This window comes from Monodon monoceros, unplaced genomic scaffold (genome assembly GCF_005190385.1).
Source record: "Monodon monoceros isolate NGI ecotype Baffin Bay Population unplaced genomic scaffold, NGI_Narwhal_1 Super_Scaffold_19, whole genome shotgun sequence".
Lineage (NCBI taxonomy): Eukaryota > Metazoa > Chordata > Mammalia > Artiodactyla > Monodontidae > Monodon > Monodon monoceros.
The window spans coordinates 13,703,451-13,829,960 of NW_021703775.1; the positions used below are offsets into that span (position 1 = coordinate 13,703,451).

General features: G+C 46.0%; 1 protein-coding gene across 4 annotated transcripts; it reads left to right on the top strand.

Moving 5' to 3' along the window:
- The first annotated feature begins 38,491 nt into the window (after positions 1-38,491).
- Positions 38,492-85,723, top strand: ST3GAL5 (ST3 beta-galactoside alpha-2,3-sialyltransferase 5). Of its 4 annotated transcripts, XM_029231688.1 has the most exons (8): positions 38,502-38,658; positions 56,763-57,056; positions 61,735-61,858; positions 64,374-64,485; positions 74,526-74,869; positions 78,512-78,698; positions 80,159-80,317; positions 84,494-85,723. In XM_029231688.1, exons 2-8 carry the CDS (start codon positions 57,047-57,049, stop codon positions 84,740-84,742), a joined length of 1,185 nt encoding a protein of 394 aa, XP_029087521.1. In that variant the 5' UTR covers positions 38,502-38,658; positions 56,763-57,046; the 3' UTR covers positions 84,743-85,723. The 4 variants fall into 4 exon arrangements, with proteins under 4 accessions (XP_029087520.1, XP_029087521.1, XP_029087523.1 ...); XM_029231687.1 differs by lacking the exon at positions 56,763-57,056 and having other exon boundaries at positions 38,492-38,658; XM_029231690.1 differs by lacking the exons at positions 38,502-38,658; positions 56,763-57,056 and adding an exon at positions 38,749-39,205.
- The last annotated feature ends 40,787 nt before the right edge of the window (positions 85,724-126,510 follow it).

A 126,510-nucleotide genomic window follows, 5' to 3' on the forward strand; every position in this document is an offset into this window, starting at 1 on the left:
GTATAGTTTGAAATCAGGGACCATAATACCTCCAGCTTTGTCCTTCTTTCTCAAGACTGCTTTGGCTATTTGGGGTCTTTTAGAATTACTTGTTCTAGTTCTGTGAAAAATACCTTTGTTATTTTGATAGGGATTGAGTTGAGTCTGTAGATTGCTTTAGGTAGTATGGTCATTTTAACAATATTAATTATTCTAATCCATGAGCTTGGTATATCTTTCCATTTGTTTGTGTCATTTTCAACTGAAGAAAGTCATCAATGCCTTATAGTTTTCAGAGTACAAGCCTTTTACCTATTTGGTTAGATTTATTCCTAGGTATTTTATTCTTTTTGATGCAATTATAAATAGAATTGTTTTCTCAATTTCTCTTTCTGATAGTTTGTCGTTAGTGTATAGAAATGCAATAGATTTCTGCATATTAATTTTGTATCCTGAAACTCTACTAAATTCATTGATGATATCTAGTAGTTTTCTGGTAGCATCTTTAGAATTTTCTATATATAGTATCATGTCATCTGCAGACAGTGGCAGTTTTACTTCTTCCTTTCCAATTTGGATTCCTTTTATTTCTTTTTCTTGTCTGATTGCTGTGGCTAGGACTTCTGATATTATGTTCAATAAAAGTAGTGCTAGTGGGTATCTTTGTCTTATTCCTGATCTTAGAGGAAATGCTTTCAACTTTTCATCATTGAACATGATGTTGGCTGTGGATTTGTCATATATGGCCTTTATTTTGTTCAGGTATGTTCCCTCTATACCCACTTTGTCGAGAGTTTTTATCATAAATAAACGTTGACTTTGTCAAAAGACTTTTCTGCATTTATTGAGATGATCATTTAATTTTTATTCTTCAGTTTGTTAATATGATGTATCACAATGACTGATTTGTGGATATTAAACCATCCTTGCATCCCCAGGATAAATCCCACTTGATCATGGTGTATGAACCTTTTAACGTATTGTTCAATTCAGTTTGCCATTATTTTGTTGAGGATTTTTGCATCTATGTTCATCAGTGACATTGGTTTGTAATTTTCTTTTTGTGCTGTTTTTTCTGGTCTTGGTATCAGGGTGGTGCTGGCCTCATAGAATGAGTTCAGAAGCATTCTTTCCTGTACAATTTTCTGAAATAATTTGAGAAGCATAGGGGTTAATTCTTCTTTGAATGTTTTGTTGAATTCACCCATGAGGTCATCTGGTCCTGGACTTTTGTTTGCTTGAGATTTTTTTATTTAATTAATTAATTAATTAATTAAGGCTGTGTTGGGTCTTTGTTGCTGTGTGCAGGCTTTCTCTAATTGCAGCGAGTGGGGGCTACTCTTCGTTGCAGTGTGCAGGCTTCTCATTGCAGTGGCTTCTATTGTTGCGGAGCATGGGCTCTAGGCACACAGGCTTCAGTAGTTGTGGCATGCACTCAGTAGTTGTGGCTCATGGGCTCTAGAGCGCAGGATCAGTAGTTGTGGTGCACAAGCTCAGTTGCTCCATGGCATGTGAGATCTTCCCAGACCAGGGCTCGAACCCATGTTCCCTGCACTGGCAGGCAGATTCTTAACCACTGCACCACCAGGGAAGCCCACTTGGAGATTTTTAAATTACTGATTCAATTTAATTACTGGTAATCTGTCTGTTCATATTTTCTATTTCTTCCAGATTCAGTCTTGGGAGATTGTACATTTATAAGAATTTATCCACTTCTTCTAGTTTGTCCATTTTATTGGCATATAATGGTTCATAGTCATCTCTTATTATATTTTGTATTTCTATGGTGTCAGTTGTAACTTCTCCTCTTTCATTTCTTTCTTTCTTTTTTTTTTTTTCAGAGACATCAGTGGTTTAATGGATGGGGGAGCTTACACATCTGAAGCAAGGTCCTGGAGCAAAACCCCACCATGTGCAGCAGACAGTGGACAGGACATGGCGACAGTCTTTGCTCTCATTTCTGATTTTATTTATTTGGACCCTCTCTTTTTTCTTGATGAGTCTGGCTAAAGGTTTATCTCTTTTTTTTTTTTTTTTCAAAGAAGCAGCTCTTAGTTTCATTGATGTTTTCTATTGTTTTTCAGTCTCTATTTTATTTATTTCCACTCTATTATTTCTTTTCTTCTACTAACTTTGTGTTTTGTTTTTTCTTCTTTTCCTAATTCCTTAAGCTGTAAGATTAGGTTGCTATTTGATGTTTTTCTTGTTTCCTGAGGTAGGCTTGTATCGCTATAAACCTCCCTCTTAGAAACGCTTTTGCTGTATCCCATAGATTTTGGATTGTCTGTCTCCATTTTCATTTGTCTCCAGGTATTTAAATTTTTTTCTTTTTGATTTTTTCAATGACACATTGGTTGTTTAGTAGCATATTAGATTCCACATGCTTGTGTTTTTTTTGCAGTTTTTTTTTTTTTTTGCAGTTTTTATCTTGTAGTTGACCTCTAGTCTCATACAGTTGTGGTCAGAGAATATGCTTGATATCATTTCAATCTTTTAAAATATGAGACTTGTTTTGTGGCCTAGCATGTGAGCTATCCTGGAGAATGTTCCATGCACACTTGAAAAGAATGTGTATTCTGCTGGTTTTGATGGAATGTTCTATATATATATTAATTCCCATGGGTCTAATTTGTCATTAAAGCTAGTGTTTCCTTATTGGTTTTCTGTCTGGATATCCATTGATGTGAGGTGTTAAGTCCCCTACCATTATTGCATTACTTTCAATTTCTCCCTTTATGTTTGTTAAATTTGCTTTATGTATTTAAGTGATCCTATTTGGGGTGCATGTTTATTTCTAATCATTATATCTTCTTGTCGGATTAATCCCTTTAGCATTATGTAATGTTTTTCTTTGTCTATTGTTACAGTGTTTGTTTTAAACTCTATTTTCTCTGATATAAGTATTGTTCCCCCAGCTTTCTTTTTCTTTTTTTGGTTGTACCAACCAGCTTGCAGGATCTTAGTGCCCTGACCAGGGATTGAACCTGGGCTATGGCAGTGAAAGCCCAGGATCCTAATCTCTAGGTCATTAGAGAACTCCTTCCCAGGTTTCTTTTTGTTTCTGTTTGCATGAAATACCTTTTTTCATCCCCTAACTTTTAGTCTGTGTGTGTCTTTAGATCTGAAGTGAGTCTCTTGTAGGCAGCATATATATGGGTCTTGTTTTTGTATCCATTCAGCCACTGTATGTGATTGGAGTGTTTAGTCCATTTATGTTTAAAGCAATTATTGATATGTATTTACTTATTGCCATTTTGTTAATTTTTGGAGTTTTTTTCATAATTTCTTTTTTTCTTTTCTTCTTCTTTTGCTCTCTTTACGTGTGATTTGATGACCGTCTTTAGTGTTATGTTTGGATACCTTTCACTTTCTTGTGTGTGTATCTATTATAGGTTTTTGGTTCGTGGTCACAATGAGCTTTATAAATAACAACATGTGTGTATGTGTGTGTGTGTGTATATATATATAATCATATATATGTTATTATTTTAAGTTGATGATCTCTTTTTTTAATACATTTATTTATTTATTTATATTTTAATATTTTTTGGCTGCATTGGGTCTTTGTTACTGCACATGGGCTTTCTCTAGTTGCGGCGAGAGGAGCTACTCTTCATTGTGGTGAGCAGGTTTCTCATTGCAGTGGCTTCTCTTGTTGCGGAGCATGGGCTCTCGGTGCGCAGGCTTCAGTAGTTGTGGCACTCAGGCTCAGTAGTTGTAGCTCATGGGCTCTAGAGCGCAGGCTCAGTAGTTGTGGCACATGGGCTTAGTTGCTCCACGGCATGTGCGATCTTCCCAGACCAGGGCTTGAACCCGTGTCCCCTGAGTTGGCAGGCTGATTGTTAACCACTGTGCCACTGGGGAAGTCCAAGTTGATGATCTCTTAAGTTTAAATGTATTCTAACCACCCTATGTTATTACTCCCCCACCATGTTTAATTTTTTTCTTTTTTTTGCGGTACGCGGGCCTCTCACTGCTGTGGCCTCTCCCATTGCGGAGCACAGGCTCCGGACGCGCAGGCTCAGCGGCCATGGCTCACGGGCCCAGCCGCTCCGCGGCATGTGGGATCTTCCCGGACCGGGGCACGAACCCGTGTCCCCTGCATCGGCAGGCGGACTCTCAACCACTGCGCCACCAGGGAAGGCTTAATCCATATTTAGAAAACATAAGTTTGACCATCATAAAAGACCTCAAAGCAGGCAAAGCTACCTTTCACCCATTCCCTGAGGACAGGAATGACAGTCAAAATACAGATAACAGGTATATCATGGACCCCAGCTGATCACAACCATGGGACCAGAATCTGATCTGGTCCTTGATATGTAAAGCAGTAACCCTTTATTACGGAATCTGGGGAGTGTGGGCTTCAGGGGTCTAGGGACAGCAGGTGTGTACAAATCGATACAGAATTATTTCAATACCTAACAACTGATAATAGCACCTTGGTGTGTTCTAGCGTTGTTTATGATACGGAATTGGAGCGATTGGGCTGAACGACTGGAAAGGCAACTTGTCTGCTGTTGCCTAAAATAGCACCATCAGTGCATATCAGCAAATTATTCATGGTCAAGATGGGGAGACAGACAATCCGCCCCTGGTGACATTTCCCTGTGACCTGGGGATTGAGAAGCACACTGGAGGCTGTGGAAGGACAAAAGCTGGTACCAACTCCGTTCCTGCCCAGAACAAGAGTTGACAAGAGTCAAGTGAGTGAACATGTGTGTGTGTGGTGTCTAGATATGCGCTATATGTGTGTGATGTGTGTTTATGTGTGGTCTGTATGTGTGTGTGGGGTGGGGGGTAGCATAAGAATGGTGTGTGGTGTGTGTGTTTCTGCATTGTGTGCCATGGATGTGGTGTGGAGGTGTGGTTGTGTGTACATGCCTCTGCGTTCTGAATGAGACCAAGAAGATGGTGGCTGGGAGAAAAAAGAATGGAGGGGGCCCTCCCTTAGCCAAGCCCTTGAAGTACATTGTACGCCATCATCCCAGGAGGCAGGGAGAACAGGAGACTGGCTGGGACCAACCAGCAACCGGCAGCACTCAGCAATGGTCTCCCCTGATGGGGAGGTTCTTCTCACCTCTGCAGGGTGGGAAGCGAACCGCATTCCAAAGACAATTTAACAAAAAAGGAAAGAAAGGACCTTCCAGCTTCCTTTGCAGCTTCTACACTGTTTTTGGTTGGTATGTTGTTTTTTTCGGTATAGCTCTTTGCCAGAAGAACTTGTCCTATTGAGCCTGTTGGGGAAAATGTACGGCCTGAGTCAGTCTCAGGTCACATCAAACAAAGCAAAGCCTTCAGCCCAGGGGAGATTTCCGCCTTTCCTGGCAGTGACAGTAGCATAGGGATTATAAAGGATTTTGGTCAAGGGAATGTCATAATGAACGAACTGTTCTAGGAGCCTGAGGCCCTGGATAGATTGGAGCAGAGGTAACAAACTCCTTGTCCAAGGTCACTGCACTGTTTCTTTCCGGCTGGGTGTCAGCATGGCTGGGGATGGATTTTTCTTTTTTTTGCTTTGTTTTGTTTTGTGTTTTACTTTTTATTTTATATTGGAGTATAGCTGATTTACAATGTCGTGTTAGTTTCAGGTGTACAGCAAAGTGACTCAGTTATACATATACATGTATCTATTCTTTTTCAGATCTTTTGGGGACAGATTTATTGGTCAGTGTAGGTTATTGGAAGAACAAAATCTCACTCCAGGCACCCTGACCCCCAGCTAACAGGATCCTTCAATTCTGTGGCACCTTCAGAATCTCATGATTCACATGGGGCTGTGACCAAAATGTCACCATCTCTCCAGTCCCCAGGTCTGAGGGATTGGACAAGCCCTGCTCCTCAGCAAGGGAGCATAATGGGACCCTGACATAAAAGTCACCAGTAATGACATTTTGAGTTTACTGAGCAGAACCTGAGAGCCATTTGTAAAATGATTTTAAGAACCTAGCTGGGGAGACTTCCCTGGTGGTGCAGTGGATAAGACTCTGCGCTCCCAGTGCAGAGGGCCCGGGTTCAATTCCTGGCCAGGGAACTAGACCCTATATGCACGCTGCAACTAAGAGTTTGTATGCCACAACTAAGGAGCAACTAAGGAGGCTACCTGCCACAACTAACACCAGGCGCAACCAAATAAATAAATAATTTTTTTTTTTAAAGAACCTAATTGGATGGACCTCATTCTCCATTTTCAGAAACGCTTTCATAAATAATTAACTGATGATACAAAATGAAACTGTTTCCAGTTGGCTGCCGACCACACGTTCCCCCAACTGCCTCTCCAGCTGGAAGGTCATCGATGTTTCCATTAATGTTCAGGACAGAGATCTCCTAAGTTTGCTCTTAGACCATTTGAGGAAATAGCCTGATTTTTAAAAAATATTTTTTATTGAGGTATAATTTACACACAGTGCAATGCTCAGATCTAACCTACAGAGTTTGATTAGTTTTGACAAATATTTACAAGGTGGAACCACTACTCCAATCAAGACATAAAACATTTCTATCACCTGGAAAGTTCCTTCTTGTTCTTTTCCAATCAATCCCAACTCTTCTTTCACCGTAGATTGGTTTTGTCTTTTCTCAAGTGTCTGTTATGGGCTGAATGTTTGTGTCCCTCCAAAATTCATATGCTGATGGTATTAGGAGGAGGCCTTCGGGAAATGATCAGGTCATGAGGGTGGAGCCCTTATAAGTTCCCTTATAAAAGGAATCCTGGAGAGATCCCTCACCCCTTCTACTATGTGAGACACAGCGAGAAGATGGGAACTCTGAACCAAGAAGAAAGCCCTCACCAGACACCAAAACTGCTGGTGTCTTGACCTTGGACTGCCCAGCCTCCAAACTGTAAGAAATAAATTTCTGTTGTTTATAAGTCATGCAGTCTATGGTATTCTGTTATAGCAGCCCAGATGAACTAAGACTGTGTCATATAAATGGAATCATACAGTATGTAGTCTTCTGTGTCTGGTTTCCTTCACTCAGCATGTCTGTGAGATTCATCTGTGTTGTTTTGTATATTGGTAATCCTTTACTTTTTATTGCAGAAGAGTTTTCCATTGTATGTGTAGTCCACAATTTGTTTATCCATTCATCTGCTGATGGACCATTAGGTTTTTCCAGCACTTGGTTACTAAGAATAAAGCTGCTATAAACCTTTATGTAGATTTCTTTGTGTGGGGGTTGGATATCGGTTTCATTTGTCTAAGGTAAAAGTATCTAGGAGTAGAACTCCTGGGCCATAAAATAGGTGGATATTTAAGTTTACAAGAAACATGTGGCTTGTTTCTTAGATTACCTTTCTGAAAGGACGTTTATAAATCAGCTTGCAAAGACCACACCAAAAACATCTCCACAGGAAGAAGGTGGTAGCAGAGAGGTCACAGCCTTTATTGAAAATGGCTGTTTTAACCAACTTCTGAGCACGTGCTAACTTTGGGCTGTACACCAGAAAATGCTATTTGCATTACTAATGGAAATAGACTAAGCAGAGTGGCAATACTGAAATACACAGAAGGTTATTTATGCCAAAAGTTTGACCAAACCTTTCGGAATTTTGCCTCAACCAATTACATTTTAGCAGGTTGATTTATTGAGAGAATGTAAACTATGGAAAGGTCACCCTTTGAAAAGCTAATCTGAGTTCTGAATTTTCACTTCCGTAGACTCCGTCTTACCCCGGGAAAGATAAACAGGCTTTTCTGTGATTAGAGGACCTGGCTAACTGGACCTTCACTGTCAGCCAGATGTATCAGCAGCCCTTATTCTATGAGAAAGCAGCATGAGAAAGCTTTCGTGTTTGGGGGACTGAACAGGAGAAACGGATCTTACCTTGGCTGGGCCCCTGGGAATGGCAGTAATGGAAAATGGCAGCCTGGTTCCACATGGAGGAGTCCTGAATCTCGTGGAGACCCTGCTTCTCTTGGCAAGACCTCTGAGGAAACGGTGACAGGGTGGCTGGTGAGTCCGGACACTAGGAATTGTGGCCTACAAAGCTTATATGGGAGGCTGGGCTAGCCTTGTTCTCCCACCTGGAAAATGGGGCCATCAGAAGTGGGAAGCTAGAGCAGGAGACTGCAGTTAAAGAAACAGCAGCATAGGTAGGCTCCTGGGAGGTCTTAGGGGACCAGAATCACGGATACTGCATTTCCTGGCAAAGTTGGTTGGTCTCTGTCATAGGATGAATCATTGTTTACCATTTTTCAGACCCTTCCTGAATTAGAATTTTACTCTCACAGTCTTTGACATGTGACTTTGCAGTGGTATGCATTAGTGTGAATGGACTATACCTCTGCCTTTGATGTTGGCATGGCCACGTGACCTGCTTTAATCAATGGAGTGTGGGCAAGAGGGACTCAAGAGGACTCAGGGGCTTCCCTGGTGGCGCAGTGGTTGAGAGTCCGCCTGCCGGTGCAGGGGACGCGGGTTCGTGCCCCGGTCCGGGAAGATCCCACATGCCGCAGAGCGGCTGGGCCCGTGAGCCATGGCCGCTGAGCCTGCACGTCCGGAGCCTGTGCTCGGCAACGGGAGAGGCCACAACAGTGAGAGGCCCGCGTACTGCAAAAAAAAAAAAAAAAAAAAAAGAGGGCTCAGGAAGCATCATGTGTCTCTGCTCAACTTCCTGGGCTCCTGCCATTTGCCATGAAAGGAACATGCCCTAGTAGGGCTGGTCATAGGGAAATATGGAGGAATGTAGACGAGAGCCAATTTGAAGCCTTCATCCTAACCCAGGAGATTTGTAGCCTCAAGCAGAGCTTTCCCAGCCCAACTACAGACCTGAGAGCAAGAAAGGTCTATGCTCATTGTTGTATGCCATTGAGTTTTGTGTGACTTGTTATGCACAATAATTATAGCATTTGCTGACTGATACATACACCAATACTGTTCTCCTCTTCTTTCATAATAATGCAAATCCCAGTTTTCATTGGCTCTTTGGAATAAGGCTAAATACCCCAGCCTTCCTTGCAGCTCTGTGTGGCCATATAACTGAGTTCTGGTCAATGAGATGTTAGTAGAAGTGTTGTGTGGAACTTCTGAGACTCTTCCTTCAAGGCCAACGGCATGCAATGTTCATCCCTTTCTGCATCCTGCTATCTGGAACAAGGATATGGTGGCTGGCGCTCCAGTTGACATTTCAGATCCTGAGGAAGAAGGCCGTATCCTAGAGAAGATGGACAGTGAGCTACCTGGAGTTACCTGGGATATTCTATGAGACAGAAATAAACTGTGGTCTTTAAGCTTTTTTCTCTTTAAAATTCCCCTGCTGAGCTTACTCCTGACACAGTTCTCAAGACAGTTTTTACTAAATCTGATAAATACTCGTGATATGACTTAGAAGCAGACTAGTTCCTACTAACCAACTGTTTGTTAGAAATCAAAATGGGTACAACGTTAAACAGTCTAAAAATAAGTCTCTTGGGAGGGAGAATGGGGAGTGACTGATAACGGATGTGGGTCCCTTTAGGGGTGATAAAATTGTTCTAATATGAGATAGTGATGATGGCTGTACAACTCTGAATACATGAAAAACAATGAAAGTGTATTCTTTCAAAGGGTGAATTTTACACTCTGCGAATTGTAGCTCAATAACATGTTAAAAAAAAGTCGCTCACTTGTTCACTGTTTCCACCCTCGTGAGGCAGGTGCTATCATTTTCCCGTACGTCTCGGTACCTGAAACAAAGTCTCAGAGAGCTGAAGTGACTCTCTCAGTTTGTCTACCTCATAAAGGTCAGAGGCTAGACTGGAACTTAGGTCTCCTGACACCAGCGCCCATGCAGCTCCCACCTCAATCCCCCCGGTGTGGTTCCCACCCCCACCTTAGGGCTACAGGGAAACCGGACTCAGGGGCGATTTAGACAACACTGAATTGTGAGTAAAGCTCATTTTCCGCTCTTCCTTTTAGCACTTTCTCCTCTGGCACCCTCTTCCCTCCAGCCACCCTCTCTTATGTCAATGGCCCTGGTGATTCAACATCCCTGCCCACTCTATTTTACAAGCATTCTTGTCAAGAAATGTAAGAAGATACTTGGCTGATAGAAATCAACATACGATGTAATTGCAAGTAATTTTTCCCACCTTGCCAGGTACCTCGACTCCCAAGTGCCCCTCCCCCACCACTCAGGGTGGATGGAGGGGGGGCACCTTTTCCTTTGGAGCTCCGTCATCTGAGGGGCTTTCAATTGACAGCAACACACCTTTATGGGAGGTCTCCTATGAACCGGTGATTTGGATGAATGCTTAAATACATTCTGACTTGAATTTCCGCACAATCCATAGAGTATGTGCATTCATGAGCCCATTTTACAGATAAGGAAACTGACGCTCAGAGAGGTTAGGGAACCTACCCAATTCTCGCAGAGAGTGAGTGACCAAAGCAGGGTCCCAACCCAGGTCTCCCAATTCGAAGTCCCACATCTTTTTCCTTATTTTATATAAGCATTTGTTCCTCAGTATCCCCATGGGGTCTACCGCAGGCCTGGAGCAGAAGAGGTGTTCAGAAAGGGGGTGACAAGGAAGTGAATGAAAGCCAACCTTTGCCAGGTTGCTCAAAGGCCTTTCTCCTTCAAGCAAGATTTATGAATCAGTCCTCACCCCCAGCACACACGCACGTGTGTCAGGAAGACTCACCCTGGGGTTTTCATTTCCAAAAGGAGAAGAGTACCAACTGCCCTGCATTGGCACAGTTGGGGCATAAAATGGGCAGAAGGAGGATGGGGGTGGGGAGAAAGGCAGGAGAGGTATTGCTTCCTCTTTTGAGAGGCAACCAGCGCTGCCTAAACATCTGAGGAGATGGAGGGTAGGCAGCCTGAGAGAGGAATCCCTTGGGAGAGGCTTAAGGAGATTGAGTGTCAGGGAAACTCAGAGACTACAGAAAGAAAGGGAATGTTGGAAAAGGCACAGGCTGGCAAGACGCAGAAACTCTCTGGCAAAACTAACATCCTGTAACGTCATCTGTGATATCTTGCCTCTTTCAAAATGGATTGTAGGTAGCTGGATGCTGGGCTCTGTGCTTGCACTGTGGCCACTGCTGGCCCGGGTACCACCGATGCCACCAGACACTGGACGCCTTAGCCATCAACCGCATCAAAAGGAATTCCAATTATATTGTTCAGTCTGTATTGAAACTCTCAGGTGAGAATCTGATTGGCTGTACTGAGTTCATGTGGCTGTGCTCTTGCTGCCAGAGATCAAGGGGAGTTTTCAGCCTTTCAGCCTTCAGACCCAGACAGGGCTCATGCAAGGGCAGATTCCCCACAATCAGGAAGCAGACTCAGATGCTACACAAGCTATTAATCACCGCTCTATAATTCTCTCCAGCACCAAGTGTCTGGGACAAACCACCAAGGGGCTGCCAGCTTCCATTATTGCGGACGAAGCCTTTGCAAACCTCGGGAGTCAGTTCATTTAAAGCTGCCATCTTTTCCACATTTTTGTTTGCTGGGGTGGTTTGCATTTTATGCAATTGGTTTAAAATCAGTTTTTTCTTTCCCCTCGCCTAGGAAGAGTGGCAGAAGTAAATGAGAAATAAGCGAGAAGATGCCGAAGATAGATGGGGTGGAGCAAAGTGATTTACTGGGTCATGGTAGATTTGCCATGACAGAGCCTGACAGGAGACAGGCTTTAACCATCAGTTTTCCATTAATTCTTGGAACCAGACCCTCCCTGGCACAGTGGTTAGGAAGGCAAGGTTGATTTTATGCTCAAAAATGTTGGGACTGGAAATTCCCTGGTAGTCCAATGGTTAGGACTGTGTGCTTTCACTACCAAAGGCCCGGGTTCAATCCCTGGTTGGGGAATTAAGTTCCCGCAAGCCGTGCGGTACAGCCAAAAAAAAAAAAAGTTGGGACTGGAAGGCACCTTAGAATTACCTAGTCCAGTTGTTGTCAAGCGTTTTTAAAGCCATGGAATCCATGCTTTAAAGGAAATCTTCACGAAAGTCCAAATTCTAAAAATAGATTAAACAGGAGCTACTCTGGCTAAAGTGAGACTGGGGGCCCAGGGCAGTTTAAGAATCACTGAGTCCACACAGACATAGAAAACAGACTTATGGTTACCAAAGGGGAAAAAGGTGGGGGGGATAAATTGGGAGTTTGGGATCAGCAGATACAAACTACTATATATAAAACAGATAAGCAACAGGTCCTACCGTATAGCACAGGAAACTATATTCAATTTCTTGTAATAAGCTATAATGAAAAAGAATATGAAAAGTATATATATATAACTGAATCACTTTGCTGTATACCTGAAGCTAACATAACATTATAAATCAACTATATTTCAATTTAAGAAAAAACGATAAATGAAAATGACCGACACACACACACACACACAACACTAAGTCCAACCCCTGTGCTACAGGTGAGGAAACTGAGGCCTAAAAATGAGAATGACTTGTCCAAGGGCACACAGCCATTTAGTGGCATAGCGAGCTCCCAGACCCAGACCTCTCAGGCTCCTTCAGCCACATGCTGGTCAAAAAAGAGCTATTTCTAAAATTCTAGAAGACATTGGAGCACAAACAGTACATTGCTGAGATCCCTCTAACAGAGTGACACAGAGCAAGGAGAGATGCTCCCTCCCACACTGCCACAGGCACTGTGTCAGCTCTACTTTAATAGGACAGAGTAGAATTATCGGTGATGCTCAAGGGGAGGTGGGATGGCCCCAAGGATGTATATACAGTGGAAACAGCAGCGGTGTCTATGTGATCAGGGTCCTAAAAGGAAGCAAATGCATCTCAAACTAAGGAGAGTTTGAAGAAGGACCATTTACAGAGATGTGAGCAGTGAAGGGAAACCTATAAGGGGTTGGAAAGCATCCCAGAGCTAACAACAGCAGGAAGGCTTTACCTCTCCTAGACCTGAGGGCACAAGCAAGGAAGTGGCCACCTGGTCAGAGCTGCAGCCTTTGTTAAGGGAATCAGCCAACTCACCGCAGGGAGGAACAGGCAATGAGCACCCTGCTCTCAGTGCCTTCCACTGGCTAAACCTAACCAGAGGCCAAGACAAAGTAGCCTTGGATGAGGCAATTCATAAAGGTCAGCTTTGCAGGACACTGAGCATGGCAGGGAGGGTGGGGAGGGAGTCTGGAGGGGCAAGTAGAAGATATCCACTACAGTGGTCCGGTGGAAGCAGCAGTGTGCAGCAGACCTCAGAAACAGCTGACTCTGCGTGTTCATGAGAATACCCCCAGGTACTCCAGAAATTCTCATGGCGCATAGGCACTTCGCAGGGGTGGATGTAGGGAAGAACTTGAGAAACAAGGTCATGAATGTGACCTCATTTGTACCTATGGGGCCTGGGGAAATTTGCATACTTCATTACTGAAGTCCAGCTCCTCTGACGTTGTCAATGGAGGAACATGCCCCAGTTGCAAGGGCAGGTTAGGTCTGCAAAGGTCCATTTTGCCCCTGGAGATCTCCTCATCTCCAGCACTTGCTACCACGGCAGCCTCAGGGGAGCGTGGCTTCCTCTTTGCCTTTCACAGCTGCATTCCTGCAATGCAATTCTGAACCTAACTACTCAGGGTAAGTGCAGACTCCACAGGCTAAGGGCACAGTCGCCGATAAGACTGCCTTTGTGCCACATGCCAGCCACAAGTTCAGGGGTCCCTGAGCCACCCAGACTTCTGACCAACTGGCTACAAATCTGGGGGTTCCCACTACCCCCGCAGGTTGATAATTCACTAGAATGACTCTCAGAACTCAAGAAAGTGCTAGACTTACAATTTCAATTTTATTATAAAGGATACAAATCAGGACCAGACAAGTGAAGAGGCTCATAAGGAAACGTCTGGGAGGGTCCTGAACTCGGAGATTCCATGTCCTCTCCATGTGGAATCTAGAGCACATCATCCACCCAGCACTTTTATGGGTTCACTAGCCAGGAAGTTCACCCGAGCCTCAGGGTCCAGAGATTTTCTTGGGGTTTCATTACACAGGCTTGATTCATTGAATCACTAGAAGTGTGATTAAACTCAATCTTCAGACCCCCCACCCCTCCAGACCAATATCGCCTGACTCAAAACCCCAACTTTGTAGTCACATGGTTGGTCTTTCTGGCTTGGCGAACCCTCATCCTGAAACTCCAGGGCCCATCAGGAGTCACCTCGTTAACCTGAGCTCAGGTGTGGTCCCAGGGCCCACTGTGGATAATAAAGACACTCCTAACATTCAGGAAATTCCAAGAGTTTAGAAGACCCATCCTGGGAATCCAGGACAAAGACTGAATAAATTATTATACAACAATATCCCATAACACGGCTGTCATAGGCTGAAATATTTAAGTTGGACCTGACTAAGGGCGAACACTGGGATGGCTAGGATTTTCCTTGGGTCCCAACCTACAATGAGTTTAGTGACTGCCTACAGTGCTGGGTGTGGAGGGAGGGCAGATTCTGAGACCACAGCCAGGATCAACTGGAAAGAGTGATATGATTAACCAGCCATGACAGACTTAGCATAGAAGAGGATTAGAAGGGGAGGGTGAGAGCATGCATGTTTGGTACTTACTAACCCTGTGTTAAGGGATAAAGTTTTTAAAAAAGGAATAACTACCATACGACCCAGCAATCTGGGCATATACCCTGAGAAAACCATAATTCAAAAAGAGTCATGTACCTCAATGTTCACTGCAGCTCTATTTACAATAGCCAGGACATGGAAGCAACTTAAGTGTCCATCGACAGACGAATGGATAAAGAAGGTGTGGCACATATATACAATGGAATATTACTCAGCCATAAAAAGAAACGAAATAGAGTTATTTGTAGTGAGGTGGATGGATCTAGAGTCTGTCACACAGAGTGAAGTAAGTCAGAATGAGAAAAACAAATACCGTATGCTAACACATATATATGGAATCTAAAAAAAAAGTGGTTCTGATGAACATAGTGGCAGGGCAGGAATAAAGATGCAGATGTAGAGAATGGACTTGAGGACGCGGTGGGAGGAGGGGGAAGCTGGGGTGAAGTGAGAGAAGCATCGACATATATACACTGCAAAATGTAAAGTAGATAGCTAGTGGGAAGCAGCTGCATAGCACAGGGAGATCAGCTCAGTGTTTTGAGATGACCTAGAGGGAGGTCATAGGGAGGGTGGGAGGGAGGCTCAAGAGGGAGGGGACATGGGGATATATATATGCATATGGCTGATTCACTTTGTTGTACAACAGAAACTACACAGCGTTGTGAAGCAATTATACTCCAATAAAGATGTATTAAAAAAAAAAAGGAGTGCTTTCCTGGTGGCACAGTGGTTAAGAATCCACCTGCCAATGCAAGGGACACGGGTTCAAGCTCTGGTCTGGGAAGATCCCACATGCTGTGGAGCAACTAAGCCCGTGTGCCACAACTACTGAGCCCACGTGCCACAACTACTGAAGCCCATGCGCCTAGAGCCCGTGCTCCGCAATAAGAGAGGCCACCACAGTGAGAAGTCCACGCACTGCAACGAAGAGTTGCCCCCGCCCACCACAACTAGAGAAAGCCTGCGCGCAGCAATGAAGACCCAACACAGCCAAAAATAAATAATTTTTTAAAACATTTAAAAAAAGGAACCACCTCAGAGTAATAAAAATAATACTGTTTGCAAAGACTGCTCATTAGAATATGTAAGACCCATCCCACTTTAGTTCCCATCCTAATGCCATGTAGCAAGTACCATGTTTAACCCTCATCAGCCAGGAGGTCATATCTTTTTATTCCTCCTCCTTAAAATCTAGACTCATGAAAGAAAGACTCAGAAAGAGATGGGAGTGCCTCACCTGGCCTCTGAATTCTGATTTCCAAGCTAAGGAATCACTTCTACCCCAAATGACTGTCCTAGTGAATGTGGGTCCTTTTAGGGACTATCACGTCAACTCACATCTGGGCCGACATGCACTAGTTGCGTACCAGCTGTTAAGTTAATCGAAACGCTTCACACAGGTTGGTTAAAAAAAAATGCTGCTCCCTATTTCTGGAATGCACTTCTACCATTCTGACTTTCTACCCCATTCATGTGGGTAGAATGCACTTCTACCCACCCTCCGCTGGGACCAGGATGGCTACCTACAATAATTTTTAGAGCCCTGTGCAAAATAAAAAAGCAAGACTCCTTGTTTAAAAATTGTTGAGAATGGGAACATATGTATATGTATAACTGATTCACTTTGTTATACAGCAGAAACTAACACACCATTGTAAAGCAATTATACCCCAACAAAGATGTTAAAAAAAAATTGTTGAGAATTTCAAGACAGTGTCAGCTGAGCATTAAACCAAGCACAAGACCCTCTGAACACATGGGGATCTATACACCTGCCCAAGTCACACAGCCACGAAGCCAGCCCTGCCCAGGACCCCTCCACACCTGCTCACAAGCTAAGGAAAGGGCTGATCCTGGCACAGATGGGGCCTCCAGGACCTCGCCCAGTTGCACGGCCAGCATCCTTCTGATGAACTGTAGTTGACAGAACACTTCTCCTGCTTACCGCCTCCCCACCAATGCGGGAGGAGCAGGGAGCATGAGCAAGAAATAAGTCTGTTTTAAAGATACTAATGGAAGGTTGATTGTTACTGCAGCATGACTCTGTGCATCCTGACCAATACATACCGATACCCTACAAATTCTTACTTTTTTTTTTTTTTTTTTTTTTTTGCCGTATGCGGGCCTCTCACTGCTGTGGCCTCTCCCGTTGCGGAGCACAGGCTCCGGACGCGCAGGCTCAGCGGCCATGGCTCACGGGGCCCAGCCGCCCCGCGGCACGTGGGATCTTCCCGGACCGGGGCGCGAACCCGTGTCCCCTGCATCGGCAGGCGGACCCTCAACCACTGTGCCACCAGGGAAGCCCAATTCTTACATATTTTGACAGTCACCCTGCCCATGTGGTTATCTCCTTGATGCCCAAACAGGACAAGCAGAGTTGTTTTCTTGGAAGGAACATGACTTGACTCTGTTATCAGAAACCCGCAGAATTATACAAGGCACAACTATATTACCCAACACGATTTTTAACGTGTGAACTTTGCCAGTAAACTCGTTTTAATAGGTCGCCACAAAGTTAAAGGACTTATGTTTTCACTGGAAGGTTTCCTCCTTAAGAAAGTGCCAATTTCCTCTCACTGCTGGATCTGAGGTGAGGCAGCCCAAGAAGGAGGAAGGGAAGGAAAGCAGACAGGTTCAACTTTTATTGATTTGTGAGGATAATCTCCTTCACGGAGGGGTATTAGGTGAACTGAAGAAAAGAGCAAAGCTGAGAAATGCTGGCCTCCTCTGGAAGCTCCCAGCCCCTCCCCACTCCTACTCCAACCAGCACAGAGGAGCACGGAGGTGGGTACAGGGAGTAGAGCATTTGGGGTTGTTCTTTTGTTTTGTTTTGTTTTGTTTTCACGGTACACGGGCATTTCACTGCTGTGGCCTCTCCCGTTGTGGAGCACAGGCTCCGGACGTGCAGGCTCAGCGGCCATGGCTCACAGGCCCAGCCGCTCCACGGCATGTGGGATCTTCCCGGACTGGGGCACGAACCCGTGTCCCCTGCATCGGCAGGTGGACCCTCAACCAGTGCGCCACCAGGGAAGCCCGCATTTGGTTTTTAAAACTAAACATAGCCATAGGATTTTTTTAGGGCAGTGAAACTATTCTATATATGACACTATAATGGTGAATCCATATCATTATACATTTTGTCAAAACCCATAGAATGAACAACACAGAGACCTCTAATATAAACCAGAGACTCTAATCACCAGGTATTATTGGTTCATCAATTGTACCTAATGTACCACACTAATGCAAGACGTTCAGAACAAGGGAACCTTGGTGTGGGCGAGGGTGTGTGTGGGAACTCTGTATTTTCCGTTCCATTTTTCTGTAAACCTCAAAATGCTAAAAAAAAAAAAAAAAAAAAAGAGTCTCTTAATTTAGAAACTAATAATAAATGTATATTAGAGGAAATGCTCTCATTCTTGCTTCTCTCTGCCTGTTATTACTCTTTCTCAGGCAGACATGTCCTAACCAACAGACTGGAAAGATAAAGAGATTTTGCTGTGAGCTCAGGAGAAAGGACAAAATATGGCCTTGGACCCAAGGCCACCATGTACAACTGCCCAAGGCACCTTGTGCCACTGCACAAGTGCACCACGTCAAAGAAGGAGCGTTGTCCTTGTTGACATTAGAGCTTTGTGTACTTACCATGCAAAATCCAAGAGGTACATTTCCCTGTTTTGCTCAAGGCTAGTAGTAGCCCTGTCTAGGCCCTAAACCTTTCCAAGGTGAAGAGGCGGGCCATGGGGCCCAACCTTGCCGACCTACCTAGAGGCAGCTTTGGGGTTTGGGGAATAAAAACCTTTCTGCATTTACCTTTCTTCAGAACTTTGAGGTGTGGCAGGTCGTGGGGAGACCTATGCATGGGAAGCCCAGAATTGGACATAAATGCAAAGTCGGAAGCCCTGTCACCCAGGTGCAGAGAAGGAGAGATTGCCCAGGGCTGGTTCAGCCACAAGGTCAGGAGGAGCTGAGTAGTGCTGCTTCCTGAATGGCAAAATTAATGTCACACGTGAGAGCATAAGTGGCTTCAGGATGCTGACATGGCTGGGGGTGTAAAAGGCTGAGCGCCCGCAGCTCTTACCTCCTCCACCCAGGTTGCCGAGAGCACCGAGTTTCATGCCTGCCCACCAGAGGTACGAAGGGGAGTTGCGTCCATCCATTCATCACCACCGTTTACACAGCTTATGTGCTGTTTCGAGAGCAAAGCTAAGTAGGCACCCTGAACGCACACACGCCTGTCCCCTGCACTTGACTTAAGGTGTGGCCTCGGGCAGGAGATGTGGAGTTGGCTGTGGCAGCTCAGGTGCGTGGACAACTCTCTCCATAGAGATAAACGTCTCTTAGCCCACTAGCACACTTACAGTGATGCTATGTAGGAAAGAATTTTAGGAGGAGACAATAGCAATAACATTTTGGAAGCGGGAAAGCAAACCAAGGAGGAATAACTGGCCGAGCAGTCTTTTGAGCCCAATCCCAAGTCTGACTTGGAAAAGGATAGAGCAAATGTTTCACACCACAGACTCCTCAAACGGAGGAAGCGGGAGCCCCAGGGACTTCTGGATCCGGCTGGCAGATCATGTGTCATTAGGTGAAGACTAGGAGAAGCGCTATTTGAGGAGTAGTCAATGTATGTAAATATATGTTTATATATGCAAACAGAGCTAGGTTATGTAAATTACCTTGGACTTACCATAGGCAGTGTTTGCACTTGGTAAGCAATCTCTGAGTGTCTGCTGTTACTACATTTCCTAGGTCCCTTGAGACCCTTTTTATTCCACTGGGCACCTACCCCCGTCTCACCACAGCAGAAATCTGGAGTTTTACCCTCTGGAGAGGGTAACAGAGTGGGCCTCTGGGTTGAGGGCCAATGCACAGTGCAGTGTGGGGTGCAGAACAGAAGGACAGAGGACTTATGCCATTAATGTCTTGCACTCCACCCCCAGGCTGTGCTGTGTGGCTTGTGGGATCTTAGTTCCCCGACCAGGGATCAAACCTGCACCCTCCTGTGCCTCAGCAGCGGAAGTGCGGAGTCCTAACCACTGGACGGCCAGGGAATTCCCTCATGCCATTAATTTCTAAATTCAGGGAGTCCCAGCTCTTCTTGCCGCTCGGGGTCCAGACATGCTGGCAGCCTGACCCCACCTTCCAGGAAGATTCCTCTCTGGGGAGTCTGTGCAGCTCTGGGCTGCGTGGGAAACAGCCCACCCAGATCCCCTACAATATGATCAAGCTCCATCTATATACATGCTTGACTAATGAGGAAGTGCCATCTGAGATGGGCCTTGGGAGGCTTTAAGAGGGAAGTTAAAGAAATTGGGGTGGAAGGAATAGTATAACAAGTGTGCAGATACAGGATAAGTTGAGGCCTTTGAGAGAGGCAGTGAGAGGGTGCTGGGCTAGGGAGAAGGGCAGGGAGAAGGGAGAATTAGGAGATGAGTTTGGAAAGGGTGTCTGGGACCAACAGGTGTCTGACAAAGGCACCGGGGTGAGCAGGGCAACGGGGCTCACCTGCAGTTCAAATGCCCCTTTCTGAGCCTTGTGCCCCAACCTGGGGCTGCATCAGCCAGTGGAAACAGTGCGTCTGGCTTTGGGTCTGTGTTGGCTGTGGCCCTGGGGACCAGATGGAAGAAAGCCGAGCTCAGGAGATGGAAGTTATTTCAGTAGATAATGAGAAGCCTGATGAGAGTTTGGAAACAGGAGAGTGACAGACAGAATTGGGTTAGACTTGAGAGAAGAATTAATCCATGAGCCAGATGCTGAGAAAGGCGATGCGCGACTACACCAAGGGTGAACTGGAAAACTCTGATGAATCGGTGTCCATATTTATAGGATAAAGAAGAGACCAGGGACTAGAAAATGGAAATCACTCAAAAAGGAATTGAGCCCTTTGGATAGGAAACAAGAACTCTGATGGAATGCAGGAGGAAGGATTGAGCAAGAGAGAAGGAAGGCAGCTGCCAGCCTATTCCATGAAAACAAACACCTTGAACTTGACAGGCGACTTCAAACGTTACTAAACTTTTTGGCAGTTTTCTCCCCCTTAACCAGCCTAACGCAGGAATGCAAGGAGAGAATTATTTCCCTTTCCCGCTGCTGTGGTGTTTTCAGATTTCCCAACTGAAAACAGCCTCATGGAAGCATCAGCTTGTTCCAAGCAGCTGACAAATGGAGGAAGTTTGGGAAGTTGGGTTTCCCAGCGGGTGTCTTGTCCTTGGAAATTCTTTTCCCCTCAGCCTTCTGCACAAGAACTTCCCTGATGACGTAGATAACAAGGTCCGTCCTTTCACGAGGAGAGAGATGGCAATGCCAGCAAAGTCTCCCGTGAAGGAAGCAGGACCCTCTGACTCAGAAGTCCCTCTTCTCCACCTGCCTGCAAACTTGAAATTTATTCCCCACTCTTTTCTCTGATCAAAGACATGGGAGGTCTTGGTTACAAATGCAAATAATTGTCCGGAAACGGAAATGAAAAGTTCGTTACTAACCATTCACACAAAGGAAGGAAGGGGTTCCAGAGTAAATATTAGTAATATATACTGATCAGGCTTTAGAGTAAATTGAAGACGTTCACACTTATCAACTCGATCCTCAAAGTCACACTGAGGACCTTATAGGATTATTATCCCCCTCTGACAGCTGCGGGAGTCAAGACCCAGAGAAGCTAAGTGACTCGCCCAAGAATACACAAGTAGTTGGTGTTGGGAGAATTAGGACTTGAGCTCCCGATGTCCAGTTTGGCGCCCTTTCCCACGTGTGGAGGTGGTAGGAGCTGTGACAGTCTGGGTTATGTGTGGTGGAAGGGTTCAGAGGACCTTGGGCACACCACCACCTGCTAGGGTTGAAGCCACAGTTAGGCTCCTCTAAAGTTCACCCATTGCCGAGGCCTCTTCCTTCAGCTCTGAGTGAGACACAGTAAAGAGAAGAGAATAGTGGGCAGTAAAATCCTGGCCACACATCAATCCCCAAACCCCACCCTGCAACCCAGTTCTTTTGCACGAAAGGAGACAGTCCTGGAGAGCCAGCCCTACAATCACTACACACTCCAGATTTCCCTGCCAGAGCCTCATTGCTGTCTAAGAACTTGGCCCCTTAGGGAACTCTGTCCTCCTGACATGTGACCACTTTAGCTCACAGTCCAAGGTCCCTGAGGTGCTCAGAGCAGGGAGCTGACTGGTCATGGGTCAGCCCACCATCAGTGGTAAACTCAGAGGTGGCTCTGGATGCTCTCCAGAAAGGACTTTGCCCCCCAAGCTCAGGCCCTGGACAGATGCTCACAGGAACGATGTCTGAAAGAGGCAATAACATGGCTATGACTCTGGATTCAAACACCTAGATCCCAAAAAAGCTGCCCCTGAGGCCAACTCTACCCTTCCTCAAGGCCCCCATGGGAGATCCATACAGATAGGAAAAGTCCAGCAAGAACAGTTGATAACTTGCAGAGGCTTTGACCCAACCTCAGATGTGGAGCTCAGCAAGGCCTCCTTCCTCTTCAAGGCCGAAGGAAGGAAGCAGGGAGGCCAAAGTGTTCTTTGGAGCTGAGTCCCTCTGGGAATTCAAGGAGAGCTCTGAGGCTCCTCCCCGACCCTCCGCCACCCCACTCCCCAAGGGGCACACTCACTCAACTGTTTGCACATGACTACTGGCGTTTACAGGGCCGATGCTGCCCATCTAAGGACCTCAATTAGAGGACCCCGGACCCATAATGAAACTGGATGACCACTGCCTTGCCCCTTTCCCTCAGGCCTCACAGGGGAAGAATAAGAGAATGGGAAGAGGCCCCCCCGGGATCCCACCCTTGACTCAGACCATCTTATCAATGTATCATTTGAAAATAAATGATCATTAAAAATGACCAGGATAGACATTCCCCTCGGACTCATCAGAACATCTTTCACACTCTAATGCTCTTGATGGCCCCAATGAATGCAATTTAATTCGACATAGCACAATGAAGGGGCTATTTGAGCCAGAAAGAGAAATCCAGCAAGATCTTTCATAGAAGCAGTCATAGTGTCGTCAGGAAAACACATACACAACTAGTCACCATTCGGGCCAGTGTTAAGTTAGAGTTTTGGGAGAACAGGGGAGGCATGATTCTCTCTGGATAGAGGAGAAAAGTTAGGCAGCGAGCATATATAGAGGAAGAGGTGTGTGGGTTGGGCCTTTGGGCCTCCCCTGGGAAGGCCTCCTGATCAAAGCAGAGAGGTGAGATGCCGGTGTGTCTGAGAAAAGGCAAGTACTCTGGGAGGGCAGATGCAGGACACACGTGAGTGTTGGGTTAGGGGAAGGAAGGAATGAGCCAGCTGTGATCCAGGTAAATCTGGGGCCCAGCAACAAATGGAGCAGGACAGGGAAGGGAGTGTAAGAGAGAGATTACTAAGGGGACTTGCAATACAGTAAGTCCCCTACGTACGAACGAGTTCCATTCCAAGAGCACGGTGATTAAGTCCAATTTGTTCGTAAGTCCAACAAAGTTAGCCTAGGTACCCAGCTAACACAATCGGGCTATATAGTGCTGTACTGTAGTAGGTTTATAATACTTTTCACACAAATAATACATAAAAAACAAACAATAAAGAAAACATTTTTAATCTTACAGTACCTTGAAAAGTGCAATAGCACAGTACAAAAGCTGGCATACATACAGGGCTGGCATCGAGTGAACAGGCAAGAAGAGTTACTGACCGGAGGAGGGAGAGGAGGTGGGAGATGGTAGAGCTGAAGGATCGTCAGCAACAGGAGACGGAGGGCAAGCTGCAATTCCACTCACGCCTTGCGTTGATGGCACAGGTTCTGGTTCCTTGCTGGAACCAGCTGCACATTCGTATCTTTGAAAGTTCGCAACTTGGAGGTTCATGTGTAGGGGACTTATTGTATTGAACACTCGGGCACTATTATCAGAACTGACCAGTTTCTCCCCTGAGAAGTAACATTTACGGTGAGAAGTGCATTGAATTAGGGAGACCATTCGTAGCTCTGGCACTCACAGCTGGGGGACCTTGGATGAGTGTGTTCCCTCCTGGGTATCAGCTAGCACCTGTACAGGTGGAAGGAAGGGATGCCTACCATCGGTGATGTTTGACATCGCATTCCTCCTAGCAGGAAGCAGATGGCCCCGTGAAAGGGAGAAGTTGAGGAGGGTTCAGGGAAAGGATTGTTGACAAAGGGATGGGCACAATTAAGGGTGCCAAAAGGAGATGGTAAAATGCCAGGGACTTGCAACATCTGGAAGCCATGACCACTCTTCGACCTGAAGGGATGTGTTGAGAAGCTAGAAGCTGGTGTATTGAATTAAGAATATGCCGATTATGGGGCTTCCCTGGTGGCGCAGTGGCTAAGAATCCGCCTGCCAATGCAGGGGACATGGGTTCGAGCCCTGGTCTGGGAAGATGCCACATGCTGAGGAGCAACTAAGCCCGTGCGCCACAACTACTGAGCTTGCACTCTAGGGTCCGCGAGCCACAACTACTGAGCCCACATGCCGCATCTACTGAAGCCCCCCCGCGCTCTAGAGCCCGTGCTCCGCAACAAGAGAAGCCACCACAGTGAGAGGCCCACGCACCGCAACGAAGAGTAGCTCCAGCTCACCGCAACTAGAGAAAAGCCCGCATGCAGCAATGAAGACCCAATGTAGCCAAAAATAATAAATAAATAAAAATAAATAAATTTAAAAAAAAGAATATGACAATTATGACCTGCTGAATGAGGAGACGGAGCCAGTCCTCGGGGGGGCATGGCCCGGAGCTCCCACAGCATCCAAGCTCCTACTTCAAGGAAGTGAAACCCACCAGCTTGATTGAAGGCACAGCTCTAATACACCCACACAAAGGAAATAGAGTCATAAGATTTATTATTCACAAGATTCTAGAAGCTGGGGGAAGGGCAGTCCTACATCCCAGGTCATGAGCGAGCAGGACAGAGAGAGCAGGGTAGCAAGCTGGGGTGGAGGTCACTAGGCTTTCCGGGGCTTAACTCTAAACGGTTATTCAAAAGCTGCCTCTGGGAATTCCCTGGCGATACAGTGATTAGGACCTCCTACCTCCACCACTGTGGGTCTGGGTTCGACCCCTGGTCGGGGAACTAAGATCCCACAAGCCATGCTGCATGGACAAAAAAACAAAAACAAGAAACAAAACTGCCTCACAAGGCGGGAACTTAGGGCGGGTAACCTAAACTCAAGTCTATATCTAAAATGTCCACACTCTGGGTGTGAGCAGGGTTATCATACTGTAAAATGCCTAGGCAGTAACTCAGAAAAAAAAAGTTGTTTTTCTCATCACAAGGGGCAAGAAGATGAAACTATTAGCTGTGAGAGAGGGTCTGCATGACCAGATCTGCGGCCTTTGATAGAGAATGTGGCCACTGCCGACTGGGGAAGGGCAGGGCAGAGGCCAGGGGCATGAATACCCTGACCTCTAGCTACCCTCCAATGCCTCGCAGCTGAACACAGCAAAAGCCAGAAGACAAGGGAGCTGCTTGAGGCGGTCTGCAGGGGTCAGCTTCCCAGACAGAGGAAGGCGGGGATGGACCAAAAGGAGACACGGAGAATATATCACACAGGAAGCAGGCTGACAAATTTATTTAAATAGTTATGTGTTTATTTTTTTAAAATATCTGTCTCATGTTCGAAGAGGAGGTTATTTGAAACTGTAGTCTTTCTTTTTAAGCTTTTTTAAAAAATATATTTATTTTTTGGCTGCGTTGGGTCTTAGTTGCGGCACGCAGGATCTTTCATTGAGGCACGCGGGCTCTCCGTTGCAGGACGCGGGCATCTCTCTAGTTATGGTGCACGGGCTTCTCTCTCTCTAGTTGTGACATGCGGGCTTAGTTGCCCTGTGGCATGTGGGATCTTAGTTCCCCTACCAGGGATCAAACCGGCGTCCCCTGCATTGCAAGACAGATTCTTAACCACTGGACCACGAGGAAAGTCCCCATGTGTTTATTTTAATGTGTAATAGAAAGAACATAGCTAGCACATCAAAGCTATCTGTTCACCGCTGTCACTGCTTAAGGTAAGGCTGAAGCAGATCTTTAAATGATAAAAAGTTAGACAGTGGAAAGAAAAAATATTAAGTGATGGTAAGGTGGTAAAAAATATGGCAAAAATCACAGCTATGGCATTTGTACAGTTGAAGTTTGGGAAATTCTGGGCTGGATGATATATAAGATTTCTTCCATCTCTGACTCTCACTGAGTTTCTAAGTGTCTCCACATAGCTATACTGAGTACAAGAACTATCTCAGGTCATCTAGGTTCGGTAAAATGTTATGATCACGAGTGACAGGGTGGGATGATAGCGGGACTCCTAGTGACGTCACTACTCTCTTAAGATTGTTCTTGAAGGTTAAAACAAGGCACAAGGCCACCAAAACTCACGAATAAGACCACTTACAGCATCACTATTTGTTATAACCTCAAATTTGAAACAATCCAAGTGTCAATCAAAGGGATAAAAAAATTGTCATATATCCACACTAGGCAGCAACGAAAATGAACAAATTTAAGCTGCATTCGGCAACACAGATGAAACTCACCAACCCAACATTGAATGAAAGGGACCAGACACAGAGTCCATACAGTGGGATTTCTTTTGTATAAAGTTCAAAAACAGGCTAGGGCTTCCCTGGTGGCGCAGTGGTTGAGAGTCTGCCTGCCGATGCAGGGGACACGGGTTTGTGCCCCGGTCCGGGAAGATCCCACATGCCGCGGAGCGGCTGGGCCCGTGAGCCGTGGCCGCTGAGCCTGCGCGTCCGGAGCCTGTGCTCCGCAATGGGAGAGGCCACAACAGTGAGAGGCCCGCATACTGCAAAAAAAAGGCTAAAATCTATGATGTAGAAATCAGAAGAGTGGCTACCATTGCAGAGGGGATGGTGGAGGTGGTGACCAGAAAGGAGTCGTGAGGCAGGCTTTGGGAATGTAGGCCACATTCTCTTTCTTGACATGGTATCTTCACTGAGTCAGAATTCACTGAGCTGTACAGCTGTGGTTTTTGAACTTCTTGGTTGGTATCCTATACTTCAGAAAAAATTTTAATTTTAAGTGTATAGAAAACAGAAAAGCTGTGATTATTCCCTTGTTGATCCTAGTAAAATGGCCACAAAGGATGAATTGTCCCTCTGGGATAAGCAGAAGTGACATGTCCCTGATGGCCGAAGGAAATTTATGGGAATTGTCTTAGGCTTGGGTCTAAAAAGCATGTCTCTAGAGGTGATTTGCTTCTTACAGGGATCTGAGAGAACTACCAACCTAGGACCACTTTAAAAGGTTTTTGGTTCCGAAGGTGATATGAACTCCAGCCCCAAACCTGTATGAGTGCAGGCTTTTGGTTGAGAATTCTCAGGGGAAAATTTCCTCTTTATTTTGGTTCCACTCTGAACTAAAATTAGGTATCTTAAGGCAAGTAATTACCTATAGTGAGTATTCCACTGTTTCCCTTGGGGAGCGAAATCTGACTACACCCATTGAAACTTCTACCCTTTGAGGGTTCTGGGGTACCCATAAGGATCACCATTCTAATCTCACATTCTGCTTCAGCCTAGGTTTTGTCTCCCATCTCCAATCTACTTGACAAGAATTAACAGATGGCTCCAAGGCAAACTCTGGTTCCCGCTCACCTCTCTATAGTCACATTTTTCCATTGTTTCTGCCTCAGGGGGCAGCTCAGCCTTCCTGTAAAAACATGCCTTTGATAGTTTCCTCAACATCTTAAGGATTTTTAAAAATAAATTTGTTTATTTAATTTATTTATTTTTGGCTGCATTGGGTCTTCATTGCTGCACATGGGCTTTCTCTAGTTGAGGTGAACGAGGGCTACTCTTCGTTGCGGTGCGTGGGCTTCTCATTGCGGTGGCTTCTCTTGTTGCGGAGCACGGGCTCTAGGTGAGCAGGCTTTAGTAGTTGTGGCTCGCGGGCTCTAGAGCGCAAGCTCGGTAGTTGTGGCGCACGGGCTTAGTTGCTCCGTGGCATGTGGGATCTTCTCGGACCAGCGCTTGAACCTGTGTCCCTGCATTGGCAGGCAGATTCTTAACCACTGCACCACCAGGGAAGCCCCCAGCATCTTAAGGATTTTTGACTTGGCAGATATCTCCAGAATTTAGCCTGCCATGTTGCTAGAAACATGGCATTCACTTTTCTATTTTCATTCTCCAACGGTCTCTCGGAATCCTTTGCTAATCCTATTTCCTCTTCTTGGATTGATCTTCCTCATCTTCTCCATTTGCTCAATCTCCATTTGCTAAATCCTGCCTACTGTGGTAGGCAGAATTCTAAGATGGCTCCCCAAATCCCAAGCCTCTCGTGTACACACACTTTCTCCTGGTTATTCAATCAAACGCTAATCTAGGTGTTGCTGTGAAGGGATTTTCCAAATGTAATTATTTCCCAAATCAGTTAATCTATTTTTTTAAAAATATATTTATTTATGTATTTGGCTATGCCGGGTCTTAGTTGCAACACTTGGGATCTTCATTGCCGCATGTGGGATCTTCTTTGAGGCGTGCGGGATCTAGTTCCCTGACCAGGGATCGAACCCAGGCCCCCTGCATTGGGAGCACAGAATCTTAACCGCTGGACCACCAGGGAAGCCCATTTCTGGGTGGGCCTGACTTAATTACATGAGATTTTTTTTAAGCAGAGAGTTTATCTGACTAGTAGCAGAAGAGATAGTCATGGAGCTGTGCTCTGGCTGGCCTGGAAGAAAGCAAACATCCATATTGTGAACTTCCTATGGGGTCACAAAGCAAGGAGCTGTGGGCGGCCCCTAGGAGCTGAGGGTGGTCCTTGGTCCACAGCTAGCAAAAAACGTGAGGACTGCAACCCCGGAACTGCAAGGAAACAGCCAAAAACCAGTGAACTTGACTGAGGACCCAGAGTCCACATGAGGACTGCAGTCAAGGCCAACACCTTGATTTCAGTCACGTGAGATCCTGAGCAGAGAATCCCGTCACACTGTACCTGAACTTAAAGTGTGAGATAATAAATTGGTGTTGTTTTAATCCGCTAAATTTGTGGTGATTTATGCAGCAACCGAAAATGAACACAGCCCCAAATGAACGTACCTGCCAGTCTACCTACCCTACCTTTCGATGCCAAATTCAAGATTCACCCCTGCAAGAGATGTCCTTGAGCTCTGAGGCAGACCCAGCCATGTCCCCTTGATGCTCCCTTGTGCTTCGTTCATTATCTTTCTCTTATATCTCGTGGCGTGACTGGTTTTGTTTGCTCATTTGTTTTTCAAGTGTCTTTCTCTTTAGTTAGACCATTTGGTCCTGAAGGTCCTGAAGGGCAAGGACCATGTCTTAGGTGGGCTCTGGAGTCTGATAGCCTGGGTTCAAATCCTGACATTGCTACTTCTTAGCCTTGTGACCTTGTGCAGGTTACTTCCTTTCCCTAAGTTTCCCCAGGCCTCAACTTCCTTAGATAAGACATCCCTCACCTCAAAGGGGAGTTGTGAAGATAAAACACAGCCCTGACCAACACCTTGATTAGCATAATACCATATACTACTAATAATTATGGCACATAATGGGCACTTGGCAATGAACATAGTGGTGGAGGATGGACGGAATGAGGGCCTGCTTGAATCTCTGTGTGTGAAGACATGTCCCACAGCTTCCAAAAGGATTCAGTCTGGGCAGAACTGTTTCCTCAATAAGCCGTCCTCTGCCAACAGACAGCCTCTCCTGATGCTTTCGTAATGTCTCTTTCCCTCCCTTGTGTTTTACTTCTGCTTCTCCCTTGATTGTTCACGGGAAACATTCCTAGTAAAACCTCAAGGGACCAACTTTCCTTGTGCTTCGGGGCAGCAGAGAGAGTCTGTGTTGTTTTGGCTGCAGCCGTGCTCCAGCCCCTTGGGGCCGAGGGAGGCACAGCACCTCCGGAGGACTCGGATGGGGGTCGAACAGAAGGTGAAGCACACCAGGGGGAAAAGACAAAGACAGTGCCTGGGCCAGAACCCCCATGAGATGGTGGTGGAGGGCGAGGGATTCCTGAGCCTTCACCTCACCCTCGTCCTCAGTCTTGGCTGCTACAACTTCCTTCCCTTCTTTCCTTCTGGCCGCTTACAAAGGAGTCGCATCAGCATCACCACTAACAGCTCCAAGGATGCCAGGCCCTGGGGAAGGCACAGCTTCTGTCTTGGTGTCAGATGAGAGCCATTTGGCAGGTGAAAAGGAACAGGCCATCTGGAGAGGCCTCTGAGACCTCGGTAATTTGAACCGATGACTCCCCGCATTTTTATTTATTGTAAAAAACAACATTTAGCAACATGGAAGGACATTCCTTAAAAAGGAAGAAAAGATTATTCATGATCTCACCACCCTAATACCACAACTGGTTTCTTTTTCCAAGTTATCTTCCAGTTTTTGGCCACATGATAGAAATTTGCATACAATCTGTATCCTCTTTTTGTTGTTGTTGTTTTCACTTAAGTTCTGTCTTAAGCCTTTTCCAGTGTTGGAATAATCTTCACATCTGTCTCTCTCTCTTTCTCTCTCTCTCTCTCTCTCTGTTTTTTAACTGCAAATATTCCAGCCAATTTGATTGAGGCATAATTAATGATTCCTTAACCCTTCGGGATGTTGTTCATTCCCCTGAATCTTTGAAGTTGACTCCTGGCAAAGCTGGAAATGAAAGGAAGTTTGTTTCCTAGGCCCATCTGCATGCCTTACAGATCTTACTTCCCTGCTAGCAATTTTAGCCCAAGAGTTCTCTCGCCGTGGGAGCAATCTGCTCTCCAATCCCAACCTACAAAGCCTTGCCCCCATTTGATGGGCTATTAAAAAAATAAGAATATAGTTCTATTTTTTTCTCAACATAAAAGTGATACATGCTCATGTTGTCCAATCTGAAAGTACATAAAAGCAAAAGAAAATAAAAATCTGCTATAATCTTCCTATTCAAGATCAGATGCCACTGTTCCTTGTTCCTCTCAAAAATGTTGGCACTTTTGACGTCACTCATCTGTGCTAGGTTCCTTTCCTCCCAGACCCTACTCTGCCTTCCAAGTTCACTTTAGAAGCTAATTTGTGTTGCAGTGATGAGAACTGAATGAGTAAACCCTAGAAAGTATATTATCCTGAGGCCTTAGGCACCTGTTGAGGAAAAAAAGAAATACACACAAACAGGTACATAATGCATCAATTGCGGCACCTGAGGTTGGCTAGTTTAACCACAGTGGAATTCGTTGGCTCATAAAACTGGAATGTGTAGAAGTAGGATGGGCTGCAGGTCTGGTTTGATCAAGTGGCCCAAAATGTCAAAAAGGAAATGGTTTCTTTCTAACCTCTCTCTCTGCTTTCTCCACAACAGTATTTTCTTCTTAAGGTAAGTTCTTCTTACTTGGCTGCCTTTTCAGCAATTTCTAAGACTACGTATTGCCTGGCTCCTGTCTAGCAGGATATGAGAGCATCTCTTTCTCACCACTTGATAAATTCCTGGGATCTCCTCTGATTGGATCAGTCTTGTTCCTATGGCCACCCATAAACCAATCCTAGTGGCAAGGAGGATGAGACAACTATGGGTGGTTGAAACCAGTAGGTCTTAAACTATAGTCTCAGAACCCCTTTACACTCACAGAAATTAACGAGGCGACCAAAGAATCTTTTTAATGGAGATTTTATCCATTGATACTTGCCAAATTAGAAATTAAATTTATCGACACCGAAGAAATACAAAGGATCATAAGAGATTACAATGAACAATTTTATGCCAATAAAAAGGACAACCTAGAAGGAATAGACAAACTCCTAGAAATGTACAATCTCCCAAGGCCAAACCAGGAAGAAATAGAAAATATGAACAGACCAATTTCCAGCAATGAAATTGAATCAGTAATCAAAAAATTCCCAACAAACAAAAGTCTAGGACCAGACAGCTTCATGTGTAAATTCTACCAAACATTTAGAGAAGAGTTAACACCTATCCTTCTCAAACTATTCCAAAAAATTGCAGAGGAAGGAATACTTCTGAACTCTTTCTGTGAGGGCAGCATCACCCTGATACTAAAACCAGAAAGATACCACACAAAAAAGAAAATTACAAGCCAATATCACTGATGGGCATAGATGCAGAAATCCTCAACAAGATGTTAGCAAACTAAACTCAACAATACATTAAAAGTATCATACATTATGATCAGGTGGGATTTATCCCAAAGGTGCAAGGATAGTTCAATATCCACAAATCAATCAGTGTGATTCACCACATTAACAAATTGAAGAATAAAAATCATACGATCACCTCAATAGAGGCAGAATAAACTTTTGATGAAATTCAACATCTATTTTTGATAAAAACTGTCAACAAAGTGGGTATAGAGGGACCATACCTGAACATAATAAAGACCATATATGACAAGCCCACAGCTACCATTATACTAAATGGTGAAAGCTGAAAACATTTCCTCTAAGATCAGGAACAAGACAAGGATGCCTACTCTTGCCACTTTTAGTGAACATAGTATTGGAAGTCCTAGCCACAGCAATCAGGCAAGAAAAAGAAATAAATGGAATCCAAATTGGAAAGGAAGAAGTAAAACTGTCACTGTTTGCAGATGACATGATACTATACACAGAATATCCTAAAGATCCCACCAAAAAACTACCAGAACTCATCAATGAATTTGGTAAAATTTCAGGATAAAAAATTAATACAGAGATCATTTCTATACACTAATAGTGAACTATCGGAAAGAGAAATTAAGAAAATAATCTCATTTACAATCACATCAAAAAAAATAAAATACCTGGGAATAAATCTAACTAAGGAAGTGAATGACCTCTACTTAGAAACCTATAAGATTCTGATGAAACTGAAGATGACCCAAACAAATGGGAAGATATACTCATAGATTAGAAGAACTAATATTGTTAAACTTACCAAGCTACCCAGTGCAATCTACAGATTCAACATAATCACTATCAAAATACCAATGGCATTTTTCACAAAACTAGAACAAATAATTCTAAAATTTGTTTGGAAACACAAAAGACCCCAAGTAACCAAAACAGTCTTGGAAAAGAAAAACAAAGCTGCAGGTATTATGCTCCCTGATTTCAAACTATATTACAAAATTTCAGTAAGCAAAACAGTATTGTACTAGCACAAAAACAGACACAGAGATCAATGGAACAGAAAAGAAAGCCCAGAAATGAACTCACACTTATATGGGCAATTAATCTCTGACAAAGGAGGCAAGAACATATAATGGGGGAAAGAACGTCTTCAATAAATGGTGTTGGGAAAACTGGACAGCTACACGCAAAAGGACCAAACTGGACTACTCTCTCACACCATGCACAAAAATAAATTCAAAGTGGATTAAAGACTTAAATGTAAGACTGAAAGGTCAAAGAGTATAGGCAGTATACTCTTTGACCTCAGTCTTAGTAATTTTGCAGGGGGATATGTCTCCTCAGGCAAAGGAAACAAAAGCAAAAATTAAAAAATGGGACTACATCAAACTAAAAAGCTTTTGCATAGCAAAGGAAACTACCAACAAAATGAACAGGTCACCTACTGAATGGGAGAAGATATTTGCAGGCGATATATCCAATAAGGGGTCAATACCCAAAATATACAAAGAATTCATACAACTCAACATCAAGAAAACAAACAACAGATTAAAAAATGGACAGAGGATCTAAATAGGCATTTTTCCAAAGAAGAAACACAAATGGCCAACAGGCACATGAAAAGATGCTCAACCTTACTAATCATGAGGGAAATGCAAATTAAAACCACAAAGAGACACCATCACACCTGCCAGAATGGCTATCGGCAAAAAGACAACAAATAACAAATTTTGGCAGAGATGTGGAGAAAAGGAAACCCTTGTGCACTGTTGCAGCCACTATGGAAAGCAGTATGGAGAACCCTCCAAAAATTGAAAATGGGATTACCATATGATCTAGCAATTCCACTCCTGGATATTTATCTGAAGAAAATGAAAATATTAACTCAAAAAGATATATGCACCCCTATGTTCACTGCAGCATTATTTACAATAGCCAAGATATGGAAGCAACTTAAGCGCCCATCAATAGATGAATGGGTAAAGAAGATGTGAGATACACACACACACACACACACACACACACACACACACTGGAATATTACTCAGCCATAAAAAAAAAGAATGAAATCTTGCCATTTGTGGTAACATATATGGACCTAAAGGGTATTATGCTAAGTGAAATAATTCAGACAGAAAAAGACATAGACTGTATTTCGCCTATATGTGGTATCTAAAAAACAAATGAACAAACATAACAAAACAGAAACGGAGTTATAGATACAGAGAACAAACAGGTTTTTGCCAGAGGGGAGAAAGGTGAAGGGAGGAAAGAAATAGGTGAGGGTGATTAAGAGATACAAACTTCCAGTTGCAAAATAAATGAGTAATGAGTATAAAATGTACAGTGTGGGGAATATAGTCAATAATTATGTAATATCTTTATATGGTGACAGATTGTAACTGGACTTATCATGGTGATCATTTTGAAATGTACAGAAATATTGAAACACTATACTATATAACAGGAACTAACATAGTGTTGTAGGTTGATTATACTTTAAAAATAAGCAAACAATAAACAAGCAGACTCACAGAAAAAGAGATCAGGCTTGTGGTTACCAAACGCATAGGATGCAGGGGAGGTGAATTGGATGAGAGCAGTCAAAAAGTACAAACTTCCAGATATAAAGTAAATAAGTACTAGGGATGTAATGTACAACATTATAAATATAATCAACACTGTTGTACATTATATATGAACACTGTTAAGAGAGTAAACCTTAAGAGTTCTCACCATGAGGGAATAATTTTTTTTCTGTTTCTTTAATTTTGTATCTATATGAGATGATGGGTGTTCACTAAACTTATTATGATAGTCATTTCATGATGTATGTAAGTCAAAGCATTATGTTGTACATCTTAAATTTATACAGTGCCGTATGTCAATTATATCTCAATAAAACTGGAAGAAAAAATTAAATTCTTTAAAAAATAATAACATAATTCATAAAAAATAATAAAATTACATGTTAATATGTTGGCAAAAAAGTCTATGTTTTACAAAACAAAAAGATGATGAGAAGAATGGCTTTTTTAAAAAACATATTTGCAAGTCTCTTTAAGTCTGGCTTAATAGAATTAAGCTGGATTTTCACATCTGCTTCTGCATTCAATCTGTTGAAAATTGTTTTGGTTAAAGTACGTGAAGAAAACCTGCTTCACATTGACATGTAATTGGAAAAGCGAGGAATATTTTAATGGCCTTTTAGGATAATTGTGGACATTCTTCTTTGATAGTACACCAAAACTCTACAAGAGGTGATTTCTTAAAAGTTTGTTGCATTGTGGAATCTGAAACCTTAGCTATGAACTTTTCATACTGTTAAATTAAAATCCATTGGGGAATTCCCTGGCGGTTCAGTGGTTAGGACTCCGCGCTTCCACTGCAGGCGGCAGGCGTTCAATCCCTGGTTGGGGAACTAAGATTCCCATATGCCACGTGGCTCGGCCAGTAAATAAATAAACAAGTAAAATCTGTTTTATATTAAAATATAAATAAAAGAAAAGAAAACCCATTGTCTGCCTTGCATTTAAAACGGATCTTTTACCCATACATGATTTTGTAACATCATGCATTAGCCATTTGGAAAACATCGATTCACTGAGTAAATGCAGGTCTTCCAAATATTGGCACACAATACATTATCTAATGTCCAAAAATCACCTTCATTTATATTACCATTGATCACATCAGAAAAGTCCTGAAATACTGACAAGCTGTCAAGCTGATGGTGATACAAGTTTTCCAAAATTCCAAGTCCCTTTTGAAATCTGGAATTTTTTCACCATTGGCAACAAGTAGTCAATTGTTGTCCTTGAAGAGACAGGATTGCTTAGTTGATTTTCAAGAAAACGTCTACCAAATACCCAAGTTGAAATAACCATAATTTGTCAGCTGTTTTCTCAAGCAAAAATGGTGTTCCATGAAAAAAACAAAACAGAAACCAACCAGCTAGTTCAGCTTGCAACTCAAATGATTGCATGAGTGCTTCTCCTTACACAACCATCATACTTCAGTTTGCAGCGAAAGTGTTTTATGTGCAGTTTCCATTTTGCCATATAAAATATTTAAACGGTGTGTACTCAAGAGAGATTGAGATTTTTTTAAATTATTTAATTTTTAAATTATTTATTTGGTTGGTGCAAGTGGCTTTTCTCTAGTTGCGGTGAGCAGGGGCTACTCTTCATTGCGGTGCGCGGGCTTCTCATTGTGGCGGCTTCTCTTGTTGCAGAGCATGGGCTCTAGGCGCGTGGGCTCAGTAGTTGTGGCTCACAGGCTTAGTTGCTCCGCGGCATGTGGGATCTTCCCGGACCAGGGCTCGAACCCATGTCCCCTGCATTGGCAGGCGGATTCTTAACTGCTGTGCTACGAGGAAGGTCCCAGGGATTGAGATTTTAATGAGGTAATCACATTTTTGCTGCTCCATCAAGAACATTCTTAAATGAAACCGCATTTTTTTTTCACCATGAATGTGTGGTGGTGAAAATACTACTACAGTTGCATACCTTTTGCACACCTTTGCTTTTGCACCATCAGTGAGAAAGGTAAATAAAGTCTTAGATTATAATGAAATAATTTTGACTTCAGAGATACTCTGAAAGGTCCTCAGGGATCCGCTCCCCACCCCCGCCCCCCCCAGCTAAGGGTCTGCGGACCATACTTTGAGAACCACCAACTTAGACCAATCGCAGCCCAGTCATAGATCTAAGAGTGCGGTAGACTTACCTAAACCGTATGTTGCATCACAGAGGGGGTAGATGGGATGGATGTTGGGGGCAGTGCCAGCTAGGAGAATGACCAAAGTAATGAGCATAAGGAACTAACGAATCACAAAATCATGGGTGCTGTCCCAGATTCACAAATAGCCCCACCATTTTGCTAGTCAGGGTCCAAAGGCTTTTCTGAGACCAGTCACTGACTTGAAGAGATTCTAGTTGAGGCTTTGAGATCCAGTGGCTGATTCTCATCTACCGTTTGGGAATCTCTGTCTTAACCCTGAACAGTAACTAACGGTGGCGGGGACTCCCCTGGCAGTCCCATGGTTAAGACTCCGCGCTTCCACTGCATGGGGTGCAGGTTAGACGCCTGGCTGGGGAACTAAGATCCTGCATGCCCTGTGGCGTGGCCAAAAGTAACTAAGGGTGACCCTGCAGGCAGTGGAAAGGATGTTTAGGGCATGGCTTGTCTTGTTGCACAAGTGGGTCAGCTTCTCTCACTACCTTCCAAGCCAGAGTACTGCTGACCCCCATGCCAGCCATAAAGGGTATCTGGGCCATGCCTGTCTCAGGGCTGGCTGAAATGCGGAGGTGGATGGATGAGGGTCCTGCCCAGGAGAGGACAGTGGTGGTGATAAGGCCTCATCATGGTGGTGGATTGACTGGAAGGTCAACTGTTCCTGCTCTAAATAAATACTTTCAAACAAGGCCTGGCTTTATAGACAAGGAGTATCTGGGAGAAAAGGGGAAAAGCCGCTGAGGCAAGTAGAGGTAAAGAGTATCTGATAATCAGGCAGGCCTCTGCTGGTCTCCAAGAGAGAGGGGGGGAGGTGCTCAGCATTTTCCTTGCAGCTGTCATTGACCCTGGAGACAACAGAGAGCTAGGCTGCTGCTCTGTTGGCCAGCCTTGGCCAATACACTGGATTCAGATCTCCTAGTGACAGCTTTTCCTCCAACATTTTCAAAATGCTCATGTGTCTTCAAATTAAAATAATCCAGAAACATTTTCACTACAAAATCCCTTTGAAATGTGTGAAGGCAGAGTCCTTCCACCCCTTCATCTCCGAGATTTCCCTTCTGATTTTGTTACCCAGATACCACCATTTTTTTTTCCCCCCAGCACCCCTGCCCCCACCCAGGGAAGAACACAGACAGCCCCAAAGAGGGTTTGGAGCTGTACAAACCGTGTGCAAGCTGTTGAACAAAGAGTGACAGGACTCTCGGTGCACGCAAATATATTTTGCTCCTTGTCTAGGATCTTCTTTTTCAAACGGGAACTGGAACCGGTATCACAGGCACACGACTGCGATGCTCTGTGCTCACCAACCCGAAAGGAAATTATGAGAGCAGATCAACTTCACTGACTTTACTGAAGAGTCAACAAGTCCTACGGCACAGCAATGTCCCAGGCGCATTATACACACCTGCCTGTGTTAACGAAATAACATATCCGTGCTTTCAAGTCCTCTTAATTCCTGAATTGGGGGATTCACTAATATTCACACTTTTAAAAATCGTATGACACTTCCGCTCCAGAATCGAGGGGGACTCCGGAGTTATGGAAATGGGCGCTCCAAGCACAGGTTCTGATCCTGGCTCTGCCACTAAATGCCCTAATGATTTAGGGTGACTCATTTCTGCTCTCTGGGTCTTAATTACCCATCTGTGAAACTAGTGCTCCCTCGATTTTTTCTGATACGTGGAACAACAGAAAGCTGTTCGGCAAATGCCCAGACACACTCAGGCTGCTCTCATTGTGTCGAGGGCTCCAGGAACTCCAAACCAGTATTGCCTGCGGGTCCGTCCTAGAGAATAAAGCACGTGACTACATAAAGCCCCTTCATTCAGCGGCTCCGCATCTACGAGTCCTCTGTGCAGTAAAAGCCTATAACCAGCCTATAAACACCTTTTGTTCCTTCGCTATCTAACCGCACGCAGAGATCCAGAGGGCTGTGGGTGCCCGGGACCCTCACCCGGGCCAGCACACAGCCAAGCGCGTTTCCAGCTACGGGCGTCTGGCTGGGGGTGGCCAGTTCCCCTAACCCCGCAGGGTGGAGGATTAAGCGTCGGTGCAGCGGGGCAGCCTCTGGGGCCCTCGCGCGCTCCGATTGGTTCTCGTGTCCTCGTGACTCCAGGCCCCGCCCCACGCCCCTCCTCCGCATCTGAGCTGGGGAGCGGACGGTCCGGGACTGAATGGGCGCTAGCGCGGCGCAGGGGGCGGGCCGGGGCGCCGGGCCCAGGACTGGTGGCAGGCTGGCGCCCGCTCCCTAATATGCGGACGAAGGCGGAGGGCGGCGCGGAGCGGCGTCCCCTGCAGCCGCGGACCAAGGCGGCGGTGGCGGCGGCGGCACCTGCCGGTCGAGGTACGTGGCGCAGCCCCCTCCTCTGCGTAGCGGGGCCCGCGGGCCGGGGGCGGCGGCGCAGATCCGTCCCTGCCCCCGCGTGGCTGGGCCCGGAGACTCCGCCCAAGCCCCCGCGGGCAGCGCCCAGGGCACGGTTCCCCCAAACGCGCCTGGCGGGGGCGCGGGCTGGGAGTCGTGGCCTCGCGCGGAGTGGACCGTCGGGAGGCGCCGCGGCCCGCGCAAGTGTGGACGCGGTGGAGGCGGAGGGGTGAACGACCGGGACGTGGGGTCCAGGCGCGGTGTCCCTTTCCCCTCAGTCTTTCACATCGACTTGGGGTTTAATTCATTGCTGGAAGCTTCCGAGCCCAGGAGAGCAGAGTTGACTCATTTCCCCGGGACAGAATTGGGGGACCCTATGACTAGCAGCTCCGGAAACTGACCTTTGCATCCATCGGGAAAGCGTGCGGTGTCTGCAGGTAGAAATTGGCCACTGATCTTCCTTGCTTCCTCAATGCGGCCAGCCCTGCGGAAGAGACACGTTTTGGTGACCTTTGGTTTCTCCTGAATTGTAAGCAATGGCATTCATATGAGCCTTTAGTGTGTAAGTAATGCAAGATTTTCGGGGAGCATCTTCGAATAGGAAGAGGCGAGGGGTCCTCCCCAACCCCACATCAGGTGGGTGACCTTGGCGGACACTGATCCCCCTGTAGGACTCCATCTCCTGATCTGTACTGGGAGGTTTGACCTACTGATGGCCAAGGCCCCTTTCAGGCCCCTGGTTCTGTGGTTCTGACTGCAAAATGTGTTGACCAATGAAGAGAGTCCTGCAGAATCATTAGCTGACTTGAAAGACAAATTTATGTCCTCATGTCTTAATTCGTGTTTATGACGTTGCTTCATTAGGTATTGTTCATTTAAAAGGGAAAATGGTTTTACCTGCTACCCTTCATCTGGCACCTTCGGGTTGCCTGCTCATTAGGCCACGCACCATGCTGGGTGTTGGGATTACAAAGAGAAAGGAGACGCATCTCCTGCCCTCTGGTGTTAAGCGGAGCCCTTCTCTTGGTAATCCTCTTCCACAGAAGAGCGCGCTGTCCTGAACCTGGAAGAGGAATCCTGTCTGTTGAGTGAAGGGGCACAAACTCAAAACTGTCAGGATGGGTTGTGGTTTCACCCACATAATCCTGAAAGCTTGATGGTTTAGAAGAATGTCTTAAATTTCTAGTCGTAGAGCCAGGGGATCACCTAAATTCCAGTCAGTGCTGGGACAAGGAGAGACTAATGTGAACTGGCAGAGCCCTGTGACTGGAATGTCGTTAGCCTTTTCATGTGTCTGTCCGTTGTCTGAGTGCCGCTGTTTCTGTAAGATAAAATGAACCTTGGTTATGATTAGTAGCTGTGTCTTCCTCTAGGCGAGAAAAGAAATGGGTGAGGTGGGAAGGCACGAAGGTGTTTGTAGAAGACGGAGAGGGCCAACAGGCAGAAATTCTAAAAATGCACATTTATGACTACCTATTTTGAAAATGCTTATAATTTTGGCACAGACTGCCAAATTGTTTCATATTACCACAATAGATTAGTATTGAATTTTTTTAATTTAATTTTTATTGGAGTATAGTTGATGTACAGTGTTGTGTTAATTTCTGCTGTACAGCAAAGTGTATCAGTTATACATGTACATATCTCCACACTTTTTTAGATTCTTTTCCCATATAGGTCGTTACAGAGTACTGAGTAGATAGAGTTCCCTGTGCTCTACAGTAGGTCCCTATTAGTTATCTGTTGTATATACGGTAGCGTGTATATGTCAATCCCAATCTCCCAGTTTATCCCTCCCCCCACCCCCCTTAGTAACCATAAGTTTCTTTTCTACATCTGTGACTCTATTTCTGTTTTGTAAATAAGTTCATTTGTACCGTTTTTTTAGATTCCACATATAAGTGATATTATATGATATTTGTCTGACTTCACTTAGTATGACAATCTCTAGGTCCATCCATGTTGCTGCAAATGGCATTATTTCGTTCTTTTTTATGGTTGAGTAGTAGTATTGAATTTTAAGACTATATTCAAGACAGGATAAGAACAAACCCTTTGTTCTTTGATGTGCCTCCTTCAGTCCTTCCCTGCTTTCCCTGCTGGTCTGTTTGGCAGGAGTTTATCTAGCAGGTTGGCTCTTGGGAGGTGAATGGGACAGTAAAAAAGGTTCTGGGTCCTCTGTGTGAGTCATCCAGGTGCTGAGGGCGGAAAGGCTAGTCTTGGAAGAGGGTCAAACCTCACTTTTCACACCTTGCTAGTTGCTGAGAAGCGATTTAATCTGAACTGCCTGTGGAGACACTCCCAGAGAGTATGCTCTATGTTTTTGGTCTAGCTGGGAAGCCTTGGCAGAATTAAAGCAACTGGGAGTATACACACATTAATGATGGAACGAACTTCCCTAACTGCTGAGGAAGGAGAAGCAAGGGCTGGATCGGTATGAGGGGTATAAGTTAGCAAAGGCATCCAGAAGTGGGTGAATCACTGGCCTAGTGTGGGAGGGAGCCATGACTGCATGACTGTGGTTGGTGACACACAGGCTGTCCGGGGAGAGAGACCCAGCTTGAGCACACGTGCAGAGGGGGAGTGAGGAAGAGGGATAGGGGAGCGGGAGAAAAACGAGGTTGGAGGGCTACAAGGACACTACCAGGCTTTCCTTACCTGGACAGCTTTTTCTTTGTTTTTCTAAGTAGAGCATACATACTAGGAAAGTAGGCATAAGTATGCTACTGTTCAACAGATTTTCCAAACTCAGCAAGACATTTTTGTTCCCCCTTTAGAGTGTGGAAGAATATCCAGGATTAAGTTACTGGATGGTTCATCAGCTCCTTATACCCATGAGTTCTTCCCCTTTTCCAGTTTTAAATATCTGGAATTAATAGTTCAGAATCAGGTGGTATGATTTGATTAATTTAAACAGGGAAAAAGTGATACAAATAACAAATTTGTTTTGATGGAATAGCAGGTTGTGTTTTGAACATGAAGTCTGCCTTTAAGACTAGGTGTCATTTTCATAATTAAAGGCTTATATGTATTGAGTTCATCAACTCCTTTCTGCTTTTCACAAGCGTCTTGTTCTCATTTCCAATCTAGACTTCAGCAGCAAGAGAGGAGAACAGAGTTGTGGTACTTTTACAGGGCTGCCAGTACTCTCCTCTCTTTGCTTGTCATTTTCTGCAGTCAAGTCCTTAGTCGCCCAGGATTTGTAGCTGGTTTCCTTGCTTATTCTTCCTCTGGACCAGCTCTGTCCAATGGAAATATAAGCCAAGCCATGTATATAATTAAAATTTTTCTAGTAGCTACATTTAAAAAATTAAAAGGAAACCGGTGGATCAAAGTTTCAGTTTCCCAGGAAGATAAAAAAACCTTCTAACTCTTATGCTTATTCTTCTAACCTAATGGCACAGCTTCAAGCTGTATAAAGTAAAAAGTGACAGAATGACAGAAAAAGTTGACAAACCTGCCTAATAGTGAGAGATTTTAGCATATCTCTTTCCGTAATTGATAGAACAAGCTTACTAAAAACCAGTAAGGGATTTTTTTTTTCCAATAAGGGATTGATTCAACAAGCAACACAATTAATAAGCTTGACCAAACTGATTAAATAGAAAACATAGTTCCAGCAAGTGAAGATTATACGTTTACAAAAATCGAACATATACCAGGTCATAAAGTAAGTCCTAACATTTAAAATAATCGGTATCGTATTGACCAAGTTCTCTGAACACAGTGAAACTAAATTATGTATCAATTTAAGAATATAATTTTAAAAATTAAAAATTTTGAATTTGAAAGATAAAGAAGTAATAACAATGAAAATATATAAATCAAAACTTGTAGAATGGGGTTTCCCTGGTGGCGCAGTGGTTGAGAGTCCGCCTGCCGATGCAGGGGACACGGGTTCGTGCCCTGGTCCAGGAGGATCCCACATACCACGGAGCGGCTGGGCCCGTGGGCCACGGCCGCTGAGCCTGCGCGTCCGGAGCCTGTGCTCCGCAGCGAGAGAGGCCACAACAGTGAGAGGCCCGCTTACCGCAAAAAAAAAAAAAAAAAACTTGTAGAATGAATTGTACACGTAAGGCTTGTGGGATGCAACTAAATCAGTATTTAAAGAGAAATACACAGTCTTAATCACTCATATTAGCAAGAAAATAGTCAAAAACTAATGAGCTAGTCAGCTAAATTAGGAAGAAGTTAGGAACACAGCAATTAAAATAAATCCAAGGAGTTAGAAGGAAGGAATTTAAAAAAAAAGGTGAATTAATTTTAATAATATGTTTTAGTTAACCCAATATGTATATTATGAAATCAATATAAAAATTGTTATTGAGCTATTTTACGTTCTTCTGGTCAAACTAAGTCTTCAAAGCCTTGTGTGTATCTTATACTTTTATTAGAGCACATCTCAGTTTGGTCTGGCCACGTTTGAATTACCCAGCAGCCCCATGTGACTATGGTGTCTTCGCCTCCTGTAAATGTTGAGGAGATTTGTGGTGATAAACAGGACAGTCAGAGCTAACAGTGGTGGGGTTCAGTTATCTGCCAAGTGAATCGAGGGTCATGGGAATCTAAGAGTGTTTTGTGGTTGGCAGAGGGTGGCTCTTTTTGAAAATCTTATAAGCACCCCCCCCAACAAACCCACGTGCTACAAAACATAGGACAGAAATAAAGATAAATGCTCTACTGACTCACTTTGTCCTTACCTGTTTTAGACATGTTACATATATGTGTGTGTATATATATATATATGTATATATATGTTCTTTTAATTTTCACAAAAGCCATATGAGTTTGGTACCATTATTATCCCCATTTTACAGATGAGGATATTGAGGCTCAGGGAGGTTAAGAAACTAAGAAACTCTTGGGGACAGAGCCGGGATCCAGACTCAGGCAGTCTGGCCTGGAGGGGGTAGATGAGGCAAATGCATCCCTGTCTTTGCAGTGTATAGGACATTCCTACCCCACCCCTCAGAAGGGTCCTGAGAGGATGATCTGAGGTGGCTGAGGCAGCTCTGTTCCCTGGTCCAGGTTCCTGCGTTTCCAGACACAGCATCGTCACTCTGCTGGGTCTCCATGACAGCCTCCTCACTGGTCCTGCCTCACAAAAGGACTTCCCCATCTCCAGTCCTGCCTCAAGAGAGGTCTCTCCAAACTCCAGTTCCAGTTCAAATCCACACCCCAACCCCCAGTTGCTTCTTTTATCTTAGGATAAAATTCCAACCCACCATGGCATGACCTGCTTCCTTTCCCAGCCTCTGGGTACGTTGTTCCCTCTGGGGCTAGACCTTCAGAAATTCCCCTCAGTGCCTACTGTCCCTGCTCAGGCGGCACCTGTCTCCCCACCCCCAGCAAGTCCTACCCATTCTTTTCCTGGGGTGGGGGTGAGCCTTTTCTAAGCCCCTCCCAAACACACACATACACACGTCCTCCAAATGTAAAATACCTCCTAACACTGCCCTCATGTCCAATGTGGAGTGAGTTAAAAAGAAAAATGAGGAAAATAATTACATTGGTGTTAGATCTACTTGTCTGATTTTGAAAATGAGATGAGAGCTTTTAGAAGAGGCTGTTTCTGTATTGCTTCTTGCTCTACCCCCAGGCACGTACTCCCTGCCTGATTAAAAACGGGGTTATGTGAATGACAGCATGCCTGTTTGGGAGCCTGCCCAAGTGCTGGTTTCCCACATTTTTGGAGCAGATAGTAAAAGGGACATGTGATTGGGGTGTGAAAGGCAACTGTATGTTTTAGCCATGCCTCTTACAGACCTAAATACATGTTGTCAGTTTTAGGAACTCAAACATGCTTAACTTATTCTGGGCTTAAAGCGACCCAAACAAAACTTTCCTCTGTCTCCTGTGTTTGCTCCCTCTCTTTCAAGTCTCTCAACTGCCAGGGCCTGTCAGCCTCCAGGTTGTTCCCTGTCGCTGTCCCTCCAGTTCCTTTTCTGGGGTCATTACCACTTTCTGGTAATGGATTTGGGGTTTTACATGACTAGTATGTTTCTTCTGTTCCAGTAGAACAAAGAGGGTTATTGAATACAGCCAGCCCTCCATATCAACCAACTGTGGCTCAAAAATACTCAAAACGGAAACTTTCTTGAAAGTTCCGAAAAACAACCCTTGAGTTTGCCGCATGGTGTCAACTACATACATAGCATTTACATTGTATTAGGTATTATAAGTAATCTAGAGATGATTTAAAGTATACGGGAGGGGGGCTTCCCCAGTGGCGCAGTGGTTGAGAGTCCGCCTGCCGAAGCAGGGGACACGGGTTCGTGCCCCGGTCCGGGAAGATCCCACATGCCGCGGAGTGGCTGGGCCCATGAGCCATGGCTGCTGAGCCTGTGCTCCGCAACGGGAGAGGCCACAACAGTGAGAAGCCCGCATACCGCAAAAAAAAGAAAAATAAATAAAGTATACAGGAGGATGTGCATAGGTTATATGCAAATACTGCACCGTTTAATATAAGGGACTTGAGCATCCATGGATATGGTATCCAAGGGGGTGTCCGGGAACCAATTCCCTGTGGATACTGAGGGACCACTGTACCAGGTTAGTGCATAAACTGCGTATCGAATCCTCCACCTTCCCTTCCCCATTGACCTGCCAGCTGCTCCCTGAGGACTATTGCTAAGGTCCTGTTTGAGGATGTCTCTTGATAACCCCAAACCTTAAGAACCCATATCCTTACCCTTTCTTTTTGGGGTGGGATCTTGGTTATTTTAGAATTTGCACACTCACTTTTCCATCATCTCACACCTGGTGTTTCCCTTTATACTCCTGTTTGGGGGAAGGTCGCCATTTTGGAGCTTGTTTCTATTGGGTCCCAGAGTTGCTTTTGTTAACTGTTCATTCTACTGACTTTCACTTTCTCCTATTAAGTATTATTTATTCAGCCTGACTCCTTGTGTTTCCTTTAGATTAAGAGGGAAATCTCCCGTTAAAAAGGTAGCTTCTAGATTTGGCTTTATTTATGGCACTCCTGAGGTTGCCACAGACGTGCTCTGCTGTAGCATATTCTGCTCGTCTAATTTGCTGTCACGTGGAGGCCCACCGCCAGAGAGCTGTTACGTAAGGTGCTTTGTTAGAGCTTGGTGGGGCCCAAGGAGGACAGGCAGTTCTCTGGACAGTTTCCTCAGTTTATCCCCGTGTCCTGTCTTATTCCCTCTGGCCTCCTCCTCTTTGATGGGTGCCCACACCTCGGCCGGGAAATCATCTCAGCGGATGGTGGAGTGGTGGCAGCTGGTGGAGCCTTCCTGCATACTTTGCTATTTTTTTTCTTTTTTTTTCTCCTGTTAGCGGCCTGAATTTGTTACGCAGGCCGGATCACGGCTGGCTGGGTCCGACAAGAACAGCCCCTGCCAGCTCAGTCACCAAGTTCCGTGGCCTCTTCTTCCTCCACCACTCTTGTCAGCCCCCATCTCGCCGTCCCTGCTCTGGCTCAGCTGCCCCATCACCCCTGGCTGCGGTGGTCACAGCAGCCCCTTGACCACTCCGTCCCATCGCCTCCTACATCCCATTGTGAGCTCTCCGCCTCCCTGCTTAAGAACCACTTAAGGCCGCCTCCTCCTCTGGGGCCAGTTGGGAGGGCCTGGTTCCTTCTTTGTCACATCTTCTGCCACTTTCCTCCAGGTCCCCTGTGACCTGGCCTGAGCAGCCCTCTCTGGGCATCTTGACATGCCCTTCCTTCCATCCGGAGTGCCTGCTCTCTCTTCTTTCTGTCTCTGAGGTCTTGCCTGTCCCTCAAGGATCCATTTACACATCATGTCCTCAGGGAGGCCTCCTTGATTTCGTCTGATGGAGCTAGTGGTCCCTTGGCCCGGGGCGCTCCAGGTTCCTCTGTTATTTGGCATTTTGAGTATTTAACTATTTTTTGCTTTCCCTAGCTGGGTTTTTCATTTCAAGAGAAAGGCTGTGTCTTAGTTTTCTTTATATTCCCAGTGCTTGGTGTATGCTTATTAAATGTCTGTTTAAAGGATTATTAGGTGAACAAAGCAAATTATACAACAGTACAGACCAGCCCTCCCCAGCTGGGGCTCTACAAGAGAATTAAGCCCTAATGCGCTAAGGTCACCATTGTATACTATGAATTAACTTCTCCCCTGTGCTTCTGGAGTGATTCTAGTTATATACCATCCTTGGGAGAATTAAGAAAATAGACACTCAGGGACTTCCCTGGCGGTCTAGTGGTTAAGACTTCACCTTCCAGGGCAGTGGATGAGGGTTTGATCCCTGGTCAGGGAGCTAGGATCCCACATGTCTCGCAGCTGGAAAACCAAAGCGTAAAACAGAAGTAACATTGTAACAAATTCAATGAAGACTTTAAAAATGGTCCACGTCAAAAAAAAAAAAATCTTAAAAGAAAATAGACACTCAAATCCTTTTCTGTAGGGCTTAATCTCCAGTGGACCCAGCCTGAAGAGGGCTAGTATAGGTAATATGATCCCAAACCTGATAAAATATACATATGCAAAGAGGAAAGGCAGATGGAATATAGACCAGAATGTTAGCAGTGGATATCACTGCACTGTAGTGTAACGACCGGTGTGTGATTTCAAAATGTTCTTCCTGAAGTTTCTAACTTTGTGATAACAGAGTTGTGTTTTTTTTTTTTTAATGTTTCTTGAATAATCCAAACCGGAGTTCCTAAACCTGATTGTGCTTTAATATAAGGCAGTGGAGAGTTGGAGTTTTGTTTTTAAATATAGCTCCCTGTGCCATGCCACAACGGACCAGAAATCACCGAGCTGACCCCTCAGCATTGCCCCTGGAGAACCAGGCCTCCACATGAGGATGGGTAGCTGTCAGCCCTCTGAACCTGGGTGTTGCCACTGGACACTTGTAAATGAACGGCTGTGTCCAGCAGGCATGACTCAACGTAAGAGAAAATAGAGTCATAGGCACTCATGGAATACTCTTCAAAGCAAATCTAGAGGTGTTTTTTTCTTAATAGAGAAGAGTGAACACACCTTGTGGTTATTTGAATGAAGTCTGATAGAGGAGTCTCAATGCTAATTCTTGCTCCTCAGCTACTGCTTCAACCAGCCCTGGATTTTTTTCCTGAACTTTGACCTTGCTTGACCTCACACAGAATTTTACCCTTATCCTGGGTGCTGAAACCAGTAGATTGGATGAGGAACAGTAGATGGATGAGACTAATTACTTAGTCTCTAAGTATCTCCCATCAAGTTACTTATTAATTACAAAGCGAAAAGAGTAACTTGACAGTAGTTAAACTTGCCTTACACAGCTTTTTTTTTTTTTTTTTTTTTTTTTGCGGTACACGGGCCTCTCACTGTTGTGGCCTCTCCCGTTGGGTAGCACAGGCTCCGGACGCGCAGGCTCGGCGGCCATGGCTCACGGGCCCAGCCGCTCCAGGGAAGCCCGCTGCCTTACACAACTTTGACCAATTGATTTAACATCACCAGTAATGGGACAAAGCAACATCAGGTGCCTCGTGAGAAAATGCACCGAGACAGACCAGCACCACTTCCGTGATATTCCTGCCGGAAACGTGTAACTTGAATCATGAAGAAACGGACAAATCTCCACTGAGGGACATTCTACAAAACAATTAGCCTGTACTTTTCAAAAAATGCCAAAGTCATGAAAGATAAAGGAACTCTTTCAGATTAGAGGAGGCTAAAAAGATATGACAGCTGAATGCCACATGTGATCCTGTTTTTGCTCTGAGGCCATTATTGGGACTGCTAAAGAAATTTGAGGTCTTTAAATTAGAGAACAGTATTAAAGTAACAGTAATTTCCTGATTTTTATCATAATACTGCAGTTGTGTCTGGGAATGTCCTTGTTTTTAGGAAATACTAAAATATTTAGGGGTGAAAGTCATTGTGTCCTCAGCTTACTTTCAAGTGGTTAAAAAAGTAGTATCGGCTTCCCTGGTGGCGCAGTGGTTGAGAGTCCGCCTGCCGATGCAGGGGACACGGGTTCGTGCCCCGGTCCGGGAAGATCCCACATGCCACGGAGCGGCTGGGCCCGTGAGCCATGGCCGCTGAGCCTGTGCGTCCGGAGAGCCTGTGCTCCGCAACGGGAGAGGCCACAGCAGTGAGAGGCCCGCGTACCGCAAAAAAAAGAAAAAAAAAAGTGGTATGTGCATCATATAATAGAATCACCAAGCAAATGTGGTAGAATGGTAGCAAGTGGGTAGTCTGGGTGAGGGGAATTCTTTGTAGTTTTCTTACAGGCTCTCTGTAAGTTTGAGATTATGTCCAAAAATAAAGTTTTTAAAACCCAGAAGCCTCCAGATCGTGGTGCTGCGGCCAGCGTAGCATCAGAGGCCAACACTCTGAGTGGCTGCCCTTTCCAGGGTTGCTACTGAATCATTTCCAGCAACACTGAGCTCTCTTCAGAATTGGTTTTGTAGAATACAGGTTAGAGACCACTCAGTGTGGTTTCACCTGACAGGAAGTTTCTTTCTCCAACTTCCTGTTGATGTCGCCACCACTGTTGTCCCAGAAGGTATCACTCCTGCTGCATCCCCAGGTATCTGGTCAACCAACTCCAATGCACACATTTGCCTGGTTGAGAATAGACCTCCAGCTGTCCTGCGAAAGAGGCTTCCCAGGCAGAGTGTAACTTCATTAGCACCCAACCTGCTTCTTACATGTTAGCAGACATCCTCAGAGAGGTGACTTGGCCACCGTGAAACAGGCAACAGCCAAACAGTTAAGTATTTTCTCCCTCTTTTCTTGAAAAACAAAACAGATCCAGTCTCTCTTTTATTTTTATTGGATTTTTCCTCAGCTTTATTGAGATATAATTGACATATAACATTGTATGAATTTAAGTTGTACAACATGTTGACTTGATACACTTGTATGTTGCCAAATGATTACCACCATAGCCTTGGCTAAAACATCCATTACTGCACATAGTTATCTTTTTTTTTTTTTTTGTGGTGAGAACATTTAAGATCTATTCTCTTAGCAACTTTCAAGTATGCAAATACAGTATTATTAACTATAATCACCATGCTGTGCATTAGATCCCCAGAACTTATTCTTATAACTGGGCACTGACACCTCCCCATTTCTCCCACCCACCCCCCCGGCCCCTGTTAACTACCACTCTACTCTCTGTTTCTACGAGTTATGCTTTTTTAGATTCCACATATAAGTGATGTTCCAGTTGCTCTTTTATTTCCTTGGTGGTGGATGGGACAATCATTTATCTCCCTTCCTCACCCTTCCTCACCATACACACGCAGTGATTCTTGTTTGAAAAAGGATTCCTGTCCCTGTTGTCTGTATGCCAGGTGTGCCCTGGAGACTGTACAAATAACCAATGATTGTGATATCTGGACGCATAGAGGATCTTGCTGAGTTTGGGTTAGCTTTTCTGTGGGGATCTGGGTCCAGGCTGCTGACCAGTACATTCATTTATTCATTGGTTCATTCGTTCAAGTATTTAAGTGCCTTTTACATGCTAGGCACTGTTTTAGGTTCTGAGGTTACAGCAGTGAACAACATTGACATCTAGGAATCTTATGTTTCAGAGGGGAGAGCAGACAGTAGGCAAATACGTACGAGTCATAATGAGTGTATGAGGTAAAGTAAAGCAGGAAAGTGAATCACAGGGCTTAGGGTGAGAATGCAGTGCTACAGAGGGTGATCAAGGAGGCGACTTTATTTATTTATTTATTTTGCGGTACGCGGGCCTCTCGCTGTTGTGGCCTCTCCCGTCGCGGAGCACAGGCTCCGGACGCGCAGGCTCAGCGGCCATGGCTCACGGGCCCAGCCGCTCCGCGGCATGTGGGATCTTCCCGGACCGGGGCACGAACCCGTGTCCCCTGAATCGGCAGGCGGACTCTCAACCACTGCACCACCAGGGAAGCCCAAGGAGGCGACTTTTGAATAAAAACCAGGATAAAGATGGTGCGGGAGGGAGCCTTCTGGAAGAGGGGCAGAGGGAACCACCAGTGAAGACCCTGAAGTGGAAGTGGGGATGGCCTCCCCACCCCTTGAGGAACAGCAGGAGGCCTACTAGGCTGAAGCAGAGAGAAGAGGCGAGTGAGGAGAGTGCGGGGACGGGGAGAGGGCTCCAGATTTGACACTGCAACAGTGGATGTCCTGTTAATATCTTTTGTCACTTCAGTAAAACCTTGGAGAAATACCGTCTGCAGTTGCCGGGCATGTTCTCATTTTGGAAAATGTTCACGTACTGTGAGGGCTCAGTTAATTGCCTTTAACAATTTTAAACATATAAAAAGGCGATTGAATGATAGTCATCATGTATTCTCCGCATTGGAGCTATACCAGTTGATTAGAAGTAGATTAAAAAGCATACCTCAGAATCATCTTGCAGTTGCTTGCATCTTGGTAGGTGGTCAAAATTAGTAGTAGAGTGTAGACTACATATTCGCAGAGCAACACTTTTATTTGCTTTCTCAGAAGACAGGTCCTCATAATTTTGTGCAGTTTGCAGGAGGATCTGAAAATCTTTAGGCTAAAATCTGTTGTTAATCGCAGCTGTGAGAAGCTTGCTGGAGAGCAAGGTTTCCTAAAGGGCCATACCCACAGAACTCGGGGGAACTTGCTTAAAATGCACACTTGGTGTCCTCACCTGGTCCTGCCAGGTGGGAAATTCTGGGGATGAGGTCTGGGAACCTGCGTACGTTACAGCAGCAAGCGGTTCTTGTGCGTGGTCAGGTTGGAGAACCGCAGGCTGAGACGGGTGGAGGCATTGATCAATTAAATTGAACAAATATTAGAAGTTTTGGGGAGATGTCTGAGCATGATCTCAGCATCAGTGCTCTCACCAGCACTTTTGTTGTGGTTTTGACATCATGGGTGAAATCTCACATTCCTAAAATAGAAATGAGACACTGCCTACCCAGCAGAAATAGGAAGGTCCCATATAGTAGAGGTTTGCACCCTTTGCTGGTGGGCATGGACTGAGATGGTTAAGGTGATCTGCTTGAGTTGCATGGATCCAGGAGTGAAAGCTGTCCTTCCTCCCCCATGCACACCTGTGAACCCGCCTCAGCAGGCTGGTGTGTGAATGCAGGGCTGTGCCTGCCAGTTGGTTCCTGTTCTATTGTACACATGAGAACACGACCACATATCTTGCTGAATCAGGATTTCGTGAGCTTATGCAACCCAAACCAAATCTAGAAAAAGATTGGATACTGAAGGTCAAGAAACATCCATTTTTAGCCCACAGTCTTTGATTTTCAGTTTTTGCATTGTTTAATTACCTGCAATCCTTTAAAAAATACAGCAGTATTGAGATTTTAATATATAGTGACTTTATCCCAATGGGTAAAGTCGGGGGCGATTTTGCCCTCTGGGGGACGTTTGGCAAGGTCAGAAGACATTCTTGGTTGTCACAGCCGGGAGAGAGGGCAAGGACCAGAGATGCTGACAGCGTCTAGTGGGTGGAGGCCAGGGATGCTGTGAAACATCCCACAATGCACAAGACAGCCTCTCTGCCTCCTACAACGGAGAATTACCCAGCCCCAAATGTCAGTAGTGCCGAGGCAGAGAAACCCTGCAAGCGATCAACTCCATGCCTCTTATCTGTGTTATATGTTAGGATTCTAAGCGAGTGCTCCTGTTTGAAACACAAAAAAGAGTTCCACGGCTGAAACTGGTTTGAAATTAGCCACCTAGATTATATGAGGATGCCTGTCAGCTTGGTTGGACAGGGAGCACAGGTCACCAAGACTCTGTGAGCCCCAGGTAAGGCCCTGGCTGGTGTGCTTTTGAACTTTTCCAACGAGACCATCTTCCCCGCCGCCACTTCTCCTTCCTGTTGGCTGGGGGCAGAAGAAAGTTTAGTTTAGAACTTCATTCTGACCCGCTGCTTCCCAGCTTCTGGGCCCTAGCCCCGTGGCTTTTGTGATAGTACCTGTGGGTGGGCTTTGGGGAGGCCACCGTGCCTGTGTCTGTGCTGGATGTCCGGCACCACACTTGTGAACAGCCTCCTTTCCTGAAGCCCTCCCCACGCCGTTGGAGTTACGTTCCTGTTGTCATTTCCCTGGACCTCGGGTTTCTAGAAAGCGGGGACTTAATCCATTTCATCTTGGCATTCCCACAGAGCATGTTGGAGGAACTGATGAAATTAGAAGTCACCCTTTATTCTGTGTACAGTGGGGGCACCCATATTACTTTTTTAGGTTAAAGCGATCCAAAATGCATTTTGTTTTAGGAGCTATTGTGCTCCTTTCTTAAATAGTTTAATTTCCGGAGTGTTATGGAACCCAGGCTTGGAACTGTCACAGCGGAGTCACAGATTTTACTTAAGGTTTCCTCTTCTGATTTCCAGCAGCACCTTCTGTGCTTCTTCCTCACCTCTCCAACCCCTAGAAGGCTCTGCCTTTTGTTCTTCCCCTTGGAGATCTAATCTCTTTAGAACAACCTTAATTGTTCCTTTATCTAAACAGCCCCAGGCCCTTTTCTCGGCTGTGGCTGGCCTTACTGCTGATTTAGAGATTCCCTCTCTCCTCCTTCATTGCTGGCAGAATCCTAATTTTGTGTGGAAGCAGCCTGCCCAATTTGTGAAAAGTTCCTGGCCAACTTTGCGGCTGGGGGTAGTCACGTGATGCAGTTCTGGCTAACAAGATAGAATTGGAAGCCCGTCAGGGATTTCCGGGGAAGTTTTTCCTTTCCTGATGGAGGTGCCTCCCCTTCCTCTCTGGCTTATCCCTCTTCTCCTTCCTGCTTGGAGTTTGGAGCAGAGGCTGGTGGGAGCCAGGGACAGGGACAGCTTTGCAGAGCCACTGCGCCTGTTCTGTAAGAAAAACACACGCCTGGGGAATTCCCTGGCAGTCTAGTGGTTAGGACTTCAAACATCCACTGCAGGGGGTACGGGTTTGATCCCTGGTTGGGGAACTAAGATCCCGCATGCCTCGCGGCATGGCCAAAAAAAAGAAAAAAAAAAAAAAAAAAGACACCCCCAGTTGGCTTGTGCTGGGTGCCAAACCTGGGCTTGGCTGGTGCCCAGGTTTCTGTTATGTGCGACCAAGTGCACCCCTGACTGATACTCCAGCTTAGATCCCTCCCCAGGGCTCCAAGCTGGCATTTATCAGCCTAATGGCCCACTGGCACTGGGGACTCCGCAAGGGCACACGTCCTCCTTGTGACCTCCCTGACACTTGAGTTCTCCTCCCGCCTGCCTGCTTGCCACGTCTGACCTGCCTCAAGCCCTGTCTCTGCTGCAGCTGGAAGCCCTTCCTGCCCGCCTGGCCACAGCATGGGGGCTGGGGCACAGGGTCTGCTGCTGAGAGGGGCCCAGTCTCTGGCTGTCCCCTCCACCCCGTCCCTGCTGCCTCCCCGGCGACTCTCTTCCACATCTCATGACCCCCATGAATAAAATCTTCAAGGGCTTCTCGTGATCGTCCGTGACCTTCTGCCATCATCCATATGTTGACCCTGCTGACCTAATGACCTGTCTTAGGTCAGGTTCCCTAGAAGCAGAGCCTGGAACAGGAACTGTGGCCTCAGCTGCTCCCCCAGGGAGCTCTGGAGCTTGAATTGCTCTCCAGGGTAATCCCAGGCCTTTTGTCCCCCTGTCAATCAGTCGTTGGCTGGGGACAGAGGACAGATCCTCAGAGAAGTGGGCAGCGGTGTGCTGTCAGCAGTCAACACTCACAGCCGAGATGTGGCACCAGCCCTGGGGTGTCCAATGAGACCACAGTATTGCCCTTAACTCCTGCCTGCGCCCACACCCCAGGCCATACTTTCGCAGCTGTACCTAGTCACTCGCTCTCCAGACTCCCCAGGCCTCTGCTTTGCTCGTTCCTTCTGCCCGCGGGGTGGGTCTCCCCTCCTCACCCAGCCCCCTCTGCGCCTGCTGTAGCTGGTGTGTTATCCTTGGCAGCGGGAGGTGTTTAATCTCTGCGCATTCCAAAGCCATCCCCCCTGAGGCAGGCTTTCTGTCTTGTCTCCTGTCCTCCTCTATCAAGTACAGTTCTTCATCTAAAACAGAAAATCCAAGCACGATTTCAGTGACTGTCTCCTCCGCTTTCCCGTGGATGGCGTGTGACTCGTACCAGTCGAGGTCCACAGGAGAGAAGTTAATCACTCTCGGACCTGCCGAGAAAGGCTGGCTGGAGGGATGGGCGTTCTGGGGAGTCCAGGCCGCACTTCCAGCTGCATCCTGGGCATCTTTGTCGAGTTATTTATCATCTCAAGTTCTTCACATCATCATCACCAAACCACAAAAATTGACTTCCGATCCTGTTGCTTTCCATAACCGGGACCCAGGTTGATTTTTGCCTGCTTCTTTTTGGCGCTAGTCTTCATCATTTCTCTTTTTTTTTTTTTTTTTTGCGGTACGCGGGCCTCTCCTGTTGCGGAGCACAGGCTCCGGACGCGCAGGCCCAGCGGCCATGGCTCACGGGCCCAGCCGCTCCGCGGCATGTGGGATCCTCCCGGACAGGGACACGAACCCGCGTCCCCTGCATTGGCAGGTGGACTCCCAACCACTGTGCCACCAGGGAAGCCCCTTCACCATTTCCTGATCGATCTCTGCCCTTTTCCCATCCTCTTCCTCACCAGGATGGGCCTCAGGCTCCCTTTCCACCCAAGCGTCCAGTGTCGTGCCCCGCTGTCCCCGGACAGCCTAGGGTGAGGCTTCCTTCTCTCTTGCTGTGAAGTCCTTCTCAAGACACCTTCCACCTTGAAGGGCATATGCTCTTCCGGCTGCCGTGTTAATATCTAAGCTCTACCTGCTCATCTTCCCAGATTGTCCACTCCAGCTGTGTTGGTTTATTTACTGCTTTGTCAGTTTCAGGTTTTTGTTTCTAATAATCTGTGCTTTGACCGTGCCTTTATTATTAAAAAAAACAAAGAACCAAAAAAACCTTCACATACAGGTATACCCACCTAATTCCAATATCTACCCTGCCTAAGTACCCCCCCCAGGTGGAAGGGCGTGGACCTGGACATGGATAGATGTTGGTTGGAAATTTCAGCTCCCTACTTGTCTATGTGTGACCTTCGGCAGGTTAAATGCAGATAGCAATTCAAAAAAGTAGGTGCTTGGGTTTTTTTAATGTTGATTGATTGATGTGGCAGCATCGGGTCTTAGTTGCGGCACGTGGGATCTTTGTTGTGGCATGCGGGCTTCTCTATAGTTGTGGTGCGAGGGCTCCAGAGCGGGTGGGTTCAGTAGTTGCAGCGTGCAGGCTTAGTTGCCCCGTGGCATGTGGGATCTTAGTTCCTGACCAGGGATCGAACCTGCATCCCCTGCATTGGAAGGTGGATTCTTAACCACTGGACCACCAGGGAAGTCCCCAAAGAAGGTGTTTTTCGGATTTAATGATATCGTGTGTAGGCTTATTCCTCCCAATAAATATTAATGTCCTACCCTCTCTTGCACCAGTAATTGGCTGTACAGTTAATCTGACAGTTTGTCATGTACTGCTTTGCAGCGTCTGTTGTATTCTTATCTTGGATGGTTAAGTCTTAATTTGAAAATGTTAGTGCCAGTTCTACAAGTGGACTGGAGGCCTGGACCTTGCCTTAGTATTTCTTCGTCAGGGCCTTAATAAGAATGATTTCTTCATCAGGTATACAAGCACTTGGGAATCATCTGTGACAGTTTTACCTGTGAGTAGAAATATATAATTTTGAAAGCCAGGCCTTTTCTGCATAGAAAGGGTTAGTGGAGGCTCTTACTCTGGCAGTCTGAATGAAAGGAGGGACACATTTATGAGCCTTGGGACCCTAGCACTTAGAAGGAGGTGGTAGGGGATGAGCTGCCCGTGAAGGAAATGGAGAAGCAGAGCCAGGAGAGTGCCACGGGACAGATGGTGATGGCTTGCCAACACACGTCCTGGGAGGAATGCCTGAAACCAGCATCACCTCTGAAACCTCATAAGAAGCTTGAGTATTTATTCAGTAAATATGTATTCGTTGCCTATTGTGTGCCCCTTACCATCCTAGGCCCTGGGAACTCAGTGGTGAGCAAAACAAAGACCCCTGCTTTCATGGAGTCTACATTCCGGTGGGGAAGACGAGAGATAAATGTATATCAAAAAGACAGAAATTATGTGTAACACGTCTCATGATGATAAGCATTTTAATTGAACTTTTCATTGCAACCCGTCCTCCACCAAACAGCACATTAAAGACAAAAGAAATGAATGGACACAGTGCAGCTGGTGCAGAGATGATCATGACTAGAAATACGTAAAGCCCGGGTTCTCCGAGGGAGCATCTTAAGGCCACCCAGCCGTATGTCAACAGCACGTGTGTGAAGATGACTCTGCTTGGCCCTCCTTTTGTCGTGTTGAATCCATATGGTCCCTTCTAAATTGGAAGAAGACATTCCAACCCAAGTAGGAGGATTCACTGACTTCACGGGAAATCAAATTCTCCTACCTTGAGTAGGTGCACCCTAGAACATGATTATAGGTATATATACATAATTTTTTACAGACCTGCTTTTTCCTTGCAGTGTCTTTCTGCGCCAATAAATGTATGGACCGAATACCTTGAGTGCTTCTCAAACGTTAACGTTCACATGAATCCTGTGATTCGGCAGATGGAGGGGGCAGTGCTGAGACTTTGCAAGTCTAACCTGCTCCCAGCTGATGCTGAGGCTGTGGTCACAGATTCCACTTCCTGTAGCAAAGGCTTTGACAACTGCAGAGTATTCTAATTTACCATAATTTACCATAATTTACCAACAAATTTCCCTGCTGCTCGACACGTTAGATGTTTCAGTAGAGTTTACACTTTACTCTTTGCTCTTAGAATTGCTGTTAACATTCAGTTTTAGTTTTAATCTTAAATATCATTGGGAAAGTACACTTGGGGGGGGGGGAGTTTATCTTGTTTGATAACAGACCATAGGCGAGTCATGCACATTCCATTCAATGTGGGATGTTTCTTAAGGGCCTGCTGTGTGCCAAGCCCTATCCTAGGTGTTAGGGTTACAAAGATGAGCAAAGCCCCGGCCCTGCAGCTCAGTCCTCCAGGTGCTTGCAGAAAGGTAGAGGAGACCCCAAATGTACACAGAACATTTCAGTTCCTAAACAGAGATGGGGAAGTGCCCAGGGACGGTTATGGTGTTGAAAATGATCTTCACAGAGAAGGAGAAGGGTTTAAGGATGAAAGGAGACACTTCACCAGGCAGATCGTTGGTGGGGGGATTCCCACCGGGATTCCAGACGGAGCATGCATCTGTACAAAGGCACGGAGGCAACAATGTGGCACATCCAGGCTTCCAACAGTACTTCTTTGTGGCTAGAGTGTAACAGACAAGTTTGTCACCTGAAGTCATAGCACCTGAGATGAGCTGGGAGCCAGTAAGCAGATACATAGAAAGATGGCTTTGAAGGGACAAAACTGAGACAGGGGAGTCTGGGTAAGTGACCTCCACTAAGAGAATGCCCGTGGGCCCGGGAAGTTCAAGAAGGTATGATTGAGTGGCCCTGGGGATTGATTGAGCCTGGGGATGCCAGGGAGAAGTCTGGGGTCAACCTGCAGGTTTGGGCTTGGATGACTGAGTAGATGGTACAGCTACCAAATGATGTGAGAAAAGATTCTGCTTTGTGATTTTGTTTGAGGAGAAGATAGCAGGCAGGTCGTTAGCTAGACAGGTCTGAGCTGGGTGAGAGGCCTGCAGAGGGAGATGGATTTGGGGTCTGATCCCTTGAGGAGGTGAGTAAAAGGCAAGTGGTGAACCTTGTCGTGAATATACGTGAGCGAGGAGGAAATGGTGCTGAGGGTGGGAACCGGGACCCTGGAGTCCTGCACCGTGTGTAGGGGAGTTTACCATTGCAGAGGTCGGGAGGGAAGCGTGGTTCTAAGGCACCCGGCATGGTGCGCAGACCGAGTGAAGGAGCGGCTGGGCCGTCAGGGTGGGGAGGAGAGGCCGGTGAAGGAAGCTGGGTGTTTAGAAAGGGGTTGGGGAGAGAGAGACTGACCGGGACCTGACTGGGTGAGCGCAGGAGGGGCTTCGGGAGGATGCTGCCTCTCCAGAGATCCCCAGGAAGGGACATGGATAGGACTGAAGACAGGCCCCTAATGGGGCTGGAGCGGAAACCTGTGGCCAGAAATGAGAGTGCCTAAAGGATGCAGATGTCTTAAAGCCCTGTCAGATAGTTGTATAAAATGCCTGTCACTTCCCTCTCTGTGTAACAGTAGCAACAGCCAACACTGAGGTAGTGCTTCTTATGTGCAACCACCATTCCCACATGAATCCTGGGAGGTAGGTAATATTGGAAACTGAGCTACAAGAGTTAGAGTCAGTTGCCCCAGACTTCTTAGGTGGCAGGTGGCGGAGCTGAGCCTAGGGGTCTCTCCTGAGATCCCCTCCAGTGTGATAGGAAAAACAAAACAAAAACACAACTGTCTTTTTCTTTTCTTTTGTATCTGTCTCTCTCTTTTTTTTTTTTGAGTGTTTGAATGATGCGTGAGTGTGTTGTGTGGCAGTAGTGGTGAGAAGAGGAAGGAGTCCAGGACTGTAGACCCTCCTCTCACCTCCAGAGCCTCTTCCTGTTTGGTTCCACTTTCCTAAAAGTAGCAGAAGAGAGTCACCTGATGTCCCAGTCCGTATCCAGCAGGAAACCAGAAACCATAGAGATATGAAAGGCTGCCCCTCCCTTTGCCTTCCAGTTTTCCACCCAGACGGCACACAATCACAGTTCCTCAGGAAGCTGGGTGGCAGAAGAGAGAGTCTGGGAATGCAGTTTGCAGGCTTGCAGCCTGAGTGGCAGAGCAGATGAGAAAGAGGGGGCAGAGTAGAGCCCAGAGCCCACAGCGCCATCCAGCGCGCCAGCCGTGGGCAAGGGTGGGATCCCGGTTCCAATACCACCGCCTGCTTTGTTCTTGGGAGGTCCACGCGGGTGTGAAGTGTCATTCTGGTCATAAAAACACGGGCATCATAGAATCTTCCTTTTTATAGATGCCCTGGTCATAGGCAGCCCCCTAGGACCCACCACTTGGCTGACTGTGCATCTAAGTAACCACGAAGTTGTGGTGATTGAAAACCTTCCAGGGTCTCAGTTGATCGCGCTTCTCCTTTAAGAATTCAGTAGATTCTTCAGCAGAGGTTTACTAGTGAGGCCCTTGGCTCAGTTTTTTGAAACTACTCAAATGGAGTGATGCAAGTCTATGAAAATTCTTGTACTCTAGTGTTACACAGTTAAAATTGCAGTTGAGGGAGAGTGTTTACAGTAGCAAGAAATCAAATACTTGGATGTCAATTTGATAAAAGATTTTTTTTTCAAAGAAAATGGCACAGCACTAATGGGGGAAATGAAGTGAATAATGAGATATAACTTCCTCCTGGCTTCAAGACTAAGTATAGTAAAGACATTATTTCTTGAATTAATATGTAAATATCATAACACAGTCCGTGCCTGTATTAGCTGGGATTTAATTAACAGTTGCTTCAACAAGATGGAGGTTTATTTCTCCGTCATGTAAGAGTCCAGAGGCAGGCAGTCTAAGGTTGATTGGCAGCTCTGTCCTTGGGGTGGTCCAGGGACCCGGGCCCCTTCTCTCTTGTTGCTCCTCCATCCCTTGGGTGACATGCTGTGTGGTCCAAAGTGGCTCATCAAGTGTCAGTATTTCAGCCAGCAGGAAGGGGGATAAAGGAGAAGAGGGCGTATGCCAAAGAAAGCACCCTGAAAGTTCTCCGGGTCACTTTTGCTTGTATCCCATTGACTAGAACGTAGTCACAAGGCTGTACTTAGCTCCAAGGGTGGCTGAGAAATGTCTTTTTTCTGGGAGGCCATGTGTCCAGCTAAAAATCCAGAGGAGAGAGGAAGGGGGAAACTGATATGAGGGGAGATGTTTTGATTTCTACTACAATACCCCTTGTAATATTGCTTAAAAATTGAAAATTTGAGAATAAAATTAATCCAGAAGAATAAGTAGGCAAGCATACCAGAGAACATATGTATTTTTTAAAGAAAACCTCTTTCAAAGTTGCCATTAAAATTTTTTTAAACTGCTGTGTTTTCTTTTTCTTTTTTTCTTAGTGTAAACCTCTTCCTGTTTTTCAATATACCGCTTTCTTTTTAAACTTTTATTATAGAAAATTTCAAATCGTTTTGAGAATTGTATAGTGAGCCCCATGTACCCATTGCCCAGATTCTACAGCAGTTTAAAGCTCAACTTGTGTCAGCTATTCCCACAAACACTTATCCCCTTCCTGGTTTTTTTTGAAGCAGATTTCATTTCTCCTGTTTCATCTGTAAATAGTTCCGTAAGTATCTCTAATAGTTAAAGACTCAACAAAAATTAGACTTTTACTTTTGGGATAGTTGTAGAGTCACATGCAGTTGTAAGAAATAACACAGATTACTCACTTTCCCCCCAATGGTAGCATCTTGCAAAACCGTAGAATAGCACAACTGGGATATTGACAGGGGTACAGTCAAGATACAGAATATTTCCATCACCAAAAGGACGCCTCCTGTTGCCCTTCCCTAGCCACTGCACCACCCCCTCCCTAACCCCTGACACCTAATCTGTTTACATTTCTGTAATTTTGTCATTTCAAGAATATTATATAAATGGAATCCTGCAACATGTAACCTTTTAGTATTGGCTCAGCATAATTGCCTCGAGATTCATCCAGTTGCGGGTATCAATCGGTCACTCATTTTTTTGGCTGAGTAGTATTTCATGGTATGGCTATACCACATCAAAGCTCTTTAGGAGGGCTTCCCTGGTGGCACAGTGGTTGAGAGTCCGCCTGCCGATGCAGGGGACACGGGTTCATGCCCCGGTCCGGGAAGATCCCACATGCCGTGGAGCGGCTGGGCCCGTGAGCCATGGCCGCTGAGCCTGTGCGTCCAGAGCCTGTGCTCCGCAACGGGAGAGGCCACAACAGTGAGAGGCCCACGTACCGCAAAAAAAAAAAAAAAAAAAGCTCTTTAGGAAATTCCCTGGCGGTCCAGTGGTTAGGACTCAGCGCTTTCACTGCCAAGGGCCCAGGTTCAGTCCCTGGTCGGGGAACTAAGATCCCGCAAGCTGTGCAGGGAGGCCAAGAAAAAAAAAAAAAAGCTCTTTAAAAGCATAATCTGCTGAACTCACTTTCCTCTTTCCCTTCTCCTGCCCTCTCCTCTCTTCACAGCAATGCCAAGCCAGTACAACCGTGTGAAGCTGAAAAGCGATTGCTCGCGGCCCTCCCTGCAATGGTACACCCGTGCTCAGAACAAGATGAGAAGACCCAGCTTGTTGTTAAAAGACATCCTCAAGTAAGCACGAGCCCTCGGGCCGCAAGACACCTTTGATTTGGGTCAACTGGGTAGAACTGGGGGAAAAATTCAGTGAGAACCCTGAAGATGGCTCTCATCCGCGGTCACCCTTGTTCAGGATCATTTAAAGGCACATCTGGGTTTCCCTGGTGGCGCAGTGGTTGAGAGTCCACCTGCCGATGCAGGGGACACGGGTTCGTGCCCCGGTCCGGGAAGATCCCACATGCCACGGAGCAGCTGGCCCCGTGAGCCATGGCTGCTGAGCCTGCACGTCCAGAGCCTGTGCTCCGCAACGGGAGAGGCCACAACAGTGAGAGGCCCACGTACCGCAAAAAAAAAAAAAAAAAAAAAGAAAAGAAATAAGGCACATCTGAGTCAAGGCTCAGACCACAGGTGCTGTGGGCTCCTGCATCAGGCTGTGCTTGGTGGCAGCACAGCACCAGCCCGGGAGTCTCCAGGCTCCACAGCTTCTAGTCCCCTCCAGCTGCTGCCTAGTGCAAGAGGGCTATCCCCTTTACCTTTGCCATTTCCGGTGCATCTAAAAATGCAGTTAATTAAAGTCCCCTACAGGCATTTGAATAACATTGAATATCAAACACTAAACAGGATGAGAGGGGTACCAGCCAGGTCACCCGTACATCCTAGTAAGAGATAGAATTGTTTTTTTATTTTTTAAATATTTTATTACATTTATTTATTTAATTTTGGCCACTCGGCAAGGCTTGTGGGATCTCAGTTCCCCGACCGAGGACTGAACCCAGGCCACTGCAGTGAAAGCGCCAAATCCTAACCATTGGACCACCAGGGAACTCCCGAGATAGAATTGTTAAAGGAGGAACTTGTCAGTTTTACTTGGTACCAGCCAAACCAGGTGGTAAACTACACTTTCTTTCATGCCGACAGGTAGAAATCCAACCCTGAAATCTAGCCTCCCACCTCATGTTACTAATTCGGGAGGTGTAGAAGAAGAAAGGTGGGAAAGGAAATGTATGTTAATAAACACTCAGATCATTTTCCATCTCCTTTTGTCATCAACCAGTAATTATCGAGGCCCCCATATGCCTGGCGCCATGCTGGGTGCTGGCTGCATGGGAGATAGACCTGGGCCCCATGCTGCCTACAGTATGGCTGAGACAGACTTGCGACCAGAAATTACAGAACAACGGAATCAGGGCTGTAGATTCTGGGCCTGCTTTTAACTTTTTCTTCCTTCCTTTTTTTTTTTCTTTTCTGGCCACACTGCACAGCTTGTGGGATCATAGTTCCCCGACCAGGGATTGAACCTGTGCTCCCAGCATCTAAAGCTCGGAGTTCTAACCACTGGACCGCCAGGGAATTCCCCCTTTTATTTCTTTTATAATCAAAATAAGGGAATTATTAATGCACTGAATATAATACCTTTTCTGGGACTGGAGAAAAGAATAGGTCATACTGCATTCACAAGATTCAAAAGATGTTAAAGGTACTCAGTAAAACATCTTCCCATCCCTGCTCCCCACATTTCCTCTTTCCACTTAAAGATGACCAATATTAGCAGTCTTGTGTATGTAAGAAATACTGTGTGTGTGTATTCCCCTCCCCCGACCGTCTCTTTTTTATGCAAATGGTTTCATCCCATTCACTTAGCATTGTATTTGATCCCAGAGAAGAATTAAGATGCTTGTCCAAGTTTTCATGGTAGAGTCTATTGAAATGAGAATCAAGAAGTCTTGAAAACACTTCCTAGCAATACTTTTTTTGCAACATAATCCTCAAATATTAAGAACTATTTAGCATCTATGATATACTATGCTAAATGCTATATATATATATTTTTTTTTAAATTAATTAATTTATTTATTTGGTCACACCGGGTCTTCTCTGTGGCAGGTGGGCTCCTTAGTTGTGGCTCACCGGCTCCTCAGTTGTGGCACGTGGACTCCTTAGTTGTAGAGTGAACTCTTAATGCGGCATGCATGTGAGATCTAGTTCCCTCACCAGGGATTGAACCCGGGCCCCATGCATTGGGAGCGCAGAATCTTAACCACTGCGCCACCAGGGAAGTCCCAAGACTGACTTTTTTTTTCTTTTTTTTAATTGAGGCAAGGAATATGACTTTATTCCGAAAGCCAGGCATCAGAGAAGATGGCAGACTAAAGTCTCAAAATAACCATCTTCAGGACTGACTATTTTAAAGTGGCAAAAAATTGAAGCTGAGATTCTGTCGTTCAAAATTTATTACTTAGTTTTTTTTTTAAGTCCAGTAATCTATATTGTGATTCAGATTTTATTGCAGTACCTTTGCAGAAAAATGTCTTTTCTATATTTGCTTATAACAAAGACAGTCATAAATGACTTATCTTGTTAGAAAAATAAGAAATGCTGCCTTAAGTTAAGAGGTCTTCTTAAAGACTGTACTTTTATGCTGTGTGGCAGGCAGACTCTATTTGGGTTAGGTTTTCAGTTATTTCACATGATCTCTCCTGATTATCACATGACGACGTCATTATACGTAACTGATTTTTTTTTTTTCTAGGTGTACATTGCTTGTGTTTGGAGTGTGGATCCTTTATATCCTCAAGTTAAATTATACTACTGAAGAATGTGACATGAAAAAAATGCACTATGTGGACCCCAACCGCATAAAGGTTAGATATTCCATCAGTGTGGTTTCAATTAGAATATTTCCAAGTGTACACTTAAATAGTAATATTGTCTCTCAAGTGTTATAAATAAACGTTCATGAAAGTTATAAACAGAAGGGAAAACACTTAACCTTAGCACTTCAAAAGGCCCGCCTGACACTCACTGTTCTTCCCCCATTTACTGAAGTCGTGGGGTGAGGTGAGTTCCATTTGACCCTGTAGGGCACCTGTCATGGAGTTAATACACCATGACGATGCTAGCGTACCTGTTCTTAAAGCAGATCAGGAAGAAATTCTTTTAGTATCATTTGTCATTTCTGTGTTTTATTTTTCGTTTTAATGATTTCACATTGTATTTCAAGATTTTTCCTTCAATGTATATTTATTTTTTTAATCAGTTGACATATTAAATCCTGATTTCACTGATTGTTTGAGTTGTAAATTATCTGATACTGTTGAGCCTTGGACAAAAGACAGGTGATTTTAAGTAAAGTAGCATGGTAATAATGATAACCGACATGTATGGCTGCTTTACATATATTATCTCATTTAGTGATCATCATGACTGAGAGATATCCCAGGGTTCTCTGCATCTTACAGATGATGGCCTGGGAGGTTAAGCTGCTGGCCCAAGTTCACACCTAGTTTAGTTAACTGTTTTAGTTAATCTAGTTTAGTATATACTGTGTAGCTGTTCTGAAAATGCTTTAGCAATAGAAACTCATTGAACCCTCATAACAGTCCTGGGGATACAGCTGCTGTTATTATCCCCACGTCATAGATGAGTATAGGGAAGAACCTTAAGTAACCTGTCTAAGGTTATCTCAGCAAGTAAGTGGTGGTGTGAAGGCTTGGACCCAGCAGTGTGGTTTCAGAGTCCCGTCTCCTGATGACTCTGCTCTCTGCTGGGCTAGGGAGCGTCCACCGAGAGGAAGCCAGAAGTTATAGGTGGCATGATGCAGAGGAGAGAGCTCAAACTTCTGACCTGGATTCAAATCTAAATGCCACTTCGTAACAGTGAGACCCGAGGCAAGTGACTGAGTCGTTTGGAGTCCCAGTTTCCTCAGCTGTGAGGTGTAGATAACAACGTCTGTGCAATGGGATGGTCATCCAAGTGCAGTAAGCTAGTATGCACAAAGCTCCTTTTCTAGGCCTGGTTTTTATTCACGCGTTTCTCTTCTGTATATGCTTTGAAGTACCTCACATTTTTCATAGTACAGACAGGTATAAACATGTAAATGGAAAGAGTGTATTGTAGTTAATACAGGCACAGCTTGGCCTGTGCAGAACCCTTGTGTCTCAGGGGTGTTGCTGATCACGGGGCCTTCCTCCCCTGCTGTTTCTGTCCCTCAGACGTTGGCCGACTCAGTTCATCTCGGCAGCGTTAGCCCCTCCGCTCTGCTGGAGCAGGATGTGGTCCCGCATCATCCACTCGGGCTTTCCCTCCCGAACGGCTGGCCTTGCAGACGTTCCCAAATCCCTTTCAATTCCAAGGCCTTCCACAGCTCGCTTGGATAAACTTTGCAGACATCCTGTCTCTGTTTTTTGTCTCCTGGAAAAACCCTGAAATGCTGACACTTGACACTGTGATATACGATTGCTGGTATCTGTGAACTCGTCCCTTTGCTACACTTCTCCACATTCTCTGCGCGTCCCCTCTGTCCTGTCCATTTCATTCATCAGGCCGTTGACCTCCTGACCAACAACAGAGATCATTGCTCTCGAGTCTGGGTTAATTGAGGAGAGATGTGAGCTCTCTTTGCAAGAGTAGAGCACCGGGTGTACTTGTGAGACGGATGGAGAAGATGTGGTTTGCTAACACCTTGGGTGAAATCAACTTAGTGGTTTTCGTGCCTGGCCAGCGCTGTCTGCGTCAACTGCTGTGACAGCCTACAGCTGTTTTCTTTTTAGCTACGTTAATAGGCCAGTGGTGGTCTGCTCGAACCTGCCGTGTTCAGACAAGTGCCCTGGTCATTATGGCTCTTCAAGTTTCCCCTAAGGAATTCTAGTGACTTTTAAAATTTGTTCGGCCCCACCTCGTGGCTTGCGGGATCTTAGTTCCTCAACCCAGGATTGAACCCGGGCCCCAGCAGTGAAAGCGCCAAGCCCTAACCACTGGATCTCCAGGGAATTCCCTAGTGATTTCTGAGAAGGACCAGAGAAGAGATTCTAGACCTTGTCCCCGAGGAACCTTTGAAGGGATGGGAACATTTGCATAGAGAAGACCAGTGCAGGACACATGGCAGCTCCTGCCAACAAGCCAGAGGCCTGGCCCGGGGGAGAGTCAGCCTGCTCTGGTGGCCTCACTGGAAGAACTTTGGGTCAAGGGTGACAGCCAAGCCGAAAGGAGAAGGGTTTGATGGTCCACAACGTCCAAAGATGGAAAAACTGAGCTACCTTTGTGGCGAATCTCTGGAGGTCTTTGACCAAAGCCAGGTTAACTATTTTGGGGTAGAACTCAGGTATCAGACAGCTGGTGGCTCAAGGGCCTTGTGACCCCTTCCAGCCCTGGAATTCCGTGGTTCACTGTAATCGTCTAGTACCTGGCTGGAAAGTGTAGGCTGGTTTCGTAACCTGGGTTCTTCCTATTCTGAATGAGCTTCCTTCTTCCTCATTATGGTTTTGATCTGATAACTAATGATGTTGACCATCTTTTCATGTACTCATTGGCCATTTGTAGGTCTTCTAAGGAGAGATGTCTATTCAGATTCTTTGCCCAATTTTTAATTGGCCTGTCTTTTTATTATTGAGCTGTTTAAGTGTTCTCTGTATATTCTAGATACCAGTTCCTTATCAGTTATATGATTTGCAACTATCTTTTTCCCATTCTGTGGGTGGTCTTTTTACTTTTTTTTGATGGTATCATTTTTAGCACACAAGTTTCTGATTTTGATGAAGTCCGGTTTATCTACTTTTCATTTTGTTCCTTGTGCTTTTGATGTCATATCTAAGAAACCATTGCCTAATGTTTTCTTCTAAAAGTTTTCTAGTTGTAGCTCTTACATGTAGGCCTTTGATCCACTTTTGAGCTACTTTTTATATATGGTGTGAAGTCAGGGTCCAGCTTCATTCTTTTGCTTGTGGCTTTCCAGTTGTCCCAGTATCTTTGTTGAACACTTTTTCTCTGTGTTTGCTGCGTTGTGTGTTTTTTTTTAATGTATTTTATTGAAGTAGAGTTGATTTACAATGTTGTGTTAATTTCCGCTGTATGGCAAAGTGATTCAGTTTTATATATTTTATATATACACATGCACACACACGCATATATTCTTTTTCATTCTTTTTCATATTTTCCATTATGGTTTATCACAGGATATTGAATATAGTTCCTTGTGCTCTACAGTAGGACCTTGTTGTTTATCCATTCTCTCTGTAATAGTTTGTATTTGCTGCATTCTTTCTTCTCTGCCTGGAGCCCTTCCTTTGCCTCTCTGTTATTCATCTTTTACATCAAATCGCAGCTCAGGGGTTACTTTTTCTAAGATCCTTCTCCGATCACCCTTCCCTCTTGTCTTCTAGGAACCCCCTCATACCTTAATCTTGACAGTTATCACTGTGGTACCTTAACTGTTTTGTCTTCCCCACTTGTCCTCCAGGCAAGCCCTTGGGAGATAGGGATTGTGGGATAACATTTTACATTAACGAATATGTACTTATATGTATTGAACTCCAGAGGGAGGAGAGATATTACTCACACCTCAGCACGGTGTCTCATCTTTGAACTCCAGATTGTACAGAAAATCCACAGTTAAATTTTAACAGGCAATTCTTTGAGGACTTTCCGTTATGTACATTAAGTTTAACATCCCTTTGAGGAATAGGACAGATACCTCCTATCCAACTCTTCATATCCCCCAGTAAACAGACTCTCCCTTCTCTTTCCCCCTAAACCATGGCATGTGAGTCCCCCCCTTTAGGCTGGTGGGACCAGTTTTAAACCTAAGTTCACTGCTGGGCCAGTAACAGCCTCTCATGGGTGCTAGTGCCCTGTCCCGACTGGCTCCAGTAAGGATTCCTAACTCGTCCCTGATGGGGAGATGGAAGGACCTGATGAGTGAGATCAGCCTCCCAGGCCCCACTGCCTGCGTGGAGAAGGGGTGACGGCTGCCTGAAGGAAGGACACTACGGTTCCCGAAGAGGAAGGAACAGGAAATGGAGACCCAGGAGGTAGCCCACGGTGACCGCCACGTCAACCCATTTCCGAAAGACTTCTAAAAGATCATTATTTTTTCCAATTAGAAAGTCCCCCGTAATGGTGCGGAAAGAAGGAGGAATGGGGACACGGTTAAGTCAAACAGGTTTGTGCAAGTCTCCATTCAGAAATTAATGAAGTAGAAAGTGAAAGCCTGCTCTAACGGTGGTGGAATGAGGGGTGTCTTTTATTCTATCGCTTGAGACTTTTTTTAAAAAATGTAGCTTTTTAGCACTATTGACTCTGTCAGATTGCCCTGCTTTTCACAGTGGTCGTGACAGCGTGTGCAGAAAGCCCATGTCTCAGCGGGCTTTGCAAAGTAGAGGAACAGCAAGAGGTAGATACTGCTGAGGATTTGGGGTGGGGAGTAGCAGGATATGAGACTGAAAATGAGACAGGGCCAGAGCGTGAGAGGCCTTGAATGCCACACTGAGCAGTTCCTAACTTTGATATCTGGCCACACATCCCTAAACCAGAAGAGAAATCCTCTCTCAAATCCCCAGAATAGAGGAAGTAGCCAGCAAGCCGGCTGGTATGAAGGGCTGGGAGATGGTGTTCAGCATGAGCTCTCTACAAAGAAAACCCTGCCTCCAGGCTTCGGTGGAGATTGATCCTTACTACCAAGAGAGTTTGGACGAATCTGAATGATTGTGGCTGTGTATTAGCAGAAGAGGGTCTCAGGGTCGTGAGAGTGGGGCCCTGTGAGCTTTGTTGATGACATTCAACAACTTGCAAGGTCAATAACCCTGCTGGACTCTGAACACCTGGTTGCATTCTGCCTGCATGTATACAGCGGAAGTGTGGCCATGTTTGCTGTGGGTTTTATATTTTCTATTTAAAGATGTCCCCGAACGTGCCATTTGTGCAAAAAGACGAACAGTGGTCTCTGCAGGGATGCTTGGATAGTTTGAATGTGGTGCAGATGTGAAATTGCACTTAAAAGATGTGTGAAGGGCTTCCCTGGTGGCGCAGTGGTTGGGAGTCCGCCTGCTGGTGCAGGGGACACGCGTTCGTGCCCCGGTCCGGGAGGATCCCACATGCCGCGGAGCGGCTGGGCCCGTGAGCCATGGCCGCTGAGCCTGCACGTCCGGAGCCTGTGCTCCGCAACTGGAGAGGCCACAACAGTGAGAGGCCCGCGTACCGCAAAAAAAAAAAAAAGATGTGTGAAGAGAGACAAGAGCGCATTCACATCAGTTTAGGTTCAGACCTCATGGTAGCACCAGTTTGAACTTGGCCTTCTCTCAGGAACTAAAGACCACACATCGCCCTGGGGACTGCATCCTGGGCTGTGTGGTTCATCATGGCCAAGTTTACGTCTTCACCGTGACTCCATAGACCTACACTCACGTATCCAAAGTCAGCAGAGTAGGACTCCCCTGGCGGCCCAGTGGTTAAGACTCCGCGTTCCCAGCGCAGGGGGCACGGGTTCGACCCTAGGTCGGGGAACTAAGATCCTGCAAGCAGTGCAGTGTGGCCCAAAAAAAAAAAAAAAAGTAAGCAGAGTGACCCTGGGCTGAGTTAAATCAGTCCAGACATTCACACTTCCAAACCGATCCCTTTCTCTCCTGGGTCCTGCTCTTGCTTTTCCCAGACCATCCTTCAGTGGTCTCATACAGGTGAGGAAACTGAAGCCTTGAAAAGCCTTAAAGTTCATGCTTTAACCAAGTTTACACTACTGTTAAAGAGATCCGAAACTGGGTCTAGATCCAGATCGTCTGATTGTTTTCTTCTTAACCGTGTATTGTGATAAAATATACATACCATAAGACTTTCACCTTTTAAGCATCCAGTTGGAGGAGTGTTAGTAAATTTATAGTTAAACTTACACTATCACCACAATCCTATTTAGAACATTTCAGCACACAAGTTAGTTCCCTCCCACCCCTTCTGTGGTCAGTCGCTACCCTCAACTACCAGCCTGAGGCAACCATTGGCCGGTTGAGATTTTACTGTGCTATTCCCTCTGTGACTTGTTTATTCAGATTTTTCTGCTTTTAACCAGGTACAGACAACCATGTCTGTAACCAAGTTACAGACAGCTAACTCACGGAAGTTAAACCAGAGTTTACAAACGTGGGAATGAAAGTGTCGTTGCATAAGTCATACCCTCGGTTCATGTGGTCCGTGGCGGAGTTGGGCTCCTACCCAGGTCCAGTCAGCTCCAGGCCCCAAACTCTCCTTCATCCCACATGCTGTGCCCTGTCCTGGGTTTAAATCAATAAATAAAAGAACACATTGCCTTTTACTAAGAATTATGCCACTTACCTATATTTCTGAGAAGGATTGTCCTAAAAATTATGGGGTAGAAATGAAAATGGAGATTTTTACTGAGGAAAATTCATTTTTTAATATCCTTCAGGGAATTCTCACATTGTGGTTTTCCACGGCACATCGCCACATCAGTGACAACTGAAACTGCCTGATGTCCGTTTATTCTCAATTGTGGGCAGCCAGCAAGCTCAGCCTTGAAGCCTTTCAAAAAATGAAGCTCTTGTGTCCATGCCTCGATTTGGGAGAAGAGGGGTTCCTGTATCTTTGGGGAGGTCACCAGTCCTCTGGTTCCCAGTGGTTCTCATCCGAGACGGATGCCATCCGGACCCCACTGCGTCCTTCCTCTCCAGCCTGCTCTGGCTCCCAGGTTTGGCACTGTCTGCAGTGGAGAAGAGGAAGGTCGAGATGCTTGCGGTCATGACCGCAGCTCCACAAGGCGAGCTGTCCTCCCGAGGCATTTTTCTTCTGAGCTTTGAAACCTGAAGGAGGAAGGAGGGAGGCTGAGACACTTCTGGGGCGTGTTACATGTTTAAACAAGTTGAAACAAGAGAAGAAAAGGAATTGCTGTGGCTTTGGCCATTTCCAGTGGCATTTAGAACATTGTCCCTGGGATTGATTTATTGCACCTGCGGAGGGACGGGAGGGGTCACCATCAGAAGATGCTCTTTCCACAGTCTAGAAAATTAAGTTTGAAGCCTGAGATGGAACTCTTTGCCAGAATGGAAATGGAATGAAATGTCACTCCTTCCAAATGAAACTAGAAAATTTGGCGCCCAAGAGAGTCGTGCTCCAGTGTCTGGCTCCATCACCTAACCTCTCTTTCCAGTCCTGAGTCAGTCACTAAGCTTCTGTCTCTTGGCACTTCTCAGATGTTCATTTCTATCCCAGGAGATTTGTAAAACAAGATGCTTGAGATGTCCTTCCATAGTGAAGAATTAGACCTTTTGTTCTCTAAAAACTTGTTCACAACCCTCAGGCCCGGGGTGTAGAGACAAGTATGGATAGTACATGTGGCTCCTCTGCTTGCCCTGCCCCCCAGTTGGGCATTAAGTGCCTGTAGGTGCAGAGTGTCACCAACCTGGAGGCCTGGTCAGGGCGAGCCCTCCACTCGGGCTGTTCTGGGTTACCACCGATTCCTCGCGAAGATGCTAATTCGCTAGGTATCAGTGGTGTATTAGAATATGTATCAGTGGTGGTGTTTGTCACCTGCTCTCTATGGGCAGAGGCTGGGATTGTAGGGGTTTGGGAGGTGATCAGGCGACGTGAGCCTGCCAGCTCAGCCCTCTTCCTGGGTGTGCCACCTGGAACCCACAAAGCGAAGACGCTCAGGACCGTCCTGCGAGGTGTCCTAGGTGTCGTGCCGGTGACCTCAGACAGTGACCTTACGTCGTGTCGGCGGCATCTTCTGAGGCTCAAAGAAAATCCATTCCCTTCTTCAGACATGGGGCCAGACTCTTAAGATGTAGACAGCGTGCTTTTCCCAGTACTAAGAACTTTTTGAAGCTGTAATTTAAAGAAAAGGGAGTGGGGTTCTCCTGCAGTAAGATTATTATTTCTACAATAATTTTATTATACAAAAATCAGACAAGACTTTGAGGAAAAACATAGTTGAGACAAACATTTAAAACTGTATATGGCAATAATAATCCTCATAATAGTACTGACACAGTTCAAAAGACATATTCAATCCTAAAAATAAATATCCCAGCAAATAAAATAGAGGAACACACACACACACACACACACACGCACGCACGCACGCAGCTTGGTGGGAGGAGGAATAAGGTAGGGCCAAGACTGCTGCATGTGGCGATGAGGACAGAAAGCACAGTGATGCTGCCAGATGATCCCGAGGCAGCATTTGGCCAGACTGAGCCCAGGGGCAGACTGTGGGGCAAGTGGGTGTCTGTCCCTTGTTTCTCCGTGTCTTGCTGTGTTCAGCCTGGCTAGTGTACTTGGCCTTCAACAGTCATTTCTTGTTGATGCAAAATATTAACGTGCAGGGAAGACGGTATACAAAACCAAGGCAACTTCTTTGTTGACCGGACACCGTGGCAGGTTACACCTGGTTCCCATTCCAGACTGTGTGAAGCTCATTACTCCATCTGATAAATAAGTCTGTTTCTCATCCAACTAGATAGGAACCTGAAATAGGAAATCTTTTTCTCTTTTGGCTGTGCTGCACAGCATGTGGGATCTTAGTTCCCTGACCAGGGGTTAAACCCATGCCCCCTGCATTGGGAGCTCGGAGTCTTAACCACAGGACCACCAGTAAAGTCCCGGAAATCATTTTTTTTAATTGTGTTTAAAAAAGAAACCCACATAAAATTTACCGTCTTCATTATTTTTAAATGCATAGTTTGGCCCTGTTAAGTATATTCACATTGTTGTGAAACAGATTTCTGGAACATTTTCATCTTGCAGAACTGAAACTCTACCCATTAAACAGCAGTTCCCCATTTTGCCTCCCCGCTAGCCCCTGGTAACTACTGTTCTTCCTATTTCTACGAATTTGACTGTGTTAGATACCATCTATAAATGGAGTCCTACAGTATTTGTCTTTTTGTGGCTGGCTTATTTCACTGAGTATAATGTCGTCAAGGTTCATCCATGTTGTAGTGCATGTAAGGATTTTTTTGTGTGTGTGGCCACACCACGCGATTTGTGGGATCTTAGTTCCCCGACCAGGGATCGAACCCAGGCCTTCGGCATTGGAAGCACAGAGTCCTAACCACTGGACCACCAGGGAATTCCCATGTCAGGATTTTATGAAACATGAAATCTTAAACACCTCAAATTTGAACAGCTTAAACACCTCAAAATTTCTTCAAAATTTGTTTGTTCAAAATTTATTTGAAAATTTGTTCAGATTTGTTCAAATCTTGTTCAAAATTTATTTGAACACCCCGAATTTATTTGAACAGCTTAGGCTGGGAGGGTAGGAGGTGGGGGTCCTTCCTGTTCTACTTGTGCCATGAAATAAATACCCTTGTTGAGTTTGTCTCCTTGTCATGTGCTTCTCCCAGGTTTCCCCCTCAAGTTTCTAGCATAAATTAACTCTTTAAAGCAGATTCTTGTTGTTGTTGTTTTTTTAAATTTATTTATTTGCTTTTGGCTGCGTTGGGTCTTTGTTGCTGCGCGCGGGCTAGAGGGGGGCTACTCTTCATTGCGGTGCGAGGACTTCTCATTGCGGTGGCTCCTCTGGTTGCAGAGCACGGGCTCTAGGCGCACGGGCTTCGGTAGTTGTGGCATGTGGGCTCAGTAGTTGTGGCGCGTGGGCTCAGTAGTTGTGGATCAAGGACCCTAGAGCACAGGATCAGTAGTTGTGGTGCACGGGCTTAGTTGCTCTGCAGCATGTGGGATCTTCCCGGATCAGGGCTCGAACCCGTGTCCCCTGCGTCGGCAGGTGGATTCTTAACCACTGCGCCACCAGGGAAGCCCCCTAAAGCAGACGTTTTGTGTTACAAGACAGTCATCCACAAGGGAGCTACACCAAACATGGCAGGACAAAGTGTCACCTGTCAGAGTATATTTCTGATGCCTGAGAGCCTTTGAAACTCAGGTCTGTGCTTCATTCCAGAGAGCCCAGCAATATGCCCAGGAAGTCCTGCAGAAGGAATGCCGGCCCCAGTTCGCCAAGAGGTCGATGGTGCAGCTCTTCAGGCGCAGGTACACCTCGGACCTGCCACCTTTCGTGACGAAGGCCCCCGCAGGGAGCGAGGCCGAGTACAAGTATGACCCTCCTTTTGGATTCCGCACGTTCTCCGAGAAAGTCCAGACCCTCTTGGAACTCTTGCCCGAGCATGACTTCCCTGCACACTTGAAAGCCAAGAGCTGCAGGCGTTGTGTGGTCATTGGAAGTGGTGGAATCCTCCACGGACTAGAGCTGGGCCAGGCCCTGAACCAGTTCGATGTTGTGATAAGGTACGTTGGCTTTCAGACCATCCTCTCCCCTCTGGACTTTAGTTCTCTGCTGTGGGTCAGGGCAGCAGCAAAAACAGGAGGGACCCAGGCAGCCCTACATGTCCCTGCCTGCAGGGGACTCACTGTTTGAGAAGTGGAAACAAAGACATGAAAGGATTGGACGCCCCAAACTGTGCAATACTGACCCTAATTTTGGTAAAAACCCTTTCAGAGGAGGTGAAGGTTGGAAGGATCGGTAGATTCAGATAAGCCAGCAAAGGTGGAAGGCTGTGCTAGGCAGGGCCCAGAGGAGGATGCAGTGCAGGGAGCTTGAGTCAGTGGGACACCCGGCTTCTGGGAGCAGGGCTTGGGGTAGGTGAGCCCTGGAAGGTGGCACCGGTTGGGACCAGAAAGCACACAGAGGCGTTTGCAAGCCACATAACAGGCAATAGGCAGTCATCCTACGTTACAGGAGTTTCTGACAGTTTGACAGTCATGTCAGGGGACGCCAAGATTTCTAGTCTGGGGTCTGAGACGTTAGTGGGACCGCTGTCAGAAACGGAGAAGTTGAGGAAAATCTCTGGCTAGTGAGGGAGGATGACAAGATCCATCTCGGATATTTTGAGCCTGAAAGTGGTGCTATATCCAGATAATGCCTTTATCCCCAGTAGCTGTGATCTCGGGCAAGTTTCCTTGCTGTCCTGTGCCTCCGTTTCCTCATCTGTAAATGGGGGCAGTGATGGCACAGACCTTACAGGGTTACTGTGACAACAAAGTGAGTTAACATCTAGATGTAAAGCACTTGGAACAGTGTCAGAATTGGGGTAGATACTTAGTACATGTTAGCAGCTATTTTGGGAGAATGTGTAGGAAGCTAAGGAGGAAAGGACACGGGGTGTAAGATGTTTGTAGGAAAGAACCAGACTTTTGTAATGGCCAAGAGATAGAAGAAACAAGTAAGAACTACGTCTTAAGGTGAAAGGTGGGAAGTGAGGGTGTGGGAGTGGGGTTGTGGACTTTGGTGGGGTGAAGGAGGAGGGAACTGCTTCCTTTCTCTGGGTGCTTCCTGTGTGCCCGACACTGTCACGTGGATGTTCTCGTTCCATAGTGAAGCCATCCCCTTAGCCAGTGTCAGGCATGAGGACACAGAGACACTGTAGGGCACAGAGTCCAGGCCAGAGCCTAGCATTCCGAATGCAGGGTTTTGAGGCTTCCAGAACCTCACCCTGACTCTATGTGAGCAGCTGAATGATCAGCTGTGCACAGGCAGCACTGGGGGAGGCAGACAGGACCCCATATGCCCTTCTAATGGTGTACGACCGATATACGGGAGGAGAAGAGGTAAGAAACTGGGGTGCGCACTCCGGTCCAGAGGAGAGATGCAGTGGAAGAGAAGGGCGGCCTTGAGCTGACCTTGAAGAATGGTGGCATTTAGCCCTTTAGGAAGGAGGTGGCCAGGATATCTGGATGGGGAACCTTACCTGGCAGGAGGAACGAGGGCCTGGGAGAGGGAAGGGGGGCTGGGCAGGTGGCTCGATGCCCAGTGATGGGGAGGCCAGACTGGACAGCATGGACTTCAGGCACAGGCACTGGGGACCACAGAGCACCAGGGAACAAGGAAGGGGACTTAGACTGATTATGACGGAGATCAGTTGAAGAACTTTTTTGGGGTAACTTTTATTTTATTTATTTATTTTTAAAATTAATTTTTATTGGAGTATAGTTGATTTCCAATGCCATGATAGTTTCTGCTGTACAGCAAAGCGAATCAGCTGTGTGTGTGTATATATATATATATATATATATATATATATATATATATATATCCAGTCTTGTAGATCCTTTTCCCATACAGGTCATTACAGAGTATTGAGTAGAGTTCCCTGTGCTCTACAGTCGGTCCCTATTAGTTACCTGTTTTATATATCGTAGTATGTGTATGTCAATCCTAGTCTCCCAATTTACCTCTCCCCCCCAGGGTAACTTTTAGGTTTAAAGCAATTCTGAACTTAACAGGAAAGTTGCAAGAGTAGTACAAAGAACTCCCATTCACCCTTTTCCCAGATTCCTCAGTTGATAACGCTGTATCACACTGGCTTTATAATTTTCTCTCTTTATATACTATTATTCTTTTCTGAACCCTTTGAGAGTTAGTTGCAAATCTCAAACTCCTTCTTTACCTCTAAATACTTCAGTGTGCCTTTCTTAAGAACAAGGGCATTCTCTTATAGAACTGCATGACGATATTCAGAATTAGGGAATTAACACTGATGCAGTACAGACCTTAGCTACAGTCCTTATTCAGACTTCACCAGTTATTCCAGTCGTGTCCATTATTTAAAAAGAAAGGAAAAGAGGGCTTCGCACAGTGGTTAAGAATCCGCCTCCAAGGCAGGGGACACGGGTTCAAGCCCTGGTCCGGGAAGATCCCACATACCGCAGAGCAACTAAGCCCGTGCGCCACAACTACTGAGCCCACGTGCCACAGCTACTGAAGCCTGCGCACCTAGAGCCCTTGCTTCACAGCAAGAGAAGCCACCGCAATGAGAAGCTCGTGCACCGCAACAAAGAGTAGCCCCCGCTCGCCACAACTAGAGAAAGCCTGTGTGCTGCAACGAAGACCAAAAGAATGCAGCCAAAAATAAATAAATAATAAAATAGAAAGAAAGGAAAAGAAAAAGAAAATACCTGTGCATTTAGTTGTAGTGTCTAATAATACCTTTTTTTTTTTTTTTTTTTTGTGGTACGCGGGCCTCTCACTCCTGCGGCCTCTCCTGTTGCGGAGCACAGGCTCCGGACGCGCAGGCTCAGTGGCCATGGCCCACAGGCTCAGCCGCTCCGCGGCATGTGGGATCTTCTCGGACCGGGGCACGAACCCGTGTCCCCTGCATCGGCAGGCGGACTCTCAACCACTGCGCCACCAGGGAAGCCCTAATAATAGCTTTTAATAATCCAGGAGTTAGGTATCTGAGATCTGGAAGAGGAAGTGACGGTGGAATAGAAAAGAAAGGTTTGTACAGGTGTGATAATGCAGGGAAAGAACCAAACAGACTTTTTTTGAGATTTCAAAATTGTGTACCTGTGTGAGTGGTACTGCTTTGGGAAGAATTCTTAGCATTTTCCCCAGAGCATCCACCCTGGCAAAGCCTTCATTGATCTAAAAGTTCTAAGTGCCCCAAATTCCTGCTTTAATTTAAGACCAGGTTGCACTTGGACCCAGTGCCCTCCTCGGGCCCAACCCTGTCTATATATAACTATGGTTTTTGTCTGCCTTTCCCCGGTTTTTAGGTTTTCTTTTTTGATTACCTTTTTGAAATTCTGGCAAGAACCACTAATATCTAAGCTCAATGGGAAGCTTTCAAGGAAACATTACTAGTGCCCAGAGTGTAATGTGTTTGGGTTGGCTTAAAGTGGCAGGACTAGATGGAATTGCTTGTCATTCGGAAATTGGATACGGGAGTCTCTTGCAGACTGAAGACTGCGTTCATCAAGCACCTGGAAGGGGCAGAGCTGAGGGATGACAGGGCTGCTGGGAGGGGTGCCCTACCCCCCAACCACACCCTCGTTCCCAGTCCTAAAAAAATGTGGAAAACACGCTGCAGGAATTTGGCATGTGTTAAAGTGGTTAATGTCAGTTTATCTTTGTCCTTTTTACTTAAATAGGTTAAACAGTGCACCGGTTGAAGGATATTCAGAGCATGTTGGAAATAAAACTACTATAAGGATGACTTATCCAGAGGGTGCACCACTGTCTGACCTTGAATATTATTCCAATGACTTGTTTGTTGCTGTTTTATTTAAGAGTGTTGACTTCAACTGGCTTCAGGCGATGGTCAAAAATGAAACCCTGGTAAGCACTAGAAATTCAGCCATCAGATATGCCTCCGTAAAAAGCGAAGGGGTCTCTGATTGGAGTTAACAGGTTTTTATTTTTAAACTAACACACATGCTTTCAAATAAACACTCCCTTTGTAGAAGCCCCTCAGAACTTCCCCTGGAAATTGCTTTCAGAACTTGACTGAGTCACATGTGGAAACTGGGATCATTACTTAGTGGAAATAACAAGCTTGGGACCAAAATGGCTATTATTGAGGTTGACCACCCACCTCATTCACCAGACATGAATTTACAGGGCTTCTGACTACTTTCAGAAATTAGTTTTATGTGCATGAATATAAACCATTATTGAGGCAATTCAGAAGAATATACATAAATTCTCCGAAGAGTATTTTCAAAGAGATTCTCCAAAAATGCTTTGGTGGTGTTCTTTTTTTTTTCTTTTTTTAATGTTTATTTATTTGGCCGCGCTGGGTGTTAGTTGTGGCAGGCGGGCTCCTTAGTTGCGGCATGCAAACTCTTAGTTGCGGCATGCCTGTGGGATCTAGTTCCCTGACCCAGGGATTGAACCCGGGCCCCCTGCATGGGGAGCGCGGCGTCTTATGCAGTGCGCCACCGGGGAAGCCCCTGGTGGTGTTCTCGCTGGAGTCAATTCACGGCGTTCCAGAGGGGCAGATGTGGAGGAGATGGCCCCAACTTGGTCATATTCCTTTTCTTTGTCTTTACAATAATCTATCACCTTACTTTATAGTCCCCCAGCCCCCGACATTATGTTGAAATGAATTCCAGAGGTCAGCTGTTAAGCAGTGTGTGTGCGTTTATATGCACTTGCACAAACCAGCTGACTGTAAAGTTCACAGGACATATCAGACTTTTCACAGAAGCTTCACGTGCTGGAGAATTTGTATCTCCAAAGCTCGATTCCGTACAGGTTACTGTGGTCCTCTGGATTTTCTCTTGGGTAGTTGTTCTAGTTGAAAGATGAAGCACATACGAAATGACTTACAGTCAGTTACCAAGAGACATCACAGGACTAGGAAGTGGAGTAAGTGGAGAAGGGGGTGTGTGGTGGGGGCCTGAGCACAGGCGGGGCACCCAGAATGCTTCATACCCTCGAATTGGATCTGTTTGCTTGGTTTTCCCTGGGCAAAATGGTGGCTTTGGATCCTAAAAAGGCTGACTATCTCCCGTCATTACCTGAAGAATTTCTTCCCCAAATCAATAAGAGCTGCTTCTGCAGTTCCTTTCCTTGTCCAGTGCCACCTTCATAAATCAGATCCTTAGAGTTGCTTGCCTGAGTTGAGGTACTGGATTTGCATAGATCTGTGACTTGGCCACAGAATGCAACATACAAACCCACAAGGGGCCACACCCACGGTTCTGGCCTCATTAGTAGGGGATGCGCTCTGCCCGCTCCACTGATAAGATCACTTGATTAAATCCCCCTAACGATCGCTTGCTTTCTTTCCTTAGCCGTTTTGGGTGCGACTCTTCTTTTGGAAGCAGGTGGTGGAAAAAATCCCACTCCAGCCAAAACAGTTCAGGATTTTGAATCCGGTTATTATCAAAGAGACTGCCTTTGACATCCTTCAATACTCAGAGCCTCAGTCAAGGTTCTGGGGCCGAGATAAGGTATTCTTGTCGCTACTGAAACTTAACTGTTCTTCTCTGTGTTGGAAAGGAGGCACCTATACAGCTTTCAGTTAGGCTCAGCTGTATACCCAGAAGCATCTTCCAGGGATGAAACCGAGTCATTGATTAGATGTTCCATGTGCTCTTCCCTCTCTACATCTTCACCTTAGGGCTCCCCACTGTTTAATCCCCCCACTCCTGGTGGCTCATCTCATTAGCACAGTCAGCACGTTAGCGCTTCGGTCACTGAGATATTATTTAAGGTATTCTTACTCCAGGACTCCATGTAATTAGCTGCAGGACACTGAAAGGAACTTCGGTGGTCAGAAAGTTCTTTACATTTTAACTCTACAGGCCACTTGGGTGAAAATTGACGTTTATCATCACTTTATAGGTGAGAGCAGTGCTTTTCAGTTGATGCCTGGATCCCACCCCATCAGACGTTCTGATTTAATCTGTCTGTGTTGTGGTCTGTACATTGGGATTTTCAAAGTTCCCTGGGTGATTTTTATTTTTCAGCCTGCTTTGAGAACCTTGGTGCTATAGGCCGTTCACTGCACTAGATTCTTTACCTGCAATTAGCCTGTGTTGCTACTGGGCGGAGATGCCTTTATTACCTGTTTCTTCATGATCTGAATAGCTAAACCTGTGTCTTTAAATAAAACTTCTTTAAAAGCAGTGGAAATGGTTTAAGCAAAACATTTATATTTAAGGAAAAGCAAGGAATTTTGAAACGTGGGGACTGCTACCCACACTGGGGGCCTGAGATACCTCCTAGGAAATGGGGCTGGTCCAGGGTGCAATTTGCAAATGGAGCTAGACTCAGGGGTCCTCATCCAATAGGCAGATGAGCAGGGTCTTCTATTTGCCCTTTGAATCAAATTCTAATTAAAAAGATGCTTTAACACAACTGTGTAAATTTTAAAGGAAGAATTCTGTGCTTGTTAAGGAAAACAAATACCTGAATAGTCTCCTTAAAAACAAAAACCTAGTTCTTCACTGCGATCAGTAAGAGCTAAATCCAACTCTGGCTCCAACTTCAGGCTTGAACACCCAGCTCGGGTGAAATGGTTCACATAGTGGAAGCTGTTCCCTTCGCAGTCCGCCGTTTTCCTCCAGGGCTCTGGCCTCTCCGTCCATGGGGAGCCCAGGAGGGCCATGTAGTTTCTGCCCATTGCAGGAACGTGTCCAGAACCCGTGATGTGTTTTGCCTCTCATAGGAGAGCAGCCCTACCCCCGACCAGTGACTGTCAGGTCTCTGATTGGCTTTAGCTGGGCTCTCCCATACAGAGCACATGGGTTCCTCCGGAGTGTGGGCTTACAACTTTTAACCTGTTGGCATCACTTTTAACAAAACAATTTTATAAAAAAGACAACATACTTTGGCAAGATTCTTAAACTAAGTTATAAAGAGGTTTCACTATAAGTGCACTTAGATTTCTGTATCTTTTAAACTGCCCCGTTTCTTTATTAGATTCCATAGTATTTTTTTAAACACAGGCAGATGCTCATTTGTTGGTTTGCAGGTCGATTTTATTTTTAAAATAACCTTTAAAAAATGGACAGATTTAATTACGTGAAATACGAAATTGCTGAATGGCGAAGGGTATCAGAAACAAAGTTAGTGGGGGAAAATTTATCATAGAAATCACAGAATAAATATTCTCAAAGCATTTAGAGATCTTATTAAATCAAAAAGAAAAAGATGAGCCAATAAAGAACTGAGGAAAGGATATGAACAGACATTTCACAGAAGAAATTAGTACAGCCCAGGAATACATGGTAAAATGTTCATCTTCACCAGTAATCGAGTAAAAGCGAATTAGAGCCACAGTGACATTTTTTGCCTGTTTTGTTAGCAGAGATTTAAAAGCTTGATAATGTCCTTGTTTGGCAGGAATGTAGGTCGAATTATAAGTTGGCACTTTTTCCGGAGCGTGGTTTGGCAATACATATATCACTTTAAAATATGAATAGTCTTGGGCTTCCCTGGTGGCACAGTGGTTGAGAGTCCGCCTGCCGATGCAGGGGACACGGGTTCGTGCCCCGGTCCGGGAGGATCCCACATGCCGCGGAGTGGCTGGGCCCGTGAGCCATGGCCGCCGAGCCTGCGCGTCCGGAGCCTGTGCTCAGCAACCGCAGAGGCCGCAACACTGAGAGGCCCGCGTACCGGAAAAAAAAAAATATATATATATGAATAGTCTTTGACCCTGCAATTTGACTCTAAAAATTTTATTAGAAGGAAATCAGAGAAAATCTGCAAGGCTATTCTAGGATGTTCATCGTAGCATTGATAGCAAAGGACTAAAAACAGCCTAAACATTCATCATTAGAGAATTGTTTAAACGTTATGGTATAGTCGATGCAATATCGTGTGACTGTTGAGGATGAAGAAAAACTAATGGATATGAAAACACCTCCACAATGTATTAAGCAAGAAAATCAAGTTACAGAACATTTATTTAATCCCGTTTTTGTTTAAAAACTAAAAATGTATATATAGTTGCATAGGTAAAAGCTTGGAAAGAATCACCAAACTGTGAAGAATGCCCTTCTCTGGAGAGTGAGTCTATAGGAGTCTTTTACATTCTACTTTATAATTTATCATTTGAATTGAATATTTGCTTATTTTTTATCATTGTCAAAATGGTATTCTTCTTTTGGATAAAAACAGTAACTTGGAAGATGGCTTCTGATCTAAAATTGCATCGTCAGAAACTCCCTCATGCATCTGCCCTCCCAGCAGACAGAGAAGAAGCCTGTTGGACAGTGAGGGCTGCTCTTGGGGGACGTGTTCTGGAGATAACGTGCTCTGGGGAGCTTTTGATAGTTTCTGAGTTTCTCTCCATGCATTACCCCTATATACTCCTCCACAGACACTGATGGGTACTCCTAAGGTGCTGTGTGCCGAGCTGGCTGCAGGTGGAGAAGACAGGACACACTGCCTTAGAGTCCTAAGCCCAAACAGGAGGCTGGCTTCTTTAGGGTCAATTTCCCTTGGTTTTTATTTCCGAACATGTAAAATGACTGTTGAGTTCCTTTTTAATAAGGGAGGTTGGCTTTGAGAGGTAGACACGACACACTGGGGAGCAGGAAGCAGTTTTTATCAAATGGCGGGTTCCCTGGATGTTCGCTATTCCCACCTTAATCTCTGAACTCTGAAAGGTTCACTGTTGTTCCAGTTTACAGAAAAGGAGAACTGTTTATGGAAGTCACAGACTCGGCTGAGATGAACCAAGGAGGTATATTTGCACGTGAAAGACGATACAAAAGAATATCAAGTACTAGATGGGCAGCAGTCTCCAAGGAGGGCTTAGGCACTGCAGGGCTTTCTGTATTCCTGTCTGCCGCCCTGTGTGCTGTCTTTACCCAAGTCTGTGAGGGAGATCCAGAGAACCAATTCCAGATTTACAAGTGGCAAGATGTTGGACGTGAAGAGGGAGTGGTGATACAGTCAGAATCCAAAATTTTGGACATCTGGCATTCTAGGCCAAAGTCAGCAAGGGTACATTTTGGAAAAAACAAATGTGAAAGCCCATAATTTGAGGCAAAAAATGTACTTGCCTGAACAGAGAGCGAGCAGAAACTGGCTGAGCTGCAGGACGTGTGAAAATGGCCTGGGGGTGTTATTTGCCAGAAGGACAAGTAGGGGTGAAGTAAGACTGTCTTCACAAGTAAGGGGTGAAGACAGTCTTCACCAACGAGAGCTGAGTCCGCTCTGTTCTCAGGCAGAGGCTGTGCAGGAGCCAGCCAGGACGGGACGGGTTCCCAAACCATGTCCGGAGAAGGGCTGTGGCCACTTGTCCCAGAGCAGACCTTGTAGACGTTTGTCACATGAGAGAGGAAATGGGTTAGTCTTGCTATTATGGTCATTCTGTGCAGGACCGGTGGGTGGAAGTTTTAGAAAGAACACCTTTTAGCTTGGTGCAACAGGACCTGCCAGGCTGCCTCTTGCTTGTGTGTTAAAAAGAATTCACATCACAGACCATGATTTAGAGTCTAGATTCCTGACTTGGATGGCAAGTCAGACTTTAGAATTGGGTGATATTTGAAATTGTGTGATGTATAAAATTGCAGCCCCCAGTGCCACTTTCATCACTTTGCATGGCATGTAGCGTACCTGTAAAGCAGTGACTTGTGCTAAGACCTTTTTTTTTTGTCTTTTCTCCTTTCCAGAACGTCCCCACGATTGGTGTCATTGCCGTTGTCTTAGCCACGCACCTGTGCGATGAAGTCAGTTTGGCAGGCTTTGGCTATGACCTCAGCCAACCCAGAACACCTTTGCATTACTTTGACAATCTCTGTATGGCTGCCATGAACTTTCAGACCATGCACAATGTGACCACAGAGACCGGGTTCCTCCTGAAGCTGGTCAGAGAGGGCGTGGTGAGGGATCTCAGCGGAGGCATCCATTGTGAATTTTGAACCCAGAAAACCTCGCTTGAAAATGCAGTTCTGACCAGGAGGGCTGTTTTTCACAGCCTTCTTGATGCGTCCTGCAAGAACTTTGAAGTGCAGCTGGTGTTTTTTAACTTTTAATTTAAAAAACAGAAACAATACAGAAAGTTCTGCTCTTCCCACTTTTTTTCCCTATTTATTTGAAGCCAGTGTTTTTGCACAAAATTTTGTAAGTTAATTTTGAGAATGGGAAAGACTTTCCAAAGAGAATTGTATGTAATGATGTTTTATTGTATTTTAAGAAAGTTATTTAATTTGTAAAAACTCTGTTCATGTCTACTGCACATAGAATCCCAGGTCACTATATGGAAGAAGGGAGGCGACTCCTTTGATGACAGCCCTGAATGCCTGACTCTGGTTCTCTGTTAGTCTGTTTGGTGGGACAGATGTCGGAAGCACTTCCAGGGTGACGTGCTGGGTAGCTAAACCACTGGGACTGGTTGGGCCATGCTGCTGCATGAGGCCTGGGCCGGTCGGAGAAGTTCACCGTCCCTCTCTGTTGATCTGCCTTCTGCAGGAAGACTTGTAGGAATCAAGCAGGGGAGCTGTCCTGCAGGTCCCAGGTCAAGGAGGGGCACAGAGACATTTTCTGTGTCCTCCGAGTACTGCAACGCTGCCCCAGGCGGACAACTCTTGGATTTCTTGAGAGTTTTTAACTGCCTTCCAAACACTTAAATGTTAATCCAGATTATTCCACTGTCTGTCTGAGGTGGCTTATAAAAATTAGGACAAAACCTCTGTTCTCCAGAGTCGTAGAGGAATAAACTCTTTCCAGGAATAATCATGTTTTCTGAAACACTGAAATGGAGTCTTCCCAGTGTTATAAATTGCCTATTTAAGAAAAAACGTTTTTTTTTTATTTTTGAATGCCTCCTTGGCAGTGTGTACCAGGCAGTGTGCTGGTCAAAAAAAAAAAAAAAAAAAAAAAAAAAACAGAATAAAAGCTTTTGAGGAACTCTTACAGTCTAGTTAATTTGAGTGCTTTTTTTTTTCCACCCCCAGAAAATAAGTTTATAAGTCTAGCTAAAATGTCCTTCTTGGATGCCACTGCTAGGCAGGACCTCACTGCAGATACCTGTGAGGAGGGCTGGGGGATGAAGGGGTCTCCTCCGCTGAATGCTACTGCCGCCCCTCCCCCAATTCTATTTCTCCCACAGCCCCCCGGTGCAGCTCTTGACTCCCAGGCCAGGCCGATGGCTCCCGCATCTGCCGGCTCCTCGGCATATGCGGGGCAAGAAGCCAGGTCATAGCTCTGAATGAGTCCCTTGGATCTCCAGGGTTCTGGGGTCAAGCTCAGAGCAGCCTGCGTAGCAAAATAGGATTTCTCTGGTTTTATGTCTTTTCTTAAAATTTTCTATGGATTCTACTCTGTAAGACACTGTTTAGGAAAAAATGCTTTAAAATTCCTATCTGGGGCTTCCCTGGTGGCGCAGTGGTTGAGAGTCCGCCTGTCGATGCAGGGGACGCGGGTTCATGTCCCAGTCCGGGAGGATCCCACGTGCCGCGGAGCGGCTGGGCCCGTGAGCCATGGCCGCTGAGCCTGCGCGTCCGGAGCCTGTGCTCCGCAACGGGAGAGGCCACAACAGTGAGAGGCCCGCGTACCGCAAAAAAAAAAAAAAAAAAAAAAAAAAAGAAAGAAAATTCCTATCTGTTAAACGGTGAGACTTAGCTCTGAATATTGAGACTCAGGAAAACGGTCTGCAGCTGTCCTGTGTTTCAGGTGAGGCCAGGCCTGCACCACACACCTCCACCCCCTCATTCCTCAGGGGCTACTTAGAGAAGCCCAAATGCTTATTAGAAAAGACAAGAAACAGCCAGGGTCCAACAGTTGGAAAGCTTTCCCGGTGCATCCCTTCACGGGTGCGCGTGGTCTCGTGGTCTCGTTTCCCCTGCCTTGCACAGCTTCTGGGAAGTAGCCCGTCCAGCACTTCCTCAGCTTTCAACAAATACCAGATCTGGCCTCATCCCTCCCCTCCTACTCTGTGTGTCTTTTTTTTTTTTCATTTTTACATTGTTTTGCCCGTGCCTCTCAACGTTTAATTACTGGCAGGCAGTAAGTGCCCTAAGTGAATACAAAGGCATCTTTTTTTCAATGACCTTTCATGTGGTGTCCACCAATCAGAGTTGACCAGAGACCATCTTTGAGAACTTGAAGCACTTCGGCAGTTTTCGTTAGAAGTTGCTTCTTTGCTTCAGGGTTGTGTCTCCGCCTGCTTTTCTGGGAACAGACCTCCAGGTGCCCCAGGGTGTCACAAGGTTGGTCTCCAGTAACTGAGTTTCCTCCATCACACTTTCAACTTTGTTCAGCCTTATAGGCACACATGCTCTTGCGTGGATGTAATCATGGGTTTTGAGGCAACTTGGGATGACTTACACATGTTCTCTACTTTAACATACTTCTCACTAGAACTTTGAGCCACAGAAAATTTCAGTGAGTTTTAGTTTTCTGTTTTTTCCTACAGAGAGCTTTTTCTCTCCAGAAACCTAGGCTGGCCGTAGAAAAATGTTTTGGGGACCAGGATGAGTATCTCTTGATGACGTGTGCCATGTTTCTAGGCAAAGATAAATTGGGATCTTCTGAACAACTTCATTCCTCTAGGTGTTACCTTGTCTTCTTCACTGATACTTTTGTGTCACGGTGGTGGTGGTGTTTTTTTTTTTAATTTCCCAACAATGTACTAATAAGGCATTGGCATGTCTATTCTCACAGATTTGGGGGTGGGGGCGGGTCTCATCTGTGGACCCATTAGTTAAAATAAGTTGTCAAGCCCACTTTTTGGACTGTTTCTGTTGAACTATGACCTCTTGACCGGCAACGGTCAATCTGGTTTGCAGACATGGGCTGATTGTAAAAGAGAACAAGAAGTAGTCACACCCTAGTCTCCCCAGGGCATTAAAGATTTCTGAAACCAAGGACCTCTTTATTTTAACTACATTCTAACTCCAGTGCTTTTGGACTTGATATCAAAGGGATTGTTACATTTGCCTTATTTCTGTCTCAGGAGAATCTTTTAGACCAGCATCATAGGAAGATTTTGAAATGGGATCTATTCTCCTTGGCAGGTTTACAGCATCCAGGTGTGGGTTATTTTTTCTTCCTTTCTTTGGTGCACTTCAGTCAAGCGCGTTGAGAAAGAAGGAAATGACTAGTTCTGTGATTTAGCAGAATTCCCCTTAGAATGAAGTGAGCTTTTAGAATGCTTGTGTAGCAAGCAGGAACTGTGCAACGCTGGGCCTGACTTCCGTTCACGCACATGGTGACAAAATGCTTCTCTCAAACGAAGGACTCTGTGTTGCTGCCCGTGGGACCGACACCGTCTTCCCAGACGCTGACCCTCCCTGAAGGCCGCCCAGATGACCACACCCTCAGCTCTCAGACTAAAGTGCGGACAACAGGGGAAAAGGCCCAGTACATAGCGCACCCCCTGCCCTTCCCTGGAGGGCCAGGCATCCTGGCCCAAACTTGTCTTTTTCTCTTCTTTCCTACATCCCAATGCCATTTTAGCCTGTTTTTGTGTTCACAGAACAAGGTGTTTATCTGTATTTACCTACAACCGACACAACATAAAACTGAAGTAAATTGAAGAGAACCATTCATTCATATGCACATTCAAATTTTGACAAGAGGGCTTCCCTGGTGGCGCAGTGGTTGAGAGTCCGCCTGCCGATGCAGGGGACACGGGTTCGTGCCCCGGTCCGGGAGGATCCCACATGCCGCTGAGCGGCTGGGCCCGTGAGCCATGGCCGCTGAGCCTGTGCGTCCAGAGCCTGTGCTCCGCAACGGGAGAGGCCACAGCAGTGAGTGGCCCCCGTACCGCAAAAAAAAAAAAAAAAAAAATTCTGACAAGAAAGTAGTGCTCCCCAAAAGGAAACCGCAGTCTTTGTAGTTGGACTTTCATTACCCAAATGATTCAATTTGACTAGTTCCCAGTATTAAAGTCCAACCCATTCTGCAGACAGGAAAAGTAGCCACTCAGCGGGGCTGTGGTGAAATGAGAATAAATTACGTGCTGTGAAATTTAGTTATGACTTTTTTAAAAGCAGATTTTTCCAATGAGCTGTGTCAATAAGACATGTCCGAAGAATGACAGGTTTATAAGTTTCCTTCTGTCTGGCAGAAGTGAGATGTCAAGTTTTGCTCTGGTGTCAGGCAGCCATCCAAGATGGGGCAGATGTAGCCATTACGGCCTTTGTGTAGCTGGAAATATTAACAAAGTGAACTTTCAGAAAATGTACAGTAAGAAACTATTCAGGAGATGTGTCATAACAGCAATAACTGTTTGTACACTAAAAACTTGTAACTTCTAAAGGAGCAATGTATTTCCACTCTGTTCTCTGTTACCTGGCTTATACTCTTTTGATTTATCGAAGAAAATCAGTTTCAAGAAAAATGACATTAAAGACAATGACGGAATTCCCTGGTGGTCCAGTGGTTGGGACTCCGCGCTTTCACTCCTGAGGGCACAGGTTCAATCCCTCGTGGGGGAACTAAGATCCCACAAGTCACACAGTGTGGCCAACAAATAATAAATAAATAAATAATAAAATAAATGGTGGACAAAATACTTTCTATGAGGTTTTGTTCTAGAGCTGCTTCCTCTTCCAGTGTGATATTTAGTACAAACAGGAAGACTCAAAAAAAAAAATACGTACACACACACACAGGCTCCAAACAGGCAAAACTATAGATTCCAGTGTAAACCAAAAGTCTTGTCCTAAAGTTAAAAGTTGAGTGGAATGTCCCAGCAGTGGCCTTTCCCCCTCTGTCTCGTCTGTGGCTCATCTATGTCACTTTTCTCTAAATTGACCTAAATTTAAGAACACGGTGTGTACTGTGATCCTGGAGGGTGAGCTGAGGAGAAGTCAGACGGACAGACCCTCTGTTCTCTCACTAACCTCTCCTATTCTCCCGACATCACCACCACTCATGATCTGGAAACAGGACCAGGAATCAGGAAACATCTGGTCGACCTCTTGCTTCACGGCTGAGCATTTAGGGTTCATGCACGCCAGCCTGGCACCTCTCATCTGGAAGGGGTGGGCAGTCTCAGTTCCAATTATACTGTCCAATTAGCTTGTCAAATATCCTGGTTTTGACTTTAAATAGTATAATCACCATACTCATTGCTTTATAGATTTATTCCTAGTGACCTATTTTGTGTTTTTTTAAAGTATTTATGCCAAGACAGTTGGAGTAACTTTCAGAAGGGGTTCTCCTGACCACTTACATCTCAGCCTGAAGCTACTTCAAAGTTGCTCCAGAATTTTCCCCAAACCTTTCTCTATAGAGAGCCAGTCCTGATTTTCTTCCCCTCTCCCTTTTCTCTGCCCACCCCACCCCCTGTTCACATCCTGTACTAAACATTGATTTAGCTTCTCTCCAACTAGAAAGAATCCTTCCTCTTTAGGAAGTTTGCAAAATTAGGCTGACAACTGAGGAGATTCTGGCCTGGAGCTAGGAGCCAGATTTAAAAACCACAGCCTTGTGTCAAAACTTCCTGCAGAAACAAAGGACTATCTAATTTCTATTGTCCAATTTTGAATACTCCTGAAAAAAGTTAACAGGATTTTAAATATCATTTAGCATTGAGATATGAAATAGAAAGAAGAAAAGCTCATTTAGATCATTTTTCATTTCTTCAGGCTTTTTGAAGTCTCTGTGTATGAGCTCCTTTGCATAACAAACTTGGGTTTCAGTAGCCCTGCAGCTGGCCTATGCACTGGGGAAATCCAAAACGTCTATTAACACCCACTGCTACAGCTTTGTTGTAAGAGAGAAAGGAGAGGGAAATATTTTGACATGTTTGTCCTATTGGCCAACAGCCCAAATTTGGTAATGTCCACAGTGACAGCATGGCGGGGCGCTGGTCCACCATCAGCTTTGTGGGTGCCTCCACATTACTGTCATTGTCTGGCTCAAGGGTCTGTTGGCCTCAACTCTGGGAGAGGTCTGACCAGGTGAGAACAAAGGCCGTGCTGATTCCTACCTGCTCCAGATGCAGCCCCACATTCTCCAAAACTTGGAACTGAAACCCTGATTGTTCTATTTTTAAAAGCAGTGAAATATACCAGCTCCTAGAATACAAAAGTGAGACCAACGGCGGGGGCCCCTTCTGCCGGTTCGATTCTGTGGCTCTGGCTAACCGTTCTGTATGGAACACCATTTGTTCAAACGCTGAGAACAGCCGATGGTCTGCCCACGGTTCCAGACAGATGCTCTTGGCTATACGTTAGTACTCAGTGGGCCTGCCCCAAAGATCCTGCCCCGTGACACCTGGTGCTAGCTCCTCGCCTGCTCTGCCAGCATGGTCATCCTTAGTGCGATAGCCTTCCTAGAGCCACGGCTGGACCCTGATGGACAGGCTGCAGACAAAATGGACCCTGTCCTAGTGCCCTGGAGTTCAGTCTAGAGGGGAAAAAACATTAAAGACATGAACATGACAACGCAGGCATTAGAGCACAGGGGAGGGCACTGTAGAGCCAGGAAAGTCAGCCTGAGACCAAGGGGGTAGTTAGAGGAGAGAGGAGGAGTGGGGAAGCAGAGCGAAGAGATTGGTGGAGGTGACACAGCATGACCAGCTTTATCAGAGCAAACCCAAAAGGCAAGTATGCATAGGCTCAGGGTGAAGCTTCTAGAGGCGTGAAGCCCTGCAGGCCAGGCTAAGCTGAATGTCAGGGTAAAAAGCAATCTGGAGCCACCATAGGGTGTTACTGGGAGAGCAACTTGATTCAGTTTATACTGAAACACATCTTTGTGGCTGCAGGTGGAAGGAGAATGGGGGTGGGGCCGATGGGGAACCGGAAACAGAAAGGATGGGAAAACCAAGGAAGGTGATTTCACTGTTGGCAAGACTAAAAAGTGGGTGGTGCTGGAGGGCTGGGCCTGGTGGGCAAGGTGGCCCTACCTCGGCCATGACACCCCTGTATGCTTTGGGGAGAACCACAGTCCCTCTCTGGGCTTCTCATCTGTTAAACAGGAAATGGGGGGGTGGGGTGAGGAGGGCAGCACACATTAATTTCTCTTTAAAAAGAAGAAAACCCCGACACGAAAAGGAGTGGCTGTTAGAATGGGCCACAGCGCCGCCTAGTGTCTTGCGGTGCGTGCGCGGCTCTCAGAGCCCTGGGCTTCCAAGCAGCCCCAAGGGCGGCCTGTGGGACCCACTCCTCTGCGTGTCAGGCCTCTTCTTCGGCTGGGCTAATTCCCTCCTTCCTGCACCATCTCTGACCACTTCTCTTTGGGTTCCCCTTCCTCCTCCCAAGCCTCTGGCCGTAATCCTCTTTTCCCCTTTCCGTTGTAATTTCTCCCTGGAGGGTCATCCACTCCCGTGGGTCACACTTTGATACAGCCTCTCTTTAGTCCACACCCAGGTCTGCAGTGGGGCCTCCCCGTCAAGTCTCCAGAGCCACAGCCCAGCGTGTCCACCTCCTTCAGGACACTGCCTCCTCCCCAGCTAGCCTGGACCTCAGACTCCAAATGCCAAAAATTCCAGGGCTCTTCTGCTGAACGATTCATTTTCTGATAGGCAGAATCTCACAGGTACCATGACCCAGAGTCCTCCAGCTTCAGGTGGAAGGTCAGGTGGATTCTGCCTTTGCAACACCTCTTACATCCAAGTTTGTCCCTTGTTAAGTGGACGGTTTGGGAGAGTGAGGCTCTGGGAGGCAGTGGAGCTCCTATAGACCCTGCAGAGCCCAGCTTGGCCTTGACACTTCCTTGATCTGCTGGTCCCTGCCCACCACAAGTCCTGACTCCTAGACCCGCCATCAGGAAGAAACACTACTTGTGTTTTTTCTTTATGGTACAAATAATACACATCCACTGGAGATACTGATACATTTAAACATGCATGCTGGGACTTCCCTGGTGGTCCAGTGGTTAGTGGCCATTGTTCTAGAAAATGTCCTGCTTGGCTTAGTTTGCATAGAGCGTTGTTCAAGTCATTTATTGTAGAGCATTGTTCAAGTCATTTAGTTCCTTGTTGGCCTTCTGCCCAGTTGTTCTATCCAATGTATATAAAACAAGCCTTAATAAACTTAAAAGGATTGAAATGATGCAAAGAATGTTATCCAATCACAATGCAGTAAAATTAGAACTTAGTCAAAGAAATAAATTAGGGAAATTCACAAGGATGTGGAAATTAAATGACACACAACTGAGTAGCCAAAGAGTCAAAGAAAAAATTTATGAGAAATTAGAAAATACTTTGCAATTAATGAAAATAAAAAACACAATGTACCAGAAATTGTGGGATGAAGTTAAGCAGTCCTTAGAAAGAAATTTATAACTGTAAATGCCTACATTAAAGAAGAAAATCTCAGGACTTCCCTGGTGGTCCAGTGGTTAGGACTCCACATTTCCACTTCAGGGGGCGTGGGTTCGATCCCTGGTCGGGGAACTAGGATCCCGCATGCCATGTGGTGCAGCCAAAATAAATAAATAAAGCTTAAAAAAGAAAAAAGAGATACCAAGTCAACAACCTAACCTTCCACCTTGAGACACTAGAAAAAAGAAGAGCCAACTAAACCCGAAGCAAGAAGAAGGAGAGTAATTACAAGGATTAGCATAGAAATTAATGAAATGGAGACTAGAAAAATTATAGGATCAACAAAACAAAAACCTGGTTCTTTGAAAAGATCAACAAAATTTACAAACCTTTGGCTACATTGATCAAGAAAAATGAGAATACTTAAGTTACTAAATTAAAAAATATACAAGGGTATATTACTACTGACCTTCCTTATAGAAAAAAATCGTAAGTGGCTACTATGAGCAACTGAATTCCAACAAATTAGATAATAGATGAAGAGGAAAAACTCCTAGAAAGACATAAACTACTGAAACTAATTCAAGAAAAAAATATCTGAATAGACCTATAACAAGTAAAGAGATCAAGTTAATAATTAATCAATAAACTTCCCACAAAGGATAGCCCAGGCCTAGATGGCTTCATTGGTGAATTCTACCAAACATTTAAAGAATCAATACCAATTTTTCACAAACGCTTCCAAAACACAGAAGAGAACACTTCCCAACTCATTCTGTGAGACCAGTATTACCCTGATATCAAAACCAGAAAAGACATCACAAGAAAACTATAGAGCAATATCTCTTATGAGTATAGATGCAAAAATCCTCAACAAAATGTTATCAAATCTAATCCAGCACTCTATTAATAGAATTATACACCATGACCAGGGATTTATCCCAGGAAAGCAAGGTTGGTTTAATTTGGAAAAAACACTTTTTGTAATACACTATATCAATAGAATAAAAAACAAAATTCACATGATCATCCCACTAGATGGGGGCAGGAGAATCATTTGACAAAATCCAATACCATTTCATGGTAAAAAAAACACTCAACAAGTTAAGAATAGAAGGGAAATTTCTTAACTGGATAAAAGACATCTACAAAAGGCCCACAGCTAATGGGTTTTCACTTAATGGTGAAAGACTAAATACTTTCCCCCAAACTGGAGATTCTAGACAGGGCAACTAGGCAAGAAAATGAAATATCAGTCACCCAGATTGGAAAGGAATAATTACAACAGTCTCTGTTTTCAGATAACATAATCTTGTACATAGAAAATCCTAAGGCATCCACTGAAAATGATTAAAGTAATAAATGAGTTCAGCAAGTTTGCAGAATACAAGATCGACTTATAAAAATCAATCATATTTCTGTATAATAGCTTTGAGCACACTAAAAATGAAATTACAAAAACAATTCTATTTACAATAGTATCGAAAAGAATAAAATACTTATGAATATAAAAGTATACTTTTAACAAAAGAAGTGCAAAAGTCATAGTCTGAAAACTACCAAACACTGTTGAAAAATTAAAGAAGACCTAAATAAGGGGAAAGACATCCCATGTTCATAGATCAAAAAACTTAAAATTGCTAAGATGGCAGCACTCCTCCCAAACTGATCTACAGATTCAGTGCAATCTCTATCAAAATTCCAAATGCCCGATTTGCAGTAATGGATCAGATGACCCTAAAATTCATATGGACATGCAAGGAAACACAAGTAGCCAAAGTAATCTAGAAAAAGAAAAAAAAAGTTGGAAGACACACACTTCCGAATTTCAAAACTTACAATAAAGTGACATTAATCAAAACAGTGTGGTACTGGCATAAGGATAGTTAAATAGACCAATAGTACAGAATTGAAAATCTAGAAATAAACTCAAACACTGACAGCCAATTTATTTTTTTTCTTTTTTTTTTTAATCCATTCTTTTTCAGAGTCTTTTCCCATATAGGTTATTGCAGAATACTGAGCAAAGTTCCCTGTGCTATACAGATTTTCAACAAGGGTTCCAGGTCCTTTCAATGGGGAAAGAGCAGTCTCCCCAATAAATGCTGTTGGGACAACTAGATTTCCACAAGCAAAAGAATGAAGTTAGATCCCTATCTCACACCACATACATAAAACTAATTCTAAATGGATCAATGGCCTAAATATAAGAGCTAAAACTATATTAAAAAAAAAAAAACTTAGCAGGAAACATAAGGGTAAATCTTTATGACCTTGGATTTGGCATTGACTTTTTAGATATGACAACAAAGCCATGAACAACAAAAGAAAGGCAGGTGAGGGCACTGGGGTATTTATAGGATTAGCAGGGTGGCCTTAGGTGTGGGGAAAGGTGATTGGATGTACGGGAAAAAGATGAGGTAATTGATGTTTGGGAAGGTGCATCTGGGTTCATGCTTCTGCATATTCATGTGCTTAGCATGATCTGAGGGTGGAGTTTTCTGGCCCTCTGATGTCAAAAGGCTGTTGGTTGGACATCTGCACAGGCCAGGTCTAGGGTTCATGGTCCCAGTCGTCCCCCGGCCGGCTTGCACTGAATAGGAGCTGACTCCAAGTTCCTGTAGAACAGCTGGGCTGAGTGAAGCTGGGAAGGTATGTAATTAAAGAGAGGGGGAAAAAAAGAAAGAAAAAAACTAAAGTGAACTTAATCAACGAAGGCAGTTTATAAGCAAAGGACTTTTAACAAGTTGTTCCTTTATCTGTTGTTATGTAAGACAAGTTCAAGAATTTCTGTTATCGGCTTCTGTTAATTCTATGGGGCATGGTTTCATAAACAATGGAAATTTATTTTCTCACAGTTCTGGAAATTGGAACTGCAAGTTAGAGGGAGTTGCCAGTAGGTGTCTGGTGTGGGCTTTCCCCTGGGCCTGCAGATGGCTGCCTTCTTGCTCTGTGCTCACATGATGTCTCTCCTTATAAGGACACTAATTGTATTGGATCAGGGCCCCACCATTATGATCTCATTGTAACCTTAACCACTACCTCAGAGGCCCCATCTCCAAATACAGCCACACTGGGAGTTAGGGCATCAACATATGAATTTGGGGAAGACACAAACACTTGGTGAGTGCTCTGTGTGAGCTTGAGTAGAATGTGTATTCTGCTCTTGTTGGGTAAGTATTCTATAAATGTCAATTAGATCCAGACAACTGATGGTGCTCTTTAGCTCAACTATGTAATTACTGATTTTCTGTCTCTTTGATCTGTCAGTTTGTTCAGCTTTTCTCCTCCTGTAAGGATGGGAGCAATGACTTCCAAGATTTCAGAGCTAAAACCGGGGTCCCCCTGATTTGCTGTTTTGAGTTACAAATAAGAGGTGGGGAAGTAGAGACACCCCCTCCCGGCGTGCCCTTGGGAATGTATGTAGATGAAATGTCTTCATCCATTCATGTTGGAAAGGAAGAAGTTTGCCTTTGGAGTGTGGAAAATAAAGATGGGATGGAGATAGGGACAGAGGAGAAGGAAGAGGTTTCAGAGGGATCCTGAGGCTGTGGCCCCAGTACCAGGGACAGAAGGCTGCCTAATGTTCCCACAGGGCATCCAGAAGAGGGTTTACAAACTCAGAGAGACACTGGAGCATAAGCATGAGGGGGCTTTGGGGACCTTATGTTCGATGCGCAGGTTGGATGCCAACGAGTCAAAATTTCCAGAGGGTCAAGCAGACAGAATCTGCAGTATTGAAACTGTCTACCAGCCGCAGAATCTCCGCCAGGCACTCTGCCAGGCACTTTGCAAACATTATCCCTAATCCCTACAGTAAACCTATAAAGGCGATGATACCCCATTTCACAGATGGGAAAACTAAGACCCCAGGGGAAAAGACGACTTACCCAAGCCCCATTGCTGATGAGTCTCGAGGCCAGGATTCATTTTACAGATGAGGCAACAGAGGTCCAAAGATGTGACATCACTTGCACAAGATCACACAGATGGTAGAGTTGTGGACTTTGAATCAATTCTATCCCTTCATGGCACACAACCTTGTACAGATGCTCCACTGCCTAACCGGAGGTTATTGCCCTGTCTCACCCACCCCAGGGCTCAGGAAGGCCCTGGTAAGGATCTTGGCTCTGCAGAAATCAGGGAACCTCAGGAAGGGCTCTCCCAGCCACAGGCCTTGATCATGCAGCAGTGGGGCAAACGGTGTGGAGACATCCTGTTACTCTAAAAAGACCCAGGTGTCCCAAGCCAAAAGGTATACAGCAAAGTGATTCAGATATATATATCTGAATCTTTTCAGATTCTTTTCCCTTATAAGTTATTACAAAATATTGAGTATAGTTCCCTGTGCTATACAGTAGGTCCTTGCTGTTTATCTATTCTATATATAGTAGGGTGTATATGTTAATCCCAAACTCCTAATTTATCACTCCCCACACCCTTTCCCCTTTGGTAACCAACCATAAGCTTGTTTTCTGTGTCTGTGAGTCTATTTCTGTTTTGTAAATAAGTTGATTTGTATCATTTTTTTTAGATTCCACATATAAGTCATATCATATGATATTTATCTTTCTCTGTCTGACTTATTTCACTTAGTAAGATGTGAATTTATTAATGATAAATTTAATGCTATGTGTTTTTTATAACAGCAAGAATAATAATAAAAAATCTTGAACTTCATTGCAGCATTGTTGAGAAATAGCAAAAAAATTGTATATTACCTAAATGTTCAACAATAATAGCCAACAGCAGTATTCTGAACACTTTATGTGCGTTATCTCATTTAATTCTCACAACCTCCTAATAAGGTAGGTACTATTATCACCTCCATTTTACAAGTGGGTAAAACAAGGCACAGGGAAGTTAAGCAACTGTCCCAAAGTCACACAGCTAGTGCATGGTGAAGCTGGAATTTGCAGTCTCATTCTAGAAGCTGTTATCCAAAACACCGTTTCTGTTGTTTCAGGAGAATTGATTATAATTGCACCTTAATTAAAAACAATTTTTCCCTAGTTGGAATTATTTGAATTTTCGTCTGACCTAAAGTGGGAGAAATTTAATTACAGAATAGTATATATAGCATTATCTTATATTTTGGGGAGGTGTGGCTATTCAGGATCATGACCTTATAATACTTAGTCATATGTAGTATGAACATACCTATGATCTATGACACAGCCATTTCAGTTCTGGGTATACGTTTTAATTGCAGATAAGTTCTCACACAGGTATAAAAAGGAAATATGTATAAGAATATTTATGACAGCATGTTGGGGGGCAATCTGGGTGTCCACCCTGGAGGAGGAGATAGGTCCAGTGTGGTCCATGCACACCCCATGAAGCACTACGCAGCAGTTAGAGGCGACAGACCTGGTGTAGACGCTACAAGATGGATTATCTTCAAATCAAAGAGCTGAGCACAAAAAGCAAACAAGAGAATGAGATCTGTTTCAGTCCAATCAACAAAATGGAAAGCACCATAAACATTTTAAACAGAGGGGATTGAACACAGAGCATTAGTGATAAAGGGGGTGGAATTGCTGGAGGAACAAAAGTGGAAGTTCAGGCTACCTACAGATTCGTACCTGCAGGAAGCAAAAAAGGGCAGCAGTGTTACCCAGTACCACCACCCCTGCCACCACTGCTACCACTGCTACCGGGAGAGTTGCTATCAGAAGCCCCAACCCCTAAAAAGGCTTTTCCCGTCTCCGCCTTCCAGTCTCCCACCATTGTCTCTCATCAGCAGAACCTCACAGGTAGAGAGTCAGGGAACGCGGCTTTCAGATTTCCAAATCCTTCCGTGGAGAGGATGGTTAGACAAGCAATCAGGAGACAGCGGACGTGACCCAGCACAGCCCTCTGAGTGACAGGGATCACTACACCCTCACACTGCTGCCTAGCAGAATGCAACTGTCACTCATACAGATGTGGACACACGCACTCTCTTTACAAAATTTTAGACACCAAGTCCCACTTGTCTCTGCCTCCATCTCTAGGCAATGTTAATTTCTCTTCTAGTTCAATCACCAATCCCACCTGAATTTTCTGTTACCTAGAAACGATGCTGTAATGTTAAACACCATTTCTTATGTAAATCGTTAGGAGAGGGACAGTAAGGGAAAAGGACTAATGTATACAACAAGGAAGAAAATATGCATAGCTCCTGGTTCACACCTGTCACAAGGCCATGGCTATTGTCAGAAGTTCTGTGTTTACGGGACACAAGTATATGGCAGTTCCACAAATGGTACTTAGGGGTTCAGATTGGCCACTCAGAAGTCCCTTCCCCAAGGAGGGGTAAGATAGGAGTAAGGAGTTAAGAGGTATAAACTACTATGTATAAAATAAATAAGCCACAGGGATATATTGTACAATGCAAGGAATATAGCCAATGTTTTATAATAACTGTAAAAGGAGTACAACCTTTAAAAAATGTGAATCACTATGTTGTACACCTGAAACATATTGCACATCAACTATAGCTCAATATTAAAAAAAAAAAATCCTGAAGACATACATTTTAAGGGAAAATGGGACAAAGTATATGTATAAAAAAATTAATAGGGGCTTCCCCGGTGGCGCAGTGGTTGAGAGTCCGCCTGCCGATGCAGGCGACACGGGTTCATGCCCCGGTCCGGGAAGATCCCACATGCCGCGGAGCGGCTGGGCCCGTGAGCCATGGCCGCTGAGCCTGCGCGTCCGGAGCCTGTGCTCCGCAACGGGAGAGGCCACAGCAGTGAGAGGCCCGCGTACCGCAAAAAAAAAAAAAAGAAAAAATTAATAGGGCTTCCCTGGTGGTGCAGTGGTTAAGAATCCACCTGTCAATGCAGGACACGGGTTCGATCCCTGGCCTGGGAAGATCCCACATACCGCAGAGCAACTAAGCCCATGCGCCACAACTACTGAGCCTGCACTCTAGAGCCCGCGAGCCACAGCTACTGAGCCTGCAAGCCACAACTACTGAAGCCAGCGCACCTAGAGCCCGTGCTCTAGGTGACAAGAGAAGCCACGACAATGAGAAGCCCGCACACTGCAACAAAGAGTAGCCCCCGCTTGCCACAGCTAGAGAAAGCCCGTGCACAGCAACGAAGACCCAATACAGCCAAAAATAAAAACAAATAAATAAATAAATTTATTTTTAAAAAAATTAATAGATATAAAAAAAAAAAAGTCCCTTCCCTATTTCTGCTGAGCACCAAAGCAGCTGGGCAGATGGGGCCCTGACAAGCTCGCATTCACTGGTATGAGTTAGGGAAGTGTAGCCATTCTCCAGGGACCTCGGTGCAGACCCTGGAAACCCGGGCCCCAAAGATGGTTCAGCATTGTGGTTAATACTGCAGCTTCTGGGAACTTCCCTGGTGGTCCAGGTGTTAAGACTCTGAGCTTTCACTGCAGGGGGTATGGGTTTGATCCCTGGTTGGAGAACTAAGATCCCATATGCTGTGCAGCAAGGCCAAAAAAAAAAAAAAAAAAAAGGGAGAATGCAGAATTTCTCCTCCAAAAATTAATACCGTAGCCTCTGGAGTGGAAGAGCCAACTCAAGTCCAACCTGTACAGCCTCCTAGATGTGTGGCCTTGAGCAAGTTCCTGACCTCCCAGGGTCTCATCTAGAATGGAAGATGGAATGAGATCGTCCGTGTAAAGCCTTCCACAAATATTAGCTGTTAGCATTAATAGCTGTTCCTGTGAATTATTTTTTTAAATCTGAGGGCAGTCCAGAAGGGACTACTTAGAGTTACTTAGATTTTAAATTAATGTTCCCTTCATAACATAGGAATAACCTCGTTATCCTTAAGCAATTATGTTCAGTTTACAAATCTTGTTATCCTGTTTATAAATATGGCAAGATAAGACTAGTGAGCTTCGATTCTCTTTGATTAATGATCTATTAACTCAACTTGAAGACCCTAAGCTCCTTTGAAAAATCATTTACAAACTTAATTAATTAAATTCCCCTAAACACTTTGAACTGCAATCATAAATTTAATATATTACATTTCTTTCGTAAGCACTTCAGTTGCCTGACAAAGAAAAATATCTCTAAGTAATAAATTCTTATAAACCTAAGAAATAAAATGTATTAATATAGTGAAGCACCAGTTTTCTTTAAAATTCATAATATTCCCAAAAATGGAGTCAAATTTTCTTTCCCCTTCCAACTGAAAGTCACAAGTCTAAATTCTATTACATGTTTAAAACACATCGTTAATCTGTCAGTCTTTAATGTGTTAGAGTCTCTTAACTATTACAATATTTTAAAGAAACCACTATAGACATGTTACTTCTAAACTTAACATGAGAGTTTGATCCTTAGGGCTTAATTTGTTTCATCATCTTCATGTTTAAACCTAAACTTTCCCAGATTGGAAAAGGGCCCTTGAGGAAGCAGATGCACCATCTCTAGGCCATGGGCACCACCCTCAGGGAACTGGTGACACTAAGCTGGTAGTTTATGGCCAAGCAGTGGATGGTTTTTGGTCAGAACTTCAAGACAGTATTGTGGATCTGGGAACTGCAGAGTCCAGAGGGCCGCAGTTTGGACCCACCAGGCCCTTTGTACACTTGAGATGACAACAGGGGCCCCAAGTCCATCCCTTTCAGATAGGAATGGCTTTGCAACCCAGGCTTCCTGGGTATTTATCCCCTTACCCAGTTTTCCATAACCTCTTTTTCAGCTTTTATCGGTTTAGTTGGGACAGGAGTTAACACGTTCCATTCCTCATGACCAACCGCTCCCCCAGGCTTTCTTCAGTTGGATTCAACCAACCTGCTCACTGTCTGAGCCGTGTCTTATTGGCTTCAGCTGCAGCAAGAAGGTCATTCCAAGGACATAGCATTTTCCCATAGGCACAAGTTGCTACCGGGCAGAGTTTAGAGGGGCAGGAACTTTTCTCGAGATAATTATTTACCCTTTGTTCTTGATCTACTTTCCTTCCCTTATTCAACCTACCTTTCCTGCTTTTATTTTCAGGATCCTGAGCAATTTAAGGGGATTGGGCTGGGGGTTTGGGGAGAAGAGAAAGAGGTAGTTTGGGGAGAATGCGGTGACCCAGAGTAGCAGTGTTCACCAGGAAGAGACAGGACCTCAGGTGGCAGGGCTGCGCTGTGTGGGGCGCCCGGGGAGCATGTGGGCATGGGCCCAGGCCCCAGGGCTGCCGATCTTGGCAAGGAAGCAGCAGAGCCTCCTGGAGGCTTAGACATGACGCTCTCACAGTGGCCCCAACATACTGAAGATTTGCCCTCCCCCACACTCACCCCTTTTCTGGCACCATGTTAGGCTCCTGGGTCCTTGCATGGGCCTAGGGGAGAGGAGCCCCACTCCCACTTCCAAAAGCAAGTAACAATGAATTTTTCTGCAGCCCTGGAAAGGTGGCGTCAGGTCTAATTTGATTGTTTTTATTGAAGTAGAGTGGATTTACAGTGTCCTATTAGTTTCAGGCATACAGTACAGTGACTCAGTTATATATGAATATATAGATTTTTTCAGATTCTTTTCCCTTATAGGTTATTACAAAATATTGAGTAGAGTTCCCTGTGCTATATAATAGGTCCTTGTTGGCTATCTATTTTAGATATAGTAGTGTGTATATGTTAATCCCAACCTCCTAATTTATCCCTCCCCCACCCAGGTCTAATTTGATTTTAATGAAATAAAGAAGGGCACTGTTTCCAGTATGGCTGTTCTGTTACGTTCACACAAAATGACTCTATCTGGAGTAGGAGGAAGAGCACTGCGGGGTGGGTCTGGCTCGACCATTCAACAGCAGTTTACTTCACTTCTCTGATCCTCAGTTTTCTCATCTGTAAAATGGGAATGGGCTTCCCACCTACCAGGGTCCCTCCTGGGCCGGGGTCTGGCCTGCCTGCCCAGTACAGGGGTGTGGAGGCCCTGCCTGAGGCTGCTTTTAGGGTCACCATCGCCCTGTGCTGAGGAGCAGCCAGTGCCAGCCAAGCCTGGCCAGCAGAGGGCGCTGCCATGCCGTGTAGACTGTTTCTGCTTTAGCCTGCGGGATGGGTGGCTCAGGGAGGCCGCCAGCCCCCAGGGCTGTATGGAGCAGATATGCTGTCCAGCATCCATCCTCCTTTCAGGGGAGCAGTCTCACAGCTGGGACCAGGTCACAGGGTCATCCACTCAGGCTCAGGTCCCAGACTGTCTGGCGGGTCCAGGTCACCCCACCTGTGTGACTCCACTTAACCCCACCAACACTTCTGTTCCCATAGTGTGCCAGGCCCTCTCATACTCCTGCTGTCACTTAATCTCGAGGAAACGAGATAGAGAACATCACCCCCATGGGGAAACTGAGGCTCAGGATAGGCGAAGTGACTTGCCCAAGACCTCATGGAACTGCACTGAAACCCAGACCTCCAGATTCCAAAGGCCATGTGATTTTCACAGCACCGTTGAGTCTCTTGAACATGGGCACCGAGGGTTCGGCTATTTGGGGGAAGTAGCATGGGAGGGTGTGTGGGTCTAGCTGCCCGGCAGAGGGCTAGAAGATGCACTTGCTCAAGATGAGGTTGGTGTCACGTGGAGCACAGACAGGCCTGGAAAATAGATGCCCTTTGCAGGCCGCTTGTTTGGGACAGCCCAGCCAGAATGAGCTCAGACCCCTGCGAGGCGTCCGTCCTTACCTGAGACTGAGCAGGGCTCCTGGGAAACCCTGATGACAGGACACTTAAGGGGGAAGTAGAGGCAGGGGTGGGCAGGGGAGCCCAGGCCACACTCTCACTGTCCTGGCTGATTCCTGGGCCGGTGGCAGATGTTAGCAACATGGGGCTGGTGCCCACCTTGTCTCCCACCTCCTCTGAGCAAGCTGGTTTGAGCCCCTCTTCTGTTTCCCTCACACATGTCACCAGTGTGATGTCGCCAAACAGCCCAGATTTACCATCAGTGAAAATTCAATTCCCCCAAATGGGAGGACCTGTCTGCGCAAGAAACTGGGTCAGACATGCGGGGTCTTGATGAGGGAACAGATCAGGAAGATGAACACATCCACAACTCAAGGTGGCCCAAGGTCAAGGGCATGGGAGACCTGAAGGTGGGGGGAGGCGAGTATTGGGGAAGCTCAAAGAGGGAGGGAGCCTCTCTGGCCAGGGTAGCCTGGGAGGACCTAACGCACAGACGGTCAACGGACAGAGCTTTGCGCTAGGAGAGGCGCTGAGCCCTGACCGAGAGGTGGGAGGAGGAACACAGGTTCAGAACCAGGGAGATGCGTGGTGGCTACGTAGGAGCCCTTGAGGGCATTCAGCAGGGATGAAACTGGGAAGGTGGGCAGGCGCCAAGTGTGGGGAGCTTCATGTCAGGATGAGGACACCATGGGCACATACAGCTGACCAGCAGTTCAGAGCGTCAGCAAAGCACCTAAGTCTCTGAAGCAGAGGTTGGTTCAAATCCCAACCCAGCCAATCACTAGCTGTGTGACCTTGGGTAAGTCATTCCGTTCGTTGGTGTTCTAGTTTCTCACCTAAAATGTGGTTAAATTACTACTTCATGGGGCTACTGTGAGGATAAAATGAATTAAACTGCATGCAGCTCTTAGCAAGTGGCAGGCTCATAATGGTGCTCTTACTATTACCTCATATAAATAATAACAACGGCTACCATTTGGGGAGCACATGTAATGTACCAGACTCTGAGACATTTCCCTAACTATGTCATCTCTTTAATCTTCACAGGAAACCTCAGGGGTACCATCATCTTACCATTATCACACCCATTTTACAGATGGGGAAAGGGGGTGTCCTTGCCCACAGTCACAGAGCTGCAAAGTGCTGAGCCAGGCTCCCACCCAGGCCTGCCTGGCTCTAGGGACCTCTAAGCCACCGTCTCCTCTGGCTGCATCTTTCTGCCAGCGAAGGGGCCTGGGCTGTGCCCTGTGGTTCATGGATCCCAGGATTCTGAACGCAGCTTTGTGGGTCTTGGATGGGGTAGGAGAAAAGTTCAGCACCCCCCCCACACAACCCCTACAGACACCTCCCGGGGCCCACGTCCAGGGGTCTCGGTTTTAGGCGACACATCAGTGTTGCCTGTTCAAAGCAGAGCAGGGAGAAAGGCGTGGAGCCCTTAAAACAGTACAAACGTGTCCCTCGCAGCCGCGCCTGATTCTCCCGGAGCCCGGGCGCACACAGACAGAAGTTGTGTACGCAGGATTTTAGTATTTCCTCTCCGGCTCCAGCCCCAATTTGAGGGCCTGTAAAAGCTTGAATGGAGTCCAGTGCGGCGTGGTTTGCCTAAGCTCGGCTCCCGGCACGGAGTCAGAGCAGCCCACACAGGGATGGGGCGCCCACAGGAGGCCCTGGGGGGCAGAGGGCGCCCATGCCCACGCCCGGGCCGCCTAGCCTACCCCCAGCAACCCCTCACCCCCAGCCTGGGGCACTGATGGGGGGGAGGCGAGGGCCGGACCGTGTGACCCTGTGCTCCCCCCTGGCCTGGAGGAAGAAAGGGTGAGCTGGGAACCTCTTTCACTTCATAGGAGGTGGGGAGGGCTCCCCCGTGACTGGGGGGACTGGTCCAGGCTGCACCCCGAGAGGTGGGAGGCTTGTCCAGTCCTCGCTTTTAAACCTGCCCCCGGCATCTCTGCCACTGTCTGAAATCACTCAGTCTCCTTCCCTAACCGGCTGTGTGAGACTACCCAGCTCATTCGCCCTCCCCGGGCCTCAATTCCCTCACCTGTAAAAAGGGGCTGATGCTGCTCTATCTCAGGCCCCAGCCCCAGCCCCACCTCCAGCGTCTTGGGGTCCGAGGAGCCTGTGAGCTGTCTGCGCTGTAGACAAGGTGCTCTCTTAGGAAGGGAGGACTGGCCCCCTCCTCCGGGGGCTGTGACCCCGCACAGCCAGGCAATAAGGGGAGGAATGTGTCTCAGGGCCAGGAAGGGACACCCCAGGACCCCCATGCTCAGGGGACTGGTCACAGGCCTTCCAGGGGTCACTCACACCCTGAGCACAGCAACCTTTGTGGACAGAGCCCAGGTCACCCAGGTCTCCACGCATGGAGGTGTTCAGCCTGCCCTCCACAATCACTGCTCTGCAATTCCCTCGTGCGCATTTGTCTTTGAGGCTCTCAACCAGGGACTTTTGCAGAGGAAAGTTTTTCATTTTCATGAGGCCCAGTTTATCCATTTTTCCTTTTGTGGATCAGGCTTGGGTTTAGATCTCAAAGATTTTTCTCCTATGCTTTTTCAAGTTTTATAGTTTTGTGTTTAAGCCCATTTACGTCTACCATCCATTTTGAGTTGACTTTTGGATAAGGCATGGGGTTAAGTGGAGGTTCATTCCTTTGTCTGTGGATAACCAATGGCTAAAGGGGTTATAAGAGCCGTTTTGACCATACCCAGCTTCTGCCTTAGAGTACCACTTTTAGATAAAGCAAAGGAAGCCTGGAGAAATTAGACGACTTTCCCCAAATTTCTATGTTCATCATGAGTGCCGCTTACTAACCCTTTCCCACTCTCTCTTTTCCGGGCGCATTGTGGGATCACTCCTCGGGGGTCCCTCTATGGTTGCGTGGGTCCTCGCCAGTGAGTTGTGAGTAGGAATTACATGAGTCTCTCCCAAATCAGAGCATTTAAATGCCATTTCAAGACCCTCCAGATCTTTCCTTTCCCTTTGTCCCGGCAACCAGCAAGTTCAAAATGGTGACCACCCATTAGCATGCGTTCCAGAGGGCGGAGAAATGGAACAGAGCCCGCAGTGGACTCATGATGGACATTTAGAATGAACAAGATATAAACTTTGTGTTTAAACCATTACACTTTTCAGGCCTTTTGTTACCACAGCATGACTCAGCCTCTCCTGACTGATACAGCCACCAAGTTGGACTGAGGGCCCCTCACTCCCCTCACTATGGACTTGCCAGGAGAGGAGACCAACCATAGAGTTATATGGACAATACAGCCCCTACAGCGTATTGCTGCTAGTACCCTCTGCTACTAGGACACCAGGCTCCAAGCAGCAGCTGTCCCCAGGCCCCTTGCACCCACTCAGCTCAGAAAAGGCCCACAGGGAATTCAGCAATGGTGCTGTGTCAGATGACCCAGGGACCCCCTCCCCACTCTGCTTAGCACCAATCACTACCCCAGACACAGGGGCTGCATCTACTTCTAATGGTCCCTGTAAGGGGGGCTAGGGATAAACTGCAACCCACTGGGGAGAGTGTCTGGAATGGAAGTGGGGAGACACAGTGGGTTTCACAGTGTTAAGTCCAGAAGCTTCTGCTTTCCTGATAAAAGGGGATGGATTCAGCTGGCGTGACCCCTTTCTTTTCATCTTTTTGTCTCTGTTTTCTTTTGAATGTGGGCATGATACCTAGAGTTGTACCAACCATCGAAGACCATGAAGAAAAGGCCAAAGAAACCCTCCTACACTGTTGGTGGGAATGTAAATTGGTGCAACCACTATGGAGAACAGCATGTAGTCTGTCATACAGAGTGAAGCAAGTCAGAAAGAGAAAAACAAATACCGTATGCTAACACATATATATGGAATCTAAAATTTTTTTTTAATGATTATGAAGAACCTAGGGGCAGGACAGAAATAAAGACACAGACGTAGAGAATGGACTTGAGGACACAGGGAGGGGGAAGTGTAAGCTGGGACGAAGTGAGAGAGTGGCGTGGACATATATACACTACCAACTGTAAAATAGATAGCTAGTGGGAAGCAGCCACATAGCACAGGGAGATGAGCTCGGTGCTTTGTGACCACCTAGAGGGGTGGGATAGGGAGGGTGGGAGGGAGACGCAAGAGAGAGGGGATATGGGGATATATGTATACATATAGCTGATTCACTTTGTTATAAAGCAGAAACTAACACACCATTGTAAAGCAATTATACTCCAATAAAGATGTTAAACATAAATAAATAAAACAATAGAACTACCATATGATCCAGTAATCACACTCCTGGACATATATCCAGAAAAGATGAAAACTCTAACTTGAAAAGATACACGCACCCCAATGTTCACTGCAGCACTATTTACAATAGCCAAGACATGGAAGCGACCCAAGTGTCCATCAACCAATGAATGGATACAGAAGATGTGGCATATACATGCAATGGCATATTACTCGTCCATAAAAAAAGAATGAAATATTGTCATTTACAGCAATACAGATGGACCTAGAGATTATCATACTAAGTGAATTAAGTCAGACAAAGACAAGTACCATATGATATCACGTATATGTGGAAACTAAAGAAACGATACAGATGAACTTATTTACAAAACAGAAACAGATTCACAGGTGTAGAAAACAAACTTACGGCTACCAAAGGGGAAAGGGGGCAGGGAGTGATAAATTGGGAATTTGGAATTAACAGATACACTCTACTATACATAAAATAGATAAACAACAAGGACCTACTCTATAGCACAGGGAACTATATTCAATATCTTGTAATAGCCTATAAGGGAAAACAATCTGAAAATATATATATATATATATGTATATTTAACTGAATCACTTTGCTGTACTCCTGAAGCATTGTAAATCAACTATACTTCAGTTAAATAAATAAAGAAGAAAATGCCAAAGGAAATCTCAGAGTCGTTGAGCTACAACAACGTTATGACAGCCTCCTCTTGATTTCTTGTTATGAGAAAAAGACTCCCCTGTGTGTTTAAACGTCTATAACCAGGCTTCCTGCTACTTGCAGCCCAATACTTTCCTAACTGGTACAGTTCCTAGCGGGGGAGTTGGAAGAAAGGACTTTTTCTGGTTATCAATGCCTGTGCTCCTCCACTTTCCTCACCCGGGGTTGTCTGGCCCCAGATCAATCCTGTCCCCAGTTGTTCCCGATCAGTTCTGACTGCAGCAGGAGGTGAGATTTAAGTGCCCCACATCCGGGGCTTTTTGCACCTTTCACATCAACTCCAGAGTTATCTCCCCAAAACACAAACCTGAACATGGCGCTGCTCTGCCCCCAGATCCTACCACCTTCTCTCGGACCCTAAGAATGACATTCAAGTTCCCTTCCCGGGCCCTCAAGGCCTTTCCCACCCTGGATTCAGCTAACCTTTGCAGCTTTAAATCCCTTGCCTCCTCACCAGGCACCATCCCCTTCCTAAGCCACCACCTCTGTCACCCCACATCCACCGTGGGTGGATGTGCTGTTACCCTCCTTGCTTCCCTTTGTCCACACCTTTATTATAGCAAGCGCACTTCACCTTGTAATTACTTGTTTGCAAATCTTTCCTTCCGGAGATTGTCAGCTCTGGGGACAAGGGTCAATCCTTATTCTATTTGTATATGCTTTAGCTTCCAGAATGGCTAGTACTCAAAACACAGCCTGTTAAATAAATAAAACCCCAGTGCTTTGGTTATACTTTGGATGTTAACTGTGAGCTTTCTCTTTGGGTCCTATATGCAGCCACTCTTCAGGTAACCTGTGAATTCCCCATTATAAGGAAAGGGCTTGCTTAGTTTCCTATTAAGCAATATTTATTGAGCACCTACCATGTGCTTGTATCAGTTAGCTATTAGCACAATCATGCTGTATAACAAACACCCACAAATCCCTGAGGCATATAATCATAAGCCCTTATTTGCCACTTGTTTTTGTGTTGGCTGGGGGTATCTAAAGTTGCTATTACAAACCCCATTTTTCAGATGAGGAGACCAGAGGTGTAGAGAGGTAAAGTAACAGTCTAAGTTTGCACAGTTGATAAGCAGCAGAGCCAGAAGGAAAACCTAGGGAGCCTGACTCACATCTGAATTCTTAACCATTATGTTGCACTGCCTCTCTGCTATAGACTGAATGCTTGTGCCCTTTCCTCCCCAAATTTAATTGTTGAAACCTAATCCCCAATGTGATGGTATTTGGAGGTGGGGGCTTTGGGAGGTGATTAGGACATGAGAGTGGAGCCCTCGTGAATGGGGTTAGTGTTCTTATAAAAGAGGCCCAGAGAGCTCTCTAGTCCCTTCTGCCATGTGAGAACACAGGGAAAAGACGGACATCCATGAACCAGTAAGCCGGCTCTCACCAGACAGTGAATCTGCTGATTTCTTGATCTTGAAAGTCTCAGCTTCTAGAACTGTGAGAAATAAATTTCTGTTGTTTGTAATCTGCCCAGTTTGTGGTATCTTGTTGTAGCAGCCCCAGCAGACTAAGACGCTCTCCATCTTTGAAAGCATCCCACCTCTATGCATAAAGAGTTTGCTCATTTTTTAAAATCACTACGTAAGGACTTCCCTGGTGGCACAGTGGTTAAGAATCCGCCTGCCAATGCAGGGGACACGGGTTCGATTCCTGGTCTGGGAATATCCCACATGCCGCGGAGCAACTAAGCCCATGCACCACAACTACTGAGCCTGCGTGCTGCAACTACTGAAGCCTGTGAGCCTAGAGCCCGTGCTCCACAACAAGAGAAGCCACCGAAATGAGAAGCCCAAGCACCGCAACGAAGAGTAGCCCCTGCTCGCTGCAACTAGAGAAAAGCCCGCGCGCAGCAAAAAAAAACCCCCCAAAACAAAGAAAACCACAACCTAATATTTCAATGAATGGATGGCAATACATCATAAGTACTTAGTCAGTCCCTACTGATGCGCATTTAAATTGTTTCCAAACTTTTGCTGTTACAAACAACGTTACATGAATAATTTGTGCCCAAGTCATTCAGCATTGGTGAAGTGTATCTGCAGCGAAAATTCCTAGAAGTGGAATTGCTGAGCCAAAATTATGTGCCTTTATAATTTTGAATGCTATCACTTAATTGCCTGCCAGCAGTCTATGGACTGTCAATTTCCCCACACCCTTTCCCACATGGTGCGTTAGCAAGCTTTTTGATCTTTAATAGCACGATGAATGAAAAATACTATCTCAGTGTTGTTTTCATTTGCGTGGCTTTCATTATGCGTAAGGTTGAAACAATTATAATGTTACCTCATAGGGTTATTGTGAAGATGAAATGAATTAAGACAATTAATAAGTATCAAGTTCTTAGGACAGCACCCAGTACGTGGTAAGCACTTAATAAACGTTCATCACTATTAATATTATATACTGCGGGGGTGAGGAGAAGGGCGAGACACAGAGCAGTATGTATAATATGCTGTTATTTGTGAAAAAAAGTATATTATTTGTGAAAAAAGAATATATATGTATATATATACATGCACACACATTCACACATATATATGTATGTGTAGATATGTATATATGTACTTGCAGGTATATATAAATTTTCTCAGAAAAGATATACAAAAGTAGAGAATGGACTTGAGGATATGGGAAGGGGGAAGGGTAAGCTGGGACAAAGTGAGAGAGCGGCATGGACATATATACACTACCAAACGTAACATAGATAGAGGGAAGCAGCCGCATAGCACAGGGGGATCAGCTCGGTGCTCTGTGACCACCTAGAGGGGTGGGATAGGGAGGGTGGGAGGGGGATGCAAGAGGGAGGAGATATGGGGACATATGTATATGTATAACTGATTCACTTTGTTATAAAGCAGAAACTGACACACCATTGTAAAGCAATTATACTCCAATAAAGATGTTTAAAAAAAAAGTCGTAAATATTGATGCCTCTAATAGAGGAACTGGGTGCTGGTGACAGCAATGAGAAGAGATTCTTTCCTGCATTCTCTTGGTATCACATAATATTTGAACCATGTGCATGAAACATTTATTCTCAAAAAACGCTGCAGTTACTGGCACTTCATGTAGGAAGGCTGCACAAGTAAGGAAAAGGCTCCCAGCCCCGTAGCTTTGGCCCTAAGTCCCCAGGTGATACAACGCCTTTTGCCACCTTCCCACCCTTGCCTCTTGAGGGCGCCAGACTCAGCCCTAATTGTAGCTCAAAAGAAGGTTGGCTTTGCCACAAGCCGAGGGATGGAAAGAGCTGTTCATTCTTCCCCATTTGTCCATGCTCTCCAAACCCTATCATTCCATCCAACCCTCTCAAGGCAGCAGGAGGAAGGACGACGGAAGAAGGGAGGCTGAAGCATTTGCTGCCTTCAAGACGCCTGACGAAGTAATAGAAGAATTCATCGACTTGGGTGCCCTCATCCAGTCTCAGTGATGCCACTGACCTCCTGGGCAGGCAAGAGCCATCACCTCCCTAGGCCCGAGTTTCCTCAGAGTGAAAAAGGGCTACTGACACCCAGCCTACATCATGGATTTTAGGTTAAATCAAATAAGCAATGTGAAGCCACATTGAAAAACCAAAGCATGATGTTAGCCAGGCATACAGAACGTGGGAGTGGAGTGTAACAGTGAGTGCTCCTGATCTGTCACCAAAGAGAGAGGCCACTCCCCAGGGCATCTTTTCCCAGAACAGACTCCAACATCGGAGCCCTCTTCTCATCCAAGAGAACAGAATGAAACACCTTGCCCAGACACTGTCAGATGTCAGATACCATGTCAAGGATAAAGAGAAAAAGGATGTAGGAAAGACAAAAGCTGATTCCAGGTTTAATAAATGTCTGCGGGAATTTGGCAGAATGTACTGGAAACATCAATCCTTGATGAAAATCTGTTGATTAAAAACAATCCTCAGCCATAAGAAGGAATGAAACTCCGATACATGCTACAACATAAATGAACCTTGAAGACATCAGGCTGAGTGAAATAAGCCAGACATGAAGGACAAAAAATGTCTGATCCCACATCTATAAGGTATCTAGAAGAGGCAAAGTCATGGAGGCAGACAGTAGAATAGGGTTACCAGGGGCTGGGGAAGGGGGAAATTGGGAGTTATTGGTAATGGGTTCTGAGTTTCCATTTGGGGTGATAAAAAAAATTCTGGAGATGGATGGTGGTGCTGGTACACTGTGAATGTATTTAATGCCACTGAATTGTATGCTTAGAGATCGTTAAAATGGTAAATTTTTGTTAATCCACAAATAAATAATCTCCCTCCAAAAAGAGGGGAAAATATCCCTTAATGCTCAAAGTGAACTTTGTGCAAGCATCTTAGCAGGTAATAAGACTAATTTGAAAATAAGGGCCCAGGAACAAGAAAACACCCAGTCCCAAGACCAGCAGTGTCGGGCTGGCACGAAGTGGAGGGTGTAGAGGGTGTGGAAGGTGGAAGGGGGCAGCGGGGCTTTCCAGGAGAGGAGCCCACCCTGTCCAAGCCGGTGTCATCTCCCCGCCACACTCCTCAGGGTTCCTTCTGGTCATTAGTGAGAAACCTCTGGGCAGTGACACCAGAATGCACTGTGGAGTATTTATAGTCACATAGATTTGAGTCTATGTTTGTATAAGCCGTGTCGTAAAATGCATTCTCATGTCACAAAAAATGTGAGGTCATTCATGCTAAAACGAATCCTTTTGTTGAATTCATATCGTCCTGAGTTTAAACAAAAGGAAGGACCCTTCAGCGGATGCCCTTAGTCAGGGGAACCTTACCAAGCTATAAAAATTCAGACTCTGCTGTTCTGAGTGGGGAAATCAGGAAAGCCCCAGGCCCAACCCTCTTAATAGAATTCTGTCCAAGTGAGGCTTGGTTCATGGGTCATGTGTGACCCATGACCGTTATCAGGGAGAAACGACATTATTAAACAGCCTATGAGAAGATGGAAGGCATCCACCTCAGCTCTGCTGCCACCTCTGGTCCTGAGGCGGGCAGAGCCCGAAGAGAAGGTAGGTTGGGGCGTGGAGGCAGCTCAGGGGGAAGAGACGAGGAGTCCAAGACAGCCGAAGCGGTTCTCTTAGGCTGGGGAGGGGAGGTCGTTCCGGTTTGCTGAGCTAGCTCTCTGCGCAGGCAGGGGGCGTGGCCATCACGCTGGGGCTTCTTGCCCCTGGGGAAAGCCGAACTACCTATAGCACCCACCAGCCTCGTGTGCCAAGATCTGACTGACCCCTTCAGGGCATGACCACCCAGGGGCCTTATCAAGGAGAGAAGCACATGTTAAACTACTAAGCAAAAGCTCACTTTGCAGAGAGTCTTCGTTAGGATAAAATTTGGTTGTTGTGACCGAGATCTAAAGCTTCCCAAATTGTATTCCCATTCTGGCACACAGGAAAATGACAACAATTGTATAGCTCCACTGGCCCAGGGGTGGCTCTAGGCAATCAGTAGCTTCACACACCTGTAACCCACACACCAGGGAAGCCCAACATTGGTGGGGAAGCTCTGACCTTATTTTTTATTTTTTTTTGCGGTAGATGGGCCTCTCACTGTTGGGGCCTCTCCCGTTGCGGAGCACAGGCTCCGGACACACAGGCTCAGCGGCCATGGCTCACAGGCCCAGCCGCTCCGCAGCATGTGGGATCCTCCCGGACCGGGGCACGAACCCGTATGCCCCTGCATTGGCAGGCGGACTCTCAACCACTGCGCCACCAGGGAAGCCCCGCTCTGACCTTATTAATACAGATGTTTACTTCCCTGTCAGATAGAAGAGCGAGTTATTATGGTGATTTTGCTCTATGGAGCTATCAAGGGCCCACACCCTGTCTTGTTGCTCCTCCATCCTTAGCATGTTGCCCTCATCTGAAAGATCCAGGATGGCACAGCCACACCCACCTTCCATAAACAGAGAGGGCGAAGGGGAAGCAAAGGCCCACCCATCCTCTTAAGAGCATGTGTTATCTGTGGCTGCATAACAAATGACCCCAGAACTTAGTTACTTCGAGCAATATACATTTATTATCTCAGTTTCAGCAAGTCAGGAGTTCAGAGGTTGCAGTCGAGATGTCAGCAGGTCTGTGACCATCTGAATGCCAGCTAGACTGAGGCTTGAGGATGTGCTTCCAAAATGCCTCCATCATGTGGCTGTAGGCAAGAAGCCTCAGGTCCTTGCCACGTGGGCCACTCCATAGGGGCTTCTTGATTGTCCTTATGACATGGCAATTGGCTTCCCCATCGTGCTTATTACAAGAGAAAGCAAGGAGGAAGCCAACTGCTTCCTTGCCCTAACCTTGGACATCACACACAATGACTTCTGCCATGTTCTGTCCATTAGAAGCAAGTCACTAATTCGAAAAGATACCTGCACCCCGATGTTCATAGCAGCATTATTTACAATTGCCAAGGAAGCAATTGGAAGCAACCAATTGTCTTTGGAAGCAACCCAAGTGTCCATCAACAGATGAGTGGGTAAAGAAGATGTGGCGTATATATACAATGGAATATTACTCAGCCATAAAAAAGAACAAAATATTGCCATTTGCATGCAGCAACATGGATGGACTTGGAGGGCGTGATGCTAATGTGGCATAAGTCAGATACAGGAAGACATAAATATTGTATGACATCACTTATATGTGGAATCTAAAAAATACAACAAACTAGTGAGTGTAACAAAAAAGAAGCAGACTCACAGATATAGAGAATAAACTAGTGGTTACCAGTGAGGAGAGGGATGGGGGAGGGGCAATATGGGGTGGGAGAAAATAGGGTTATTATGGGATTACATGAAATCGAGTGTGTGAAACTTTTGAAAATTGTAAAGCACTATAGAATTTAAAGAATCTTTCATTCAATTAAAAAAATTCAGGAAAAAAAAAGGCAAGTCACTAAGCACAGCGTAAACCTAAGCAGAGGAGAATTAGGCTTCACCTTAATGAAAGGAGCGTCAAAGAATTTATGAACATGTGTAAAACCACCACAGGACACATCCAAAAGACTGTACATATTCCTCTTCTGCTCACCCCCTATTGGCTAGAACTCAGTCACATGACCAAACACAGTCCAAGGGGAACTGAGATGTATTGTCTTTGTGGTAGTGGCTGGACACCCGGTGGGTGGTCTGTTACTATGGGAGGGAAATGGAGCATGAGTAAAGTTTCTGCCTCCAAAGAAGCAAAAATGCAGATATGCCAGGTGAAAAAAGGACCCTGTGGAATATAATTTACATTCTAGGCAAGGAAACCATGTTTCTCATCATTGGCATCCTTGAAAATGCTCATGACATATGGACGAGTGAAAAACGCAGGTTGGATAACAGCATGATGCCATTTAAGACAATTGATATACGCAGATCTCAATGGGCGCGGAGGCTGAGAGGTGATTGGGTGTTTGCCAGCACAATAATTGTGGTTATCTCCACGTGGCTGAATTACTGGCAGTTTTTTCATACATTTCTGTCATTTTTCTATATCATTTACTATTTTTCCCCAAAATAGAAAAAGACATAAACAATATTTCTTCCTATCCTTTCTAATCAACCCACCTCCCCCAAGCTGGTCTAAAAAGAATGTCGGTGAGAAATTCCTGGGTGTCCTGTCATGAGTCTTGCTGGAGAATCTGTCAGTTCAGAGACAAGCCAAGCACAGGGCAGCAGGAGGAGAAGGGCCATGGGTCTGGTTAGACCGTGAGGATGTGCCAGTGGGACATAGTACCAGGGCATGAAATCGCAGCTGAGACCATGAGATCAGTGGTGGGGGGCATGCCGTGAGAATGAAAGTCAGAACAGAGAGTCAGACCAAAAGTGGGAGCCGCCAAGGTGTAGTGCCTGAGGGGATGTGCCAGGGTCTGGGCCAAGTCACAGTCTAAGCATCCAGGCTGAAGACAGTGTTCCCGGTTCCAATGAGCCCTAGGGAGCAAGAGGAAAAGAGATTTCAGAAACTGAGGCTTGGTATGGGTGATGGGAGCCAATGCAGGTTGAAAAGACCCCTGGAACCTCAGCCAGGGCACTTCTGGGGAGACGCAGCCAACTGGCAGCCCCTATGCAACCAGGAGGCTGCCGGGGAGCATGCTACCGCCCCAGCAAGAGAGGCCTCTGCAGGGCTGGTGCTGACTGCACTGCCTCCCGCCTGGACAAGAATGGGTGAATGGGTTTAATCTTGCCTGCCAGCTCTGATCTATGACTAGTAGTTCCCTGTACTCCTGGGTTGAGAAAGGTTCTAAGGCTAAGTCTGGGCTTAGAAGGAACCACTGAAGTGATTGATTGGTGATGTCTGCCAAGGCCCAGAGGAGAGAGTAGGCCAAGTGCCGTGATTCCAACAGCTTATCCTTCTCCGCTGGGGATTCAGCACCACCCCCTCTTCCCCCACTTGCCTGTCTCCCATAGTAGGGAAAAATTATCCATAATCCCCCCCCTTTTCACTTTGGCTGATTCACTGCTAGAGTTTCTATATACAGAGAGCCTTTTTATGTAGCTGTCATCAAAAAGTACATCCTAATTATAAATGTTTTTTCCACTTGGCAATACAACACAAGGATTTTCCTATGATTTTTTTTAATATCTTTTTTTTAAAACTAACACGAGTACATTGTAGAAGAGACAAAGAACCAACAAGAAAAAAACTTTAAAACATCTTTAATTCCAAAATGCACAGGGGACCCCAGAGCATGTCAGGAAGTGGCAAACCAGGAAGATGTTCACTCTAGACCAATCACTCCAGAACCTCCATAAGTATCAGAATTGTATGGGATTTTCTTTTAAGAAATGAGGATTCCCTCTACAAACTCATTAGAAAAGGTAAACCTCTCCCCCCAACAACAACAACAAAAAAGGGGAGCAAAGACTATAAAAGAGACAATTCATAGAAATAAAAATTCATGAGGTCAGTAAATAAGAAGCATGTTCTTCTCTAATCAGTCAGGAAAATGAAAATTAAAACAATGAGATGCCTTCCCCCGCCTCCAGCACGCTGACATCGCACATTCAAGAGCGAAAACATACAGCACAAGCAGGGCAGTGGGCATGAATTGCTACAGCCTCTTGGGCAAGTAATCTAGAATTGATTATGAAAAATAAAAACAAATCTATATGTACATTTTTTAGAACAACCTTACTTCCAGGATCTCCTCTACAGAAGTGAAAAACCCATAACATGAAGATACATGTACTAGGACATCTACTGAAACACCCACCTATTTGTTCAACAAACATTTGTTGATTAACTATCATGTACCAGTCACTAGGAATACAATGAATAAAACAAACACACATCCGCGATCCCATCGAGTTTATCTTGCAGAGGGAGGAATCAATTTAAAAACCAGATACATTTAAAAGACGTAGCATGGAGAAAAATACAACAGGGAAGAAAGACGGAGAGAATGCTAGGGGAAGTGGAGTATGTGGGGTGGGGGGAAGAGGGTTGCACTCTGAAACAGAGTGATCACGAAAGGCCTCACTGAGAAGGTGGCATCTGATCAACGAACTGAAGAAGGGGAGGGAACAAGTCATGGGGATATTCAGGAGTGGAGCATTCCAGGTGGGGGAACGGCCGACGCAAAGGCCAAGAGGCAGAATGGGTCTGGTGTGTCCAAGAACCAGATAGAGGTACGGGTGGTACAGGCCTTGGAGGCCACTGCAAGGACTCGGTTTTACTCTGAGAGGGATCTAGCCATCTCTGGGATGCAGATAGGAATTTGGAAGTCAACAGCCTACAAAGGGCATGCGGCCCTGAGGGAGGGAGGAGGGGGAGATTGTGGGGACTGAGGACCAGGCCGCAGGGCATCCCAACAAGCAAAGGAGGCTGAGGACAGCAACGAGAAAGGTAGAGAGCAACCCAGGGAGACCGGGCTCCACTTCAGGGAGGGCGGATGGGCTGTGTCAAATGTGCTGGCTGACAGGTCAAGTCTGATGAGGACCTAAGGACCAGCATCCTGAAGGAGACGGGCTGGTCCAGCCCTGACGGAGGACTTGAGTCACTGAGCGTGGGCACTTGTACAAGCCCCTCAGGAAGGGAAGTGGAAAGAACCCCGAGAGCAGAGGGGATCAAGAGGCAGCAGTTGAGCAGCCTGATGAGGGGCTGCAGGGGCAGCTGGCAGGCTCCAGAGAACAATGGAGTGCCCTGTGTCCTTGAGCTCCGAGAAGGGCGCCTCTTGCCCAGGGCCGGGAGGAAAGCGGATCCCCGCGTTAATTAAGTCCCATCAGCAGCAAGTCGGTGCTTGCCAAGCTGCCGGGCGGGGCCTGATCCAGGTCCTGCCTCTAAGGAAGCATCCAGGCCGCCAGGACAAGCACTGGCTCCTCGGAAAAGTGCTCATGCCTGGAGGAGGAAATGAGTCCCTGACCGAGAGCCCGGCCAGAGGAAGGCCACAGCCCTGGGAGGAGCCCGGGTGCCTGGGGAGAGGCCAGGCCAGCGGAGGCCAGTCCTGAGTGAGAAAAGCAGATGGAATGAAATGCCTCTCCCTTCCTGCTGTGGGTGATGCCTGGTGGGGCAGGGCAGGCTGAAAATGGTGAATTTAAAATAGAGATGAAACAGATTTTTAACTCAGCCTGGTGCTGAGTGATATTTTCTGGAGAGAGAGAGCTATATAGCTGGAAGAGGCTTTAGTCGTCATGTCCTCAAACCACATATTTTACAAATGGAGAAACTGAGGTTCAGAGAGGGGAGGTATTTGCCCTGGGTCACACAGCCAGTGAGCAGAGGGGCTGAGAACCAGCCTCAGGGCCCCTGGCACCTGTGACAAACTGCAGGCCAGGGGGTGCCTGGGAAATGTGGCTGCCACCTGAATCCATGTACTGAGGAAAGGAGGCTGGGGAGGGGAAAGCAGGAGACGTCAGAAGCCAATGGGGAGCAGAGCAGAGGCCTGGCTCCCAGCCGGAGCGGGCTCTGTGAGCGGGGTGGGGGGAAGACCCTGGGAACAGCCTGGCCTAGGTGGGAGAGGGGGCTACAGGTCTGTGAGAAGGTGAGTCTCAGTGGGCTCAGGACCTAGAGGGAAGGGCAGACAGGCCCTGGGAGGGACGAACACCCTGCACCTCGGCCTGTGGGCAAGTCAATTTCACTTCAATCCTCCAAATACCTTCGGGCTGGAGAAGCTCAGGTACTCCCGGGGTTCCACTCCCTGTGTGTTCCGTCTGGCGTCCGCTCCTTATTTATTTCATGCTGAGGACACTCACCCTGTTTAATACTTTCTCCCTTGCCTGAATCTCTGCTGGGCTCTGCAGGACAACCTGGGCTGAAGAGGGATGGGCAGGACCCTCTGGGCTCACCCTGCAGCCCCTCACCAGGGCAAGGAAACCCCAGGAGCCCTCCCAGCCCAGGCCAGCAGTGCTGTACATCGAGGCCACAGGGCCTAGGACTGTCCTGCAATGTGTAGACAGATAGACCTACTCTCTGTCCTCCAGGAGCCCACAACCAAGGCAGAAACATAGATGGAGAGGCAAGCAACAGTGCCAGAAGGGGGAAAGTGGGTGTCCTGAGAGGCCCGAGGCATGTGGAGTTTGGACAAAGGTTAAAGGACCTTTCATTGAGGCAGCAGGTCAGCAGTCTGGGGGTCTGGGGAGGTGAGCTGTACCCAGATTAGAAGGATGACCACTTGTTTATTTGTAATTTCTCTAAAGATGCTCTGTTGGTTTTTGTTTAACAACTCTGGAAGGTATCTGCTCCTTCAAATAATTCTCTGGTTCAAAAGGTAATCCCTCAGGAGAAATACAGCTGTTCTAGCGAGACGGAGGAAGAACCTCAGCGTCCGGGTGGTGGGAGAGCCCATGTGGGGAGCTGTAATCTGAGCCTTGAACTCAGAAATGCAGGCAGGACAAGGCAGTGTGGAACCCAGGATGGAAATCAGCTGCGAGGGACCTTGGAGGTCACAGAGCCACTGTCTACTTGTCTACTCAAGACGGGTCACACGGGGAGTTGAAGGTCTGGCCAAGCTGACCCCAGGCCCCCAGGTTCCCAGAGGACCGCGTGTTCTCCCCCCAGTCACAAGGGGCTTGGTTCTGGGTGTTTCCTCCCTTGCATTTCCCAGATCCCTGAGCTTGGGAGAAGAATGCACAGCAGAAGGCCTTCTGGAGGGGGGTGAGCACAGAGGGCACGCACTTTGCCCCAGCAGGTCTGCCCGTGGGAAGTGCTGGCTCCCGGTGCCCGTGGGAAGTGCTGACTCCCAGTGCCCGTGGGGAGGGCAGTGGTTCGGAATAGTCTATCCAGCTCCCTGAGGAGCAGGACAGGGTGCACCTGTGAGGCTGCCAAAAGGGGGCTGGGGCCTCCCTCAGGCTTGGCTCTGGTCCAGTCCTGTCATCAAAGCCAAGGGAGGCCGCGCTGACAGATGTCACCGGCACGGCGCTGTCAGTCATCCCAGCAGGTCTCCTCAGCACAGCCACCATCCTGTGAGGGTTGGAGGACAGGGCTCTTCCTGGCTTTCCCCCAGCGCTGATCACTGATCACCGCTGCCGGGTCCTTCGCAGACAGCTTCACCTCTTAGGGCTTCAGCCTCTGCCTTCAGTTTCGAGACTGAGCCGATCAGAGCGCCTCTGGCAGTGCCTGGGGCAGCCATGTGGGTAAGGAAATCCTGGCCCATCCAAAATCCCCATTAACCAGCAGTCCCCAAACTGTGTTCCATGGACCTCCCCACATGGTGTCCAGTGAGAGATTGGGGCATGAAAAAAAGAATAAATGCCCTGCATCAACAGATGAATGGGTAAACCAAATGTAGCACACACATGCAACGGAACATTATTCAGCCATAAAAAAAGAATGAAGTTCTGATACACGCTTCAGCATGGATAGACCTTGAAAATCTTATGCTTAGTGAAATAAGCCAGACACAGAAGGACAAATATTGTATGATTCCACTTACATGAGGTACTAAGAAGAGGCAAATTCATAGAGACGGAAAGTAGAATTGAGTTTACCAGGGGTGTAGTGGGAGAGGCGGGAAAGGGGGAGTTGTTGTTGAATGGGTACAGAGTTTTTGTTGGGGATGATGAAACAGTCTGGGGTATAGATAGTGGTGATGTTTACACAACATTGTGACTATATTTAATGCCACAGAACTGTGTACTTAAAATGATTTAAATGATAAATATTATGTCATACATTTTACCACGATAAAAAACTTTTTTTAAAGAGTAAGTGCCCAAACAACTTTGGGAGACACTGTGTCCTCAAATTTAAATGGTGGGGCAGTACAGGAGTAGGGGATTAAATTTTTTTTTAATAAAAAATTTTTTTAATTTAAAAAATTTTTAAAGAAATAATTTTTAATTGAATATATTTTTAAAAAAGGGTTGTTATGTGGGATTATATGAAATCATGTGTGTAAAACTTTTGAAAATTGTAAAGCACTGTAGAATTTAAAGAATCTTTCACTCAATAAAAAATAAATGGGTTTTCCTTGTGCAGGACTTTTCAGAGCCTTTATGAAGGGGAAATATTAGCTATGGTTCCCAGTGGAGAGGATCACTGAACACTTTGTTCTTAGAGAGCCTATACATCTTTTTTTTTTTTTTTAATTTATTTTTGGCTGCGTTGGGTCTTCGTTGCTGTGCGCAGGCTTTCTCTAGTTGAGGCGAGTGGGGGCTACTCTTTGTTGTAGTGCGCGGGCTTCTCACTGTGGTGCCTTCTCTTGCTGCGGAACACGGGCTCTAGGCGCACGGGCTTCAGTAGTTGCAGCACGTGGGCTCAGTAGTTGTTGCGCACGGGCTTAGTTGCTTCGCGGCATGTGGGATCTTCCCGGACCAGGGATGGAACCCATGTCCCCTGCACTGGTAGATGGATTCTTAACCCCTGCCCCACCAGGGAAGTCCCCCTATTAATCTTTGATCTGCCCCTGAAGTTACAACATTTGACTTCCTAGGCTGCCTCTCACACCTGAAGGAGGCACTAAAATCTTTGTCAAACCCTTTGTCCTGATTTTTATTCAGAAAATAAAGCATAGCATAGCTATCCCAAAGCATACCCGAAGCTTGATTTTTTTGTTCTATTTTCTTCTCCAAAAATAGAAATTTATTTCCTGGGACTTGGAAGGGTTTTGAGTTCTTTATTAAAAAAAAAAAAAAAATGTGTGTGAGTTGCATGCATATGTGTGCCTGCAAGAGGAAAATTCTCTAGAAACTTCTGGTTGTGGGGATGGAAATGAAGTCCCGGAGGAGGAACTCATGTATGTTGTCTGTGGGCCAGATGGCTTTGAATGTGGTTTGGGGTATGGGCTTGGCACGGGGCTAAGTTCAGGGCCCTGCTTGCCTCTTGGGGGAGGGGGCAGGCTCTGTCCTGTCCCCTCCTCCCCATGGTATTACCAGTCAGCTGCCCTTGGTTATAGGAGAGCCTGGGGAAAGGAATGTGCATCTCTCCAGGTCATGCATCTCTCCTCCCCGAGGCAAGACCCTGGATGCCTGCTCAGCTGAGTGTGGGTGAGCTGCCCGGCCAGCTGTCATATTTGCTTGTGACCTTTCCACTGGGCATCGTATTTTATAGTCTCCTGTTTTCAGGCTGGGATTTGGTGGTGACCTGGGGTTGGGTAGGGAGATGTTAAATTGAAGAAAAAAGACTGGATTCAAGCCCCAGCTGTGGGACAACTTCGGTGAGTCACAGCCCAGAAATGTAGTGTCAGAGAGTGAAGCCAGAGGGGAAAATATTTATAACTGCCGGAAACATGATGAACCTGTCAAAAATACATGAAATCAGCTAAATAAATTGGGAAGAAAAAGGCAAGGTCTTATTTGGTTTTCTGTGAGTGTAAACATTTTAAAAAATCATCAGGAAGGAGAAAAATAATTCCTCTATACACAACTGCCTTGTGTGAGTGATGTTTTGGGGAAATCAAGGGAAAGTGGCTGTGTTCCCTTGAACTAAAGCAGAGTAAAGAGAAGGCATCAGCCATAGGAGGCGATTGAGAGAGAGATAATTAGATCAAAGCAGAGATAACCATGGGATGTGAGCCCCTCAAGAATCCTCAGAGATCTGGGGCAATGCTGGCTTCTCAATGAAGATGGGGCAGCGAAGTGATGTTCTGATTAATATATACGAACAGGAAAGACGAGTCCTTAGGATAGGAGGACATGTACCCAGGCCATTGCTGTCGGGTTAAGCAGGGCCTCTCTGCCTGTCCAGGTTCTGGGATTGAGAAACTAGATTTCCCCTAGGGAACCAGGGGCCTGGGTGGATGCAATCCAGAGGAAAGTTAGATTAAACAGGAACTGTTTCCATTGCAGTAAACACGAGGGTCCAGAAAGAATCTTGTCTTGTGGGCAGCCAGAGGAAAGGGAATTGAGACATGATTAAGAAAGAAGGGCTGTTAACACCTGGGGATAGGATTCAGCCGGCATCCTTAGTTGCCCAAACTGGAGGTCACTGAGTCTGGGGAGGCATTGGAGTCACTGGGGGAGGGGATGTGACCATCCGTGACAAGTCCTATAGGTAGCTAAGGAGACTGGACTTTGCCTGGAGGCGATGGGCCCAGGGCAGGAGCTTCAGGAACCACCTCCATCAGCAGGAGGAAGGGGCGGCAGGGAATAGATCAGAAAGTGGAAGGCCAGCCAGGAGGTGGCCGCATAGCCCTATGGGCATAAGGAAGGCCACCTCCTCACATATCCTCAGTCATATCATCCTGATGGTGCCCCAGGAGGCTGGTCTGAGGGTGTCCCCACCTACCACTTACCACAGGATGGCCCTGAGACCAAGATGGCCAAGAGAGCACATCTCTTCAATGGATTAATAGTGACTGCCTGAAGCACTGTCCTGAACTCGGGCAGCTTCAGGGACCAGGCAGAAAAAGAGCCACCATCGATTAGAGATGTCTGAGGAGGGGCATGAGGGTGGGGCAGCGTTCATTCATTCATTCATCCACACACCTTCAATAAATGTTTATTCAGCACCTACTGCATGCCAGGTGCAGGTGCTATGAAGCTCTCCTCTTTGCAGGAGCACAGTTCTCAAAGGCTCAGCCACAGAAAGAGCAAAAAGCCCCCAGCCTGGGCTCCACTCTGCTCTGGACTTTCTCCCTTTGAGCCTCTTTGAAGCCTTGGCAAAGGCCTGTGTCCGAGTCTCTCAGGGTCTTGAATAAATTAGCTGCTTGGTAGTTATTTGCGGAAGGAAGAAAATACATGCGTGACTTACCATATTTTTCATTTTTATCCATTCATTCAACAAAGAAACCAATATATACATTTTGCAAGGCCTTTTCAAGGATTTGGAGATGTATTTGACCTAATCTTTGCCCTCTAGGAATTCATAGCACCATGTGGAGATTAGACACATGCCCGCATAGCCATAAAACAAAGTCGTTATTTATGAATCCAAGTTCCTTGGAGTGCCTGGCTTCAGGGAGGCAGACGTAGCTTGTCTGGGGTCCAGGGGACCAGAGGGGACCCGTGAGAAGGTGAGGACCCTGGGGCAAAGGGCCAAGCCAGCCGCCCCCTCCTCTCCACCCCTCGCCTAGGCAGGGTCTCCTCCATGCCTTCCTGTCGTCCTGGAGCCTGGAAACAGAGAGCAGCTGTGCAGGTGGCAGAGAGACAGAGGGAGAATGGCAACACAAATCCGCTGAAGGAAACACGACGGAGATGTCTGAGTCTTGCTTTGAGAAGGCCAGGCTATTTGTCAGCCGGGCTGCTGGCAACAGTCCCTTTTAGCCCCGGAAGCAGTGTGGAAGGTGGGAGGCAAGTGCAACCCCTGCTCCAGGCCCCTAGCAGGCCTGCCCTGGCTGCCTTACAGTACGGCTCAGCCTAATTAGCGGTACCCAGGTCTCTGCCCTGTATCTCGGGCACAAAGGAGCCCTGTCTGCACCTCAGCTCCCTACATGGTCCCTGCTCACGGCTCTGCTACCCAGTTCCCAGCCCCTGAGACCTGCCGGCTCCTGCCTCTCTCACTGGCTTGGAAGGAAGGGGAGATGGGTGGGAGGGATCAGGAAAAGAAATAGGACAGCACAGGACAAGGTGAGGTGGAGGGGGGCGGGGGAAGGAGGAGGTCTAGGACAGCGCAGTGGGCCATGGGGCCGGGAGGAAGGACAGTGTGGGGTGACAGAATCCACCGGGGCCCTGGCCACGCTGTGAGACCAAAAAGGGGCCCAGGGACGCGTGGAAGGCCCTCCCCAGAAGTCACACCTCTCTACTGGCATTGTCCGAGGCCGAACTGGGAAGCAGCGGGCAGCCCGTGTGCACGGAGTTTTTGAAGAGTCTTGGAAGGCTCAGCCTTGAGCTGGGGAGATCTCCGACTCGCAGAGCCATTCTTTGCAGTTTTGTCCTTTGGAGAGCAGGAAGCAAGCATGCTGCAGGAACCAGGCATGCACCAGAGGTGCAGACACGTGTGTACACACGTGGCCTCCAACATGGATACCCTCCCTCTGTGGCTGGTGTCTGATGAGCCATGCCCGGCACGTGGAGCCAGGACCCAGAGCAAACAACGGAGCACAGAGGGTGTGTGTGCAAACAAATCTGCAGGGGCCCTGTGACCACACCCTCGGCTGCACCAGGACAGGCGCTGTCAAGGCCCCATGAGGGTGGTTCTTCATAACTTTTCGTTTGGTGAGGGCCCTCTTGCATGGTTGTTTACACAAACTGTTGAGAAGGCTGCCGACGAAATCTGAATCCATGTGAAATGGATTTCCCTTCCCTGGGAATGTACACAGTGGGTATCTGGGTGTGCCTATGCACACAAGAAGGAGTGTGTGTGTGTACCTGTGTGTGCACAAGAACACAAGCTGCTGTACTGGGAGAGAAGCTGAAAAAGGAAAGAAAAGCGTGGACTTTCAATCACTCATATACACACATACCTGTGTGCGTACGTTCATGCCGTGGTCTGACGGTATCACAATTATTAGCTTGTCTATTTGTATATGCGCGTGCGTGCGCACACACACACACACACACACACACACACATATCCCTGTACATTTTTGGCACAGCTTG

Coding starts and splice junctions, on each gene's coding strand:
- ST3GAL5 (XM_029231687.1), top strand. CDS start 38,568: ATGCGGACGAAGGCGGAGGGCGGCGCGGAGCGGCGTCCCCTGCAGCCG. Junction 74,870..78,511: donor CAGTTCGATGTTGTGATAAG/GTACGTTGGCTT, acceptor TTACTTAAATAG/GTTAAACAGTGCACCGGTTG. Junction 80,318..84,493: donor GGTTCTGGGGCCGAGATAAG/GTATTCTTGTCG, acceptor TCTCCTTTCCAG/AACGTCCCCACGATTGGTGT.